A 142106-nucleotide genomic window follows, 5' to 3' on the forward strand; every position below is an offset into this window, starting at 1 on the left:
AGAGTGAGGACAATGGGGACACCATCTTCTTCATTCCTCTCTTTGTAAGAGGGTATATATGACTTCCTTAGGGCCTCAAAGACAAATCACCACCATCTAAAGGTTTAAGAACTCTGAGCTGGAAAGCTCACAGGGATCCTCCTGGAGGCTGTGAGGGAAAAACTGTTGCAGGCCTCTTCTTGTTCCGACTGGTGGCTGCCCACACTCCCTTCTTTGGCTTGCACGTGTACCACTCCAGCCCTGGCTTTCTCTCCTATGCTATTTTTCCTGTGGGTATCTGGGTCCAAATTTCCTTTTTATAAGCGTGCCAGGCACTGGCTGAGGGCCATTCAAATCCAGTATGATCTCATTTTAACTTGGTGGCATTTTCAAAGATCCTATCTCCAGATAAGGTCACACTGTTGCAGGTTCTAGGAGTTAGGACTTGAACCTATTTTTTTTTTTTTTTTTTGAGGGATGGGGAGGTGACACAATTCAACCCAGTCTAGGGCACAAAGGAGGTAGAGCATGAGAAGTTACCCTGAAGGGCATAAAAATATGCTATAGAATTAAAAAGTCAAAGGTGGGTGTTGCCAGTTCACACCTGCAACCCTAGCTACTGAGGGGGGTGGGGGAGGGCTCTGAGATCTGAGGATCACAGTAAACTCTCTTCCCTCCAATCAATTAACTACCAGAATACTGGAAGTGGAGCTATGGCTCCAAGTGGTAGAGTATTAGCCCTGAGCAAAAGAGGAACAGCACCCAAGCCCTGAGTTCAAGCCCCATGACTGACCAAAAGAAAAAGATGAAAGTAAGGTAAAGAACCCTAAAGTTGGATATGGTTATGAACCAAACTAAACTATCTCCTCTAGTCTTTATGTTTTGCATACATTCCAAGAATTTCCAATGAAAAGGTTTGTTACCAAAAGTAACCTTCTTGGGAAGGTTTCAGGGGATAAATGCACATTCTCTAGACCATCCTTGGAGAGTTACTGGGAACCTGTGTCCCCCACCCCCCCATCTCAGGTAGCCTCTGGATCAGAGGCTTATTCACAGTTGGGTTTCCCCCCTTGGCTGGTACTAGGACTTGAACACAGGGGCTCCCAGTCTCGGTTAGCTTTTTGTGCTCAAAGTTGGCACTCTGCCACTTAAGCCACACCTCTAATTCTGGCTCTTTGCTGGTTAATTGGAGATAAGGTCTCAGATTTGTCTGTTGGGCTGACTTTGAACCATGTTCCTTAGATCTCAGTCTCCCAAGTCCTGAGTAGCGAGGATTCCAGGTGTAAGTCACCAGCTCTTGGCTTTCTCACTTTCTCTCTTTCTTTCTCACTGTCTCTCTCCCTTCCTCCCTTCCCTCCCCCCTCTCTCTTTTCTTTCTTTCTTCCTTTCGTGTTAGTCCTGGGCACTGTCTCTGAACTTTTGAACTCAAGCCTAGTGCTCTACCACTTGAGCCATAGCTCACTTTTTGGCGGTTAATTGCTTCTGCTGCTACCACCTCCACCTCCGCTTCTCTTCCTCCCCCCCTCCCCACCTTTATTTTGGGAGAAATAGAAACATGGGATGGCAGTGACAGTCTGCTAGGAGCTTCTGGGCCCTCACGTTTGTAAATGAGATTACTTGTAGTGCAGACAGTTGAAGTGGTCCTTGGAAGGGGTTTGGAGGCCCCCCGTCCTCCATCAGGGGATGGGGATAAGGTGAGGAAAGTGGTCTGTATTTACTGAAGGCTGTAATAGAATAGGGAAGCTGTTCTTGGCTCAGAATCTTAGCACATCCTCTTGAAGTCATAGGGGAGGCTAGGTAGCTCCTGGGTTTGGAGGTGATATTCAGGGAAAAGCACCTCCTGTGCTAGAAAGATCAAGGACTTCACTGCAAACCTTCACTGTCCTTTTCCACTTCTCTTGCCAACACCAAATCCCTTTAGAATCTGGGAATTGAATATTGGTTAAAATGTAGGTGAGGTTGGGTTCTATGTGGCTAATGCCTCTAATCCTAGCTTCTCAGGAAGCTGAGATCTGAGAATCACACTCAAGCCACCCTCTTTAATTAACCAACAAAAAGCGGGAAGTGGGGGGACATGGCTTAAGTGATAGATTTGAGCAAAAAAAAGTAGGACCAGAATCAGACCCTGAGTTCAAGCCCCAGTGCATGGTGGGGAGAGAGAGTAAGAAGTGAGGAGGTGGGGGGGGGGGGGAGTTGTTGGGAAAAGTGGATGTGGAGGAGAAAGATCTTATGAAAGAATCCCAATTTAGGTCATTTTATTGGGAAATTTCTACATAAGACTCTTTGCAACAGGAAAACCTCACAGATTCAAGGCAGAATTTAAATCGATATCCAGTTTTGGGGGTCCTCTCTCCCTCCATTGTGTCTAGACTTTGTTTAGGAGTTCTCAGGATAGACCCCGGGTTGGGTGTGTGTGTGTGTCAGGGGTGGGAGTAAGGATATGTGTGAGATGGTCTCTAATAGCTTGAGGGGCGGGGGGGCCCTGGCTGTGTGCCTGGTCTGACTCTGCGTCCAGGACCGGGCCTGGGGGGGAGGTGGGGGGAGCCCGAGAGAGCGGGGATAGCGCTGCGTCCCCGACTGGAGGGCGGTGGGGAAAGAAGAGGGACCCCTCCTCCCCGCCCCCCTCCCCTCCGCCCATCCCCCTCGCTCACCGCCGCCTCCCCGAGGGCAGGCCCGGGAAGGGAGAGGCCGGAGAGGCCGGCCGCGGCGGGGCGGGCGGCGATCGCGGGGCCCCGGTGAGCCGGGACTGAGCGCACGGGCCTCGGCGGCCTCGGAGCGGGGCCCGGAGCCGTCGGGGACCCCGGGGGTGTGGGGGGTCGGAGTCGGCGGCGGGGCGGCCGCGCGCGGAGGCGGAGGGGGAGGGGGCATGCCCGGTTGGAGCCGGGCCTCCGGGCGCGCCCCGGCCGCCGTCCCCACCTCCGCCTCCTCCTTCTCCTCCTCCTCCTCCGTCTCCTCCTCCTCCGCCCCTTCCAGTCCCGCCGCCGCCGCAGCCAACATGGCTGCGCTCCGGAGCCCGGCCGGCGGCCTCTGTTGAGCGCCGGCCCCCGCGGTCCCGGGGTTCGCCCCCCACCCCCAGGCGCGCAGACGCCCCCGGCCCATGGCCCCCGCCGCCTCGCGCTTCCCGGCGCGCTAAGGCGGCCGCCCAGCCCGGCCCGGCCTCGGGGCGCCCCCGGGGTGCCGCGTCCGGCGGGGGGGAGAGGCGGGGGGCGGCCCGCCGCCATGGAGCCCCGGCGCCGGGAGCTGCTCGCTCAGTGTCAGCAGAGCCTGGCGCAGGCCATGACCGAGGTGGAAGCGGTGCTCGGGCTGCTGGAGGCCGCGGGCGCGCTGAGCCCCGGCGAGCGGCGGCAGCTGGACGAGGAGGCGGGAGGCGCCAAGGCGGAGCTGCTGCTCAAGCTGCTGCTGGCTAAGGAGCGGGACCACTTCCCGGACCTGCGCGCCGCGCTCGAGAAGACGCAGCCTCACCTGCTGCCCATCCTCTACCTGAACGGCGTGGTGGGGCCGCCGCCGCCGCCGCCCGCCGAGGGTGCGGGTGAGTGGCAGACATCCCCGCCCCCCGCCGCGGGTCCCCGGGCGCACCCCCCCACCCCGGCACCCGCCGCGCGCTCCCCCGGGGGGGGGACCTCGGCTACCTGGCGCCGGCCGCGCCCCATGGCACCTGCTCTCCGTTTAGTCCATCTGGGGAGGGGGCGAGGCCCAGATGGAGAATTCACACCTCCTTCCCCAAGTCCCGCCTGTGGCTGGGAACAATGCCCCCCCCCCCCATGGAAGGCCTCCTCCTTTGCCCTTCAGGTGCTACGGCTTGCAGGGGCCTTTCTTGGCCACCGGAGTGAGGGTGGGGGGACGCGGGGGACCCCTTGGAGGATGTGGATCAGAGCTTTTCCTAAGGCTGTTCTCCGTCTGCCAGTGGTTTGGGAGCCTGTGCTAGCCTTTAACCAGCGGTTTAATCTAGAAAGAAGGGAAGGGGGATCCAGGCCAGGGACCCCCACCTCCCCCTCCTGTCACCCCGTTTCAGGACCACTGGTGCCTGTTTTCTGTTTTGTTTTTACGTTGTGGTGTGTGCCAGCTTTCTTCTCCTTCCCAGGAAGAGCTCTCAGTCTCTTTTAACTGGACCCCCGACTTGTGGTTGATTTATGCACAATGCCTGCCCAGGTTTCTTTGGGAACTGTGGGCCCGGAAAAGTTGGGGAAGTTGCATTGCATCATGGGAAAATCCTAGTAGTGGTTGCCGGGACTCGGTTCTCTCCTTGAGAGCACTGGAGCTGCCTGGGGAAGGAAGGGCTGGTGCCCGGTTCTCTGGCCTGGTGCCCTTTGGAACCCCTGTGTTCTTTGCTCGTGGAGGTGATTGATTGTGTGTGTGTGTGTGTGTGTGTGTGTGTGTGTGTGGTGTGTAGGGGGGAGGGGTACTGCTGGGAGTTGATGACTGGTGGTAGTAAGGCTTGTCCAGGCCAGGTTAGGGAGTGTGGAAGCCAGCCTTTTAGCCAAGGAGCAAGGTATGGCACCAAGGAAGGAGAGCTACATTTATTGTGCACCTACTGCTGTAGCAGGCACTCGACCTTATCGTATTTGTTACTAATGCCATGGGAGCTAGCTAGCCTTATTAGTCCTGCTTTGCCAGTAAGAAAACTCTTGCTCATAATAGTTAAAATGCCCAGAAAGTACTGGGCCCCAGGAGTTTTGAATTATGATCTATTGTTCTATTTAACATGTTCAGAGCCAGGGCACAGCAGGTCCGCCTTTTCTGAATCTTGTCCTTGACTTAAGAGTGAATCAATCTATCACCTACCTATCTAATCAATCTATCTATCTATCTATCTATCTGTCTGTCTGTCTGTCTGTCTGTCTGTCTGTCTGTCTGTCTGTCTGTCTGTCTATCTATCTTTCCTTCCTATCTCGGTGAAGACTGAATAAAAGCAGAGTGAACCTTGAGAGCAGAAAACTGCCCTGAGCAACTTGTAGGTCAGAGGTAGAGGAGACCCGTTTATGTGGCTGTTAATAGCCTTACTTATTACTTATTAAGGGAGTGATTTTATAAGGTGTTCCTGGTTGCAGCCCTCATGTGCCGGGGCCATCTCAGCCTCAACCTTTTTTATAGCTTAAGGAAACTGACATACAAATTGCTAAACTACCAGCCACAAAGCAAGTCTTTCCCTTGGTGGCTGTGCTGTCTCCTTCCTTTGGGGGGCTTCTGACTCTGACACTTCTGTCCCTCCAACCTACATTCTGTGCTTGAAAATGTGGTTGAATTGTGAGTTTGTGGGCAGAGGTAGTCCTTTGCTGGAATAGTGCTTTGTGAGACACTAAAAGAAGGGCTTATCAAGATGTGGCCATGAGAATGAGGATGGATGGATGGAGGGAGGGAGGAGTCTTGTCAGGTGTGCTCTCTCTCTCTCTCTCTCTCTCTCTCTCTCTTTAGTGACCACCCTGGGATTCAAACTTGGACCCTGAATACTGTCAATCAGCTTTTTTTCTGCTCAAGCTTTTTTTTTTTTTTTTCCCAACTCTTTCAGTTGAGCCACATTTGTACCTTTGGCTTTATTTAAAAAAAAATAGAGGTAAGTTTCTCGTGGACTTTCTTGCCTGGGCTGGGCTTCTAACCAGGATACTTAGATCTCAGCCTCCTGTGTAGCTAGGATTATAAGAATGAGCCACCAGCACCCAGCCCTGTTTATTTTTGAAGGAGGAGGTTTATCAAAGATCTTTTTCCAGGTGCCTTTTCAAGGTATCGTTAGAAATTAGAATGAAGGCTGGAAGCTCTTCTTGGGATGTGTGTCCATCAGCCTTAGCTTTAATCTCTGAACTAGAGATTCCATTAGATTTCATCTTTCCATGCTTGTGGAAAAGGTGGAGTCAGAGTGCTGTCGTTCTTGGAGCTAGTCCTAACCTCTGTGATTTCAGATCCCCTTTCCCACGGTGCAGAATTCTGTGGCTTCGAAGAAGGTCATGAAATGCTTAGAAAAATGATTTTCAAGGGGAAGTTACATTTATTTTATTTAAGATAGTACAAAAAAGTTAGGATAGCAATTGGTATGGCAAGGTTCTACCTGAAGCCTTTTGTAGGAAGGGTAACAGGTGTGTGTGTAGGTGTGTGTGTGTGGTCTTAACCTAGAGCTTCACACTTGCTAGGCAAGTACTCTACTGTGGAGCTATAGTGTATCCTTTTCTTCTACCAGGAAGCTCTTCTCATGGGGCAAAGCTTAGTGCAAAAAGAGCTGCTCTGGTGGAGGAGGTGATGTACTAGTCTTCTCTCCAAGTGGCCACAATCAAGGAAAAGCAGCTGTACATCCTTGTCCCTTTCCACCCCTGACACTTCCCTCCCAGGGAAGTGTTCAGTAACTCTGTGAGGCAGTGAGGCCTCCCAGTGGAGCCTCAGAGAGGAACCAGCTGGCATTTCCAAGACCTTAGAGTGTCAAGAGGAGGCTGCTTTGTCACCGTCTCTCTACATGGGAGATGGCACCATCGCCAGTAGAGCTTATTATTTGGACACTGTGAGAGCCTCTGGTCTAGGGTACCCATCCCTGCAGGCACTTGTGCAGTGGGGAAGTCAGATCTGCAGGTTGTGGGCAGCCCATGCTGGGTCTGGAGCTGAAGGAACCTGGGGAGACCATGTGCCTCTTGTTGCCTGGCAGGTAATCAAAGCAAACTTCTCTGGGCTAGCTAGATCCTGAGCATTTATGACCCATCAGCAGGCTTAGGCCTGGGGGTAAGGAAGTGACTAAGGAAGGTGGTTGTTGGGTTTGGGGTCAGGAGGGCTCCATCCTGCTATTGATGGTTCAGCATTTGTCTCTTACCCTGCACTCTCACTGATTCTGTGGCAACCCCAGTGTGCGGGGCCATGTTGTAGGGTCTTCACTATGATGGACAAGAAGAAGAAGTCACAGAGCAGAAAGGTGCATGTTAGAGGCCAGCTCCCTCGCTCCTGATTTCTTTTTTTTTGTCAGTCGTGGGGCTTGAACTCTGGGCCTGAGTGCTGTCCCTCAGCTCTTCCGCTCAAGGCAAGCGCTCTACCACTTGAGCTACAGCGCCACTTCCGGTTTTCTGGTGGTTTATTGGAGATAGGAGTCTCACGGTCTTTCCTGCCCGGGCTGGCTTTGAACCGCGATCCTCAGATCTCAGCCTCCTGAGTAGTTAGGATTACAGGCGTGAGCCACCAGCGCCCGGCTCGCTCCTGATTTCTTGTCTGGGAGCTGCTTTTCCTGTTACCTGACCAGCCCTTCTCATTGTGGTTTCAGAACATTTCCTGCCATTGGGGAACTCTGGGCTCCTGTAGTTTTTTTTTACTTTGCTCCTGACCCCATGGATCTGACCCTCCCCCAATGAGAGAAGAGAGCTACCCTTCTCTCTTGAGTGGCTTTTCTCCTGCCATAGTCATTTGGTCATCCCTTGGTTCTCTTCTTGCATTCAGTTATAAGATCCTGCCACCTGCCTCCTGCCTTCTGCCTCAGGGATGGGCCACAGTGTCTTTACCTATAAGGTGGGGCCCTGGGTGTCCTGCTGCCTGCCTTAGTCCCTGAGGCCAAGGTGGGGGTCATGATGTACTCCGGGAGGATTGAGGCCTGGCGTGCTGGCCTGTAGGTAGGCAGAGGAGTGTGCACAGGTGCAATTCTAGCCCACAGTTCACCTCCTTGTTGGCAGGACGTGGTGGGGACGGCGGTTTCTGAGGCACTTCACTGAATGATAAAGATGGAGAAGAAAGCTTTCTATCCTTCATAAGATCTGTATACAACACAGCATCCCCCGCACCTGTGGCTCTAGCTGCCACCTTGTAAACATAACTTCCCCTTATCATTTTACACCAGGCTTCTCTCAGGCAGACATGGCAGAAGTTGGTGTTGCTTGCTGGGCCTTCTCCACTTGGTATTTAGAGCTGAATGTTTCCATCTTTTTTGTTATTATTTTGTGTGTGTGTACTGGTCCTGGGACTTGAACTCAGGGCCTGGGCACTGTCCTTGAGTTTTGTGGGTTTTTTTTTTGCTCAAGACCAGCGCTTTACCACTTGAGCCATAGCTCCATTTCTGGCTTTTTTTGCTCATTAATTGGAGATAAGAAACTCACAGACTTTCCTGCCTGGGCTGGCTTTTAACCATAATCCTCAGGTCTGAGCCTCCTGAATAGCTGGGATCATAGGCATGAGCCACCGGACCTGTCTGAATTTTACCATCTTGTCCCTTCCTATCCCCTAGCTCCACTTCACTTGTGAGTGAGTGGCTGTCACCAATGAGAACAGAGACAGCTGTGTCTGCTGAAGAAGCTACAGAGGCTTCACTTGAGCTGGGCTTGAGGGAGCATTTGGAATCCACAGGGCCAGAGGTAGGGCCTTCTGAGCAGCAGGTACAGCAAGATGACCTGTTTCCAGGATGCAGAAGTCAGAGCAGCCTTCAACAAGGGTGTGGCTGAAGTGGTAGAGTGACCTTTCACACACCAAGCTCTGAGTTCGATCTCTAGTATTTCCAAAAGCAGCTGGACCAGCCTGCCCAGAGATGAGACTGGCATTAGCTTTGGGTAGGAAGGAGATAGTGATGCAAAACTATCCTGAAGGATTTACCTGAGAGGTGAGAGCTTGTAGAAGTTAAAGCTGGAAAACTTTATTTCCTTCTCTCTCTCTCTCTCTGTCTCTTTCTCTCTTTCTCCCTTCCTTCCTTCCTTCCTTCCTTCCTTCCTCCCTTCCTTCCTTCCTTCCTTCCTTCCTTTCTTTCTTTCCTTCCTTCCTTCTCTCTCTCTCTCTTTCTCTCTCTCTCTCTTTCTTTCTTTCTTTGTTGTAGGGCTTGAACTCTGGGCCTGGGGCTCTGTCCCTCAGCTCTTCAGCTCAAGGCTAGCACTCTACCACTTGAGCCACAGCACCACTTCTGGTTTTCTGGTGGTTTATTGGAAATAAGAGTTTTGCGGACTTTCCTGCCTGGGCTGGCTTTGAATGATAATCCTCAGATCTCAGTCTCCTGAGTAGTTAGGATTCCAAGTGTGACCCACCAGCGCTTGAATTTATTTCTTAAAAAGGACTAAGGCTAAGCCTGGGCAGGAAAGTCCATGAATCTCCAATAAACCACTTAGAAAACTGGAAGTAGTGCAGTGGCTCAAGTGGTAGAGTGCTAGTCTTGAGCTGAAGAGCTGAGACAGTGTTCAGGCCCATAGTTCAAGCCCCATGACCCACAAAAAAATAAAAAACTGGTCTTACACTGCCAGGCTCTTCTAGCAGGACTAGGGTAGTTGGCTACAGGTTGTCATGTGTGAGGTTGTTTATTATTCAGCAGAGGCTATGCTACCTGGACCTTTTGTTGTCTCTCTAGTCCCTTTGGACACTGGCCACCTTTTCTTCATTCACTCTGTCCTAGAGGTTCAGCCTGGGAAGGGGAAGAAGGAAAAGTCCTAACCATGGTAGCTTGCCCCCCCCCCTCCGCCCCTCCTTCTCTTCTTTTTCTTGCTCTGTCCTTTCCTCTCTCACTGTAGTCCAGGCAGCTCCCAAACTATTGATTTTCTACCGCAGCCTCCTCAGTGCTAGGATTGTAGGTAGGTGCGTGCCATCACACCCAGCTTCTTTTGGATTTTTAAATTATGTTATTTCAAAGAAATGACAGAGGAAGTGGAAAGTAATGGTTAAAAAGTTTGTCAGTGATTTTATTTCTCTCTGCTAATAATATACTAATGTTCAGGGCACTTATTACAAGGGCAGAAAAGAGGAATGTATTGGTTCAAATGCTGCTTCTTGGTCATGACATTTCAGTGACAGACCATAAATCATCCAATCCAAGGACTATCTCACCTAGTGACGTTTATATAAGTCCCTTCTATGGTGGTCACACAACCCAGTAGATTAAGCCTCAGGATACTGTCTACCTCCGTCTCTACCACCTGCCCTGCCATGCCTCACTGAGCCCTATAGCTGTCAGCATGGGAAGCATGATGGACAAAATGATGTAGAAGAACATGAAGAAAGCTTGGGGGAAGATACACAGACACCACACACATCCGTGGCAGTGGTTTTCCTCCTTGTCCTTCTCTTTTAGCAGTGACTCTCACTGAGTACTGGGCCTGTTAGTATTACTCTGTTAGCCCTGTGACTCCGCCCCTGCATCTACCCGAACCTTGCTGTCTCTGGCTTGCAAGGGAACATGGGAATGTTGGTAGAGACAGTCTTTTCCCTGATTGGATAGGTTTATATCACTGAGCTGTTATCAGGGAAGCTGGTTTGGGAAGGTGGTGAGTCCTCTGAGCTAAATGCTAAAGACAGGTTTAAGATTTTAAAATGTGATTAAAAACAAACCTAAACTTTTTTTTGTAATACTTGCAATTAGGAGTTTATTGTAGAAATTTAATTTGAAACAAAACCTGCTTTTTGTTGTTTCCTTTTTTTTTTTTTTTTTTTTAAATAATGGTGGCCTTTTACTGACTGTGCTGGTGGCAAGGTTGCTGGAAAGTGGAGTCTTGCTAGCTGATGATCCGGGCCTGTCTGTGCTTTATAATCAATCAATCTCTCCTCCTTATCTCAATTTACTATCTCAGATGTTTCTCTCATTTTGAAAGGCAGCTGTTTCTTTTGGGAAAAAGCATAACAAAACAACTACTACTACTGTCTGTTGGCTTATAATTCCAGCTACTCTGGAGGCTGAGATCTGAGGCTTGAGATTCAAAGTCAACTCAGGCTGGAAAGTTCATGAGACTCCAATGAACAAACAGAAGCTGGAAGGTGCTGTGGCTCAAGTAGTAGAGCACCAGCTTTGAGCCAAAAGAGCTAAGGTCCTGAGTGAGAGTGAGGTCTTGAGTTCAAGCACCAAAAACAAACAAAAACATCAACTACTTTATGATTTTATGATGCTATTTAACAATCCCTAGTAAGAACAAAGGAGAGAAATTTTGTTACTGCAGTGAGCCATGCAAAGTAAGAGTGAGAAAGGAGACTTGAATGCATCCTTAGAACCAGGAACCTGAATCTCTTGAGATTTCTGAGGGAGTGGGACCCCCTACAGACATGCTAAGTGGTTGTCAGATGCTCATACTGTGGCTATGGATTTTTCTTTTTCTAGTACTGGGACTTGAACTCAGGGTTTCTCTCTCCCTTAGCTTCTTCCACTCAAGGCTGGTGCTCTACCACGAGGCATACTTTCAACTCTGGCTTTTTGCTGTAGATGAGAACCTTGTTGACTATCTTATCTTGTCAGCCTGGGCTAGCTTTGAACTGCAGTCCTTAAATCAGCCTTCAGAGTAGTTAAGATTACTGGTATGAGCCTGGTTGTGGCTATGGATCTTGAGAGCAGAAGGTGATCTCCAGATGATGAATAAACTCTTATACAGAAATGCTTAGAATAGTGTCTGACCCATGACAGGTGTTCAATAACTTTTTGTTGAATGGATGAGTAGGCAGCTGCGTTGGAGAGTGGATGGATGGTGTATCCCCATCCAAATTCTTTTCAAGCATAGGCATAGATTCCTAAGTGGTGATCTTACAGTAGCAGAAGGCTATGGGAGAGGATGAAGGCTTTGGCAAGCCCTAGATGCACACACGGATGTCACCACCCACACTGTGTCTGTGATGGAAGCAGGTGGTGTGACTGTGATGTCTCAAGTCCCCAAGGTCACCCATCAGGTACTAGTAGGCTTAGGGCTAGCTGCCTGGAGTCTTGTGGAGGACCCACACTGCCTGCTGTACCCTGAGGCCTTCCCTGTGAGTGGCAGCTGAGTGTCCTGGAGAGAGCCTAAATGGGAATCTGCTCCTCAGTGTTATATCTTGACCTTGGAGGAGCCTCTTAGTTTCCTGGGGCTTCTCTCCCTCCTTCCCCCTCCAGTTCAACAGTGAAATCAGAGGAGCAACAACTGGGAAGTTACTCAGTCCTGAAGGCTTTCAAACACTCACCAAGTGGTCTTGGATCCCAGGCCACATAGAGATTCTGTTGGACTAGGTTTCTAGTCCTGTACCAGCTTTCCACCATGATTGCCGTTAATCTGATTTAGTGTTAGCAAGTGAGTGAGTTTTATACTCTGATTTCCTATTTTCTGAAAAAGTAAGCAGAGCAGGAGAAATATTTTGTCTTAGTTTTGTCCTACCCCATAACAAGCCACCTGCATATTCTGCAGCCCCACTGCAAGGGGTTCCGCAGTCATTTCTTTTCCTGCAGTGCCTGGTAAGGCTGGAGTTCAGACACAGCAAGCATTGAGCTGGAGAGCTGGGTTGCTTCTCCATCTGTGCAGCTGGCTGCTGGGGTGTGTTCAGTGGAGAATTTTAAATGGGATGGATCTGGAGGGAAATGGCATTTCCCCCACTTAATCATTTGCCTGAGACAGATTGCATATTTCTACATTGTGTCTATTGATCTTTTTAAGGTAGAGTTCCACGAAAATGCTGCAGAAACATTTTAAGCAGATACTTGGAGTGTCTTTATGTTGTCTACCCATTCTTACTTATTGACCGGATGACCTTGACATTCATTTTGTGCTAAGGGAGCATAGCCCATTTGCTTAGTGTTTTTAAACTGTTGGAAGATTTATATAATGTAAGATTTCCCTTTGGGCTGTATTTTTTTTTTTTCCTTTTTCATTGTGACAACATAGACAACACATGAAATTTACTAGTTTTGAATGCACAGTTCAGTGGTGTCAAACTGCATCCCTCTCCAGAGCTTTTTCATCTTGCTGAACTGAAACCCTTGTATCCATTGAACAGTTAACTCCTACACAGCATCACCTAGCACCCACCATTCTGCGTTGTTTCCATGACTTTGAATACTTTGGGTGTTCTTTATAAGTGGAGTGAGTATCATGTGTCTTCTTGTGACTGGTGTATTTCACTTAGCATAGGGTTCATTCATGTTGTGGTCGAGTTTCGTGTGTGTGTGTGTGTGTGTGTGTGTGTGTGTGTGTGTGTGTGTGTGTGTGTGTATGTATGTGTGTGTAGTGAGGCTTGAACTCAGAGCCTGGGCCCTATCCTGAACTTTATTGCTCCAGGCTGGCACTCTGCCCACTTGAGTCAGAGTTCAACTTCTGGCTTTTTGCTAGTTAATTGGAGATAAGAATCTCATGGATTTTCTGCCCAGGCCTGCTTTGAACTGTGATCCTAAGACCCTAGCTTCCTGAGTAGCTAGAATTAGAGGATTGAGCCACCAGTGCCAGGTGTTTTTGTTTTTCTTTTGGCTATTGTAAATTATGCTGCTCTGAGCAGGAAATATACAGTATCCATGCCTGGCAGGCTGATATCTGTGGCTATATAAATCCAAGGAGACTACCATAGAGGAAAACTTCATATACTTAGGAGGTATAGTTTAAAACCAATTCCTTTTTCCCATAACACCACCCAGCTGCTGCTCAAGACATGTTACCTTTCAAGAAATACCAAATTTTCACTGTATCACTGCAAATAAGCACATTAATGTGTGACTTGGGGGGAATTACTATTATATTTGACTTTGCTTTTGGGGAGGCATATTTTCACAAAATTAGAGCAGGGAAAGACTCATCAATTACACAGTGATTTAAACACAACTGACAATAACAAGAGACTGGCAGAGTTTTTCCATATCCACTGAACTGTGTGTGCGAGGAGTTTCAATGTTCTTCGTCTTGAAATTTCTTTCAATTTAAAACATCTATTCACTTTTTGACTGTGCTTGGTCAGAACCACATGTACTCTTCATATAAGGAGGGCTTATTGTACAAATGTCTGCTTGGGTATAGAACCAGAAGTGCAGTTGCTGGGTCACATGGTAATTCTGCATTGAATGTTTATTTGTGGTCCTGGGGATGGAACTTAGGGCTTCTAGCTTCTAGGTAAGTGCTATACCACTTGAGCCATACAATAGGCCTATATTCAGTTGTGAGGAAACATCACACACACACACACACACACACACACACACACACACACACACACACACACACACACACACACACACACACACACACACACACACACACACACACACACAGCAGTTGGGAGGCTGAGACAGGATCACGGGTTTAAGGCCAGCTTAGCTACCTAGTGACATCCTATCTTTTTTTTTAAATAATTTTTTTTATTGAGATTAAGTGATTATATAAATTTCACGGTATTGGAGGATAGTGATACTTAGTTAAAGTTACAAACACATTTTAACCTTCATAAGGCAACTTGTCATTGTCTTGGTCCATAAAGTTTGTGAATTCTATAAGCTTTGACAATACAACTATTTCTTCCATGTTGGGTGATACGTACATTTCTTTCCTTTTGCTTAGTGTTAACTGTTCTGTCTTTCCCTCTCATTCCCTCCCTCCCACTGCTGCCCTTGAGTTGCTTAGTTCATTTTCATCAATGTCCAGTGCAGCTGATGGGCCCCTCTGTTGTATTTTTTCCCGTTTCCCTCCGATCCTGTGCCCTCTTCCTAGCTTCCCTCAGATGTACACATAGATATATACTATATATGAGGTCAAGGACATGGAGTCATTTAGAAATATATGACAAATTAAGTAGATGTCCTTTGTTTCTTGAGTCCTGTTTACTTTGTCATATCTCCTTGCATTTTGGATTTAACAGTGACGCCCTGTCTTAAGAAATGAAGCAAGCAACCAATCAACCAATTTCCCCCCAAAACACTCCAAAAAACAAATACCATTCAATACTAATATATATATATATATATATATATTTATATATAAAATATATAAATATATGTATATAGATTTTCCTTATGTTTTGGAAAGTCTCAGAACAGTTCTTTTGGACTTCAAAGAGTTTAGTTTCAGCAGTTATCTGTGGCTCTTTTGAGGGCAGAAGTTAACCATATAATCCCAGCAGCATTACAGCAACATTACAAATGCTGGCAGTCCAAGGGCTGGTCACACATTTTCTTTATGTTTCTAGTGCTAATATCTTTATCCCTAAAGGCTTTGAAATATGTCAGTTATTTCTGCTTTGTAGACACTCCCTTAATCCATTCAGGGTTGGTTTGGTTTCGCCTCTTGAATCCAGGGTAACAGGCTATGGAGATTTTCCTTCAAGAGGCCTCACTCAGCATTTACCCAGGAAATGTGTTCTGACACGAGTTTGGTGGGACTTTGATGCTGTCACTATTGGAGCACATTCTGTGGTTTGAAGCTTCTACTTCGGTGAAGGCTCTTGAGCATACTCTTGAGCAGTGTGCTTTGGGACTTGGCTAGAATAGTTGCAAACTGGTATGATCACAAAATCCTTTCTTCATGAAGCATGGTACCACATCAGTGTTCAGATGTTTTTGGTATGGGTCTTGGGCCTTGAACTCAGGGCTTGGCAATATCCTTAAGTTTCATTGCTCAAGGCTAGCATTCTACCGCTTGAGCCAGAGCTATGTTTCTGACTTTTTGGTGGTTAATTGGAGATAAGTGTCCCATGGACTTTCCTGCCAGGGAGGCTTCCAACTGAGATCCTCAGATCTCAGTCTCCTGAGTACCTAGGATTACAACCCTGAGCCACTGATACCTGGGTAGAGGAATGCATTCTCTGAGAAATTTTGGCATTGTAGTTAGAATCTGGTCATCTGAGGATCATATCAGTATTTCCCCCCTATCTTCTTCATTCCGAGTGCCTCAACCTTGATCTTTGCCATTTTTTTTGATTCTGATACCAACTGAAACAGTCAGTCACATGTGAATCTGGGGACAGAAGCTGGTATTTATCTGTGTGTCCTTTTGGGGCCTCAGGATCCCTCATGTGGTTGGACAGAGTGAAGTGTGCTTTCTTGAACATTTGCTTTGAGTTGGTGAGTCCTCCCCAGGTCTTCTAGGATTAAGTTAGCAGGACTCTGTGGCTTTGTGCCACCTGGGAGGAAGGTGTAGAGACTGTTTTGGAGGTCTAGCTGTTGCAGGTCTAGTATCTGGTAACTGTTGGGCAGGCCTTTCATAAGCCCCCGAGAGGAGCTGGGCTGAGGAGCAGGGATGATGGTCAGTCTTGAGAATGGTATGTTGCTTTTTGGAGAATGAGTAACATGCATGAATAACACCTGTAATTCTAGCTACTCAGGAAGCTGAGATCTAAGAATCACAGTTCGAAGCCAGTCTGGACAGGAAAGTCTGTGAGACACTTATTTTTCATTAACTGCCAAAAAGCTGCAAGTAGAGCTGTAGAATAAGTACCAGCCTTGAGCAAAAAAGCTAAGGATCAGCACCAAGGTCCTGAGTTCAAGCCCCAGTATCAGCACAAACAGACACACAAAAAATTCCAGATAGTATATTACTTTACTCATAAATACCTAAGGATGATCTCTAAGAGATCGCTTCAAAACCAACCAAGAATATTGACTGTAGTTTCAACCCCCAGTCACCTGCATAATGCTTCTCTTGAAAACACAAGTGGAGCTGGACACAGTGTTATCTGCTTGCATGAGATTCCAGTGCCTTTAGGGTAGAGCTGAACAAGATTCATATTTGCATGCATCTGTCTGTCTGTATTTTCCCCCTTGTCAGTCTGTCCCTAGCCAGTACTCTGCTCTGTGCTGTCTGCTGCACAAGCTCTGTTGAGTGCTAAGCCCACAAAGATGAGAAGGACACTATCTTCTCTATGAACAACACCCCAGACTCATCCTGAGCACCTCCAGTGTTAATGTCACCTAATACTTGCTTGATATTCAGTTTTCCTTGTTCCAAAGATGTTCTTTAAACAAAATCTGCCCGTGGAATTTAGTTGATGTCATCTTTTAAGTTGTTTTTATAACATGGGCACTCCCCTTGTCCAGGCCTTTCGCTTTTAGGTATATACAAGTTCTCACTGTATAGCCCAGTTTGGCCTGGAACTCATGATTCTCCTATCTCAGCCTCCCAAGTGCAGATGGAATCCTACACCCACTCAAAGAAATCTTTACAATTGGTGCTGTCCAGCTATGGATTGAACCATTCTAGGTGGTCACTGCCCTTCCCTGAAAGTACCATACAGAGCTCAGGAGAGCAGACAGTGGCTATTCTGGGGATGAATTGTGCAGTCCATCCCTTAAACTGTGAAGCACTTTTGGTGTTTTGCAAGTAATTAAACATCTGAAGTGTAAATCTCCTCTTAAAATAGCCTAATCTTTTTTATTTCTTTTTTTTTTAAACATTTTTTAAATTAACATTCTTGGACTCGTAGGTGAAAGTCTGATGTGTAGGGGAGACAAGAGGAGCGCGACTGGGAGCGGAGGCCTGGAGTGCACCCCTTTCCCTTGTGGCCTCCCACATGCCTCCCTTCCGGTTTCCTTGGGGTTGTTCAGGGTTCCAAGGAACACAGTTTAAAACCACTGGCCTGGATTTTCTTTCTTTCTTTCTTTCTTTCTTCCCTCCCTTCCTCCCTCCCACCCTCCCTCCCTTCTTCCCTCCTTCCATCTTCCTTCCTTCCTTCTTTTTTTTGTTGGTAGTAGGGCTTGAACTCTGGGCCTAGGCACTGTCCCTGAGCTCTTCAGCTCAAGGCTAGTGTTCTACCACTTGAGCCACAGCACCACTTCTGGCTTTTTCTGCTTATGTGGTGCTGAGGAATTGAACCCAGGGCCTCATGCATGCAAGGCAAGTACTATACCACTGAGCCAGCCCTGTAGGTTTCTTTTGGAGATGAATCAATCCTTTTAAAAATGATAAATGACCCCAGTGTGGCTAATAAAAAACCAATCTACTAAAAATTACCACTTCCTAGGACAGTGATGTAGAGACAGAAGCCTCAGGGAATGTATAGAAAGTGGCTATAAGAAGCAGTTATGTTTTGTTTTGAAAACTTATTATTATTATTTTTTTTTATTGTAAAGATACTATACAGAGGGTTACAGTTACATGAGTGAGGTAATGAGTACACTTCCTCTTGAACACTGTTACCCCCTCCATTGGAAAACTTATTATTTTTTTGAAAAAATTATTGTCAAGGTGACATACAGAGGAGTTACAGTCACATAAATAAGGTAATAAGTAAATTTCTTATCAAACTTATTACCCCTTCCCTCATTTTCCTCCCACTTTTCCTCCCCACAATCTCCTCCCCCCAGTTGTACGGATTATTTCCAACATACTGTCTTGTGAATATGGCTGTTGCATTGGTCCCCCCTTGTCTTTTGTCTCTCCATTCTGTTGTTCCCCTTCCCTAATTAGGATAAATGTATATACAGTACCAGAGTACCAAAATCAAATATCGTGACAACAGGGGGAAGAAGCAAGAAAACACGTAGTATATGAAAAACAGCAACAAAGTAAAACCTTGTGTGTCTATGCTTAGAGTTCATTTCACTTAGCATCATCTTATATGGTCAGCTGTACATAGTTATTGAGCTAGTCTCTTCAGCTGTTAAATTACCCTAGATGTATACTATTTATTGCCAATGAGGGAAACCATGTGACCTATGTTTCTTTGGGTCTGGCTTACTTCACTTAAAAGCAGTTACCAAAAAAAAAAAAAAAAAAGAAAAAAGAAAAAAGAAAAAAAAAAGAAGAAGCAGTTACGTTTTGTTTTGAAAATTTATTCTTGAGCCGGGTGCCAGTGGCTCACGCCGGTAATCCTAGCTACTTTGGAGGCTGAGAGCTGAGGATCACGGTTCAAAGCCTGCCCAGGCAGGAAAGTCTGTGAGATTCTTATCTCCAATTAACCTTGAGGAAACTGGAAGTGGTGCTGCGGCTCAAGTGATAGAGTGCTCACCTTGAGCTGAATTGCTCAGGGACAGCACACAGGCCCAGAGTTCAAGCCCCATGACTGAAAAAAAAATATTCTTTTTTTGGGGTGGGGGTGGGGGTTGGTCGTGGGGCCTGAACTCTGGGCCTGGGCGCTGTCCCTCAGCTCTTCAGCTCAAGGCGAACACTCTACTCCTTGAGCCACAGCGCCACTTCCAGCTTTTTTCTTTTTGCTTATGTAGTGCTGAGGAATCGAACCCAGGGCCTCATGCATGCAAGGCAAGCGCTCTACCACTGAGCCACTTTCCCAGTCCCCTCCCCCCCCCAAAAAAATATTCTCTTTTTTTTTTTTGTCGGCCGTGGGGCTTGAACTCTGGGCCTGGGCGCTGTCCCTCAGCTCTTCAGCTCAAGGCGAGCGCTCTACTACTTGAGCTACAGTGCCACTTCTGGTTTTCTAGTAGTTTATTGGAGATAAGAATTTCACAGACTTTCCTGCCCGGGCTGGCTTTGAACCGCGATCCTCAGATCTCAGCCTCCTGAGTAGCTAGGATTACACGCGTGAGCCACCAGTGCCCGGCTCCAAAAAAAAAAATATTCTTGAAGAAAAAAAAAACCTCATCATTGGTTGGCTCTACATCATGTGAGTGACCCATCCAGTCTCTGCACTTGTGTAGATGGCAGGAGATTCCTGGATGGGAAGCTGTGCTGTTGGAGATGATTGACTTAGTCTTGGAACTGCAGCCCTGTTTGCTGCCACCAGCCAAGGTGTCTGTTCTCTAGCCCCAGGGGTGACCTCTCAGTTTTCCCGTCTGAATGGTATCTGTCTGACCGTTTAAGATGGCCTCCAAATGAATTCACCTCATTTGTGTGCTCAGGTGTGTGTGTGTGTGTGTGTGTGTGTGTGTATGTGTGTATGTGTGTGTAATAGTACTGGGTCTTGGCACTATCCCTTGGCTTTTTTGGTCAAGTCTGATGCTCTACCACTTGAGCCACAACTCTGCTTCTTTGTCGTGGTTAATAAGAGTCTTGGACTTTCCTGCCCAGGCTGGCTTTGAACCACAATCCTCAGATCTCAGCCTTTCAAGTAGCTAGGATGACAGATGTGAGCTACCCAAACCCACCAATTTTATTTTATTTTATTTTATTTATTTATTTGTCAGTCGTGGGGCTGGAACTCTGGGCCTGGGCGCTGTCCCTCAGCTCTGCAGCTCAAGCTGAGCGCTCTACTACTTGAGCTACAGTGCCACTTCTGGTTTTCTAGTAGTTTATTGGAGATAAGAATTTCACAGACTTTCCTGCCCGGGCTGGCTTTGAACCACGATCCTCAGATCTCAGCCTCCTGAGTAGCTAGGATTATAGGCGTGAGCCACTGGCACCCGGCTTTATTTGTATCTTTGTGAGTGCTGGTTCTGGGGTTTGAACTCAGGCCCTCATGCTCTTACTTTCTCAGTCTTTTGCCAGTTAATTGGAGATAAGAATCTCTCAGACTTTTCTGCCCAGGCTGGCTTTAAAACTTGATTCTTACATCTCATCCTTTTGAGTCTCTGGGATTATAAATGTGAGCCTCCAGCACCTGGCTTATTCACATCTTTTTTTTTTTTTTGTCAGTCATGGGCTTGAACTCTGGGTTTGGGCACTGTCCCTGTGCTCTTCAGCTCAAGGCGAGCGCTCTACCACTTGAGCCACAGTGGCATTTCCAGTTTTCTAGTGGTTTATTGGAGATAAGAGTCTCATGGACTTTCCTGCCTGGGCTGGCTTTGAACCGTGATCCTCAGATCTCAGCCTCCCGAGTAGCTAGGATTACAGGTGTGAGCCACCAGCGCCCAGCTTATTCACATCTTTTAATGTAAGAAATGATTCTTTAAGATACTTGAAGCTACCTCTGTTTTGCTTCAAACCATCTCTTTCTTTTCCTCTGGTCACCATTTATTTTCCTATTTACTTTTCTTAAGCAGCAACCTATGACTGATTAGTACTATATCAGGAAGGGACCTTGGCAGCAATTTTGTTCAGATTTTTATTTCCCTTTTGGGAAAAAGCAGTCGAGGTTACAAGGTGACTTAACTAGGCCCTTATGATATGTTCTGGACAGGGCTGGAAACAGGATCCAACAGCCGAGGGCCTGCAGGGTATGGGGTATGGGGTATGGGGTCTTGAAACCTGGGCTGGTTTTTCCTGATTTGGCCCTGGTCTAGCAGCCACCAGTCTTTCCTTTCAGCAAGGACAGGCAAGTAACTAATAGGACATCCCAGTTCACAGAGTTGTGCTATATCCTCTCAGTCCTGTGTATTGAACAAAATCTTGTCTCAGCCCATGCAGTTTGTGTTTATGTCCTACAGATGGGCAAACCAGGCTTGTCTTGATGGCTGGAGAGCTTGCTCAGGTGGCCAGCTGCCGAGGGGAGGGGGGTATGCAGGAGGGCTGGAAGTTTCTTAATAAAGACTGTATTTGCTCTGTTCTCTAGGCTTTCCTGTGAAAGTCTGGGCTCACACCTTGGTGTCCTGAGCCCAGGACAGTGCCCCTGTTTACATCTCAGCATCCATTCATTCCCAGACGCGTTCTGAGCACCTGTCACACAGCAGGGTTTTTTGGGATGTGAGCATAGGGCATGACGTCTAAATTTAGTGCTGAGTCAGAGAATGGTCTGACTTTGGCAGGAGGGACTTCCATGTGTCTTTCTTTTTGTGATGCAGCACAAACTCCCAGCCTGACTCCCATGACTTCTTCCTGCTTAGTCACAGGACAAAGTTCAAGCAGGAAAATGAGTTTCTGGCCCTGGGGGTGGAGAGGAGACCTTTTATAAAGATAAGAGGATAAGACCTCAGGGACAGAGATCGGGCTTACACCACAGCCAGCCTCCTGGAATTGGATCCAGGGAAGAGTAAGAAAGTAAACAAAAACTAAAACGTGTTGATTTTATGACTCTGTCTGAATGCAGCAGCTGGCTCTGTGACAGCTTAGGCCTGTGTGGGAATGTAATGAACGCTGTGAATTTTCCTTCTCATTTCCAATAGAAAATGGCAGATGCTCTTTATGTAGTTTGTCAGAGTTCCCCATTTTATGGGGAGTAACCAGCTCCCTAGCTTTCTGTGGGCTGTTGTGAAATCTCCATGTTTTATACCTGTAATCCTAGCTACTCAGGAGATCTGAGGATCCTAGTTCAAAGTTAGCCCAGCAGGAAAGTCCTGAAACTCGTATCTCCAATTAACCACACAAAAGCTGGAAGTGGAGCTGTGGCTCAAGTGATAGAACATCAGCCTTGAGCAAAACAGCTAAGGGATAGCACCTAGGCCCTGAGTTCAAGCCCTAGTATTGGTACCATACACATACACACATTCACACACACACACACACACACACACACACACACGTACACATGCACGCACTCACACATTCACACTCACCCAATCTCATATAACCTTCCTCTTCCCAGCCTCTCTCTTAGTAGGGTTTCTTTTCTTTTCTTTTCTTTTTTTTTTTTTGGGTCCGGTCGTGGGTCCTGAACTCTGGGCCTGCACGCTGTCCCTCAGCTCTTCAGCTCAAGGCTAGCGCTCTACCACTTGAGCCACATCGCCACTTCTGGCTTTTTTCTTTTTGCTTATGTGGTGCTGAGGAATCGAACCCAGGACCTCATGCATGCAAGGCAAGTGCTCTACCACTGAGCCACCTTCCCAGCCCCGTTAGTAGGGTTTCTTATGAAAGGCCAGTGGAGCTGGTCACAGTGTCATCTGCTTGTTCCAGATCCCATACTTTCATGGTAGCTGGATTCAGGCTTAGATTTTATCTGTCCATCTCTCTCTTCCTCCATCAGCCTGCCCTCACTGCTTCATACCAGGCTGTTAGTGCTGGGCCTACCAAAGTGGCAAGGACACTTTATGTGTACCACTGTAGACCTGTACTCCTAAACTGGTTCTTTTAGTTGGATTGCATATCTTGATCTTTCCCAAAGGCTTTACTTTTATTCTGTCTTTCTTTTTTTTCTTTTTGAGACCAGGTCTCACTATATAGTCTACTTTGGCCTTGAACTTACAATGTTCTTGTCTCTGCCTTTTGAGTGCTGCTAGGATTATAGGTATGTTGTACCATACCCAGTGAAGACTGACAGGCTCCTGTGGTTCTGGAGCTTTTAGAAATGCAGGAAAAGTAGTCAGCATAGCCTACTGACTTCTTACCTTCCGTTTTGTGGTTTGTAACACATGGCAAGTTGTTTTGTTTTGTTTTGTTTTTTGTATATAAAACTGAAAGATTTTCAAAAGGTTTGTAACCAGAAGAAACTGCTTCTCCTCTCATGCCCCCATGAATGTATCATCTTATTGGAAAGCCCAAGTATGAAGGGAAATGAGGAAGAGGATCATTTCTGTGAATGGGAATCTGTGAGGGAATCTGGGCTTCCCATCAGAGATTTTACTCAGCAGGCCCTGGGAGAATGAGGTCAGGTCACCAGCCTCTGGTTGCAGCTGGTGTAAGATGCAGGCAGGCCTGACTGCTACTTCTCATCATTGTCTCCCGGGCTAGAGAACAGACGGGGTCAGGGGTGATTGTGTCATGTTGAAGGAGGACACTATGGCCAGAGCGGGTGGGTGGGGATATAAACCAACTGGTCTTCCATGGTCCCCTGAGGAGTTTGGTTGGGACACCCACTTGTTTTGTGTTTCAAGTCTGAGTGGGGTGGCTAGTATATTCAGATGTTAAGAGGCCCCTTGGTGAGTTTGAGGTGCATTTTCATGTGGTAGTCTTCTTTATCAGGGAGGAGACGGGTATGGTTGAGGGGTGAGGTAGTTTAGGGGAAGGGGTTGACCACTGCTTTGTCTCCCCCTACTCCCCCACCCCCCAACCTCCTATAGCCTCTCTAGGCCTTGCTGACTTCATCTCTCCAGTTGAATCTGGGATACCACCTCCCTTCTGTAGGGTCCATAAGTGGTATTGCTGGTGCATGCTCCCGTCAGGTGTGAGCTGGGCAGGTGGTAAGTATTTGTGTTACATGGGGAGGCTTTGTATTATTATTATTTTCCCTTTTCTCCCATCAGCAGATCTTTAGGGATTTTTACCTGGCCTTATAAATGAGGACATGAATGGAGAGGCCAGGTTACTTGGGAGTCAGTTTGGTAGGATGGTTGAGAGTCTAGACTTACCTAGTTCAAGGGGCAAGTTGTGTGGCTGTCTGCCTCAGTTTCCTCCTCTGTCAAATGGGGGGAGTAACTGGACCTGGTATGGTGAGGCTTAAAGGAGTTACTGTGTGTGAAGTGTTGGGAGCAGTGCCTGGCACAGGTAAGTAAGCTCAGTCAGCACAGCAGTTATCTTTGTTATTGTCGCCGCCCTGTGTACTTGCCACAGTGAACTGGAGCAGTGGACTGGCATATTCACATCGCCATTGAGGACTGGTGTTTGTTCACCTTTTCTTCCCATGGTTAAACGTGGACACTGCTACTGACATTTGAACTCAGGACCTAGTTGCTATCCTTCAGCTTTTTCACCCAAGGTTGCAGCTCTCCTTCTTGAGCCATAGTTCCATTTTCAGCTTTTTGAGTGGTTAATTGGAGATAAGAGTCTCATGAACTTTTCTCTTTTCTGGCTGGCTTCCATCCAGTCAAGATCCTCAGGTTTCAGCCTCCCGAGGAGCTAGAATTATTGGAATGAACCACTAGTGCTCAGCTCGGTGTGGCCTCTGACTAGAGCTTGTCTGCAGACTGGGTTCCTTGGTACTTGGATCCTGCCTGGTCTGTGATGAAGTAAAAAGGGGAATTGAGCTGGTTTAGTGACCTTTAGAGCAGTTTGACCTTGTGAGCCTCACCACACAGGTGGAGAACATTTCAGGTGTGATCAGGTCACCTGGTAGGTGTCATGTGATAGGAGCTGCACGTCCTAGGCACTGATGATTGCAAATAAAAAGTGGTGCTCTGTGTGATTGCTAGCCGCCCTAAAGCCGGCCTTCTTGGGAGGGGCCTTGCCAGTGGGAGCAACTGCTGGTTGTGGGCCAGTGTGTGATGCTTTGCTCCAACAGCCTGTGACCACTCAAGGCAGTGTGGTCTCATGGTGGAGACTTGTTAATGAGCTGTCGTTTCCATTTCATGCCACTGACACGTCCTGTGGTAAATGCCTTCCTTGCCGTTCCCCTAGCAGGTGTGGCTCCGGCAGTTTAGTAAGAAGCCACTCTGGAACAGAGCCCAGTCTGCCTTGGAGACTGGGGGGAGCTAGAAGCTGGAGTAATGTCCACTGCAGCAGCTGTGGGGACACGGAAGCTCTTTGTGTTGCAGGTGTAGCTGTCCTGGAGCCGCTGCTAGGGTTCTGGCAAAGCCCTGTCCTCAGCCTCTCTCCTGGGTGCCCTCAGGGTTCCATGTGAATCTCCAGGGGAATGTCCAGAGCTCACTGCTGTACGTGTGCTGGGTGCTTTACCCTTGAGCAGGATGGGTGCTATGACTGTGAGCCTGATGAGACCCAGCACCTTAAAGCATAGTGATCCGTGAAAATGTGGGAGAGGTCAGTTCACTCTTATAAGCTGGTAATAGAGAATACCACCATTCTGCAAGACCATGAACATAGGTAAACATAGCATCTATGATGTAGGAAGAAAAAGGGGCTAAGAGGAAATGAATGAAGCCTGGAGGAAAGAACCACACTGTTGTCTTTGAGCGAGAGTCTCAGCTTCCTTCCATTACCTAGCTTGTGGTATTGTGGGGCTTGTGAATTGGGGCTGAGCTGGTAGAGTTTCATCTCTGCTTTGGTATAGTGTTAGCCCTGGAGTACCAGAGCTTGGTAAGTCCCCTGGCTATGGGGCAGTGGATGCACAGCGATGCAATCTAGGTTATGATCTAGGTTGATTGTGGGAGTAGGTGGTTAACATGTGCTCATTGTAGACATGGCATTGTGTACATATTCTAGCTGCAATGCTTATGGAACCCCACATTCTCACCTGCCATTATGTAAGAGAATCAGTAGTTGCTGGATGCCAGTAGGTCACACTTGTAATCTTAGCTTACTCAAGAGGCTAAGATCTGAGGATCACAGTTCAAAGCCAGCCAGGCAGGAAAGTCTGTGGGATTCTTTATTTCTAGTAACTACCAAAAAGCTGGAAGTGGATCTGTGGCTTAAGTGGTAGAGCATTAGCCTTGAGCCACAAAGCTCAGAAACAGTACTCAGGTTCGGAGATCAAGCCCCAGGCCCCCAGGAGGGATGAAGAGAGATAGTGGCCATCCTTAATTTTGAACAATGAATTAGAAAAGCATTCTTTGTTTTGTGTGTTTGCCATGTACTACAAACCCTGGATGCCAGGTAGTCAGGGATTTTGGCTTTAGGAGGATAAAATGCTGCTGGGGATTGGGAGTAAGTTTTAATTTTCAGAACCTAGTGCTTCTGGGGAGGGAGGGAGCAAACATCCATTACTGGGAGTATTCAAGTAGAACCTTAGCATGGTAGGGAAGGAGTTTGATCATATTCCTGGATAAGAGATACTGAGAGGGTACCAAACTGGGTTTAAGTTTAGGTCTGATGCTAATGATTAAGAAGGAGAAATTGCTGTTAAAAAAAATGCCGTGCCGAGAGTGTGGCTTAGTGGTAAAGTGCTTGCCTAGCATGCCTGAAGCCTTGGGTTCGATTCCTCAGTACCTATTAAACAGAAAAAGCCAAAAGTGGCACTGTGGCTCAAGTGGTAGTGCTAGCCTTGAGCACAAGAAGCTCAGGGACAGTGGCCAGGCCCAGAGTTCAAGCCCCAGGACTGGCTAAAAAAACAAAATGTCAGGTACTGTTGGCTTATTCCTGTAACCAGGAATAAGCCAAAAATAATAATAATTGCAGGCCCAGTGTTCTTTGTCTCAAATGCATAGGACCAGAAGTATTGGAAGCTTTTTGGATTTTGGAGTATTTAAATGTACTTCACAGGTTAAACATCACAAATTCAAAGCTGGAAATCCTCCAAAATCTGACACTTTTGAGTGCCCCTATTCAAAAGTTTTTGGATTTTTGGAACATTTTAAATTTGGGATTTTCAGTTTATATATAAGTAGCAATATTTGTCATCAAGAATTTAGAAAATATGGGATGAAAGCAAACTAAGTTGGAAGCAATCATATTAACCATAGTTGAGTGCTACAAAGGCCCCCTCCTCCACCACTCTTCCTCTATCCTTCTTTTCTCCCCTCCCCCCTCCTCTTTTTTTTTGATCAATTGTGGAGCTTGAACTCAGGGCCCGGGCACTGTCCCTGAGTTATTTTGCTCAAGGCTAGCACTCTACCACTTTGAGCCACAACTCTACTTCCAGTTTTCGGATAGTTAATTGGAGAAAAGACTCTCACAGACTTTCCTGCCTTAGCTGGCTCATGATCCTCAGATCTCAGCCTCCTGAGTAGCTAGGGTTACAGATATGAGCCATTGGTGCCCAGTTTCTATCCTTTTTTTTTTTTTTTTTAAAGAAGAATGGAAAAAAGGTCTCATTTTTAGTGGGTGCCTAGTTTCCCTTGTACCAGTTTTCCTTGGCTGGAGACTGAGCAAGTTTTCATTTTTCAGCGTATGCTGCAGGATAGCATGCAGGATAGCATGTCCCTTCTGCACAATCCACATGCATTCCCCACATCCCCCTCCTCAGTTCAAGATCCTGGAGTGGTACTCTGACCAGAGGGTGGGCATTTTTTAGGGCTGTTGATACTGACCTCCAAGCTGAGGCGGTAGCAACTCTGTTACTGAGTTTCTTCAGGTGCAGTTTGTGAACTTGGCCCCTTAGGAGCACCTGAGAAACTCCTGAAGGAAAGATGAAGACTCCAGGTCTAGTGCTCTCTGATAGGAGTGTACAAGCATGGCTGCCATTATGAGGTGAGAAGCAACTCCCAGTTGGCTTTGGGACTGGCCCAGCCAGCTCTGGGAAAAGTGGGTCAGGACAGAGAGCTGGTCTTTCCACCTCTTCCCCAAGAGGATCTCAGGCTGATACATTGTTGGAGCTGGGTGATACGGTTTAGGTTCAGCAAAGAAGAGCTGCTTCTGCCTCTTAACTGTTGTGTTCTATCCTAGGAATGGGAATACCAGGCATCCTGGGTGGGCATCTGGAGGAGGAGCCAGGGTGGGCTCCAAACCAACCAGTGTCAGGATGACATGGAAGAGGAGAGGTCCCCTCCATTTGGCATAATCCATAGTCACCAACATAGCCTGTCCATTGCTGCCCAGCAGTGCTCTTCCTTCCTTAGCTTGATCCTGATAAGCAAGAGGGAGCAATGGAAGGTTGTAGAGCCGGGGATTGGTGAGGTTCTATCGCTTTGCCACTGTGCTGGGGCAGTTCTGTGTTTTTAAGAGAACTGGCAGTCTTGTGGAGGATGTGTGCGGATAGGAACTAGAGACCAAGCTAGAGATGGGCCAAGGGCAGGGTGGGAGGCAGAATCCCCCAGTGAAGGCCTGCTGGCTTTCTCCTCATGCTGCTTTGCTGGCTGGTGCTGGAATGCTGGGGCTCTCTTGAGGAGGATTCGGAGTGGGGCCTGGGTTTGAAATAGGTCCCTGGTGAGCCAGCTGCTTCTGAGGTAGCCTGCAGAGCCGGACACTTGCTGAGTGGGAGTGTGGCCATGAGAAAGTGGGATGAGTGTCAGGAAAGCAGCAGAAAGCTGGCCCAGAGCCTGTGGACACAGGCCCTGCTGGTGTGATGACTGGAGCCGTATCTACCGCCCACTGCTGTGGTTCCAGGAAAGCCGTGCAGCCCCTCCCATCCCCCTCAGCAGCCCTAGGTGCCTGTGTGGTACCATCCCCACTTTACAGACATGGGCACAGAGTAGCTGAGGTCGCTGTCTAAGTCTGAAGCCGGCGAGCCTGGGCTTTTCCCTTGGCTGCTGGCACCTGAGGGGGTGGGGAACCGGATCAGCGATGATGGGAGGTTTTGGCCACCAGTTTCTGCTGTCAGGTTTCAGTGGCCCACAAGGCAGCTGCAGAGGAAGACTGGCCTGGGTGGGATAGCTGCCTTTAGAGGCAGTGAGACCCCCAATGGGAGGCTTGGACTGGCAGCTGTAGTAAGTGCCTTCATTACTGGGGAGATAGGCTATGTGCTGCCCTCCTCCTTCCCACCCTCATAACTTCCCAGTGGTGTTCCCCAGACATACCCTTCCAAAGCTCCCTGGGAGAGCCAGACACTGGTGGTATGTAATCCTAGCTACTCAGGAGGCTGAGATCTGAGAATTTTGCAGTTTGAAGCCAGCCCGGACAGGAAAGTCCCATGAGACTCTTATCTCCAAATAACCACTTGAAAACTGGTAGTGGAGCTGTGGCTCAAAGTGGTAGAGTACTATCCCTGAGCACAAAAGCTCGGGCGGCGTCCAGTCCCCGAGTTGAAGGTCCATAATGACTGAAAAACAAGAAACAACAACAAAAATATAAACCAAGTTCTCTCCAGAGAGTGTGCTGGAGCTCCTTGTGTGAGGTCACCTTAGGGGCTACTGTACCCTGGATGACCGCAGGGGCCTTGGTCTATGTCTATGAAAACCCAAGTCCCAGCTGGCTCCTGTTTGTCCGAGTGCATGGAGAGAGGCAGGCTGGGCAGACCCATATTCCTCACCCTGTTCAGTCAGGAGCTCTGGCCTGCTCAGCCTGCCCCATACCAGAGCAGCTGGCCTTAGTTGAGAATGGCCGCTATGGAGCGACAAACGTGGCTGTGTGTGGGAAGGAGAGAGATCTAGGAAGGTGTCCCTTCTCAGGTCTAGGCATTCAGCATTTGGTGACCCCCCGCGTAGCCCAGCAGCTTCCTCTACTTCCTCAGGAGCTCTGGGCAAGCCACAGCCTGAAGAGACAGACCTCATGACTCACGTGTCCTGGGGAGCCGCTCCTGCTCTGATGCCAGCTGGTGTCATCTGGGGGTCGGATTAAAAGATAACTCTGTTGGCAGGAGGAAGCAGGCCTTTGCAGGCATTAGTAACAGATCCATGGTAGCTCTGCAGGATCTCCTAGTCCTATCTCACGGTCCCTCGCCCCAAACTCCCTCCATGCAGATGGTGCCATCCTTCTGCCTCCTTCCTCATCACCAGCCTCTCCTAATGAGCACTCAATAGGATTTGCTTCCAGTTTCCTCTCCCTCTGGTCTCCAAGGAAAACAAAGGCCCAGGACTGTAGAGTTTCCTTTGTGGAAAGGGCCTGGGTCTTTGGGGAGGGTGACTTGCTGGGGAAATGCAGGGACGCTGGCAGCTGGATGAGCCTTGTCTCTTGCCCTTCCCTTTGCACTGATGGGGAGGCAGTCACCTCAGCCATGGATGTGCTTGGGCAGCAAGAGCTGCCTGGTGACCAGTGCTTCCTACTCACAGTTGTGTGCATGTGGCCTCTCACTCTGGACACTGAATGGGAAATCGGATGTTGAGGGCCATCTTCTGAGCAGTGGAGATGGAGGGGAGGGCCCTGCCTAGAAGTCCAGGATGTGGGTCAGGCACCCCAAAGACAAAGTATTTTGATGGCATACCTTCAGCTTTTTCTTTATCCTACCTCTTTCAGTACAGGCCTTGTGGTCTCTCTGTGCAGGCCTTGTTTTTGGAGTCCTACATGCTTGGTTTTTCCATTCTACCAGTCATAGAGTGATTCACTACAGTGGATTCATACAGCGTAGCAGCCCCACGCAGTATTGCTTGCCTGTTTTCAAATCAGTTAAATAGCAGCAGTTAGGCTAAATGAAGGTCTATTTGGATAGTGAAATTATTTGTTCTTCTTCATGCTTTTTGAGTTTTTTGGTTTGATTTTTGTTTTATTTGAGATAGGATCTCCCCTATAAACCTAGGCTCATGTAAACCTTGGACTCATGATCTTCTTGCTTCTGTGTCCTGAAAGCTGGAAGACATACACCACCAAATACTGCTGGGTTTTTCTGTTTGAAACTTTTTTTTTTTTGTTCTGGTCTTGGAGCTTGAACTCAAGGCCAGGGCAGTGTCCCCAAGCTTTATTTTTTCTTGGCATTCTACCACTTGAGCCACAGCTCTACTTCTCGCTTCTTGATGCTTAATTGGAAATAAGAATCCCATGAACTTACCTGACAGGACTTGCTTAAAACTGCTGTCCTCAGATCTCAGCCTCCTGAGTAGCTAAGATTATAGGTGTGAGCCACTGGTGTCTGGCTAAATGTATTTTTAGTAATGACATTTCTTTCTCACTTTTTTTTTTTTCTCTTTAAATATTCAGACCCCTAAGGAAGTTGTGGAGAATGGTGTGAAAGACAATTGTATAATTTTCTTCTGGATCCACTAGGCTCAGCCCCTGCCCTGGGGCCCCCTTTGTTTTCCCTTTTAATGTATGTACAGATTTTTTTTTTCTCCTAATCCATTTGGAAATAAGTTATAGCCCTCAGGACACTTCATCCGTAGGCCCTGAAGAATGTGTCACACTGAAGCATGATGGAACCAGGACACATGCCTGCCTGAGTGACACATCACCACTATTATTCCCAAGAAACTCAGCCTGGGTACAGTAATATCTTCTAGTCTATTGTTCTTTCTCTTTGAGCCCAAGGCTGAGGAGTACACTAGTCTTTATAGTCCTTTTTTATCCCTCACCGTATTGCCTTGTCCATGCCCTTTTTAAAAAAATTGTTTATTTTTATTTTAAGTAGTCATACTACTATTCAGCCTGTTGGTTTATGAATGGAAAGCATTTGGGTCAATGTTATCCCTTTCATCCTCTCCCTATCTTGTTTGTTTTGTTGTTGTTGTTTTTAACATACTGTCTCCCTATGTAGCTCAAACTGTCCTCAAATTCACAATTTCCTTGCTTCCATTTCACAAGTGCTAGACATACAGGAGTATGTCACCAGCTGAGCCCTAGTAAGTCTTAAGCAATCTGCATTTCTTTTTTTTTTATAGCAAATTTTTATTGTGATTAAGTGATTACATAAATTTCACAGTATTGTGGGATAGTGATACTTAAAGTCACAAACACATTCTAACCTTCATGGGGCAAATTGTCTTTACTGTAGTCTATAAAGTTTATGAGTTCTATGAGCTTTGACAGTACAGTTATTTCTTTCACATTGGGTGAAATGTACATTTCTTTCCTTTGGCTTAGTGTCAGCTGTTCCCTCTTTCCCGCTCAGTGCCTCCCTCCCTCCCATTGCTGCTTAGTTCGTTTTGATCAATGAACCAGTGCAGCTGATGGGTTCCGCTGTTGTGTTTTCTTTCCCATTTCCCTCTGTTTCTGTGTCCTCCTCCTAGTTTCCCTCCGATGTGCACATATACACCATATATATGGTCAGCGTTATGGGGTCATTTAGTAATGATTTCATAGATGAGTGGAGGTCCTTTGTTTCTTGAGACTTGTTTACTTTTTACCTTATGTTTTGGATTTAACATCCACTTATCAGGGAGACCATGTGCTGTTTGTCTCTTTGTTCTTGGCTTGCCTCACTCAACATGATTTTTTCTAGTTCCATCCACATGCCTTTTTTCTTTCTTTCTTTTTTTTTTTTTTTTGGTCAGTCATGGGGCTTGAACTTGGGGCCTGGGCACTGTCACTGAACTCTTTTTTGATCAAGGCAAGTGCTCTACTACTTTGATCCACAGCACAATTTCTGGTCTTCTGGTGGTTAACTAGAGATAAAAGTCTCATGGACTTTCCTGCCCTGGCTGGCTCTGAACTGTAATCCTCATATCTCAGAGTAGCTAGGATTCCAGGCATGAGCCATCAGTGCCTGGCTTGTACGTGCCTTTTATATATGTGTGTGCTAATACTGGGACTTCAACCCTGTGGGGCCTTATGCACTTGCTCAGCTTTCTTGCTTATGGCTGGCTAGCGCTCCATACTTGGAGTCTCATGGATGTTTTCTTCTGAGGCTGGCTTCAAACCTCATCTTCCATATCTCTCAGCCTCCTGAGTAGCTAGGATTACAGGTATGAGCCACCAGTTTCTAGTCTACATATGTCTTTTTTTAATAGATATTTTAAACATGAGGCTGTAACAAACATGCTATATTTGGTTGTTATAGTAGTGTTACTTTGAAAAGAAAGAATATAAATTGATTGCAGGTGATTGACATCTTCGTTAGAACACATGGTTCTGATAAAGACTCTCACACTACGGATATTCCTTAAGCAGTGGAGAGTTCTTGAAATGTGGTCAGGGTCTGGGAGATCTGCTTTCTTCTCTTTACAAACTCAGAAGTCAGAACCCCTGGAGAGACTTTGCTGGAATCCTTTGGATGAGCTTAGTCTATGTGTTCTGAATGTCTTCCCTTTATGAAATCTGACACCTCCAAGTCTGGACATTTTAAACTATCCTGCTAAATTCTTCCAAGTACTGGAGCCCAAATGTGCTGTTGCGTGGAGGGTTACAGGTCATTTGACATAAAACAGAGAAAAGCCAGTCTTGTCTTTTACAAAGCTTAAACCTTCTCTCCAGGTTCCCTCAGAGAGTTGGGCCAGGGCTCCCTCAGGATAGGGCAGAGCTGGGGATGAGGAAGGGAGGAGAATGTGGGTAGAGAGAGAGAGGTGGAGGGTAGAGGCCAGTGCTGGTCTGTCCTGGGCTTAGGTCCCTTGGCTGGGGCCTGTTGGGGGCCATCTTTACAGGAACAGCATAGAACCACAAAATGAGCCATGATAGGACTGAGTTGAGCCCTCCTATGGAACTGGATAAATTTTGGAAGGAGATAGTCTGGGCCGGCAGAGAGGGCTTCTTGGAGGAGGTAGCCTTTCTAAATGGAGGAGGTCCTTGGGGAGTCAGGAGCTGAATAGGCTAGCTGCCTCCGGCTGTATGGGTCTCTACTCTATAGATGTCCCAGAAGAAATGGGCTAACAGCAGGGCCACTCAGGCCTTCCCTGTATGTTGAAAGATAAGGTTACTTGGGATTTTGAATTGCTGTTCCTGCCCCATCTCAAAACAAACAAACAAAAAAACACCTTTATCCTTCACTGACAATGAAAGAGTGCACAGACATATGGAAAATGAGAAGAAAAAGAAGTATCTAAGATCCCAGAAGCAACCATCTTTCTCTTGAACTGTGCTTGGAAATGGAGCTCTTGCAGGGTGCTAGCCACGGAATAAGTATGGTCTGGTTTCATAGAACTCTGTCATCTTGGTTTTTAGCTGAGGTGACAGGACACAGAGGAGACATAGAGTGGTTAATGTGCTGTGACACACAGCCAGTCGCCACATGAGCTGGATTTTCTAGCCAGATGGTTGGCCTCTAAATCTTGGTGACGCTGGCAGCCATTTCAGTGATTTCTGTATATGTACACGTTTGTCTCCCCTCAGGCTCCCAGTGGATGATGGAGCCCTACACCCACAAGCATTAGACCTGGCAGTTCTGTACTACCCCACATATGAGGCCTATGACTGGTTGCTAGGGTTTCAGAACGAGTGTTTTGGCTACTTGCTCTGGTTTGCCCATCTGTGTGAGAAGGATTCTAGATGGCTGAATTGTGGGCAGGCTAAAAGAGTGGGGAGTGGAGAAGGGGCTTAGCTCAAGGACAAGCTCTTCCATTAGTTAAATTTCTCCTAGGGAGAATGAGAAGGCAAGGTAATGATGTCTGCAAACTCCCAGTCCTTGAAGTATGCTTTGGTTTGTTCTTTTTGCCATTCATCTGAGCTTCTTACCCTTCCACCCCCAAAACACAGCAAATCCCTAGATGCCACTGGAAATGACCAACTATAGACTGCCCTGCTTTAGGGCTTTCTCTGTGCTTGTTTTCCCATGTGAAGTGAGTCTGAGTGTGTGCTTAATACTTGGCCAGGGTAGGGAAGAGGGGGACAATGGTGGCCTTACTGGGTGCTCCACTAGGGAACCACCCACCAAGAACAGGCCTGGTGTATACTCACATTTCCTTCTCCCCTCTTCTGGTCCTTCCTGATACTGGCAGGCAGGCAATGTGAGGCCTATCTATCAATCAAGAAGAAAGTGAGGCTCACAGAGGGGGCAGCCTAGAAGGCCACATGGCTAGCTTTCCAGGGTCTGAGGTCGGGCTGGTGCTCAGTTCCTGTACCACATAGCATACTGGTCTTGGCATTCTGAGGTTGGTCATCTGGTCATTAGCACTTGCTGTGGGTCTTGTCTGATAGGAGAGCAGGAAGCCACAGCTCCTTGGTTTTCCCTTAGCTGTGTGGCCCCCTCACTTGGTCATTTACTGTCTGTTTCTCTAGTCTATCATCTATCTATCTGTCTGTCTGTCTGTCTGTCTATCTATCTCTATTTTTTCTCCTTCCTTCCTCCATTCATCCATCATCCATCCATCCATCAGTTTTTGGTGCTGAGGATAGAGCCAGGCACTACTCAGACCAGCATTGCCTGTTGAGACTCTGTCTCAACAAATAAAACAAACAAGCAGGGTTAAGCACATGTACCCTGAGCAATACATTACCCTGGTGTGTGTGAACTTAACCTGAGTGGGTACGGCTCACAGACAGTGGTAATCTAGTATACAGGTGCAGTGTCCAGAGGTAGGCAGCACCTGATCCTGTTGGGACCTCAGTTTTCCCATCTGTCGGATATGTGCGTTCTATGACTTGATCCTTGGGGACCCTTTTGCCTTATGTTCCATGACTCTCCATGGTATTGCCTGTACACTCAAATATGAGGGAGAGGGAGGACTTGTATTTAACAGAACTATTTAACTTTTCCTAAGCAGTTCCTCATTCTATGAAGGGCCAGCTACATTTGTTTTCCACCACCAGGGAGTGGTTTTTCACAGGTTGGCTTGGCTTGTGGCTGTGTCCACAGCGGGCTGCTGTGGATCACAGGGCAGGGATGATTAAGGGCAGGTGCCACGTGTGCTGCTGCCACTGAACAGGGTTGGGTATGATTCCATTAGCTAGTGTCCTGCAGAAGTGGCTTTTGCTTCATGGTTCTTGAGGCTTCTATTTGTCTGGAACCTGTGGGCACCTGAGAGATGTGAGGGCAGGGCAGGATGGTTGTTGGGGGCCCGTGGTGTAGACCACCTGCAGGAAGACACGGGGATGGGCTTAAGGATGGGGAAGAGGAGGGAAGGGCCCTGCCCATCACAAGCTCCCTCTTTCAGGGTCTGGCTTAAGAACTTGCTTGAGATCATACAGCCAGTATGTGGCAGAACCTGATGTTCCCAAGACAGTGCACCTGTGTCCCAGAAGGTTGCTTCCCCGGGGGTGGGGTGAAGATAGAGATGGGGAGAGGGAGTTCCTGCAGGGTTTGAGGCAACACCGAACTGCTGCACCTCCATGGGCAGCTAGTGACTCTCTCATGGTGTTGTGTGGGAGTGATAAGTAGTGGGAATGGTGGGAACAGTGTGAACCGAATGACGTGGCTCTCTTGCTGTCTTGTCTGTGTGTCTGTGTATGTGTGAAGGAGAGGAGTCAGCTCATCTGCACAGGGTGGCAGCCAATCCTGGAGCATAGACTTGGAGGCTCACCTCTTTCCCTCCTACCATGAGTCCCTGATGTGTCATAGGCTGGCTGTGGGATGTGGAGATAACCCATGGCGCCCTCCCTGAGAAGTCTTCAGTAAGACTGAGGTCACAGTTTCCAAGCCCATTGCCAAATGAAGGTGGAGGCTTTTGCTTCTGTATCCTTGTGGATTTCAAGGTTACAGCAGGGTGACAAGCCACACTTGGGGCCTTGCAAGAGTACGTAGCTCACATCACCACCCATGAGGCTATCCTGGGCCCCACGCGTGGGTGAAGCAAGCCTGGTAGATTTCAGCCAGAACCACTTGGTAGCACAGGAGGGTTCTAGGAAAGGAGGTAACTTCCAGGTAGGTCACCTGGGAAGCATCCTTGGAATGGTTCCCTTGGAGCTAGGCCTAGAGATGGTGAGAGCAGAAGGGAGACAGAACACCTGGCAGGGTGAGAGAGCTTGCAAGCAGAGGAGTGGACCCAGCCAGTGCAGACCCTGGAATGCCAGCAAAGACCGCAAAGGCAGGCTGCATTCTGCAGCTGGAAGGGGCTCCTAAGCGGAGCTCAGAGAAGACACAGTAGTAGGCTCTTGGAAGTTCTTTTGCAAGTGTGGCTCACCGAGGGTCCAGTGGTGCTGTGACTGCTGGAGTTACTGTGAAACACTTAACTGCCAAGGGTCATTTGTCACATTCTCCTCTCTAAGCCATAATAGATAGGGAAGCAACAGGTGCATGCAGGGATGGGGTGCTTGTCCATGGTGGAGGGTGGCAGAGCTGCGATGCTGCAGGTGCACTGGGATGTGGGTAAAAGAATTGAACTGGAGAGGTGTCTTTAGATGGGGGTGGTGACAGGAAATGATGAGCATGGGAGGGCTGAGGTAGGACAAGTGGACACTGACACCTGGTGTCTCATGGACAGGAGTTCATGCAAGGGTGGCCCTTGCAGTCCTTCTGGACATCTTACTGAAGTCCATTGTCAGTGCTGGCAGGGTCACCTTGCTTTGGGAAACTGCTTGCCATTATCACTGGTAAATCTTGCCAGTTGCTGTGTGGCGTCTTTCGCTAAGATTTTCCTTTATCTCCTTGGCCCGCTTTGGGCTTGCAGTGTGGTCTTCCTGTCTGCCTGCCACATTATGACTTTATGTTGAATTCAGTAGTGCAAGTGTGGCTAGAGCAGCCAAGAGGGATGGACCTACCTCTCAAGGGGGTCTCAGCTGATGCTTTTGGCTTTGGAGGCTTCTGCACTTTTAGGATGAGGATGTACACATCTCTGATCTCTAGCCAGAGGAGCTGATTGTGTCTGGCTCCATGACTGTCTCCACACATCTCCAGATATCCTCTAGGATGGCTGTACCTTCCATCCTTGGATCCTGCCCTGGCTATTCATGGGTGCTTTGTATGCTGAGGCAGGCACAGAGATGACACAGCCTGTGGCTCATTCTGCTTGACCCCTTCTTGGGTCTAGAAGCAGAATCCTGCCCCATCTCCTTCCTGGCAGCGACCTTCTGGAGTTTGGTAACTCAATACCACCTTGTTAATTATCTGCTGAGGTCACAGTGTGTCCTTGTCACCACCCAGCCACCAGGACCACAGTTCCTGGACTTGGCCAACTGGTTCTGCCACTGCTCTGGGCACTCATGGGAAACAAGTGGCCTTTGTGGTGAGCATGGACACAGGGCACTGTCAGCCTGAGTGGGGTGGCTGGCATTCTTGGAGACTGCTTCGAGCAAGGTGCCACAATTGACCACCTCCCCCTTTTTTGGGGGGATGTTGGAGAGCACAAAATTGAAAAGACTCTTGTCCCCTCAATTTCTAGGGAAGACTCTTTTCTCATGCAGTGTAGCGTGTATCAAGAAACTTCACTGTCAGCTGGAACTTGGTGGCTCACACCTATAATCCTAGCTACTCAAGAGGCTGAGATCTTAGCATTGTGATTTGAAGCCAGCCCAGACAGGATTAGGGCCTTGTAAATTTCCAAATACAACTTATGTAAAAGAAAATGTACACTGCTTTGGGCCAGAAATTTTACCTATAAGACTCAACTTTTAGAATATATGTACAGAAGAACATAAAGGCCAGGCACTGGTGGTTGATGCCTGTGTCCTTGCTACTCAGAGGCTGAGATCTAAGGATGGAGATTGAAAGCCAGCCTGGACAGAAAAGTTTGTGAGACTCTTACCTTAACCACCACAAAGCTGTAAGTAGAGCTGTGTGGCTTAAGTGATAGAGTGCTAACATTGAGCAAAACAGCTCAGGGACAGAGCCCAAGCCCTGAGTTCAATCCCAGTATTGGTCATGAAAAATGGTGGTATGGATGGCAAAATTCCCAGGTGAAGAGGGGTTAAAAACACATTCTCTCTCTCCTTCTCTCCCTCTCTCCCTTCCCCCCCCCCCTCCCTCTGTCTTTCTTCTCTGTCTCTGTCTCTCTCTCTCTCTCTTCCTCTCTCCCTCCCTCAAGACAGAAACAGACTTGCTCAGGCCTGGGAGGCTACCCTGTGGGCTGTGGACTTTTTCCTGGCCAGGTGTTTCCCTTGTTTCCTTGAAATGCATAATGCCAAGGGGAGCTGAGACTTTTGTAGACTTGAATGTTTCAATCTTGACAACTCCCCCTATTTTCCTGAAGGGATCTTTCCATCATCCCCGTCCTCCCCCCAAAACACCCTTCCCTACAACTCTTCACATATTACAAAAGAGATTGTATGTCTCAGATCAACTTGGCTAGTCTGACACGCAGCTTGAATGGCAGGTGTTTATTTATGGATTGGGATGGTCCTTTGCAGATGTCTTTGCTTTAGAATTCCATTTGCCTACACTCACTGGTGGTGTGGAAGTGGGTTTGGGCACATTCTTTATCTGCTGACTATTTTAGGAGGTGCCAATGAATGGCCCTAGATGAAAAAGTGACTGGACCTTTAAGACAGTTTCAGAAGAGCATCATTAGCTAAAGCTGTCCAGCAGCTCTGCCTGATGAATATTAGCAATCCTTTGTCTTTCTTTCTTTCCTTTTTTTTTTTTGTGTGCTGGTGCTGTGGCTTGAACTTAGATCCAGGTGCTGTCCCTTAGCTTTTTTGCTCAAGGTGGGCGCTCTATCAGTTGACCTACAGCTCTACTTCTTGCTTTTTGGTGGTTAATTGGAGATAAAGAGTCTCTCAGACTTTCCTCCCCAGAATGGCTTTGAACTGTAATCCTTAGGATTACAGGCATGAGATGTCAGTGCCTGACTGGTAATGCTTTTAACCCCTCTTTACCCTCTTCACCTAGGAATTCTGCCATCCCTGGCTCAGTTTTTTGTGCATTCTTTGGCACTGTTGCCCTTTCAAGACCTCCAGCTCATCCTGGGAGAAGATGTGATAACACCGGGAGGAGACCTGGAGGGCTTGAGCATTATTTTCCTCTTGCTCTTCCTGCACTTATTATTTGCTCTGTTCTGATGTCCCCACAGCTCTCCCCTCGGCCCATCTCATCTTTGATGTAGTCACCAAGGACAGAAAAGCAAAAAAAGCTCTTGGAAAATGAAAGAGCAAGTTGTAGACTCAGAATATTTGCCCCCGAGGAAAACGCATGTTTGCACAAAATTCTTTCTGACAGTTTCCATTTAAGCTAAGAAGCCGGGAGCCCCTCGGGTCCTAGGAAATATGAAAATTGGCACTTTGTGGGGCTGCTGCTGCTGCTGGTGACGCGGTGTGGGAGCCCCATCTGCCATGAGAGATCTGAATTTTTCAGATGAGAATCACTGGCTGGCTCTGCGTGGCTGCTGTTGCTCCAAGCACACGCATGGCCTGTGGCTGCGGAGTCTGTCTGTCTGCCCCTCAAGGTCTCCGCTTTGTTCTTCTGAAATGTGATGAAATGAAAAGGGCTTTTAAAAATAGATGTTTTCTGGAGATGGCCTGGATGGGCTCACTGGGCCCAGCAGCCTTGTTCCTGCCCCCGGGAGGCCCCTTATCTCATCTTGGTTGACGGGACATTGGCAAAGGAAGCTTGTCTTTTTTTTCTTCTTTTAATTCTTAGTTTTGATGACTTCTTTGTGCACAAGTTGAAGACTCAGTAGAATCTCTTCCCTTAATATTCCTTAGCACTATACATATATATATATATATATATATATATATAGAGAGAGAGAGAGAGAGAGAGAGAGAGAGAGAGATGAGAGAGAGATTGTCAAAGCAGTACAGTACCTATTAAAATGGAAGGTATGAAGAGAAGGGTATGAAAGGAAAGGTATGAAGAGAAAGTCCAGAGCTATGGGAAGTAGAAGGAGATGGTCTGGGTTCCTTTTAAGAATCTCTTGGGGCCTGAGGATGGAAGTCAGGGGAGAAAGCAGGTGGCTTCAGGTAGCACAGGACTGGCTGTGTAGTGGGTGAGGAATGGGTGGGAGGGGGGCTTAGGAGGCAGAGGCAGCCAGGCTGTTGCTACAGGCTCAAGCCTTCCTTTGAGGTAGTGAATCTGGTCATTTCTGGATAGCTGAATTATTTCTGGCTCCTTCTTTTTCCTCCTCCTCCCCCTCCCCCTCCTCCCCCTCCTCCCCCTCCTCCTCCTCCTCCTCCTCCCCCTCTTCCTCCTCCCCCTCCTCCTCCTCTTCCCCCTCCTCCTCCTCCCCCTCCTCCTCCTCCTCCTCCTCCTCCTCCTCCCCCTCCCCCTCCTCCTCCTCCTCTTCCTCCTCTTCCTCCTCTTCCTCCTCCTCCTCCTCCTCCTCCTCCTCTTCCTCCTCTTCCTCCCAGTTCTGAGCCTTGACCTCTGGACCTGGGCATTATTCCTGAGTTTCTTTTGCTCAATGCAAGCACTCTACCACCTGAGCCATGGCACCATTTCTGGCTTCTTCTGTGATTAATTGGAGAGAAGAGTCTCACGGACTTTGCTGCCCAGACTAGCTTTGAACCTCAAGCCTCAGATCTCAGCCTTCTGAGTAGCTAAGATTACAGGTATGAGCCACGGATGCCCGGCTGTGGCTACTTCCTTCATGTTTCAAAAATCTTGGGGTTCATAAATGCAAAATGGAGCCAGTAGCAGTATCTCTGTCCCCAGGGTGGTATGAGCTTTAAGTAAGACAGCGTCTGCATGGTGCTTCATGATGCCCATTTGGATGGTGTGTGTGCTGGGAAGAGCTGTTACACCGGTGTTGGTATGTTGGGGCACTGAGTGACTGCTAGTCACTGTGTGATTTTGCCATGGCTGCCATAGCAGAGCACCACAGACTTGGAGTTGAAATAACAGTATTCTGTTGTCTCACAGTTCTGGGGGCCTGAGGGCCAAAAATCAAAGTGTTGGCAGGATTGGTGTCACCGGAGGCCTCTCTCCTTAGCTTTCCAGTGTCTGTCTCTTTCCTGTGTCTCACTTGAAGAGTCTTCCTTTACAGCTATTCCTAATCTCATCTCCTTATAAGGACACCAGTCCTGTTGGATTAGGGCTTGTCCTGGCAGCTCTGTCTTAATTCACCCACATCTTCTAATACGGTTGTACTATGTAGTTGTACTCTGATGCGCAGAGGGTTAGGGCTTCACCATTAGAATTTGAGGGGGTGCGGGTGGGAACATAGTTTAGCCTGTAATAGTCTCTGCCACTGTTCTTATATGGATTGTAGTCATAAGGGCCCCAGGGATGGCCTTGGGAGACTGGACACTTCCAGCAAAGGGTCAGTGTAAGATTCAGGACAGAAAGGCCAAGCTGTATATACAGGCCTGGTAGGATTCCCCAACCTGCCCTGTTTATCAACAACGTCTTAAAAATTTGGATTATTGAAGATGCTGAGTTTCCTGAAACGTGGCATTTCTAAGCAGCAGGCTGGGTGATTTCTGATGAACATCCAGTTTGGGAACCATTGACCAAAATTTGTGTTGACTGTGCCTCCTTTAACACTCTCACAGCTGGCAGGAGAAGCCAGCGGCTGGCCCGTGGCATTTCTTTTCCTGGAAGTGCCTTTGTCCTTACCTTCACTGTGGGTACTTCAAACCACAGCCTACCCATCAGTCCTAGGGGGGTGTTTAACTCCTGGCACTGGCCCAGTCTTCTATGAGACCCGGCTCACCTCAGCTTCCTCTGGACAGATATCTGCAGGTTATTTGGGATATGTGGTTCAGGGATTCCATTGGCTGTGAGAGCTGGGTCTGCTGAGAAATCATGGATCTTACCTTCTCTGTTCTGCACAAGCATTTGCATGTGTAGAAGTTTGGGGTAGCAAGTGTGATGATGCAGGCAGAGGTCCTTGTCTCTTGAGGGGAAACTGGGCCTGTTTGCTGTCAGGACTACTCATAGATGTCTAGTGGGCTTGAATTCCAGGGACACTTGACTTATAGAGGCCTGGTCACTTGGTTTTATTTGCTATCATTTTTTTTTTTTTTTTGCCAGTCTGGGGGTTTGAACTCAGGGCCTGAGCACTATCCCTGAGCCTCTGTGCTCAAGGCAGTGCTCTACCACTTGAGCCACAGTGCCACTTCCTATTTTCTGTCTTTTGAGGTTGAGAATGTGAATCCATTCCCCCCCCCCCCTTATATAAAATATGGGGATATTTTCTCTTGCTTTGATGGTTATGGAGCTTGAACTCAGGGCCTCTGCACTGTCCCCAAGCTCTTTTGCTCAAAGGTAACACTCTACCACTTTGAGCCAAAGTTCTACTTATTGTTTTCTAGTGGTTAATTGGAGATAAGAGTCTCATGGATTTTCCTGTCTGGGCTGGCATTGAACCATGATCCTCAGATCTCAGTCTCCTGAGTAGTTAGGATTACAGGTGTAAGCCACCAGTGCCTGGCTTCTTGCTACTTTCTTTCCTGTGGGTTGCTCATGTGTAAAGACAACCCACATCCTTTTGTGCATTTGAATTGCTTCCTTCCCCATTTTCTGTGGTTGAGTTGTGGCAATATGATGGCATTGTATGGCCAGATTTTGCTGGGGTGAAGTGTGTGTGTGTGTGTGTGTGTGTGTGTGTGTGTGTGTGTGTGTGTGTGTGTGTGTGTGTAGGGCTCTTTCAGTTTGAGGAAGAGGGAAGGGATTGTCTCTGGATATTGGAGGAGGCAGTGGCTTTGCACTTGAGTTTCAGGTAAATGGGGTCAATGTTGGAGGAAAAGCAGCAGTTCTTTTTGGTGATAGATAGAGCTGGTGCAGGTTCATGGTTCCAGGACCCCTTCTGTTTTTCCTCCCTCCATCCCTGACCTGGAGGATATGGAAATTCTGAAAGGATTCCTGCTTGTGCCGACCCCAAGGCCATCTCCAGGCTGGTGGAGGGAGGAGCAACTGTCTTGCTGTTGTTGAGTCTTTGGCGACGTTCATCTTCTCTGTTTCTACACTAATTAAACAAACAACAGCACACACATTTCGCTCCTCTTCTCCTCAAGACAGCAGTTAGTGGGAAAGGCCTTTATTTCATGAGCTGACTGATTAATTCTGGATGTTTATGGTTCATGTTCCTTTCTTGTCATGTTTTAGCCTTGGGACATTTTTGGTGTTCAAGGAGGGGGGAGGCAAAATGGACTTGAGATTCCTGAGGTTCAGGTGGTTCTGTTCCTTCCCTACCTGATCCCCACATTTCTCACAGCTCACAGCCAGGATTCACACTCCCATTTCCCAGTCCCCCTTTCAGAGGCCAGCCTCCTGATAGTGACTCAAAGGTCCGGAGTAGTGCCAGGCCTGTGCTGGGGTTATCAGACTGCACTTAGCGGTTAAGGGAACCACGTACAGACCTAAAGTTTGAGCCAGGGGCCTATGGATCACACCTGTAATCCTAGAGTTACTGAGGAGGCTGAGATCTGAGAATTTGAGGTTCAAAGCCATTGTGGGTAGACAGACAAATCCTTGAGACTCTTAATCTTCAATTAAGCACCAAAAAGCTGGATGTGGGGCTGTGGTTCAAGTAGAGTGCTAGCCTTGAGGAGAGAAAAAAAAAAACACTAAAGCACAGTGCCTAGGATTTGAGTTCAAGCCCCAGTACTGGCACATGCACATGCACATGCATATGCACGCATGAACATAGGCACACAGACACACACATACACACTCACACACGCACACCCTAAAGTGCAAACCTACAGCTTTGGGGTGAATTATGTATAGTGAAGGCAAACCAGGCTGCCTGAGGCTCCATCTGTCTGTGCACCTGGGAAGGTCAGGGTCCTTCTGCCCTCAGGTGGGCCGGTGGGACACAGAGGTAGGGCCTGATTGATGCCTTTGTGACTGCTGCTTCCCAGGGCCTCCCTGAAGTGGCTGAGTTTGTTAGCCTCCAACTTTAGAGTCACAGCTTGTGCAGCCTTGGGCTGTCCTGAATGAAGTTCTGCATGGGAGTTTTCTATCAGGGAAGGAAAACCTTGTCAAAGCAGGGAAGGTAGGACTGGCCCCTCTTCCCCCACCCCGACCCCCAGGTGAGCAACTCTCACTACCTCCTCTGTGTACTTGGAACAGAGGCTTTGGAGTGAGGCTTGGCTAGCACCTGGGCTATACCTTTGTACCCAGCAGGCTTCAGCCCCCCCTCCCCCCCTTCATCCCTTGAATTGTATGCAGAACCTGCTTGGGGATTTCTCCTATTGGCTTTACCACAACTTTAAGCCAGTTGCATAATGTGACCTTCATTACCTCCTCTGTAAACTGGACAACTAATGACAACCTCAGGGTTCTGATGGAGTGAACATTGAACAGTGTTACTATTAGAGAGGTCCCTGCTTGCTGATGGTTTGCTTTACTCACTGGACCTCATCTCTGGGTCACAGCCTTCAATTTGGGTGGTACAGGAATGGAGAAGGGCAGGGTGGGAAGAGCCTTGCCTTGGCAGGCTGGCTCACGGTGAGCACAACAGCTCACACTGGAGGCTGCTGCCTGGCCATGCAGCCATGCAGATACTATTTCAGGTACTTCATGTACTCACTGTGTTGATCTCCCAGTAGGTCTATGCTGAAAGCATTCCTTACATCCTATTCTACAGATAAGTGCATGCAGGCACAGAGAGGATGAGGGATTTACCTGAGGGCACACAGCTAGTAATGGCAGAGTTGGGAATAAACCCAGGCAGGCTGGCGCCAGGCTGGTCACTACTATCTCCTTTGCCCCCAGGCTCTGAGAGGGGGAGAACCCTCTTCTGAGTCTTCCAGCAGCAGAGCAGCCTCTGGTGCTCCTGGGCCTTAGCTTGTTTCCCAGAGTTCTGCAGAGCATGGGACAGATGTGGGGAGACTGGACCTGCAGGATTCTGGGAGTGGCAGGTGTGAGCTGAGGAAGGGCTCGGGGTGGGAAGGTTGCTGGTAGCTCCTACTTTGGGGACCCTGAGCCTTCAGGGAGCTGCAGCTTTCCTTCTGCAGTGGCTGGCGGAGAGGTTAGCGTCCCTGTGCCCTCTCCAGGGATCTCAGGTGTTCCTTGTGAAAGACGGGAAGGTTGTGCCTTACTGGAAGTAAGTAACTCCAGATGAGCAGAGGTGTGTAAGGGGTGCACTTCCATCTCATCTCCTGGCCTGGGTAGCCATGGGTCCCCTTATCTATTGAAGGATTTTACTGGAAGTGCTTTTGAAGTGGTCTCAGTGGGGCTGAGTCACACAGTATACAATTAGCTGGCCTGGACTCTTGCGGAAGGACACCAACAATATGTGTAACAGGGCGATCCTGAGGGTCACAGGCCACCTGCCTCCCAGGAGCTTCTGCCTCCCCCTGGGCTTCTGTGAACTTCCATTTGCATCCAGTGCCAGTCCTGGTTACTCGTTATTTATAAGATTTATTTTATTACTCTTATCAAAGGCACATGGGAGAGCATATCAACAGTTAGCTGGTTATTCTTCATCCCTACACCACTGGTTGAAATGGAGGGTGTTAGCAGTGTCTTCTCAGGCCCCACTCACACCTGCCCTGTGACCAGTAAAGAATCTCCATGTAGGACCCTGGGGCCTATACATTTGCCTTTTGTTGATCTGTTTCCATAGCATTTAACTTTCCTCAGGTCTACTCAATAGCTCTGTAGGCGCTGGCACTAGCAGCAAGCCAGAGGTGGTGGTTGGGGCCCTGCTGTCCCGTGTCTGTGTGTGGCCAGGGAGTGGGGATGACAACGGTCCACAGTCACCTAAGCCTCACCAGGGTGGTCCCTGTCCTCCTTCCCAGGACCCAGGGAATACGTTCTGAGCTGCCTCAGGCATCAGTGTGGGGCGGGCCTACAGTGGATCATGCGGACCTGCATCCTCCCTTGAGTTGGGGACTGCACAGGGCATCAGAAGGCGCTGGGCTGAGCTGGGGCTCCTTTTGGCCTCCAGATTTAATTGTGAAATCCGAGACATAGATGACATCAGATACTCTCTTAATGCCTCCCCCGCCCCCCCCCCCCCCAGCTTCTGGAAGCTGCTGGTTTTTAGAAGGGACACTGTGTGACTTGGGGGAGTGACTCCTTTGCCTTTTCCCGACAGCCCTAACCACACAGGCCTTTAACACGACAATAGCCACAGAAACAAAGCAGGATCCAGACAATGTTAGCACAGGGCCTTTACCCCCTTAGTGACGTCCAACACTCTGGGAACAGCGTAAAAACTGGGTCCTGTCTAATCTTAATCAGTAGCCCCCCACTGGCCTCCAGGAGCCTTGCCAGCTGCCTGGAGTAGGGGGCCAAGGCGATGTCCAGAGATGCAGGTAAAGATGTCATGTCACCCCTGTGAGCCTCCAAAGCCCAGTCAGGATTTGGGGGACAGGGAAGAGGGATAAAAATATGTAGGTTGGCTGGTGGACACCCCCAGTGAGGAAAGAAGTCGAGTGGAGAGAAAGGAGTGTGTCTGCCAAGCTTAATTAACAGTGGAAACTCGCCACGGGGGAGGAGAGAGACGATGTGGAGAGGAGGGGTGGTTTACTGGAAGATGGGGCACTGTGGGCGCCAGCACTGAGAAAGAAGCAAGCGTTCTGTTCTGGCAGTGGTGTCTGGCTGCTGGCTACCAGAGTGTGGGCCATACTGTCACAGGCTTAGTTGAGCTGAAACACAGAGATGGATGTCTAGAGGTGTGTGTGGGAGCGTGTATTTGTGCCTGCTTTCCTGAGTAGGTGTCTTTTCAAAAACAATCCACCACATACCAGCTGGTCAGCCTTCCTTATCGTCATAGAGAAAAAAAAGCAAGCATTTAATAAAAGTGTGGCAGTTGAGCTAAGAAAATAGAGGTGGTGTTGGGTTTTTGTGCCTTGGAGATGTCTGTGCATTGGCTGATTGGATTTAATGAGTACAGACGTGGGAAGAGAGAGGATTTGAAGAAAGGTGTGATGTCGTTTGTCCTACTGAGACAGAAATGGAGATGTGAAGTACAGAGCAAAAGTAATGGTATGGATCAGACTTGGAATTCAGGAATCTGGACAGGATTTATTCATGTGTCTAGTGAGATCACATAGGATTTTAGGGCTGAATGTGGGAGTATTTCAGTTCTATCTCCCCTCAGATGATGTGCTAATGCCTGTTGTAAGAGCTAGATGAGTGGATGTCCTGTGGTCTTGTCCTCTTAGTCTTTCCTCTCCAGGCCGCTGTGTCAGTGTGGAGCTACAGCCTTGTCCAGCATCACCCACTGTTCCCAGCTGGTTCTGGAGGCCCTAGGGGACAATGTAATCCCTTTGACAGTCCTGCTAGACCCCAACACTTGCCCATCTTCCTCCCTGGCCCCCTTTCTCTTCAATGTACACTAGAGATTTCAGAGACTTGCAGACAACTCAGTGATGAGGCCACTGGTCACTCCTGGCCACTGGTTCTAGACCTCCCCATCCCTAGAATCTCCTTTTTCCTCTCCTTTCATCTCCTTTGCTGGTATATACCTGCCAGCTAACTGGCTTCTGTTTCTGAGGCCTTCATTTTTGGTTTTCCCCTGTTCTCTAAGGGTCTCTCCTGCCTCCTGGTGGGCTCTTCCTCCTGTCCCTGCCCTGTTTACCCCATCTCCGTATCTCTCTTCTTTACCTTCTGAGAGTACACAAGTCTTACATGGTAAGTCCAGAGTTGGGCTGAAAGAGAACCCTTGACATCTGACCCCGCATTTCCACTTCTGGAACCTGGGATCTCATCAGTTCTTGGCAACTTTCTGACAGCAGAGCCCTGACCTGTTCAATGCCTGAATTGCAGACATCCCATTTCAGGCTCATCCACTCTGCCCAGCTACACACCTCTTTGTTGCATAGTTCTTTCCGTTCTAGGAATAGAATGTGCATCTCTGCCATTAGATGTGCTGTGACCTGCCATCTCTGCCTGTTGAACTTGTTCAGGCCAGGTTCCTAGTGGAGTTGGTTTTGCCCTTGTCTTTAGTTTCATGTCAAGTTGTGGTCTTGGAGAGCAGTGCCCACACTTTGTTTCCATTCTTCCATGTGAAATATCATTGCTGAAAGGAGAGAGACACAGAATCACCTAGGTAGTTGAATCTCATCATGCAGGCCAGGAACCAGAGGCAGGCAGATTGAGCGCTTTGCTCAGGACCTGGACTTCTTGACTAGGGTTTCTTCCTGATACCAGGCCTGTCCTGTCCTGTCCTTCTTCCCTCCTCCATTCACCTCCCTTTCTTTTTTATTTTTGTGTCAGTTCTGGAGCTTGAACTCAGGGCCTATGCATTGTTCTTTAGCTTTTTTATTCAAGACTGGTGTTCTACTTGAGCCACAACTCCACTTCTAGCTTTTTGCTGGTTAAATGCAATTCAGAATCTGATGGACAATTTTGTCTGGGCTGGATTTAAGTTAGGGTCCTCAGATCTCAGCCTCCTGAATAGCTAGGATTACAGACATAAGCTACTGGCACCTGGTTCCATCTGGTTTTGAAAACATTTGAATTGAAACCAAACCATGATGGTTCTATGCCCATAGCCAGCAATTAACATCATTAAGTGTGGATCCCAAACCCACAAACCAAGCAAGCAAGCAAGCAAACAAACAAACAAAAATGAGCTTACTGGCTTTGGTGACAGTATAATTGATGATAATTTTTAAAGTGACTTGATTTTCTTCTCTTTCTCTTTCTCTCTTCTTCCTCTTTCTTTTGGTAGTACTGGGATCTCAACTCAGAGTTTTGTGCTTGTTAGGCAGGCACTACCTCTGAGCCACATTTCCAGTCCTTTTCTTTTTTTCTTTGGTACTAGCAATTAGACTCAGGGCTTCATGCATGCTAAGTGTGTACCCTACCAGTTTGTCATACCCCAAGCCTATTAAGTAACTTGTATTGAGGGTTAGACGCTGAATATCAAATGGCCAACGATGGAGCTTGAATATGCTTAGGATGAAAGAGCACAACAGCTAGGGAGAAAGTGGTTTGTTGGGCTGGTTTTCTATGTGCTCTGTCACTCCCTGCATGGAAGCCAAAACTATACTGATAAAACTGCAGGAAATCTTTATACCCCAATAGGGCTGGGGCCTGCTGCATCTTAGCTGAATCTGTCCCAGGTATCCCAAGAAGAAGCCAGCTCCCTGACTACCCTGGCTCTCTCTGCATGTTGGTCAGCTCTGGGGTGGAAAAGTGAGGTAGAAGGCTGTGTGGAGCCCGGCGCTGGTGGCTCACGCCTGTAATCCTAGCTACTCAGGAGGCTGAGATCTGAGGATCGTGGTTCAAAGCCAGCCCGGGCAGGAGAGACCGTGACACTCCTATCTCCAATAAAACCACCAGAAAACCGGAAGTGGCGCTGTAGCTCAAGTGGTAGAGCGCTCGCCTTGAGCTGAAGAGCTGAGGGACAGCGCCCAGGCCCAGAGTTCAAGCCCCATGACCGACCAAAAAAAAAAAAAAGAAAAGAAGGCTGTGTGGAAGCCTGTTCTAACTTATGTCCACCACACCTCCCGTGAACCTGGACTCAAGTTCCCTGGTGTGGCAGTGGCTCTGGTAGCCTCACAGTGCCTGCAAAGCAGCTGGTCTGATAGTGTTTGGACTGTCTGTGCATGGCCCTTTTGGGTTAGTAACACATGGTCTCCCCTTCTGTCCCCAGGCTCCACCTACAGTGTCCTGTCCATCATGCCGTCAGACTCGGAGAGTAGCAGCTCGCTCAGCAGTGTGGGTGAGTAGCATCCTCCCAGGGATGCCAGATGGACCAGGGTGGGGTCTGGAATTAGGACAGCCCAGGAAGGGTCCCAGATATCAGAAGAGAGTGGTCTTTCCTGCCCAGTTACTTGTGGAATCATCTTCTGTGGATACCATAAACTTTTTGTTTTGTTTTCTGTTTTTGTCTCAAAAGTCTGGCTCTGGCCAGGTGCCAGTAGCTCATGTCTGTAATCCTAGCTATTCAGGAGGCTGAGATCTGAGGATCAAGGTTCTGAGCTTGCCTGAGAATACCCTTCTCTCTAATTATCAAAAATCCAGAAGTAGAGCTGTGGCTCAGGTGGTATTGTGCTAGCCTTGAGTGAAAAAGCTAAGGGACAGTGCCCAGTCCCCAAATTCATGCCCCAGCATTGGTACAAAAAAAAAAGTCCGACTTTGGTGTTAAGAGGGAAGCTGGTATTGAAGACCATATATTTTGCCATTTCTTCGTTTTAAGAGTGTAGGCTTTCTCAGTAAGCCTGCTTCTCCATACCCCAAAGACCTCGTTCAGTGAGACCAACTCCTTCTGAGGTTATCTTCTGTAAGTGGGACAGTGTGTGGCTACTGGGACAAGAGTGGAGCCAGTTGATGTTGTAGCAGATGCCCTCCTGGGTTCCAGTGGCCTGGGTTCCAGAATCCTGTCAGTTAAGGCCAGCCCTGTTCCAGCTCACTGGGACAGCAGGAAAGACACATCCCCTATTCACCTTCCCAGGCCTCTGAGCCCTGGTTACATCCCTCTGTCAGACATCTCTGATTGTCCTACTCCGAGAATGCTGGGCCTATATGACCTCAGTGTGCACACCAATAAGACACTCACACGCTGGAATCCTTGACTCCTGGTCTGCTTTGTTAGGAATGTAATTGGACTTTCTGAACTGAACGGCTCACAGAGATCTTTGGGTCCAATTATTATGCTCCCCTGCCCCATAGAGACATGGGAGGACTGATACTCTGAGATTCCAGAGCTAGCCAGGGACAGTGGCTCATTACTTCGCTTCCTGGACTCCTGTGGTATGCCAGGGGTGGTGGCCTTGGAGCATAGTGCTATCAGGCAGATGTCATCTCTTCACCCCTGGATCCTATGGTCTGTGGGAGGGGAGGAGCCACGACAGTGTGGGAGGGCAGCGTGAGGAGAGGGGCTGCCCTGCTTCTGCAGTGGGACTGCTTGTTCTGGAGGCCAGAAGTCTGAGGTCAGAGTATCAGTAAGGCCCATGTTCTCTGAAGACACTGAGACATGAATGGCCCCGGATCTCCCTCCTTGCTTCTGATGGATACTAGCAGCTCTTAGCATTTGAGGCTTTTGGGTATACTGCCCAGATTTCTGCCTTTGTCGTGTGTGTGTGTGTGTGTGTGTGTGTGTGTGTGTGTGTGTGTGTGTGTGTGTGTGTGTGTGTGTGTGTGTGTGTGTGTGTGTGTGTGTGTGTGTGTGTGTGTGTGTGTGTGTGTTGTGAAGAGAGGACACACTGAGGTTTGAACCCAGGGCCTGTTGCTCTTCCTTAGCTTTTTTCATTCAAGGCTGACACTTTACCATTTGAGCCATAGCTCTACTCTGGCTTTTTTTTTTTTTTTTTTTGCTAGTCCTGGGGCTTGACCTCAGCACCTGGGCACTGTCCTTGAGCTTCTTTTGCTCAAGGCTAGCACTATACTGCTTAAGCCACAGCACCATTTCTGGCATTTTCTATTTATGTGGTACTGAGGAATCGAACCTAGGGCTTCACGCATGCTAGGCAAGCACTCTACCACTAAGCCACATTCCCAGCCTCTACTCTGGCTTTTTGCTGGTTAATTGGAGATAAGAGTGTCAGAGGCTTTTCTTCCCTGGGCTGGCTTGGAACTCTGATTCTCAGATCTCAGCTTCCTGAGTAGCTGAGAGCCTGAGAGTAGTGTGAGCCATCCCAATTCTCTCTTGATGGCCAGAGCTTGGGGGCTCCCCTGGAGAGCTTGGATCCTCAGATGGTCTCTCGCTTCACCTGCGAACAGGTCATCACCCCTATGCCAGTAACTTTAGGCTGCAGTACCTTTCCACAGAGGCCTCTTGGGGGAGTTCTGCTCAGCAAGATTCCCACCCCCTTCACTGTAACCTGTTCCTCCAACTTGCCCTGAGCGATAGCTTGTTTCAAGAAGCATATCTTCTTCTTCTCCATTTATTCTGACCTAATTTCTCCTAGCCTAGGTAACTGGAGAGGTTTTAAAGGATGGGGAAGAGACATTCCTGGGTAGTATTTGCAAAATAAGCCTTAAATTCCATGCTGATTAAAGTAGCAGATTTCTTAAGAATGGAGAGGTTCCTGGCTTGTTAGCAGTACCTGAAGAACTTCTTCTGGGTCCCAGAGACAACTCCTGGGAGGGGAGGGAGGCTTCTGGTGGGTTGGAGGAGAAAGGGAGTCACCCGGAAGGCAGAAGCTGTTTCCTGACCTTTGACCATCCTTTGGGGTCAGGAGCAACCCTGGGAAACATGCTTTTCTCAAGTCACCAGACATGTGGGAACATGCCCTTCTCTTGGAACATGTTGAGTTCAGTGTCCACGGGGCTTGCTGTGAGGCATGAGCCCGAATCTTACAAAGCTCCCAGGAGCCGGAGGTGAGGGAGAGGAATAGAAAGAACAGCTCTGGGGAAGGTGAGTTCTGACCAGGGGGAGCGGGTAGAGATGACTTGCATTGGGCCTTCTAGCAGTGCTCTGGTGCCTGGAGCCACCTGGAAGCAACTGGTTTTTGCTGCTTGTCTTGCTTTGGGTTCCTGAAAAGCAGACCAGGAGTCAAGGATTCCAGCGCATTAGTGTCTGGCTGGAGAGCCAGAACTGGCAAGGCTGCAGCTGCTCTCCGGAATCCTCCCCTTTCATTCCGGGTAGGGGAAGAGCTGAGCTGGAGGCTTGTTTAGACCAAGTCTCCAGTGAGGGGCTGAGTGGTGGCTGAACTTCATCTGTGATAGGTGCCTGTAATTGCAGTGACTTTGGACAAGTTGGGGGAAGCCCACTCTGGCCTGTAGATGCAGCTCTGGTCCAGGACAGATGTAAAGTCTCAGACTTTACATCAGCATCAGAGGTACTGGTAGAGGACAGACACCAAGTGCTGTGGGCTGGGGGTGACCCGCATTTCTGAGTCAGTGGGGCTGGCTGGCACCTGAAAGTCCGTATTGCTAAGGAGTTCTGTGGCCTAGCTGAGGTTTGTTGAGAAGTGATGGCTCTAGACGGGGTCTGTGCTGGCTAGTTCTGGGCTGTAGGCAAGACTAGCCTGGTGCATCTGATAACCATGTTCTGCCTCCACACCACTCTCCTCTGGATAGCCAGAGCCTGTTGGTGGCCAAGAAGGTAACCTGGGCATCTCCACTCCAACTGACCACTTTGGCTTATGCCACTTTTCTCCTTGGCCAACTTGAATAATGTCCAACTGTAAACAAGTTCACCTGCTTCTTGAATTTGCTTGTAGCATAGAAGGAATGTTCTCAGGTTGGCCTGCTGTCTCAGTGGTCCTTGGAGGGGGCCTGTGAGGTCAAAACTATTTTGTTTGCTGGGCACCAGTGGCTCACACCTGTAATCCTAGCTACGCAGAAGGCTGACATCTGAGGGTTAGGGTTCAAACCCAGTCTGGGCAGGAAAGTTTGTAAGACTCCAATCTCCAATTAACTGCCAGAAAACCAGAAGTGGAGCAGTGGCTCAGAGTGGTAGAGCACTAGCCTTGAGCAGAAAGAGCTCAGGGAAAGCACTCAGGCCTTGAGTTCAAGCCCCAGGATGAACAAAACAAAAGTGTCATTCAGCGTAATAGGATGTCACCTGCCTTTTTCACTTTTCCAGCCTCACACAGGTGTTGAGTGGGATTTTTCCAAAAGGCTCCATCCTGGAGTATGTCTTCGTGAAGCCAGACTGTAGACACTTTACAAAGTGCAAAGCTTGCTACTCTCTTCAGGACGGCCTTTTTTTCTCCAAAGGGTAGTCATTGGTTCATTAAACAATCTTGTGTGAATATATAGGGTTTTGTTTTTTTAAAAATAAAAGAGCTGGGCACTGGTGGCTTACATTTTTAACCTAGCTACTCCAGAAGCCAAGCTCTGAAGATTGCAGTTCAAAGCTAACTTGGGCACAAAAGTCTATCACTGCTCTTATCTCCAGTTAACTAGCAAAAAGCCAGTGTGGAAGTAGAGTTGTGGCTCAAGTGTTAGAGCACCAGACTTAAATACAAAAAGCCAAGAGAGAGCTTGAAGTCCTGAGTTCAAGTGTCAGTACCAGAATACACTATTAAATATTTTAAAATGATGATTATTATTTTTTTTTGGTTGGTTGTGGAGCTTGAACTCAGGGCTTGGGCACTATCCCTGAGCTCTTTTTGCTCAAGACTAGAACTCTACCACTTTGAGTGACAGTTCTACCTTAGTTTTCTGGTGTTTAATTGGAAAGAGTCTCATGGACTTTCCTGCCTGGGTTTTCTTTGAACCACAAGTTTTAGATCTCAGCCTCCTAAGTAGCTAGGATTACAGGTATGAGCCACCAGTGCCTGGCTAAAAATTCTTGATTGTCATCCCTAATCTCGTATATAATTCTTGGGTAGGTACAGTGCAAGTGCATATTTTAAAAAGCAGGAGACAGGTATGGTGGTGCATTCCAGTAATCCCCGTACTTGGGAGACTGATGCAGGAGGTTCTTGCATTTCAGGCCAGTCTGGACTACATACTAAGATTCTGTTTCAACCAAACAAAATGAAACAAATGAAAAATATCTTGAAAAGCCTTTAGAAGTTGTCACTAATTTTTAAGAATGTATAATGGTCCTCAGATCAAGAAGCTTAGAAACTTGGGCTGGGGAGCATAACTTCAACTCCCCACCCCCACCCAACTCCACTATGGTGTTGAATTCCTTGTCCTCCCTGGTTCTCCTAGAAGATACAAGGCCCAGCTTTTGTCCCTGAAGCCAAGGGAGGAACTGACACTTAGCTTTGTTTACCCAAGCCAGCAGCCAATGAGGACCAGCAGAAGAGGGGTGGTCAGGATGCCACAGACACACCCTTGCATGCCCAGGGCCTACTAAGAAAACAGGTACTGTGTCCCCAGGTGGTTAAGCCCCCCTGAGGAAGATGACTGCCATGAGCTCCTCTGACAGGTTTCCCAAGGCAGAGGTGAGATGTTAGGTGGAATTTTTTTTTTCTAGGGCTTGAACTCAGGGCCTGGGCACAGTACCACTTCTGGCTTTTTCTGTTTATGTGGTAGTGAGGAATTGAACCAAGGGCTTCATGCTTGCTAGATAAGTACTCTCTCTACCAGTAAGCCACATTCCCAGCCCTAGGTGGACTTCTTTTGCAGTCTGGGGATTGAATATGCCAGGGTCTCGAGCATGCCAGCCATACTTGAGCCATATGCCCCTAGAACTTTCGTTTGTATTTTCTTTTTGAGATGGGGGTCTCCCTGATTCCAGGCTGGCCTCTTAACTCACAATCCTCTTGCCTCTGCCTCTCAAGTGGCTGGGATTACAGGTGTGAATAACCACGCCTGGCTGTCAGATGGACCCGTTGACTGGACCGGCTATAAAACCACCATTGATTAGTCTCTTCTCTGGGACATTTGAGTGGATGTATGGGTTTCATTCTGCCCAGAGATGGGAGTGGCAATAATGTTTTGTAAAACCATAAGGAACACACAGTACTCTCTTTAGGTGCTTGTGGTGCTGGGGACAGGTGCTTGCGAGCCTGGGGTAGGCTGGGCAGTCAGAGGTAAGCCCAGGGCTTACATGTGTTCCATCATATTTGGCTTAGCTGTGAGCTGGCAGCCTCCTCCAAGCTGATATAGTTAGAGTGGTTTGGATAAGTCCCCAAGTCAGTAGGACTGTTGCGTCGTCTTGAGCCAAGCTTCTAGTCATGATGGGGAAGGATGGGGACCTGACCTGTGGGCCCCAGCTTCTGGGCAGCTCTCCTGGACACTGGTGGCTTCACTGGGTTCCAAGTGTCCCCTCTTCCTCCAGGCTCCCAGTAATCCCTCCTGCCTCATGTGCCACATGTCCCGGGCTGGGTGACAGCGAGCATGTCTACACTAGGCCAGGATGCAAAGATGAGGGCCCTAAACCATTCCCAGAGGTGTTAGAGCCAGGTAAGGGAGATTGTGGGTATCCTCGGGGTCCTCAGCCAAAGGCTGATGGTTCTGGACTCAGGTCGCAGTCCCACCTCTGGCTCTGTGTGTTCTCACCTGTGAAAGGGGGCTGCCAGAGAGCCCACCTCTATCACAGAATGAGGGGCTCAGAATAGTACTGGCACCCAAGTTCACTTACAGTTACCTGCCCACAGGTACCACTGGGAAGGCACCGTCGCCGCCACCCCTCCTCACCGACCGCCAGGTGAACGAAAAGGTGGAGAACCTCTCCATTCAGCTGCGACTGATGACTCGTGAGAGGAATGAACTGCGCAAGCGCCTGGCCTTCGCAACCCATGGGACAACCTTCGACAAGAGGTAGTAATGACTCCTGGCTCCATGTAGCCCATGCATCTCCCCAGTCACTTACCCTTAGCTCCTAGGGGCCAGGCTGCATTCCCAGGGCAGCCCTGTGACCCAACTGTGTGTCCCAAACTACTCCTCAGAGACAGAACCTGAAACCTGGGCACACAGGCTTGTTCTGCTTCCTTGAAAGTCACATAACTTGGTGATTTGAGAAGAGTGTATGTGTTTTCCCCTATCACCCTGACCATGGTGTGCTTGTGACTGAAGAGCGGATACCAGCCTCCTAGCCTTGCGGGTGATGGGTTGGTGGTCTTGGCAGCAGTGGGAAGCCTCTGGTCCTACTTTGGTGCTTCTCATTGGGTGGGTGGAAGGCCTTGGGCTCATCTCTCCCTCACTCTGGGCCTCCCCTCGATCCCCTGTCTGCTGTATCCCATTCCTAGGCATGTATGCACATCTGCCACTACCTCCCAGAAGATCCCAGCCTGCCTCATTGTTGAGAGGGGCTCTTTATGATCCGTAAACACTTTAACTGTTCTCTGCCATGTGTGTTCTTAGGAAGGGGCAATCTACCCAGTACCCTTGTTTTGAAGAAAATCATTGCTCCATTTATTGGGTTTTAGAGGTAGATACTAGGGCAATGGGGTGGGCGCAGGGAGAGAGTCTGTGTACCTGCTTGACCCACAGGCCTTCCTGCAGGAGGAAGAAGGACACAGAGCTGTTATTCCTTTAGTTCCTACAGTGGTAGGGGTCCAGTAAGGGGACCTCATTCAAACATTTGAATTTAACCTCTGCCTTAGGAACAATAAGAGTCAGTGTGTTTTTAGTCTGTGCCTTTAGGATGATGCCTGATTGCTGAGGCCATCTCAATGAGAACAGGCCCCTCAGATGACACCAAGGCAGGATGCATGTAAGCATGAATGTATGAGCACATGAGCTGGTGCATTAGCCTGTCATGCTCGTCTGTTACATGCTGTCTAAGGCTGTATCTTGTGCAGTCAAGGCAGAGTCAAAGTACTTATGACTTGTGTAGTCTGCAAAGCTCCAAGTATTTGCTAACTAGCCCTTGACTGGGGGAAAAAAAAGTTTTCTGATCCTTTCTGTAGAGAAGGGGCTTCCACACTGAAGAGAATCTTCCAGCAAACTTGTAGAAGCACAAGGGGCCAGTTATGCTTCCCTACTCCAGGGCACGTGATTCTGGGCGTCTATGGCTGGGCCTGAGAACTTGCATGTCTGACAAATTCCTGGATGATACAGTGCTGTAGGTCTGGGGGGTTCCCACTGTACTTGGCCATTCTTAACCTTGGCTGCACCATGGAGTCCCCTGTGGAGCTCATAAAACAGTCCTAGGCTGGGCTCTGTCTCCATGGTAGAGCACTTGCTGAGCATGTGTGAAGCCCTGGGCTTAGTTCTCAGCATTGCAAAAACAAACCACTTGGAAAAAAAAAATCTTACGTTTGGGTCTCAGCACCTCCACCGCCCTGGAATACTAACATAATCAGTAAGGGATTGGTATTTTAATGTGTACTCAAGATTGAGAATCATTGTTCTGAAGACAAATTTCTAGTAGAGCTGGGCCTATGGCACAGACTCCTGGGAGCTTCTAGAGAACAAGTTGACCCCTGTTCATCACTGTTAGACCCAGGCAGGGGCCTCAGACACCGAGGCTCCTCCATCAGAGGGCTCCTGCCCCTGTTGGTTGAAGGAGGCCAGGATAACCAAATTTTAAAAAGTACCTGGTGACTGTGGTTTGTAAGGGGCCAGGATGTAGGAGTCATGGGGCTGGGAACCTTTAGGACAGTCCTCAGTCATCATGAACCTTGGGGTTTGTGTTCATGAGGGTGTTTTGCTCTCTGGACCAGGCCCTACCACAGGCTAAATCCTGACTACGAGAGGCTGAAAATCCAGTGTGTGCGGGCCATGTCTGACCTGCAGAGTCTGCAGAACCAGCACACCAATGCGTTGAAGAGGTGTGAGGAGGTGGCCAAGGAGACCGACTTCTATCAGTGAGTATGCCTGCTTACCGGCAGCCCTAGCACCCATGGAACCATTACCATCTCCCCTTGTCTCTGGTAAAGCCAGGAGCCTGGGTTCTAGTTCTGCCTATAGCTCTTAGCAAGCAAGCCATTGCCCCGGACCTCAGGTTTTCTAATGTAAAATAATTGCCAGCTTCCAAAGCACATATGTAGAAAAGTGATTTATTACATAAGGCAGGAGCTCAGGCAGACCTGAGCTGGGCCTCTGGGCCTCTGTCTGGGGCTTTGCTGCAGCTTCTGTGGCACAGGCAGATGGCCCATGCACTCTTAGGTCTCCTGGTGCCCCTCAGACAGTCTTTGTCTTCCCACCTGCTGATGTTTGCCTAGTTCCCAGTACTTGGAGGAACCAGGCCTTTACCAGGTAAAGGCTAATTTCCTTGCCTTGGAAGATACCTCTGCGTGACAAGGTTTTAAAAAGTGATTTGAAACCAGGTGTGAGCTGTGGCTCATGCCTGTAATCCTAGCTACGTGGGAAGATCAAGGTTCAAAGCTAGCCTATATAGGAAAAAGAAACCTCTTGTGAGACTCCCTCTTGACGAAGACTCTGTGCTTAGTGGTATGTACCTATTATCCTAGCTATCAAGGAAAGCATAAAATAGGCGGATATTGGTTCAATATCAATATTGGTTGAATATATGCACAGTCAAAACTTGAGACTCTATCTTAAATTAACTAGTGCAAAAATGGACGAGCGGCATGGATCAGTAATACATTGCCTAACTAAACAAGTATGAGGCTCTGAGTTCAAACCCCAGTATCACCAAATAGAAAAGTGGTTTGAGTCTTTTTGGAAGTTGGCTTTTTACTGATTTTGGCCTACTTCTGAGTGCTGCTGGCCAAGCTGCTGTGGAGTCTTGTCTGGGTCTTCATTGGTGATGCTGGGCGGGAGGGGTTAGTGAGGTCTCAAGGTGGAGGTGGGGGTGTGTGAGCCCAGCTGTGGTGACAGTGTGTATGTCTGTGGGGGGCTTTTAGCACACTCCACAGCCGGCTCCTGAGTGACCAGACTCAGCTGAAGGACGATGTAGACATGCTGAGGCGGGAGAACGGGCAGCTACTGCGGGAGCGGAACCTACTACAGCAGTCCTGGGAGGACATGAAGCGGCTCCACGAGGAGGACCAGAAGGAGATCGGTGATCTCCGGGCCCAGCAGCAGCAGGTAGGGCTGGGTAGCCAGCGGCCACCCACATGATCATTTGAGCAAGTATTTCTGGATACCTGCCTTGTGAATGACATAGGGGTATTGGGGAGCAAGGGCTCAGCCCTTTTCTTCCTGGCAGCCACAGTCAGCGATGGAAACCGTGGTAGTCACATCTTCACACACATTACACATCATCACGAATATCCCAGGGGCTTCCAGGAGGGGGTCAGAGGTGGTTCACTGTGTGGAGAGTGGCAGAGGGGTTTGACTGAGGCTAAGGTGTAAGCACCTAGACCTCATTCCTCTGTGTGGCTCATGTGAGATTAAAAAGAAGGGAAATGGAGAGCAGAAGGGCAAGGGAATGTAGTCATTATAGTCCATGTGCCTATGTGCAAAATGAACCACATAACTTGAGGGTGTTGGGGGAGATGGGAGAGTATGATGGTAGGTTGACATTGATCAAGATTCATTGTATTCATAACCTGTTGAATTAAGACTCCTTTGTACAACTAATTAAAGATAGTTTTAAAAAATACAGAGGAAAAAGAATTTGGAAATATTAGCTGTACCAGCGTGATTTGAGAGTGGGTGTGGCCTGTGGCTCTTGGTGCTTTCTGTTCCCAAGACCGCATCTTCACCTACACAGAGGGGTGAGTGGTAGCTTGCTGGAGCACTGGTTCCTGTGTGTGACACTGCACATTCTCTTTGTAGCTCCCAGTCTGAATTGTTCTGGCTCATGATAGGTGCTGTGTCTGTGGATGCTGGGAGATTTCTGGTTGGGAGAGATGAAGTTCCCTCAAGTACAGAGGCATAGTCAGTCCCCAGCAGAGCGTTTTTGATCCCTGAGCAAAAGCAGAGCCTTGGGGGTACTCTTAAAACTGGTATGTCAGCACAGCATTGTCCTCATTGCTTTCTTTTCACTTAAATTGAAAACTTTTTTTTTTTTTGGTGCCATTCCTGGGGCTTGAACTCAGGGCCTGGGTACTGTTCCTGAGATTTTATTTTTTTGGCTCAGGGAAAGCACTGTACCATTTAAGCCACAGCTCTACTTCTGGCTTTTTGGAGATTCATTGGAGATAAGAGTCTCATGGACTTTTCTGCCTGGGATGGCTTTGAACCATGGTCCTCATATCTGAGTAGTTAGGATTACAGGTGTGAGCCACTGGTGCTCAGCTGAAAAGCATGTATGTATGTGTGCATGTGTGTGTGTGTGCGTGTGTGTGCGTGCGTGCGTGCCCACGCGTGTGTATGTGCCCACGCACGCATGTGCATGCTCACATTCACGTGTGCATATGCACCAGTCCTTGAATTCAGGCCCTGAGTGCTGTCCCTGAGCTTTTTCTCTCAAGGCTAGCACTCTACCACCTTGAGCCACACAGCTCTACTTTTGGCTTTTTGTGGTTAAATTGGAGATAGAGTCTCATGGATTTTCCGATCCAGGCTGGCTTTGAACTGCAATCCTCAGATCCCAGCCTCTTGAGTATATAGGATTACAAGCATGAGCCACTGGTACCTGACTTTGAAAAACTTTTTTTTTTTTTTTTGGGGGGGGTGTCGTGGGACTTAAACTCAGGGTCTGGGCTCTGTCCCTGAGCTTTTCAGCTCAAGGCAAATGCTCTACCACTTGAGCCACAGCACCACTTCCAGTTTTCTGGTGGTTAATTAGAGATAAGAGTCTCATGGACTTTTCTGCCTGGGCTGGCTTTGAACTGCGATCCTCAGATCTCAGCCTTCTAAGTAGCGTAAGCCACAAGCACCTGGCTAAAAAACTTTTTAAAACTGAAAAACGTGCAGAAAGTGTGCAAGTATGCAGTCTTGCCCCTGCTAATACCCTTTAAGACTAATCTGTCAGCTTTATACCTCATCACTCCTTTAAGTATGTTTGTGTAGTTTTTAGAAACAAGGGTGCTCTATACAACAGAAATACAAACATTAGTGTCATCCCTGTGTGATCATCTCACGAGCTTTACCAGTCTCAAGAGGGTCTTCTATAGTTCAGAGTGAAGCATGGCATGGAGCTGTCATGTCTCCTTTGGTCTTCTTCAGTTAGGAGTAGTTCTTAGGCCTTCTTTGACATTCACGTCCTTGATGCTTTGAAGGCCACAGGCTAGCTGCTTTATGGGGTGTCTTACAGCTTAGATTTGTCTGATCCTTATGGCTTGGTTCAATCTTTACATCTCTGGTGGGATTTCAAAGAGTTGCTGTCTTCTCATTGTATCTGTGTGTGTGTGTGTGTGTGTGTGTGTGTGTGTATGCACATGTGCACACATCCATGTTGATGCAGGAACTTGAACTAAGGGTTTAGGTGCTGTCCCTTAGCTTTTTCACTCAAGGCTACCACTCTACGACTTGAACTACAACTCCATTGCTGTTTTTGGTAGTTAATTAAAGATAAGAGTCAGATTTTTCAGCTTGGGGCTGACTTTCAACCTCACTCCTCAGATCTCAGCCTCCTAAGTAGGATTTATAGGCATGAACTCCAGCACTGGCTACCTAGTGAATAATTAGGCATTCCCCTTCAGTGGATGTGATGCAGCATGAAAACATGGCAGATGCCTGTGTCCTCCACTAAGGTAACAAATGCCTGACATCATCAGCTGGTGAGGAGGGAAGATGTGTTTTGGCTCCTGTGTAGACTGTTCAGTCCATGATTTTTTTGGGCTCTCTGCTGCTGGGCCTGTGGTATAACAGCACATCACTGTGGGAAAACAGGGCAGAAGAAACTGCTCACCTCGTGGCAGCTGGGGAGATGAGAGAGGAGGAGGGCTGAGGTCTACTACCTTCCGATGGTGCCCCAGGCTGGGAACCAAGCCTTTAGCACATGGGCCTCTGGTGCATGTTCCTAGATCCAAACTATAGCAGCAAATGAAAGAAACCAGTCCCAAAGTAGCATATGTTATACTTCAGGGCATACGAAGGGCTTAGAAAGGGATGTCTGCCACTTGAGATGTCTTGGGCTGGAGGGGTAGCAATGATTGTGATGGGGCAGGTTTCTTTATGGAACCCTCATACATTGCTGGTGGTGATGTAAAATGGAAACACCACTGAGAAAAACAGTGTCACGAGAATGTTCTGGAATTAGATAGTGGTAGTATTGCACAACCTTGTGGATTCAGATCCTTGTGCATACACCATAACTCCCTGAATTGCATGCTTTAAAAGTTACATATTGCACATTGTGTGGTGTGTAACTCATAACTCAAGAGACCAAAAAATAAAAAAGGGAAGATTTAAAATTTCAGCTTCTTGTGAAAAACAAAAATTTCTAAGGCTTAGTTTCTGTCTCCAGTTCTCTGGCTTTCTGAAGGCTAACATGGCTTTTGAAACATTCAAGCATTCAGACTGTGATTGTCCTCTACTGCTCCTTTCCCCTTTCCTGTTTGTGCCCCTCTCCTAAAAGATGTGGGAAGTTTTTTCCCTTCCTCTTTATTTTTCCCCCCCAATCCTGGGGCTTGAACACAGGGCCTGGGCTCTGTCCCTGAGCCTTTCTGTACTTAAGGCTAGTGCTCTACCACTTGAGCCACAACACCACTTTGGGCTTTTTCTGTTTATGTGGTACTAAGGAATTGAGCCCAGGGCTTCATGCATGCTAGGCAAGCACTCTACCACTAAGCCACATTCCCAGCCCCAATCCTCTTTCTTTCCCTGTGGCTTTGGCCCTTGATGTCAGGAGTTATGTGGGTGGGATCCAGATCAGTCCTGGTTATTATGGTTCTCCAGCTTAGTTCTTCTAGACCTATGGTCTTTACTGAGTCCTCACAAGGACCCCACTAGGAGAAGAGGCCAGGGAGAGCTAGGGGCGGGGAGGGGGGGTCTGTGAGCTGTCAGGCTCCCTGCTCCTCTCACTGTCTGCTCACTCATCAGGTCTGGGGTAGGTGCTTTCCTATGAGATACCCAGGTGATGGATTGACCACAGCTCTCTGAGACATGGGGTGGCCATAGTCTTATTCCCCTCCGGGCCTGAAGGCAGAGGACTACCTGGCTAGACAAGGCTGGTTTTGTTGCCTGCTTCCTCCCACACCTTGTAAACTTGAAGAGGCCCTTGCAGGGTAAATGGTACTTACTTGTTTGACTTGTATGTTTGCTGGAAGGATTTGTGGGGCCTCTTAGTCCTCTGCATGGTTTATCTCAGAGGAAATGAGGCTGCTCTGAGAAGGAGAGTAGCCCTGGGCTTAGGCCTGGATCCCTCTGCCACTTGAGAACAGCAGACAGGTGCTTTGTCCTGTGTGTGTTTTGTACGGGGCACAGGGGCTGAGCGCCACAGACTAGCCCTTGTACTGTCTTGTTTGTAGGTCACAGTGTGCCATCTTGGATTCCTCTGGGGTCCTGGGTGGAGACTGACAGGTCTTAGGGAAGCAAAGCAGAGGATGTTTTTGTATCATACTTTATTAAAATAATATACATTCTTTGGTTGCAAAAGGGGGAAAAAAAACCAAAATCAAAACTGCAAGCAGTCATGGAGCCATTGACCCCTACTATAGTCCCATCTTAATTAGTAAAATGACCAGTAGCTTCTGTGGAAGCTACAGGGCATATATCCTTGCAGACTTCTTTTGTATCATGTTTAATATAAACATAAAGTTCTGTTTTATTCCATGAAACTTCCCTTTTAAAAGTTCTTTATTTTTTTAAATCTATAGTGTATCATAGGTTTCCTTCCATTCCCTGTTAATTCAAATATCTAAAAAGAACTTCATGGTTTTATTGTTAGTAATGTATGAACACTACTCAGTGTGATGGTATTTTGATTCCTAGCACTCTTTATTATATGTAATGTTTAGTGAACACACAAGTTCTTTTTTGTGCTTGTGGGGCTTGAGCTCAGGGCTTAGGCACTGTCCCTGAGCTCTTATTGCCCAAGGCTAGCACTCTACTACTTTGAGCCACAGCACTACTTCCAGTTTTCTGGTGGTTAATTGGAGATCGGAGTCTCACAGCTTTTCCTGTCCAGGCTGGGTTTGAACTGTGATCTTCGGATCTCAGCCTCTTCAGTAGCTAGGATTACAGACAGGAGCCAACAGTACCCCACACATATGTTCTTATGCTCTGTTTGTCTGTCCGTCTGTCTGTCTGTCTGTCTCTCCTTTGTGCTGGTGCTGAGGCTTGAGCATTGTCCCTTAGGGTTTATTTTTTTGCTGAAGACTAGTGCTCTACCACTTGAGCCACAGCTTCACTTACAGCTTTTGGGCAGTTAATTGGAGATAAGAGTCTGTTACAGAGTTTCCTGTTCAGGCTGGCTTTGAATATCTATTTTCAGATATCAGCCCCTGAGAAGCTAGGATACAGACATCAACCACTAATGTCTGGCCTTTATGTTCTTTTGTACATATAGTCTAAAATTTTATTCTTATAGGTAAAACCTCATGTCTAAGACAATGTACATTTTATTCTGATTAAGCTCCATCAGTTATTTTGGAAACTTACAAAGCCCTAAGAGTTTTCTTCTTTTCCTTCCTGCCTTGTCCCCTGTCTTTAAAATGTACCTTTTTTGGGAGTGGAGCTATGGCTGGAAGTGGTAGAGTGCTAGCCTTGAGCAAAAAAGCTCAGAGACAGTGGCCAGGCTCTGAGTTCAAGACCTATGACTGACAAAAAACATTAAAAATGTACCTTTTTTTTCTATTGTACTTTATGAAAGTCAACTTTCTTTTCTCAGATGTCCTAAATATTCTGTGTTCCATTAGCCTTAGCTAGGAAGCTAGATATTTGAATGTAACTCTGTGTGTTTGTGTGTATGAGTGCATATGGGACTCTACTGAGAACATAGTTTTCTTTTGCTGAAAAGGAAAAGCAGATAGGATCATTCTTTGGCGTCAGTGTGGCCAGTTCCCCCATATTTCTCCCAAGACTGTCAGTGACATAGTACAGACCATATTCAAATCCCTGAGAGAAGTTGAGAAATGTTTGAGGCCTGTGAGCCTGTTTGGATGCCTGCATGCTATCCTGTGGATGAAGAATGACCCTCCAATCCTCCATGGTTGGAGTGAAGGCCAGAGGGCAGGACTTGGGAAGGTGGTGTTTGGCTCCCAGTAAGCAGCACTTCTTTGGGTAGGGTTTTTCCCTGTGGAAGAGGCTGAGCTGTGACAGTAATTATAGTGGAAACAGACCAGGGCTTAATCTCTGTCTCTGTCCCATCCTGTCTGTCTGTCTGTCTGTCTGTCTGTCTGTCTGTCTGTCTGTCTATCTGTCTATCTCTCTCTCTCTCTCTCTCTCTCTCTCTCTCATCTCTTCTAACCCTAAGATCCCAGAGCTGGGTTGTATATCAGAAAAGATCCAGGATTGTTGCTCCTGGATTACCACGTGGACCTGGATATAATCTCTTCAAGGTCAGGGCACTCCAGATTTTATTGTACACTGGCAATGGTGGCCTCTGCTGAGCTACTCCTAAGCCAGGTCTCTGCTTCCTTCATCAAAGCCACCCTGAAAGTGAATCTGTTTCTTAACAAAGCTTGGAGGGCAGAACCACTGTGGAAGAACCTCTGATTGTCTACTCACACCCAAGGCTGCCACCTTGCCGGATACTAGGCAGTGGTCACAGTGGCTTTTTTTTTTTTTTTTTGTATCTTCAAATTTGTTAGCTGGTTTATGAAAAGAATAATGCATTTCCACTCCATACCATGCACAGAAATATATCTAAGTTGTTTAAATATTTAAATGGGAAAAAATAAAACTCGAGTACTTTTAGAAGTAACAGTAGGAGAATATCTTTATGATCTCCAGATAGGGAGAAGAGAATTTCTTTTCTTTTTTTTTGTGGTCATGGGGCTTGAACTCTTGGCCTGAAGCTGTCCCAGAACTCTTCAGCTCAAGGCTAATGCTCTACCACTTGAGCTACAGCACCACTTCCGGGCCCGGGCTGGCTTTGAACTTTGATCCTCAGATCTCAGCCTCCTGAGTAGTTAGGATTATAGGCGTGAGCCACTGGTGCCCGGCGAGAATTTCTTAAAACAACCAAAGCATAAACCACAAAGGAAGCCATTGATATATATATATTTTTTTACTATATTAAAATGTGAAACTTTAGCATAATAGAGAATACCGCAGCAAATTTAAAAGCAACACATTAGAAGATATTTGTATTGAGTATAACTTGAAAAGGGTTATTTCCTATAATTTAAAAGAAACTCTTTTAAGGACTAGGAGTGTAGCTCAGTGGAGAGTACTTGCCTAGCATGCACAAAGCCCAGTTCAATCCCAGCACTGTAAAAACAGCCAACTAGAGATCAAAGGAGAAAGAGAGGGAAAGAAGAAGAGAAGTCAAAGGATAGGAGTATACATTTCATAAGACATGCATTCCATAAGCACGAGGAGAAAGTTGCCCAGGCTTTTTAGTAGTCAGTGATGTTAAGTGATGTTGAGGATATTATGCTAAAAAAGACAAATACTGTTTGATTCTCCTTCTAGAGATAGAATAGATTTGCAGTTGGGGCCAGGGAGAGGGTACTGCATAGTTGTTTAATGAGTACCAGTTCAGTTCTGTAAGAGGGAGAATGTTGTGGTGATTACTTGCACAATCTTGTGCACATACGTAAAACTACTGAATTGTGTGCTCAGAGATGCTTAGCATGACATGAAGGGGAAAACATAGTTTGCCGTAAATAAAAATTGAAAAAAATGAGTGTGCAGTGTCCTCGGAGGGTATGTTGGTGGCAGTCACTCAGAATTCCGATGGCTGCTGTTGGCATAGCCACTTGGGAGAATAATTCAGTGTGGCTCCTAAGTGTGCGTGAAAATCCATATCCCAAAATTTGGCCTCATGCCTCCTTTAGATATTCAGAGAAGTTGTCACATGTGGGAGAATTGAAGGACAACTATGTGTGTGGTTGTGTTGTTTCTGTTATCAAAACAATGGCAGCAGAACGCCTGTCCTTGGGTCAGAGCAAAGAGTGTGCTATGTGTATTTGTGGAAATGCTTCTGCACCCACTGGACTGAATCTCAAAGGCAGCTTGTGTGCCATGAAGTCAGCAGGAGATTTACATCATGTGGTGAGGCTGCTGTGCCAGGCATGGGGCAGTTGTGCTGGGCATTGGCCGACCATTGGCTGAGATGAGAAGATAGGCCTCTTGGGCAAGCAGTATGCACTGTGGGCTTGCACAACCCCTAGTGTTTTGTCTCTTGGATAGAAATTCGAGATGTGATGAGATGTGAAGACTAATGCAAAGTTTTTAATTTTTTTTTTTTTACATTTTAAAAGAAGATTTTTAAAATGACAGTGCAGGGCTTAGACCCTGGGCTTCTTGCTGTATCTGAGTATACATTCTACTTCTATAATGAAGCACTTGTATAAAACAATTAAGGTCTAAGTGCCCAAGGAACCAGCCTATATAGCTTTTTACAGTGACTTCTGTCTTTGGTGTCCTTCTAAGATTTCCTTTGAAAGGAAGAGTTTATTAAAAAGGAAAAGAGGGCTGGGAAGTTGGCTCAGTGGTGAAATGCTTGCCTCGCATACATGAGGCTCTGGGTTCGATTCCTCAGCATCACATAAGCAGAAAAACGCTGGAAGTTGCACTGTGGCTCAAGTGGTAGGGCTCTAGTCTTGAGCTGAAGAGCTGAGGGACAGCACCCAGGCCCAGAGTTCAGGCCCCACAACCAACAAAAAATAAAAAAATAATAAAAATAAAAAGGAAAAGAGTGCTAGGTACCAGTGGCTCATACCTGTAACCCTAGCCATTCAGGAGACTGAGAGCTGAGGATCAGGGTTCAAAGCCAATAGCACACCACCAGACTTATCTCCAATTAACCACCAAAAAGCTGAACGTGAAGCTGTGGCTCCAGTGATAGAGCAACAGACTTGAGGAAGAAAGCTGAGGGACAGTACCCAGGCTCTGAGGTCAAGCTCCTATACCATCACAGAGAGAGGAAAGAGAGGGAGAAAGAGAGAAAGGGGAAATACAGGTGGATGGAGCCTGCTGTCTGAGATGGCCTGGCTCTCTGGAAGTCTGCGTTCATATCTAATCCTGAGTCTCCAGGGAATCACTTTACTTCTCTGCCTCTGTGGTTCTTTTTTGTTTGTCAGGTGCTCTTTGTGTTGTGTTTGTGCGGCTCTCTCTCCAGAGGGACTATTCCACCGTCCCAGGTTGTGGTTCTCTGGACTGCAATGATCTTGTGATAAGTCGAAGCCCACGCAGTGAACCAGGTGGAGGCCAGGCTGATGGGGCTGCCTGGCCTAAGCCAGCCTTTCCGGTTCTGTCCTGTCATTTGAGAAATAAGGAAACTGAAACCACAGAAGCAGTGACTCACCAAGCGCTCAGGTCCATCTGGGTGCCTAGAAAAGCCAGCAGGCCCCTGGCAGACACTTTACCCCCAGCTTGAACAGCACCACTCCACGTTAACCTTAGCTCCACCAATTTAGAGTCAGAGTCGCTCTTACTTAAAACTCCCTGATGTTCTTCCATCTCACGTAGAATGCACCTTCCCTGTGAGCCTTGGGGCTGTGCCCCCTCCTCCGTACCTCTGCTTGAACCTACTTACTTTTGGGCACCAGCTGCGGCTACTCTGCCCTAACTCTTCTTCCTCTTCCCAGGTACTCACCTGGTGGTGCTGCCTGCGGCCTTTGCGCTTGCCCTCCCCACTGCCATCAGTGCCTGGAGGTCTGCTTTGAGTGCATCCAGATTCAACGTCCAGTTCACCTGTGCAGCCCTTCCCTTTGCCACTCAGAACTCTCCCCTGCACAGTATCCAGTTTCGTTTATTTATTTATTTTTAATGATTGCTCTGAAATTATTGGACTTGATCTGTCTCTCTGTGTGTCCATCTCTTCCTGTTAGGATGAAGGGCCCCTAGGGCTCCCTCTGTTCTCTTTCTGTCCCACCCAGCTTTACCAGAAACTGAAACAGTACTAGGCATTTTGAGGGTTCCCAGCCCTACCTCACAGTTCTGTGATTTGTTAGGAGGATTCAGAAGACTGAGTGGTTCAGATTTACAACCATAGGACATACAACAGAGTCAACAAAGGGGAGGGGACATGAGGAGGGGCAGAGTCCAGAGGAAGCCAGGTGCACGTTTTCAAGAGTCCCCTTCCAGTGGAGTCCCAACAGGTGCTACCACAGCCTCCAGTGTGCACTGTGACATGCAGCCCCCATGGAGGCCCAGGGGACATCGGTGTCTGAGCTTTCACCCAGGGCTGGTCTATAAGTACTAGCCATTATAGCTCTCAGAAAAAGCGGGGGCGGTGTTCAGCACAGTCTAGGTGCTGTGGGCCAAGCTTATCACTTAGGCAAAAATTTCTATCCATTTAGAGAGCCATTCCCCATCAGGTTCCTCCAGCAGGCTTTGTGAAAGATGGAGGTGAAGTATCAGGCCTGCCATCTGAGCTTTCCTCTGCAGAACACTGCTTGTTTGTTTTGTGACAGTGAGGATTCTCTGTATAATAATAAGTATTTAAGAAAGGATGACTGTGTACAAACCAGCCCAGCGTGACTGTAGGGCATAGATCAGACTTCATGACCTCTTAGGACCCAAGAGTGACCCTTTGCCTGCTCACCACCAGCACCCACAGACCAAGAAGCAGAGGGAGAGGTCTGCCCCACCCCTTAGTAAACAGGATTCCCCCCCGATCCCAGGTACTAAAGCACAACGGGTCATCAGAGATCCTGAACAAGTTGTACGACACGGCCATGGACAAGCTGGAGGTGGTCAAGAAGGACTATGATGCCCTGCGGAAGCGGTACAGCGAGAAGGTCGCCATCCACAACTCAGACCTGAGCCGCCTGGAGCAGCTGGGGGAGGAGAACCAGCGCCTGCTGAAGCAGACAGAGATGCTGACCCAGCAGAGGGACACGGCCATCCAGCTCCAGCACCAGTGCGCCCTGTCACTGAGGAGGTAGGAGCTGAGGGCAGAGCTGGCTCAAAGGAGTGGCCTGAAAGCTGTTGGGTCCTGTCCTTTGTGGGCCTGCCATACCACTAATGCTCTCAGCCATAGCTAAGGAAAGCAGCAGCTCAGGTTCTTGTGTTTTTTTCTCTTTCTTTCTCTTTTTCTCTCTCTTGTCTCTTCCTTTCTCTCTTTCTATCTCTGTATTTCTTTCTCTCTCTTTTTTCTCTTTCTTTATCTCTTCTCTCTCTCTGCCTGCCTGCCTGTGTGCCTTCCCTCCCTCCCTCCCTCCCTCTCTTTTTCCCTTCCTTCCTTCCTTCCTTCCTTCCTTCCTTCCTTCCTTCCTTCCTTCCTTCCTTCCTTCCTTCCTTCCTTCCTTCCTTCCTTCCTTTCTTTCTTTCTTTCTTTCTTTCTTTCTTTCTTTCTTTCTTTCTTTCTTCCTCCCTCCCTCTCTCCCTCTCTCTTTCTCTCTTTCTCTTTTTCTTTCCTTCCTTCCTTCCTTCCTTCCTTCCTTCCTTCCTTCCTTCCTTCCTTCCTTCCTTCCTTCCTTCCTTCCTTCCTTCCTTCTTTCTTTCTTTTTCCCTCCCTCCCTCCCTCCCTCCCTCTCTTTCTCTTTCTTTCTTTCTTTCTTTTTTTTCTTTCTTTCTCTGGTACTTATGTTTTGCTCTGCCTTTGCATTCATGGCTGATGTTCTACCACTTCATTTATACCTCCAGTCCAGCTTTTTTTGTTGGTTAATTGAGGGTAGAGCCTTGGCAGACTTTTCTGACTGGGCTGGTTTCCAATAGAAATTCTTAGATCTCAGCTTCCTGAGTAGGTAGGATTAGAGGTATGAGCCACCAGCAGGAACATAGCTGTTTGGTATATGTTGAAACCTCATCAGAATTGGTGTGGTCAGGCAGACTTTGGGGAAACAGTGGACTAGAATGGCAGACTTCCTATGTGTAAGGCCTCCTGGCCTGGAACGACTGAGCTAACCTCCGAACCTTGGCCCATAGCCCACGTTGCAAGGCCGTGTCCTCCCTATCTGTGAAATGAGGTGCTCAGAACAAATCATCATTAAGGCCACTTTTATCCCTGTCCTGGGATTTTGGCATTGCTTTTGTTTTGTCTTGTTTCTCCCCCACCTCCCAAAATAATGTAGTTTGACTGTGGGAGAAATACACTATTATTTCTAGTAGAGCAGAGGGCATGCAGTCCTCAGTTCAACTTCTGGCATTTGTAAAAGGCTGAGAAAAATTCCAAGCCCAGGGCAGTAGTACTCTGTGACCGCTCTCCCTTGGGGGTACAGAGAATGACCTCACCCGAAACTTCATGCTTGACTGTCCAGCACAGTGGAGCTGGCAGGAGGCAGCAGTGCTGGCTGACGGCTGCCTGGATCTCCCTCCCTTCCATATCGTGGCTACTTTCCTCCCCCAGGTTCGAGGCAATCCACCATGAGCTAAATAAGGCCACAGCCCAGAACAAGGACCTGCAGTGGGAGATGGAGCTGTTGCAGTCAGAGCTGACAGAGCTGAGGACCACACAGGTGAAAACAGCCAAGGAGTCAGAGAAATACAAGGAGGAGCGCGATGCTGTGTACAGCGAGTATAAGCTCATCATGAGTGAGCGTGACCAGGTCATCTCTGAGCTGGACAAGCTACAGACTGAGGTGGAGCTGGCTGAGTCCAAGCTCAAGAGCAGCACATCTGAGAAGAAGGCAGCCAGTGAGGAGATGGAGGCCCTGCGGCAGGTAGGTGGCTGTTCAGCAGGGGAGGTAGCTGTAGAGGGCATGGGGCAGGGGAGTTGGCCTGTCAGGGATGGGAGGCTTCTCATTATAGGTCCAGCACCAGCTGGGTTGTCAGACACCAGCCAGTCACTGCTGAGCTCAGGCCCAGGGTGCAGCCTTAGCTGGGCTTTCAGGGACAGTTGGGAGGAGGGAGGTCTAGCTGTGGTCCTGGGCATCTCAGATGTGGTCATAGCCAAACCCATGCCTAACGTCGTCATGGATTGTCTGTGCTGCAAAGCAGTGATACTCCAGACTCCCTCATTGTGAAGATCCATTGTCCTGGTGGGATCTGAAGAACACTCTTAGGAGCCTGGGGATGTAGCTCAATGGTAGAACATTCGTTGGGCATACACACAGCCCTGGACTCTATTCTCAGCACTGCAAGAAAGCAGAGTAGAGCTTCTCAGTGACTTTTCCCCCCAGCTGTGCCTCTGATTGTGTCTGCTCTGGGAAGGGGCACTCAGGCTCTTCCTGGGCTGAGCTAGGGGCCTTTCTCCTACAGCCCTGGTCCAGGCTCAGGTAGCTGGGTCATTCAGTAGCATTGGGGCTGGGCCATTCTGCTCCTATCCTAAGTGATGAGTGTGGATGGATTCTACTTCCTTTCTCCCTGCTTGCTCCCACCTCCTTGCTGATGCTCCCTTCCATAAAGTTTACATATGCCCTGCTGGGGACTGGACAGCCATGGAGATTTTCTTCCTGTCCTGACTGCCAGTGGCGAGGCTCTGATTAGAGTTTCTAGACTTGATTAATAGTACATTTTCTTTTCCATCAAGGTAATTCTTTATTCCTGCTGTGTTTTTTTTTTTTGTGTGTGTGGGGGGGTGTCTGTCATGGGGCTAGAACTCAGGGCCTGGGCACTATCCCTTTGAGCCACAGCATCACTTCTGTTTTTCTGCTAGTTAATTGGAGATAAGAGACTCATGTACTTTTCCTGCCTGAGCTGGCTTGGAACTGTGATTCTTAGCTCGCAGCCTCCTGAGTAGTTCGGATTATAGGCATGAGCTACAAGCACCCAGCTTACTCCTGCCTCTTGATTCTGCTTTTCTGTGCTGGTCAGCTTTCAAAAGTGGAAAAAAGCAAAGTGTTAAAGGTTAAGCATATGGGCAGGAACAGTGTGCACAGGATGCTCTCACCAGATCACTCTGACAGGCCCAAGGCAGTGCCAATGGCTGCTGGATGACCAGACTGGTCTTCCACAGGCAGTGGTTCCTCCAATGTGCAAGCAGTGGTGGGGGCTCTGGAAGTGTAAGGAACAGAAGCTTCCTTAGTCATGGGACCCTCTTACCTCTCTTCTCTTTTGCTGCCTCCGTTTCTCTATCTGCAAGTGGAAAGGATAATGCATCTGCTTCACAGGGTAGATATGATGGTCTGATGATGTGATGTAGATGAGCAGTGAGCATTGGCCCATACAAGGTAGGAATGATGGGCATCTCTTACTGCCCTGTTAGGATATGAAACTTTCTGTAGGGAAATGGACCAAATAATGGCAGTCCCAAACATATGGGCTGAGATGTCTCAGACCATTGGAAGTCACATAAAGAGGAGGAGCGCTGTGGTGACATTTCATTTTGTTTTGTTTTGTTTCATGGTACTGGGGGTTGAACCCAGGGCCTTGTTCGTGCTACCCAAGTGTTCTACTTGGAGTGTTCTAATTTTTTAAAACTATTTATAGTTAATCAAAAGGTGATGTAGAGGAGTTACAGAGTTATATAAGTCAGGTAATGAGTACATTTCTTTTTGGACAGTCTCACCCCTTCTCTGACTCTCTCCTAGTTTTTCCCTCCCATCCCCACCTACATATTGTATAGTTCATTTTCAACATAGTGTCTAGTGAGTACCACTGCTGCATTTGTTCACCCCGTGTCCCTCCATTTCTGTGTGGATGAAATGTTTGAAGGAATCACTATGAACAGTAAATTTTTAGCATAAGTTAAGGCAATGTACTAGAACTTGGTAAGTGTTCTAGATAAATCTTTGACTCCTCATCCTGGGCATGGAGGATTACTTGTTGGGGGAAATGTCCAAATAAAGAAAACAGAGTGATAGGAAGAGAATGTCTGAAGGTCCTGGACTGTTGAATGTATATAGCAAACCCACTCAATGGGTTAGTGAGATTTTAAGAGTTACATGTGCATACTGCAAGTGTGGGGAACACAGAGGACTATGGCAAGCCCAATTCCTTGGGGTACTGGCATCCAGTATCAAGTGTGGCTGGGGTTCAGACCTTGCTACCGCAGCGGCAACCATCGCTCTGATGGCGCTCGGGCACCCTTTTTGTCTGGAGCTTGGTTCTGACCTGTGCAGGGGCTGTTGGCCAGGCATCAAGTCACCTGTCAGGCAGGAATCTTTTCCAGGCATTGTTCCGAGTCAGCAGGCGGGAGAGGAGAACCCCTACCCCACCTCACCCTTGTGGCTTCCAGAGCTAAAATCCTCAGCTCCTCATACAGTCCTGGCTCCGTGCATAAGACTTCTTGCCATCGGCCAGCGGAGGCCAATCTGTGGCTGGGCCCATCCTGTCCAGGCAGTGTGGATGGAGAGGAACTGTTGGGTCAGGAGTCAGCTGTTCCGTTGTCCAGCTAATCGAGCTCCCTGATGGCAGAATGTCTTCATTCTGCTCAGCCAAGGGGGTGCTGCTTTGTGATTTTGGAATCCTGTTTTCCCTGCTTTCTTGCCCTCTTTCTGTATTCCTCTTTCCTTCACAGCTCTACTTCTTGTGCTTTCTTGAGTGGCTTGAGGCACTGAGAGGTTAGAGGTCAGGCAGAGTCTCAGTTCCTCCCCAGCTCCCAGAGTGGGCTTTTCCAGAGCCATCTTCCCTGCCGTTGGCTGGCTTTGCCTGGTGAAGGCTCCTTGTTCCCAGGCGTGGAGAGAAACTAACTAGGCTGCTGGTAGCACTCATGGAAAACACCCCTCGAGAGAGTTCTCCCAGGTTCTAACTCATTCCCCTAGAGGGAATGCCACACTGCAAAAGGGCCCGCTAGCCACCCTGGTGGCAGAGGCTCCACTTCCCTGACTTCCTCTGGTGCCTTTGAGGCTGACTGGAGGTAGACTGGCAGGGTGGTGCTTCAGAGGGTCACTGCCACAGGAGAGGCTCCCCAAATGGAGGAGAGGATATCCCTACCTGATAGCTGTGTACTCAGTGAGTCCAGCCACCATGTTTGTATCCCACTTTCTCAGACCCTTGGGTGGGCTCTGCCCCTGCTGGGGGCTTAGATGCAGCCCCTGGGCCTTTGTCAATGGCCTCCTGCCTAGCCACATGGGGGTCTTGTGGAAACCTGCCTATCTCTTCCTAAGCCTATGGCTCCAGGACTACCACAGGTGGCAGAAGAGTTCCTGGGCAGCGCTTCTGGAGGTGGAGCTGGTATTGCAGGCAGCAAGGTAGGGAGGGAGAAGCTCTGGGTAGAGTCAGCTCTCCACTAAAGGTGGGACCATGGCCACAGCACCTCTGGGATCTTGAAGTTGTTATTGGCATCATTAAAGGATCCAAGAGATCACTTGGGTCCCCTCAGCTCCTCAGTTCCACTGTCCTTTTCAAGAAACCATATCCCTACTCTCACCTTCTACTGAAGCTTCTAGGAGACATTGCATTGGGGTGAATTCATTTTGGATATGAGTAGAGTGGGTGCCACCCAATGCCCTAGTGTTGGCCTTTACCTGTACTTTATCTCCAGCCCCAAGGAGATTTGTCACTCAGAGCAAGGGGACAAGACCTTGGGGAAACAAGTATTAAGAAGTGTTTCACCTCTGTACACTAATTTTACAGTTAAAAACATAAAAAAGAAGTGTTTCAAATATACAACTATTCATCCATTATCACATGTTGTATACAGTATGAATTTCAAAAATGTGATGGTTAGGGAGCTGGGAAGGTAGTTCAGTGGTAGAGCGCTTGCCTTGCATGCATGAGGGTTCGATTCCTCAGCACCACATAAGCAAAAAGAAAAAAGCCGGAAGTGGTACTGTGGCTCAAGTGGTAGAGCGCTAGCCTTGAGCTGAAGAGCTGAGGGACAGCACCCAGGCCCAGAGTTCAGGCCCCACAACCAGACCAAAAAAAAAAAAAAAAAAGTGATGGTTAATATTATTATAATACGTTTTTGACTGAGTTAATACAAACAACTCCTTAATTTTAAAATGTACATAAATATATTTGAAAATAGCAAAGTAAACAAATAAAAACAAGTGAAACACAAACTGGAAACATTAGCCCTGATCTTGGGATATGAGAGGTCTGGGTAAAGCCTACCCTGCCGTGGTGCTGCTCTGGGGTTAGCCCACGCTTTCTCTCCAGTTCCTCCCCCAGCTCTTCCTGACTGTGCGCTTGAGATGAAATGTGGTTGTATGCTGACTCCCAGTTTTTGCTGACTCCCAGTTTTTACCGTCTCCTTGACCCTCTGGGACGCTCAGTGGGAACTTCGGAGACCTTTCTGAGTTTCCCTGTGGCCTGTGTGGCTCCTGAGTCCAGTCATTTGGGGTAGGGAGTTTTGCTCATGTGGAAGGCAGAGCCGGAATAGAGCTATGCTTGCAGTAGACTATGTTCTTTGAGCTCCTGCACAAGCATGGTAGGGCTTCCATCTAGGGCTTCTAAGAGTTTGATTTGAAATCTTGAAGAGCCTGGAAAGACACAAATACTTGAGATTTCTGCTTTGTGAAAGACCTGAGAGATGGCAGGATGCTCACCAGCCGGATTACTGGTAGTATACTTTGATCTTTACAAATTAGTGCATGTGGCACCTGCATTGCCCACACCACAGGGCTGAGTTCTGACCAACCCCTGCTCCTTTCACTGCTTCGAGTCATTGCTCTGTCACAAGAGCTCTTTGGAATGATGCAGTGGGCTCTGTGTAAGACCTGAACCGGGTAAGTGGCTGGGTGGGGTCTGGACAAAGCATTCCACAGAAGGCATTCCACCTAGCCAAGGCTGTAGTTCTTCTTTGGGCTGGTGTAGGGCTGGCAGAGTCCGCATTGGGCCCTCACCTAGTGCCTGGGTACAGGAAGGAGTATGCTGGCCTGGGCACAGTATTTTTCTCCATCCTGCCCCCTGCCTTCCCCCGGAGCGTGAGCCTCAGTCCTTCACTGGTAGGTGGGCACTTCTGAAGCAAAAGGCTCAGTCCCCTCCCCCGTCTGTTTGCTCTCTGACCCCAGATCAAAGAAACAGTGACGATGGATGCTGGGAGAGCCAACAAGGAGGTGGAGGTCCTTCGAAAGCAGTGCAAGGCTCTGTGCCAGGAGCTGAAGGAAGCCCTCCAGGAGGCAGACGTGGCCAAATGCCGGCGGGACTGGGCCTTCCAGGAGCGGGACAAGATTGTGGCAGAGCGCGACAGCATCCGGTAGGGGTGTCCTCAGGCAGGCACGGGCTTGCGACTCCCCAGGATGCACTGAGGTTTCTGGGGAGGGTCAAAAGTATTTGCCACTGGATCAAGGAGAGAGGCGGGAGCCTCAGAGCATCACCCTTGTCTGATACTCTGCAGCCCTGTCTCTTGGCTTGATGGAGTTTCCCATTGTGTCCATTTTCCATGCCACTTCACCCTGGATGTCCCAAGTGTATGCTGTGTCACTTGAGGCTTCTGCAAAGTGACACAGAGCCAACCCTTTTATTTTGAGGGTCTCTGCTAAGGGCAACACACCGGAAATGTATTCTTTCCACAAGTTCAAGAGGCACTCGTGTGCCAGGATCTTTAGCTCTCTTGGGCCTGGAGACCTTGGGTGAGGCTCTCAGATGCAAGCTATCCCTGGGAAGGATCTGGGGCAGCCTGGATCCTGGGAAGAGGGGAAACAACGCATGAACATGGCATTCAGAGCCCCAGTGATAGGGTGTGGAGATACTTGGGCATAAGGCGATTGAACTAGAATTTGAAGGATGAGTGGGGCTTGTTCATGTGGGGAACAGGGATGGAGCGGGGTGGAGTGGTTAGGAGTGGGGGGTGCCCGTGGCCTGGTTCTGTAGCTGGGAGTCAGGAGAAAGGCTGAGGAGGTCCTTGAGAAAGCTACAAAAGGGAAGCAGAGGGATGTGGATGTGCTCCAGGGCTGGGGCAGAGCTGGGATTGCCACATGTTGTTGAGATGGGTGAGCTACAAGGGCATTCTGGAAGACCCCCTGTGGCTATGTAGAGGAGAGACCAGCATTGGTCAAGAGATGGAGGTGGCAAGGCCCTGCAGATGGAACTCCTCCTCTCCATGTTCTCCATGGGGCAATCCCGACTGCGCTGTGTGTGGGGAGGATGGGGACCAGCCCCTGATTCAGGGGTGGCAGAGCACAGCCCCCTGGTTTCCTGTGCGATGAGGCCATACATCCCCACCTCCTCTCTGGGTGTCTAAGGTGGCCCAGGCGTTTCCTTCTTAGAGCCCATTGTGCCTGTCCAGAGCTTTGGGCTGCAGGGATGGTTGAGGACCGAGTCCTGGCTGAAGGGCATTCCAGCTTGGTGGGAGGATGCATGTATATAATTGAGACCCATGGGTCCCACCGGGTAGGCTCGGGCTTCTCTGCAGAGGACAGCCACTGTGCCCTGCCCTGCTCTCCCCCTACCCCCACCCCCCCACGAGCTTGCATTAGAATAGTGGGTGTGTAGAGGGGGCATCAACCCCAGGCTCATCGAGGATGAAGCAGGATGAGTGGCAGATGCTGGAGTCTGACACCTGGTCACTGGCATGTCTCTCTGTCATGCAGTGGGAATAGGCTGGGTGGGCTCATCCATTGACTCCCACATGCTCCGTGTAGGGATGAGGGGATGTCAGCAGGGGCTTGAGACCTGGGAGAGGGGCTGGCAGGCTGTTGGTTACCCCTACCCATCCCGGTGACTTTGCCTTTGCCTGTGCTACCAGGACCCTGTGTGACAACCTCAGACGGGAGCGGGACCGGGCCGTGAGTGAGCTGGCTGAGGCCCTGCGCAGCCTGGACGACACTCGGAAGCAGAAGAACGATGTCAGCCGCGAGCTTAAGGAGCTCAAGTAGGCTCGGGTGGGCACCTGCCCAGGGTGGGCATAGGTCTGGAACAAGGCATCCTCCTTTCCTTCAGGCCAGCCCTGGGTATATTGGGCTGGGGCTTGTTCCTGTGTGCTTGCCTTGCTGTCTGCCCCTGCCCTTGCCTCGCTGCCAGTTTGTGGAATGGGTCCACATGCAGTCTCCGTACTGTCAGTTAACTAGACATTCACAGCAGAGGGCACCAAGCCTTTGATAAATCTATGAAGACGACAGTGTAGGCACCACATACCAAGGCATGAGGGAAAGAAGGTCTCAGCTCCCAGGCAGTCCATTTGGGACAGACATGCGGGTAACATCCACCATCCATTCCCTTCCTCTTACTCTGCAAAGCGAGTCTGCTCTATTTGAGCAGAGGCCCCTGAAAGGCACCAGGGAAATAGTAAAAAAACTTGGCACTGACCAAGTTGCTGCCCTAGCTGTGGTCACAGGACACCAAAGGACACAGATGAGTCTGTAAAAAGCTAATGGCAATCTGGACATGTGTGTGTTTCCAGGGTTGTTGTAAAAACCACTGGGGAGTCTATGCTGCCTGTTAAGCAGATGCCCATCTGGGAGATGGGCACCTCCCCCTCTGTCCCAGCACCCTCCCTGGGCCACACTTGATGACAGTGGCTGAAAAATTCAAAGTTCAGTTTAATAAGGGAAGTTGGCCATAGCTGTAGGTGTAGGACCATCTCCCCAGATCTCCCAAGACGAACAGACTCATGTATTAAATAGAACCCAGAAGTGCTGGAGCTGCAGTACTCTAAGGCAGATTTGAGGTTCAGGGGCAAAGTGACAGACTCTCCCCAGAGGAGGAGGCTTTGGTCTGGCAGATGTTAGAATCAAGGATAGACTTGCTTTTGAGGGAAAGCCTGGAGCCGCCAGGAAGGCATGGAAGAGGGATTTGGCTTCTTCCTTGAGCTAGAGTGGCCCACCTGTGGAAGCATAGGTACCCCCTGTGGTGAGGGACAGACAGCATCAGTGCTCAGCTATGGGCATGCTGGTCTGGATGAGCTGTGACTCCCACTATGTCTCAGGAGAAGAAGGTGTAGAGCTGAGTAGTAGTCTCAAACTGGCCAGCTAGACCCTGGCTCAGGCAAAGCTGCAGTCCTGGGAATCTGTCCACTTGAGTAGAAACAAAAGCAGATTACATGTATGCCAGGAGCTCATGGGTGAACTGGATCTTTCTCAAAGCCAAACTTTAAAATTTTGATGATGATGAAATCCAATTTATTGGTGTATGTGTGTGTGCATGCACAGTCTCATGTGCCAAAATTGGGGCTTGAACTCAGGGCCTTGAGCTCTCAGTTGGCTGTTTTGCTCAGAGGCTGGCATTCCACCATTTTGAATCACACTTTCACTTCCAGTCTTTTGGTTAATTGGAGATAAATAAGAGTCTCTCAAGATTTGCATGCCCAGGCTGACTTCAAACTGAGATCCTCAGTTCTCAGCCTCCTGAATCGCTAGGATTATAGTCATTCTGGCAGTACTGAGGTTTAAACAAGGGCTTTGTACTTACTAAACAGATGCTCTACCACTTGAGCTTCATCCCAAACCCTTTGTGTGGATGTGTGTTTGGATGTGCATGCATGTGCTCATTTGCGTGTGTGTGCATTACTGGGGCTTGAATTCAAAGTCTGGGCACAAATCCTTTAGTTTTTTTGGTCAAGGCTAATTGAGACACAATTCCAAAACCACTCTTCCTGTTTAAAGTAGTTTCTTGAGTTTTTGCTCAGACCTGACTTCAGATTATAATCTTTCTAATTTCTGTTTCCCCCAATAGCTGGCTTAAGCCTCTATTCCCAGCTTGATATTTATAAAATTTTAATGGATTATGTTATAGCTAGGGATTTCCTAATGTATCTGTAGAGCTCAAAGATATCCTCCTGTATTTTCTCTTTTGTTTGTTTGTTTTTGTCAGTCGTGGGGCTTGAACTCTGGGCCTGGGTGCTACAGCTTGAGCTCTACAGCTCAAGGTAAGCACTCTACCACTTGAGCCACAGTGCCACTTCCGGTTTTCTGATGGTTAATTGGAGATAAGAGTCTTACGGCCTTTCTTGCCCAGGCTGGCTTTGAACCATGATCCTCAGATCCCAGCCTCCTGAGTAGCTAGGATTACAGGCATGAGCCACTGGCACTAGGCTTCTGTATTTTCTTTCTAGAGAAAAAAAAAAAGTGTTTTTGTTTGTTGCGCAAGTGCTGAGAATGGATCCCAGAGCTTTGCTTATGCTAGGCGAGCACTGAAAACTCAGCTAAAGACCTTGGTCTTTAGAGATCGAGTCTTGCTATGAAGCCTAGACTGGCCTTAAACTTCTTTCAGCCTCAGCCTCCTGAGTGCTGGAATTATAAGCATGCACCACCACACGCAGCTTCTTTCTAGAGTTTAATAGTTATGTCTTACATTTAAGTCAGTGACCTATTTTGAGTTGATTTATACATGAGATAAGATGGTTGTTTTTGCCCTGGATGGTGTGCTACTCCTCATGGCTAGCAGAGGGCTTGGATTACTTGTGAACCTTTGTATGCTTGTGGGGCTATTTCTAGGTTTCTTGTTCTTTTCATAGGTCTGTTGGTCTCCCTCACAGTGCTGTGCAGAATTCAGTATGGTTGCCTTGTAGTAAATCTTAGGAAGGGGACTTCTCCAACTTCATTCTTTATTCTACATAAATCTAGGAAGCATTTCTGTCTGAAAAAAAGAATAACCAGGCCCTGGTAGTTCTTACCTATAATCGTTGCTACTCAGCCTAGGCAGGAAGATCCATGAGTCTCTTATCTCCAGTTCACCACCAAAAGGTGGGAAGTAGAGCTGTGGCTCAAGTGGTGGAGCACTGACCTTGAATACAAAAGTTCAAGGACAGTGCCCAGGCCCTAAGTTCAAGCCCTAGGATTGGCATGTGCACATGAGTGCACACACATAAAACAAAACCCAAACAAACAAAAACCAACCAAACAAAAATAAACAACTATAAAAATCTACTGATAATGCAAGTAGCCTTTACCTGCTCCTCCAGGTGTTTGGGGAAGCTGGTATAGAATGCCAGAGGGAAGGAGCTTCGCTTAGATTTTATGAATGGCTGCTTTGGTTGGAGTTGTGACTTGATGGGATGTTCTGTTTCCCTCAGGGCCATAACCATGCTTTCTCTGTTCACAGGGAGCAGATGGAATCCCAGCTAGAAAAGGAGGCCCGATTCCGGCAGCTGATGGCCCACAGCTCCCATGACTCCGCTATCGACACCGATTCCATGGAGTGGGAAACAGAAGTGGTTGAGTTTGAAAGGGAGACGGTAAGCTGCCTTGGGTGGATGTATTTCCCTGCTGTCTTCCACATGAGGACTTTGTGGGGAGGAGAGGATGGCTCTGTGGCAGTGCCCCCATTTCATAGCTCTTGGGGTTACTTCTGGGGGCAGGAATGCCTTCTTGCCCTGTAGCTGTCCAGCAGGGACAAGGCAGAGCAGTGGAGATGCTTAGCAGTGGCCAAAGGGGCATAAGGCGGCTTCTATGAGTAGGGACGGATGATGGCTGCTTTGCATTGTCAAGTGCTGCTGTTTTGACAGGAGGACGTTGACCTGAAGGCACTTGGGTTTGACATGGCCGAGGGTGTGAATGAGCCTTGTTTTCCTGGGGACTGTGGCATATTTGTCACTAAAGTGGACAAAGGAAGCATCGCTGATGGCCGCTTGAGGTAAGAGGTGAAGAGGCCCAGACCTTGGGGGTAGGGAAAGGCAGCGTCCTCCCACTGGATCCAGAGAGCCCCCAGGGACCCAAGTGGCAGTGAAATGAGTATACCCCAGCATTTGGGGACTCAGAGTCTGTCCAACTTCTCAGATTTAGTTGAGTTGCTCTTTGAGGAAATTGCCTCTCAGGTGCCTTGGAATCTGGCTTTTCTCTGGGTACCAGGTGCTGTCTTTTGCTCCTCTGGGTGGCAAAGGGCTCAGTGGTAGGTGGTGAGAGACCGGGGCAGGTCCTGTTCTGACACTGCATGAAGTAACTTACAATACCCAGGCGCCAAGAGCTAAGAATCTCAGTTCAAAGCCAGCCTGGCAGGAAAGTCCGTGAGACTTCTATCCAGTTAACTATCATAATGCCAGGTATGGCTCAAGTGATAGAGTACCATCTCTGAGGGAGGAGGCTAAATAAGAGTATAAGGCCCTGAGTTCAAGCCTCATTACTGGTACCAAAAAATAAAATAACTTACATAGTCTTACTTCTTGCAGAGGACTGGTATAAGCACTTTACAGTCCTGTGAGGCAGGTTTAGTTATTGCCTCGTGTTACAGGTGAGGACAGTGAAGGTCCAGAGGGAACAAGGGAACAAGGGTAGCACAGCTGCTAAATGACAGAGCCAGGATTTGAACCATCATCTGCAAGCAATACACTTCTTTTTGGCCTTTGACCCTGAGGGCCCCCCCCCCCCCCCCGGCCCTGAGGGAGCGGCAAGGGCTACCACAGGCTGTAGGGTCTGCATGAGCACTGACCTGGCTGTACCTCTCCTCAGGGTCAATGACTGGCTGCTGAGGATCAACGATGTGGACCTAATCAATAAGGACAAGAAGCAGGCCATCAAGGCTCTTCTACATGGGGAGGGGGCTATCAACATGGTTGTGCGGCGCAGGAAGTCCCTGGGGGGGAAGGTGGTCACACCCTTGCACATCAACCTCAGTGGACAGAAAGGTAGTGGACCTGCTGGTGTGGCAGGTGCCCTTCTGGTAGAGAGGGAGGGGATTGCATGTGTATTCAGGAGTACAGGGGTATTATTTGCAGGGGTGCAGTACTGATGTCACTTTAGTGCCACCCCTGTGTGCTCCTGGCAGGCTGCTGTCTAGGTTCCAAGTGTCTGGTTCACCAGGCCTGATGTGATGAGTCTCGGGGTGGGGGGGGGGGTGGCTGGGTGGGGTGCTGGGCTGAGTACAGTGTGTAAGGTCAGTCAGTAGAGATGGGATGGGGCAGCCAGGTCAGGTCACCCAGGGCCCTCCTGTGGCTTGCAGACAGTGGCATCAGTTTGGAGAATGGAGTGTTCGCTGCTGCCGTGGTGCCAGGAAGCCCCGCCGCCAAAGAAGGGTCCCTTGCCGTGGGAGACAGGATTGTTGCGGTGAGTCCTGAGGGCAGAGAGGGGTGTCTGCCACACCTAGGGGCTACCTATGAGAGGACTGAGTCAGGCACAGAGTTTTATATCCATCTTGCTGTTACAGGGCGTTGTACTATGTGAATACTGAAAGAAAAACATTCTCCCTAATATGTGCCAAAATACTACAATAGGAAGTCTTATAGACAATTAGAAACCACAGAAAACATGAGGAAGATTGTTTTTATTGCTAGTGTATATATATATATATATATATATATATATATATTCTAATTTTTCTTCTGTATCTCTGTACAGAAATGTTTAGTAAGGACAGTTTTCTAAAACATGAAACAAGTCCATCAAGATGTGATCTTTTAAAAAAATTTTTGTGCGTGTTGGAGTGGGGGGAAGTTGTATATTTTTGAGATAAGGTTGCCTAGGTTGGCTTCCACTGAATCTAAGTGCCAACACTTGGACTCCAGCAGTCTTCTTACCTCAACCTCCTGAATGGCTGGGATTACAGGTGCAAACCACTGTGCCTGACATAACAATATGTTTTTACTAAACATCACTTTATTTATTTTTATTTTTTATTTACCAAGATTAGTCCTGTTTGTTATAAAACAATGAAGCGACACAAAACTGTTCAAAGTGGGAAGTGGTCTCCTTTTCCTCCCATAAATCCTGTCCTAGAGATCTCTGGCTTGGATGTGTATACACTTCTGTTTTTGTTTGTTTGTTTTCTAAATACAATAGGGATCTGTGGTTTTCTCTCTTTTTTTCCTTCCTTCCTTCCTTCAATTGTGGGCCTGAACTCTGGGCCTGGGTGCTGTCCCTCAGCTCTTCAGCACAAGGCTAGCACTCTACCACTTGAGCCACAGCACCACTTCCAGCTTTTGCCGCTTATGTGCTGCTGAAGAATCAAACCCAGGGCCTCATGCATGCAAGGCAAGCACTCTTACCACTGAGCCACCTTCCCATCCCTTTCTTTTTTAACTATATACATATATATATGTATAGATACAGATATATACATATACACACATACGTATGTATATATGAAACACAGTGGTTTGCACCTGTAATCCCAGCTACTCAGGAGGCTGAGGTAAGAAGACTGCTGAAGTCCAAGGCTTGGACTTGGATTCGGTGGAAGCCCACCTGGGCAACTTTCTCTCTCTCTCTCTCTCTCTCTCTCTCTCTCTCTCTCACACACACACACACACATACACACACACACACACACACACATGCATATTTTTGTTTCTTTTCTTTTTGGTACTAGGGGTTGAAACCAGATCGTTGTACTTATTAAGCAAGTCCTTTGCCACTGAGCTGCATCTCAGCCTACAGTTCTCATTCTATATTGTGGTTGTCTTTCCAAGTCTATCTTTATTCATGTGTCAGCCTCACAATGTTGGGCTGTCAATGTACAGTTTAAATCAACCCCTCCTGATAGACATGTGCATTTCCAGTATCTGTTGTTGTAAACAGGCCTACAGTGACATCTACCTGTGTGCATAGCCACTTCTAGGACACCTAATGGTATCTCACTGACTAAACATTTAGAAATGCCAGTTCACTGAACCAAAGCGTATGCATGGTTCTGACTTCTGACCGTTCTTCTGAAATTGAAAATGTCATGTACCTTTCCCTAGCACAAGTGCAAAATTCCAGTTATACAATGGGTATGTGACAATGCTTCCTTTGGTTCTAGACCCACTTACCTATTTCCCAGACAGAAGCCATGGTTAGCATTACAGTGTTTTCTTCCAGAAATATTCCAAACAACTGCATTTCTACTTTTTATTTTTGTTTTGTTGTAACCCAGATGGATTGCTCACATTACATTTTCTGTTTTTAATAGCATGTCTTGGAGAGACTCAGAACTTTACATCTGCTTTAGTCCTTTTTCCTTCCTTCCTTCCTTCCTTCCTTCCTTCCTTCCTTCCTTCCTTCCTTCCTTCCTTCCTTCCTTCCTTCCTTCCCTCCCTCCCTCCCTCCCTCCCTCCCTTCCTCCCTCCCTCTTTCCTTCCTTCCTTCCTTCCTTCCTGTTTCTTTTTTTTGGAGGCAGGGGAGGTTAGTTAATTGGAGATAAGAGTCTTATGGATTTTCCTGACCAGGCTGACTTTGAATCATGATCCTCACATCTCTGCCTCCTGAGTAGTGTTAGGATTACCGTGTGGGCCACCAGCACCTGGCTTTGTCTCATTTCCTTTTAAAAAAGGTTTTGCCGTGACTGGAAATGTGGCACAGATTCTTAGTGATCTTGGACAATTCTTCATCTCATGGTTATGGTTTTCTCCGGTGCTTGTCTGCTCCCAGAGGCATGTGGGTTCATCTACCACTTAACACATGATGGAGTGCGGCTGGAAGTTCTGAGCCATGGCAGTTATGTGGCAGGCAATTTCCCTGGGGTTCTTGGTGTTTTGGTCCCAAAAGGATAGTATGATGCTAAGAGTTGTGTTTCATTTGCTTCAGGAGCCCCTCACTTGACTTGGGCCTTACTATGGAGGGACTTTCTCTCCTTTGCCAGTCTCTGATCTGGCACCTGGCCTGCAGTCCACCACGGGTTAGTGGAGGCATGCCAGTGGGACTGAGGTTGTTGCCCTGCCAGGGGCCTGATTTGATTCTCTGCTTGGCCCTAGATCAATGGCATTGCACTGGACAATAAGTCTCTGAATGAATGTGAATCCCTACTGCGCAGCTGCCAGGACTCCTTGACCCTCTCCCTCCTGAAGGTAAGGACCCGGTACTTACTCTGTTCCCATCTTCTGGAGGGAGGACAATGCCCCAGCTTGGTGTCAGCAGGAAGGATGAAAACAGGATAGTTATTACAGAATGCAGGCGAACATGAAATCTGGCTGGATCCTGGTTGGAAAAGAAAAGGCAGTTAGGAAGGTTGCGTTGGGGACAGTTGGACACGTTTGAATTTGGACTGGATGGATAATTAGGTTGTCTTAAGTAATGCTTAGCTTTTTTAGGTGATGGCATTGGTTATATAGGAAATTGGATTTATTTGAGGAAGTAGAGACTACAGTTGTTAGGGTTGAAAGTCAAGGTATTTGTGATTTTCCAGGGTTCTGAGATTACCAATACAGATTCGAGGAACAGGGAATATACAGCCCGTGGACTTTATGTGCCAGGACAAGCTCGTGACATTTCTTGTTGGCTACCCATTGCCTGACTGCCTGCATTGATCATTTTATATGGCTCCTAATGATGTTGTAAATATCCAAATAGTCCTTGGCAGGAACAAGGCTCCTTGTCCCTGGACTGTAGATGATAAAGACAATCTGATAGAATATTATTGAATTTAGTTAATGGGTTTATGCACATCCATTGTATGTCCCTATCATTTGTCTACCTGATTAAAAAATTAATCATCAGCTGGGCGCCGATGGCTCATGCCATCTCCGCTACTCAGAAAGCTGAGATCTGAGGATCGCAGTTCAAAACCAGCCGGGGCAGGAAAGTCTGTGAGACTCTTATCTCCAGTAAACCACTAGAAAACAGGAAGTGGTGCTATGGCTCAAGTGGTAGGGCGCTAGCCTTGAGCTGAAGAACCCAGGCCCAGAGTTCAAGCTCCATGGCCAGCAACAACAACAACAATAATAAAAGGTTGGAAAATAGACCCATCTTCTTCACTAAAAGATGCTTTCTAAGTTGATTATTTTAAAATCAATAGACTTTTTTTTTTTAATACTAGAGACTTTTTTTTGGAAGTGGTTTTAGATTTTTCAGAGCTGCTAGGCTGGTCCAGAGAATTACCATGTACTCTCTCACCTAGGCCCTCACTACTGTCTCTCCCTCCGCTCCTCATTTTCCCTATTATTGCCAAGATGCCAAGATAGAGTATGTGGTACATACAAGATATAGTATGTGGTACATACTATATAAATGGTGAGTCGCCATGCTGCCCGGTTCACATGAGGGTTCCTTATGCTTCATTACTTGAGGGTGTTGTATGTTCTGTGGGTTCTGGCAAATGTGTACTCATGTAACCACCATTACAGTATTATAAAGGATGGTTTGCCACTGTAAAAAAAAAAAATCCCCTGAGCTATGCCCATTTATTCCCATCTTTCCTAAGCTCCCTATTCCCCCCACCCCATCATTTTTCTGCTTGCGTTTCCCAGAATGCTATGTGGTGGGAAGCTCCTCAGTATATAGGCTCCTCAGATAACTACTTAGTCACCTGCATTTAGGGTCATCTTCCTCGTATCTCTGTGGCTTGGTAGCTTACCTCTGTTTCGCTCTGGTTAGTATTCTGTGGCCTGGATGTGACACGAGGATTGACCGAATGCTTAGTGCAGGTAGTGCAAGTCAGGAGTATTTCATAGCTGTCTTGTGAATTTCAAGCAGCCAGATGCCACATGCATGTGTGTGCTTGTCCACTGATCCACTGTGGGGGTGGCATTCAGCTCCTGGTCCTACGTCTCACCTTCTTTGTCTTACCTCTCTGGCACCCCTGCTCCTCAGGTGTTCCCTCAGAGCTCCTCATGGAGTGGCCAGAACATCTTCGAAAACACCAAGGACTCTGACAAGTTGTTGGGTTTCCGAGCCCATGGGCCCGAGGTCCAGGTACACAACAAGCGGAACTTGGTACAGCACAATAACTCCACACAGACGGACATCTTCTACTTGGACCAGCTGGAGGACCGCAAGGACTTGGGCCTGGCTGGAGGCAGCAGCTCCTTTCTGCACAAGCCTTTCCCCATCTCCCCTCAGGCCTGTCCCAGCACTTCCGAGCGGAGCCTGAGCTCCTTCCGCTCCGATACCTCTGGGGAGCGTCCCTATGGGCTGGCAGACATTCGGAGCCGGCGGCCGCTGCTGCCCTTCGAGACTGACGTGGGCCCTTGTGGGGCAGTGGAGCCCCCCCTGGACAAGGTTGACCCTGAGGGCTCCAATAGCGGTGGGACCTGGCCTAAGGCCGTGCTCAGCTCCACAGCAGGGCCAGAAAAGCTGTCCGTCTACAAAAAGCCAAAGCAAAGAAAGTCTATCTTCGACCCAAACACTTTCAAACGTCCCCAGACACCCCCCAAAATAGACTACCTGCTCCCAGGCCCTGGGCCGGCTCATTCCCCCCAGCCCTCAAAGAGGGTGGGTTCTCTTACGCCCCCCAAGCCACCCAGGAGGAGTGACTCCATCAAGTTCCAGCACAGACTGGAAACTAGTTCTGAGTCAGAGGCCACTTTGGTGGGCAGCTCCCCGTCTACCAGCCCCCCGAGCGCCCCACCTCCCGACATGGATCCTGGGGAGCCCATGCATGCTTCACCCCCTCGCAAGGCCAGGGTGCGCATCGCCTCCAGCTACTACCACGAAGGAGATGGGGACCCATTCTGCCTGCCCACCAAGAAGTCCTGTGAGGAGGACCTTACTTCCCAGAAGGCAGATGAGCTGGGGCAGAAGCGCCGCCGCCCAAAGTCGGCTCCCAGTTTTTGGCCCAAGCTTGCTCCGGTAGTGATTCCTGCTCAGTGCCTGGAGGTAGAGTTGAGCCTGAGGTGGGAGGAGCTGGCCATGGGGATGCTGCTAAAAGGAGCTCTGTACCCATGAGTTAGGCTGGTGCCTGGCATGGACTGGGGAGCGGTTGGGGTATGAAGGGATACCAGCAGGAAGTATCCCCCCCCACCCCCGCTGGGAGGTGGGACATGAGTGTGGGGGGTGAATGGAAGTAGAAGTGTGGCATCATAGAGAACATGTTCTTGGGCTTGGCATTTGCGTTGCCTGTTCAACAAGAAGCTTTTGGACTTGTACAACAGAGTCAGGTGAATGGCCTTGCCCTGTGGAGTTTGGAGGAATGCGTTGCACACAGGAGACTGTTAGCTGGCAGCCAGCCCCCTGATTGTGTGTGCTGTAGTTTGCACAAGGGGCAATGGAGGGTTGACACCCTCCCAGACACCAGTCCAGCTACACTCACACCCACTGTAAGCTGTGCTGTGTCCTGAGGCACACATCCTTCTTATCTACTCAGAGTTTATTTAAAGGAAAGGTAGCTGTCTTTTTTTTTTTTTTTTTACTGGTTCAGAGACTTAAACTCAGGACCTGGGTACTGTCCTTCAGCTTTTTCAATCAAGAGTGCTGCTCTTATCATTTTGAGTCATACCTCCATTTTCACCTGGAACTCTGCCATTTGAGCCATACCTCCTTTTTCATCTGGTGTTCTAACATTTGAGCCACACCTCCTTTTTCTACCTGGTACTCTTATTTGAGCCCTACCTCCATTTCTGGCTTTGTGGTGGCTAATTGGAGATAAGAGTCTCACTGACTTTCCTGTCTGGGCTGGCTTTGAATTGGGATCCTGAGGCCTCAACCTCTTGAGTAACTAAGATTGTGAACTACTGGCACCCAGCTTGCGGTTATCTTATGAAGGATTTGTAAAGGGAGACTTTCCCTCCCAGTTGTGTAAGCCAACACCTCCTGAGCCTGAGGAGTCAGTCTCTGCATCGTGGCAGACCTTGGGCAGAATATTTCACTGTGCCCAGTAAATACCCCTTGTCTTTGTTTCTACAGGAACAGAAGTGCAGCCCGGCCAGTGGTGAGCTCTCCCCGGAGGCCCAGGAGTGGTCCCCATACTCACCAGGGCATCCTGGCCGGCATGGCAATCCCCCACTCTACCCCAACAGGCCATCCGTGGGTAAGTTGGCAAGATCAGGACTGGGAACAGGGTTGGCATGGACTCATAAGGCTGCACAGGCCCCATCGAAGAGGAGCCTGTTGTGGCTCTCAGGCCTAGGCCCAGGGGACATTGAGTTGCTTCCCTGTCTGCTTCCATATCATACGCTCTCTTTCCAGTGCCGCTGCAGTGATAGGAAGTCTGTAAGGCTTTTTTTTTTCAACTTTTCTTTTTAATACATGGGGAAAGGCCAAAGCCACAAAGCCAACCAGTGGTTAAAACTCTTCTCTTACAACCTTTTTCCTACAAGCCTGTGGCTATGAGTCTGCTAGATGAAAGAGAGTTTGCTCCAGTCCAGGGCTGTGTGGTTGCTTTGGGGCAGTCCTTCTTACCCTGCCCATTTCTAGGCACTGTTCCTCGGAGTATGACCCCCAGCACCACCGTGAGCTCCATCCTGAGAAACCCCATCTACACTGTGCGCAGCCACAGGGTCGGCCCCTGCAGCTCCCCGCCCGTACCTCGTGATGCTGGCCCCCAGGGCTTGCCTACCAGGTATGCACACGCACCTGTACTTCCCTGAGCCCCAGCTGTCCTGCCCTTAGCGTGAGGCCTTACTGGCTGCCCCGTGTATATATCCCTTTGACTGCCTGAAGGCCGCTGTTAGGTCCCACTTGTGAGAAGTGGCTGGGGGCAGTCTGTTGTCTCCATCCAGGAAGGAGTGGCTTTTGGTCCTCCCCTCTGGCTCAGGGAGGCCCAGGCAGTGACCGTGTCTGGCCCTGAGCTTTCTCCCCAACCCTTCACCTCTCTGGTTCTCTTGCAGTGTCCAGCACCAGGGACGCCTGAGTCTAGACCTGAGCCACAGGGCCTGTGGTGACTATTCTGAGATGAGAGCCTCCCACGGTTCCAACTCCCTGCCCTCCAGTGCTCGCCTAGGTAACTGCCACTCAGGCCTCCCCACCCCTCACTGTCCTAGGTGCTCCTGTGGGCTTCCTGCATGGGCTCTGCTCCCTCCTGGGCCAACCTCGGCTCCTTCCTTGGGAGGGAGGGCTTCCTGGTCTCATGCCCATGGTGCTCTGAGAACCACTGCCCTCCACCTGTAGCTTTTATTAGTGGAGAGAGCTTTGCCCCTGTCCCTGGCTTATTGGTCATTCTTGGTGTTTATATAGCCATTTCCTCAGGAAAAATATAACTCAGAGGAGAGGCTCTTGTGACTGGGAGAGGTACCCAGCTTTGGCGCTGGGGAGAGAAGACAGTATCTGCCCACATCACCTTGGTTCCATTTGCATCCCAGGCTTTCAGTGTGTTGAGGGGTGGTAGGACTCCTGAAGAAATCTGTTTTCTCAGTGTGTCCTAACCCTAGGAGGCAGGCATCTATTTTTTTCTTTTACATTACAGGTCCCACAGGGATGTATGACAGTTTGAGCCTGTCACTCTTCTGTCTGCTATATGATTGTATGCTGTTAGGGCTGGTGTGTTTCATCTTGAGGTCTGAAGCTTTCTTTGTCTCCCTGCAATAGGGTCTTCTAGTAACTTGCAGTTCAAGGCAGAGCGCATTAAGATCCCGTTGACACCGAGATACCCCCGGTCTGTCATGGGCTCTGACAGAGGTAAGCAGTGGACAGGGCCTCTGGTGCTTGGCCTGCCATCCTGCCTTGTCCTCTTGTGGAACCTCTGGGTAGAGCTGATCTGGTTTGCTGATCATCTCAGCCAGTCAGTCAAGGCTTGATGAGCTCTGCCTTAGGCCTGGTACTGTGAGGCTGTGAGGCAGTCTGAACCCAGGCCCTGTGATTCTGTGTCTGGACAGCAGAACATGACCGTGTTCCTTCCTCTCTCAGCAGGCTCACTGTCACATTCTGAGTGCAGCACTCCTCCTCGGTCACCCCTGAGCGTTGACACCCTGTCCTCTTGTAGCCAGCCCCAGACCTCAGCTTCCACATTGCCCCGGATTGCCGTTAACCCTGCATCCCTTGGGGAACGGAGAAAAGACAGGTGAGTGGTGTGTGTGTGTGTGTGTGAGTGTGTGTGTGTGTGAGTGTGTGTGTGTGTGTGTGTGTGTGGTGTGTGGGAGGGGGTTGGGGGATGGAAAAGACAGGTGAGTGGTGTGTGTGTGTGTGTGTGTGGGTGTGGTGTGTGGGAGGGGATTGGGCGACGGCATCTATGGCCTGTGTGTGTGTGTGTGTGTGTGTGTGTGTGTGTGTGTGTGTGTGTGTGTGTGTGTGTGGTGTGTGGGAGGGGATTGGGCGACGGCATCTATGGCCTGTGTGTGTGTGTGTCATCTATGGCCTGTGTGTGTGTGTGTGTGTATGTGTGTGTGTGTGTTTGTGTGTGTGTGTGTGTGTGTATGTGTGTGTGTGTGTGTGTGTGTGTGTGTGTGTGTGTGTGTGTGTGTGTGTGTGTGTGTGTGGTGTGTGGGAGGGGATTGGAGGACGGCATCTATGGCCAGGATTAAAGCTCAGGCTTAGGATAGGCGGAACCGAGAGGGACCCAGCCACCCTCATTTGGGTCACTCAGTAGCCAGTGGCATCCAGCTCAGCATGTCATTTGGATGTCACTGTGGCACTTGGTACAGGGGCTTCGTCCCAGCAGAGAGGCAGGGCATGTGTAGATGCAGGGATGGAAGGGATAGGTTCCTTCCACTGAGCCATGACAAGGAATGATTCTGGAGATGACCTGGTGGTGGCAGGAATGTCAGAATACCATCTACTATTTCCTAGGTCCATGTTTAGCACTTCACACATCTTAAGTTATGAAAGCATCATAATTGCTCTGATGTATTAGCCCTGTTGGACAGATGAAGAAATTAGGTGATCTGTGTGGTCATGGAGTTTAGCAACTGTTCTGACTTGACTAGAACCAGGGCTCCTCCTTACCCTATGCTTTCTCGTCCCAGATCTACTGGCTCTATCTCTAGGTTCTTCTGTCCTGCTCACCCAAGGCTTTTTATTGTAAGGTGCAGCACACACAAAGAGAAGCTAAGGGCACAGCTTAGCTATTCATTGGTTTAGTTTTTTAAGTGTGGGTCGTTTCAGAACATGGCTGAAGGTTTTCTTCCAGTAGGGTGACCAGGGGCCTCTCTCTGGTCCCTTTCCTTGCATTACCCCCACCCTGTTCTTTTTTTTTTTTTTTGGTCATGGGCTTGAACTCTGGGCCTGGGCGCTGTCCCTGAGCTCTTCAGCTCCAGGCTAGCGCTCTACCACTTGAGCCACAGCACCACTTCCAGTTTTCTGGTGATTTATTGGAGATTAGTGTCTCACAGACTTTCCTGCCTGGACGGGCTTTGAACCATAATCCTCAGATCTCAGCCTCCTGAGTAGCTAGGATTATAGGCGTGAGCCACCAACACCCAGCCCTCTCTGTTCTAAATGGAGCTTTTCTAGATCATATTTACAGTCTAGCAAGTGGAGCAGCAGGAGTTGGGGAAAACGTTCTAGCTAGATCGTATTTGACTGGCAGATCTTAACTTATGAGAACATGGTCTCAGCAGGTATTCACCTGCTGAGGGGAGCAGAAGGTACCTAAACTCCAGGCTGAGCCTGTGCCATCAGACTTTACCCTGGTAACACATGTGGGTGCACATAGGGGTGGGCTTTCCTGAGTGAAGGGGAGCACCCTTCTTTGCCTCCCCTCCATGTACAAAGCTGGGAACTGTACCGGGAGAGGAGAACTATGAGTGATTCCTGACTCCACAGTGCTATGACACAGTTAGATATGGGTTTAACCTCCGTGGCCCGAGCAGCAGCTTACTTACTAATTGAAAGTCATACCTTTGTTTTGTTCTTGTTTTTTTTTTTGTCGTTGTTGTTGTTGTTCTGGTCCTGGAGTGTGAACTCAGGGCGCTGGCATTGTCCCTGAGCAGTGTTTGAGATCAAAGCTAGCGCTCTACCACTTCTGGTTTTGGGGTTTTTTGGTTGTTTTTTTTTGGTGGTGGTTAATTGGAGATAAGAGTCTCAAAGACTTTGCTGCCCGGCTGGCTTCAAACCATGAGCCTTTGATTTCAGCCTCCTGAGTAGTTAGGATTACAGGTGTGAGCCATTGATGCTTGGTGAGGGTATTACCTTTTGTCCTGATTCAGAAGTTGGAAGAAGAAAAAAAGTTACATACAACCAGACAGACATTCATTTGCTATTCACCACACACATACACACACACACACACACACACACACACACACACACACACACACACACACACACACACACACCACATTTGTGTGGTATGTATGGGACTGACTTGAGGCAAGGCTCTGTCTCTCAGCTTTTCACTCAAGGCTGACACTCTACCATATCACTTGAGCCACAGCTGCACTTCCAGCTTTTTGCTGGAAGATCTCACAGACTTTCCTGTCTGGACTGGAAAGTCCTCAGATCTCAGCCTGCTGAGTATCTAGGATTACAGGAGTGAGCCACCAACACTTAGTTTAAAAAAAATGTATTTAATGCTTGCTTTATTTATATTATTTTACACACATAATTACATCCTCTTTAATTAACATCTTTTCGGTGCCTTGTGATTTGTAAGTATAACTATTATAAACCTGTTTTAAAAGCACATTATTCCAAGAAAACTTAGTGCAAAGTATCAGACATATAAACTATTCTGAGGATTCACAAGTTAACGACTGTTGCCGACCACCTCACTGAGAGACGTGAGTTGTGCATTCTCGGTCCGTCCTCTGTGGAGATCTACGTGTGAGTGCACACGTACCTGTGTGTGCAGGTTACTGAACATGGAATTACCTGTGGTCCACCGTGTCTTGCCAGGTCAGGAAGCTGTGATGTATAGGTAATTCAGGCAGCTTCCTGGCTTCTGTGTGCCTGTCACGTTGTCTTTCTTGCCTATTCCTGTGTTGAGATAAACCTGTTAGGTGGAGATAAAGCTAACCAAAGGGCCATCTGTGTGTGTGAGGAAGGAGGAATGGCACACGAAACCCAGCTCAACCCCACCTGCAGGTGGCTGCGAGGGAGTGGCTTCCTCCTCCCTGGCCTGTGCCCTGCCCCATCATTTCAGGTTGGAGTGTGAGGATGGCACTAAGGGGGGGGGGGGGGGGCGGGCAGCTTGGTAAGGATTCTTGCCGCTTGGAATCACTTGATGCCTTCTCACATAGTCGAGTGACTATGCGTGTGCAGAACTGGTGAGTTTGGGAAGTAAGGATAACTTGGGAGGCTTGGTGAGAGCAAAGACAATTAAAAAAAAAAGAATTTTAGTCTGCTATTCCAAAACTGCAGGGACCCAAACTGTGGCCTGCTGAGCTGGTGGACTGCTCTGCCTCTTGACAGCAAGGGTGCCTGCCTCTGGCTCCTCACCATATGGGCAAGAAAGACCCGAGAAATGAACACCAGACTGGTTCCCTCCTGTGGCCTAGACTTTGTCCTTTATGGCCTGGAGGAAACCCAGGGCTGTGATGCTTCAGCCCTGGGGTAGGGCTGGGCGTTGTCCCCCATTTTTTTCTGTGTGCATGTTGCAGGTGGATGGATTGTCTTCCGTCTCTGAGCTCACTTCTCTTTGACCTTTGTCCATCCAGGTGTTTCTTCCACCACAGATCTCTTCTGAGGCTGCCCGTGGCCACCAGGCCCAGGTCCTCCTCGCTGAGGAGTCTGAGGTTGGCCTGACATGAGGCTCCCATGTGCCCCTACCCCTGGTGCCCTGGGGCCTGGTGGATGGCTCCTTGGGAAGCGAGTGCATGGTCACAGCCTTGCTCAGAGCCTCCTTGCTCCTCTTTTTCTCATGGCTTGGATTTGCAGCCGCTTAATTTTCATGATCAGTTCACATCACCCTGTGTAGCCAGGAAACATGAAAACAGATGGTTTCTCCTCCACTTTTCTAGAGGGAGTGTCATTCCGGAAGCCATTTCTGGTCTCCCAGAGGGTGTCTTGAGACTTGCCCTCCCCTGGGGGTTTACGAATTGCATGTCCCGAGTATACTCCTCTCAACAACTCAAATGTTGTATTGTCCCTGTGTCAGAGTGGTGTTCTGTTGGACTGTTGTCTGTTTCTGAGGCTGGGTGTTTCCATGTTCATTTGGGTGTGCTGTGTATCTATTGCATGGCATTTCAAGAACATACATGTTGGTCCATACAGAGGCCGAGTCACCATGTCCCCACGCAGCTGTGTCACTGCAGGAGCCCCGGGCGCTGAACCGTCCCTGCACGCATGACTGTACGCCCTGTCTCATGCTCCTCATGCTTTTCCTTTGGGTCTGAGTCCCCCCCCCCAAAAAAAAAAAAAAAAAAAACCCTTTGTCTTTTTCCAAGGCCTTACGTGGAAGAACCACGCCACGTGAAGGTGCAGAAGGGCTCAGAGCCCCTGGGCATCTCCATTGTGAGTGGAGAGAAGGGTGGCATCTATGTCTCCAAAGTGACCGTGGGGAGCATCGCCCACCAGGCTGGCCTTGAGTATGGGGACCAGTTGCTCGAGGTAAGAGGGCATGGCCCCTTTTCTCTTTTCCTGTCCTCCTCCTCTGAAAAAGCACTGTTTCCAGGCCTCAGCCCCTCCCCTGGCCCATCATAGAACCTACCCTGGGTGTCTCCCCCAGTTCAATGGTATAAACCTGCGGAGCGCCACCGAGCAGCAGGCCCGGCTCATCATTGGGCAGCAGTGCGATACCATCACCATACTGGCCCAGTACAACCCGCAGATGCACCAGCTCAGCAGCCACTCTCGCTCCAGGTGAGCCTCCCCAAGGGCCCCTGGTCTGGGATGGAAAAGGTGGTTGTGGCAGGTATAGTGCTCACAAGGGGGCGTCCGGTCCTTTCTGACTTGTGGTAGGTATGGGGGAGGGGAAGAGGATCTGACAGCTACAAGTTCTGGGGATTCTGTTACTGGTAAAGGGAGGTGAGTAGCCTAGGACTTTGGAGAATGGCTGTCTATGCAGAACATGTCACAATAGAGGCCTTATGATAGTCAAGAGCACAAGCATTTGGGGACAAGCTGCTGCTTCTTTTTTTTTTTTTGGTCTGGGTGTGTAGTTCCTGAGCTTTTTTTTCTTTTTTTTTTTTTTGCTCCAAACTAGTGTTCTACTACTTGAGCCACAGTGGTACTTCCAGCTTTTTTGGTAGTTAATTGGAGATAAAGAGTTTCATGGACTTTTCTGCCCAGATAGGGTTTGAACCGTGATCCTCAGCTCTCAGCCTCCTGAGCGACTAGGGTTACAGGTGTGAGTCACCAGCACCCAGCTCAGCGATAAGATTCTTATTCAGTGGTTGACTGTCTTTCCACAAGCAAATGCTGGACACCTGCCTGTATTCATCCTTGTGCTCAGGGTCACAGAGCAGATGGCAGGAGGAGCTCTGCACAGCTGTACCACATGGCTCAGCAGGGGAGACAGATGCCGAGGCAGAGGACAGGGACAGTGGCTTCAAGTGGCCCCTAGGCTGGACACCTTTGGAGAGGATCTCTGAGTTGAGGTCTGACAGATCCTGGGGGCCAGGTGACATGAGCCCCTAGCGTGTGTGCCTTGGCTCAAGAGCACAGAGCAGTCTGACCTATTACCCACTCACAGGCCAAATCTGGCTGCCACTATAGAGGTAGTGGCTCAGGGTAGCCGTGTGCATGTTCTGACTTCGGCCTTCCGTCCCTAGCTCCCACCTGGACCCTGCTGGTGTCCACTCCACTCTTCAGGGCAGCGGTGCCACCACCCCAGAGCACCCCTCAGTCATTGACCCACTGATGGAGCAGGACGAAGGCCCTGGCACCCCTCCAGCCAAGCAGAGCACTTCCAGCTCTAGGTGAGCAGACACAGGCGGTAGGAGCCCAGGTAGTCTTCTGCCTTTGTGGGACTGAGCCACCTCAGGGGCGTGGGCACTGGTCACCCACCACATACCAGGTCCTGAAAGATCTGGGGTGGGAGACAGACGTGTTCTTCCCGTTGTTTCTCCTTCCCTTGCCTCTTCCCTTCCTCTCATTTCCTCATGACTCCTTTGTTACCTCCCTTTTTCATCATCTCCTGTTGTTGCTTGCTTGTTTTCTGATTCAGTCTCCAGACACCATCCCACAGTCATTTCCATCTAAGCCCTGGGGGTTCTGGCTGGTGAGCATCACTGCTGTCCTCAGGGAGGTGCCAGGCTAGGGCCTGCCTGTGTGTGGCCAGTCATATGATCAGGGGTCTGCCAGAGCCATCCGGAGGTGCAAGGACTCTTGAGACAGCTAGGTGCAAATGTCACGAGCAGGCCCTGCAGAGAAGCCGGGCAGGGGGAGCAGCATCAGGACTGGACAGGTGCTCTTGAGAACAGCACATCCATCAGCCTGGCTGGGGACCAGCAGAGGGCCACCTAGGCTAGGGTGCAAAACTGTCGCTCCTCAGTCCTGCAGGAGCCACTTTAGCAAAGCCCCAGCATCACTCAGAAGGAAGTGGTTCGGTACTGCCTGCCAGTACCCTGCCATTCGGGAATCTACTAGCCACCAGATTTTTACCTCAGGCAGGCTCCCCCCACTCCTGCCCCCCACCTGGGAGGCTTCCACTGTCCTACCTCCTTAACTTCCCTCACCAAAGTTCTTGATGGCAAAGACCCTGCCTGAGTTGGCTTGGGGAGCTGCTGTGCGGTGGACAGAACTGAAGCAGACAAAGCCGGGCGCTGGTGGCTCCCGCCTGTAATCCTAGCTACTCAGGAGGCTGAGATCTGAGGATTGCGGTTCAAAGCCAGCCCGGGCAGGAGAGACTGTGAGACTCCTATCTCCAATAAACCACCACAAAACCGGAAGTGGCGCTGTAGCTCAAGTGGTAGAGCACTTGCCTTGAGCTGAAGAGCTGAGGGACAGCACCCAGGCCCAGAGTTCAAGCCCCACGGCCGACCAAAAAAAAAAAAAAAAAAGAAAGAACTGAGGCAGACATGCACGGTCCAGGTGGGAGGGATGCCTCCTCAGGCATTGGAAGGATGTGGGGAGAGGAAGCAGGACCATTGGCTTCAGCTCTGCCCTTTACTGGCTTTGTGGCCTCTGGCCTTGTCTCCCCCCCCCCCCCCCCCACCCCGCACCCGCTGCCTCTCTGCCTCTTGTCCTGTCAATGTGTCAGTGGGACCTGAGCCGCAGGGTAAGACTACCTCTCAACCTCTCAGCCCCCTGGGGTTCTCAGGCTGGTAAAGCACACAGAGGCGCTCGGGGTGCCAGCCATTGCTTTGTCTCTTCACACATGCCTTCTTCCCTCTGCGTGATCCTTCCTCAAAGGATGTTGGGAGATGCCAGCAAGAAGACGGCGGAGCCCCGAGTTGTCTCCCTCAAGAAGTCCCCACTGGAGCTTGGCGTGCACGTGTGTGGCGGGAACTTGCGCGGGGTGTTTGTGGCTGAGGTGGAGGATGACAGTGCTGCCCGAGGACCCGATGGCCTTGTGCCGGGAGACCTCATCCTCGAGGTAAGTCTGCTGCTTGGAAGGCCAGGCCCCATCTGCCCTCTTGCTTTGCCTCGTCGTCATCATCATGGTTGTCTAGTGACCCGTAAGTGTTGATGACTTGTCCTTGTAAACCTGCAAGGTTACCCGGTCCCTCAGGAGAGGCCACTGGGCAGCAAGCAGGCCGCCATGGCAGACTGAGGGCTCAGTCTCAGCTTGGGTCTCGGCCAGCCAGAAGGAAGTGTGCGTTATCATGAGCAGCAGGCCTTGGAGCTGGTGGGAGGGTGCCCTCTCCATCTCATTGAGGTGATGGCACAGAGGTGGCACAAATGCTGTTTTAAAAGCCCAGTGGAGGTGGAGCAGAGGCTCAGCAGGGGACCCAGAGGCCAGGAAACATGCACAGGGCTGGGGTGCTGGGGAGACCAGCAAGGATCCAGCCTTTTCTGTTGAGGTTGGGGAGGGTAGGCAGAGTCAGATCTGGGGATGTGGACTCTGCCTTGATGCCAAAACTGGCCACTCCCTTCTCATCCTGGGCCCCTGTCCTCGGTCAGTATGGCAACCAGGAGGTACGGAATAAGACTGTGGAGGAGGTGTATGTGGAGATGCTGAAGCCCAAAGATGGTGTCCGCCTGAAGGTGCAGTACCGCCCTGAGGAATTCGCCAGGATCAAGGGCCTCCCTGGAGACAGCTTCTACATCAGGTGCCAGTAGAGGGGATCTGCGGCCAGGGGAGGGGCCTCTGCTGGGGATGGTTCTGGTGACTGGATCCTCTGTGTTCCTTTGCCTCCAACGCTGGGCTAGCATCCACATTACTCATGTCTGAGGTGAGGTGCTTTTGACTTAGGAATATCCTGAGGGACATCCTTAGGGGACCACACGGACTCCCTCTCTGGGGTTTAGGGCTGTGGAGTTGTCATCTCCATTCACCAGTGTCTTCAGAGTTCTCTGCGGTGGATGTGGATTTCAGTTGCCTACTGTGCCTCTAAGTATCAGGAGACCCCGGCACATGTAGACAACATCAGGCATCCTCTAGAGTGGGCGTGGAGCTGCGCCGATGCTCCCTGAGGTGGCTTTGCGACAGCAGAACGGATGGGAGCGGCGATAGGGGTGGGCGTCAATGTTTCCATCTTAGGGTGGCCCGCCTGTCACAGGGTCTGGGGGCCTTCGCTTCTGTGGATGGGAAAGGCTTATTTGAAGTGAGCCCACAGTATTAGGGAAGGAACTGGAATGCCTGTGTCTTATTCAGTAAAGCATGGGACTCCCTCTTTTAAAAACCATCCAAAGGATGGAGATCTTGTGTTGGTGACTGGGGACAGCCTGGAACCTACTAGTAGCAGACCTAGCAGCCTGTCTGCCTAAGGCTGTTTCCTCGGCAGCCTGTGCCCTCCTGATAGAATGCCCTCTGTCCCATGGTACAGGGCCCTGTATGACCGGCTGGCAGAGGTGGAGCCTGAGCTGAGTTTTAAGAAAGATGACATCCTCTATGTGGATGACACCTTGCCCCAGGGCACGTTTGGGTCCTGGATGGCTTGGCAGCTGGATGAAAATGCCCAGAAGATCCAGCGCGGACAGATTCCCAGCAAATATGTGTAAGTGTTCTGCCTTTCGGAGGCGGGCGAGGCTGAGCCTGTCTGCTGGGGAACTCTCTGTTGCTCACTCAACTTCAGGGTTGTACCTGTTGCTAAAATCAATTGTCTAGGAGCTAGGCTGAAGTGATGTGTAGAAGCCTGGGAGCAAGTAGGAGTATGACTTTATTTTTTCCAACAGAGCTGAAGTTCTAGACCGTACACACGCCCCATGTACAATTCAGTGGTCTTTAGTATATTTATGGATATGTCAATTTCTGAGGTATTTCACTGCCTCCAAGAGAAACTCCATGCCCATTAGCGATTAGTCTATGTCAGTCTGTTTCCTTTTGCTATAACAAAGTACCGGAAGCAAGGAAATATACAAAGAAAACAAGTTTATTTAACTTTCACTTCTGGGTGCTGAGGGTGCATTATCGGGGCCCCATCTCATTGGCCTCTGGCAGGCCTCCTGGGCTGTCACGTTATGGTGGGACACAGAAGGAGCCTGGGGTTGGTGATGTAGTTTTTGGTAGAGCGTTAGCCAATGAGCAAAAGCATCAGGTACTAAGTTCGAATCCCAGTCTCGGACCTAAAAAAAAAGCAGGGAGTGGGGAGCCAACCTTGTGCAGATGGGAGAGGTCACTGGGCTGGAGAGGAAAAGGACACTCAAGTTTGCTCTTTCTATAGCAACCTACTCCTACGGGAACTGGGGCCCCATGAGGACTGTGTTAGTCTCTTCCAAGGGCAGGGCCTGTAGTGACCTCACCGTCTTCCACAGGGTACTACCTCTTAAAGCTTTCAGCCCCACATTGCCATAAAGGGGACTAAACTTTCAGCATCCAGCCTCTGGGGGACGCACTGACACCATAGCACACCCCTAGCCTGGCCCCGGTGGGTGCCCCTCCCCCCCACGCCCTGTGGCTGCCTGCTGCCCTGCCACCATTAGTTCCAGGAGGCTTGAAGGGAACACAGAGGCCTGTGTTCCCTCTGTGTTCCCTCCCTGTGTCTGCCTGGTGCTCCCCAGCACTGACATGTCCCGACCGCAGGATGGACCAGGAGTTCTCCAGGAGGCTCAGCATGTCTGAGGTGAAGGACGACAACGGCACTGCCAAGACGCTGTCGGCGGCCGCTCGCCGGTCCTTCTTCCGCCGGAAGCACAAGCACAAGCGCAGCGGGTCTAAAGACGGGAAGGACCTCCTGGCCCTGGACACCTTTTCTAATGACTCCCTTCCGCTCTTTGAAGGCAAGTGGCGGCAGAGCTTGTGTTGCTGTGGGATCCCGGGTTGGGGGTGCCGAGGCGTCACCGGGGGCTGAAGGATGTATTTGCCCACAAATCTGGAGGCGGGCCCTGAGAGACTTGACTTCTCTGCCATGTCCATGTCTCAGCTGGCGGGTGCTCTATGCGGGGCTTCGTCTGGGGACCCAGGTTCCTAATGTCTTAAGGCGCTGCCATCTCCTGAGGGTCATTCCCATCTCCATGGCTCAAAGCCAGTACCACTCAAATTCTGCCTCCTGGGTTAGGGGCCAAGGAAAGGATAAAAGTCTCTCCTGTTACTTCCTGGGCAGGCCTGGGCTACACGAGTATGCCTACCTGCAAGGGAAGCTATGGCACCTGAGGTTACATCCCTAGTAAGCAGAGGAAAAGGAGATGGGGCTGGATTGCAATGGGCGTAAGACACCTGAGGGAGGATTGAAGCCGAAGAAAGTGTATGATGACGAGCCTGTATCAGTTGGCTGCCGTGTCTGCAGAGGCAGGCTAAGCCTGCACCTGACTCCATGACTGTTGGTGCCCACGGGTGCCTGCCACTTGGGACTTCATTGCTAAAGCCAGGGAGGTCCCAGGAAGGGCCTGGAGCTGCTCATTCTCTTGGCTCTGATTTGTGGCGTGAAAAGGGTGAGCAAGCTCAGGGAGCACAGGTGCCCAGGCCTCCAGTTACTGCCCAGGCTGAGCCCAGGACACATGTGTCTTTGCCTCCCAGACTCGGTGAGCCTGGCCTATCAGCGGGTCCAGAAGGTAGACTGCACCTCGCTGAGGCCAGTCCTGATTCTGGGGCCATTACTGGATGTGGTGAAGGAGATGCTGGTGAACGAGGCACCTGGCAAGTTCTGCAGATGCCCGCTTGGTAAGGGAGCCCTCTTGTGCCTACTGGACTGTCTCCCTACCTACCTGCCTCCCTGCTCATGGACAGTGGACCATGAACACAGCATTTCATGGCCCTGTTCACTTGGGACAGAGACATTTGAGGTCTCCAGCTCTCTCTGGGAGAGAAGACAATGTGGACCCCACATCGCCAAGTCCCTCTCCTCCCTGCTCCGTCTGGCCTTCACAGGCCCAGGGCCTGACTTTTGCCTCTGTGCCCTGCAGAGGTGATGAAGGCCTCCCAGCAGGCCATAGAGCGGGGTGTCAAGGACTGTCTGTTTGTTGACTACAAGCGGAGGAGCGGCCATTTTGATGTGACCACCGTGGCTTCAATAAAGGAGATCACAGAAAAGGTACCCATGGCTTTAGCCTGAGAGCTAGCTCTCCTCACTGCCACATGACCCTGCTTTTATAACTAGCACTTGGACCACCCTCCCTCCTCTCCCCCCCTCCCCCGCCCCATGGGCATGGGATCTACCTGCACCTCGTGGTACCTGCTGCCTCTCCCTGCTGAGGGCATCCGAAGAGAGCTTTGGCCCTCAAGGGCAATCTGGGACAAGTCCCTGAGAGTGTGCTGAACTCATGGGCACCGTTCGTGAGGACAGGCCCCCCCCCCCCCACACACACCTCTGTAAGGACTGATGGTGTCTTGTGATGCCTTCGATGGCAGAAAGGAGCAGCAGCTGCAAGTACACTTGGGAAGCCGCTGCTTGGAAAGCCAAGGAGCTGGCCTTCCTCAGGCCCTGGCCCTAGGCTGCTCTGTTTGCCTCTTTGGGCTTAAATTTTCTTCTCTGTTAGACCAAAGTGTTGGTTGTCATAGTGGCAGGTACTTATTATGCAGCTGAAGTGGATGAACTCCCTCCGGTTGGGGAGCCTTCCTCAGGGAAGCTTTTGTGGGTCCAGGACAGTGGTGGGCAGGATGCCCCTGGGTGTGTGTGTGTGTTTGGTGTGCACTCTGCCTAGTGTGTAATGGAGCCCATGGATGGTATGGCAGTCCTAGTCATGCACATGCTCCCCTCCTCTGCCACGGGCCCCACGCATCCCTAACCAGCTCCTCCATCTGGCAGAATAATGGTCGTGAAGCCAGGTAGGGCTGCGTGGAAGAAGAGGCAGGATGAGATGTGGAGTCGAAGCTGGCTAGACCCCACTCACCGGCTGCCAGCTGTTGGGGCAAATGGTGGTGTGGGAGAGGGCAGGATGCCCTGGAGAAGGCCTCCCCCCTCTTGTCTGTGGGGACCTTTGTGAAGGCGGAGCTGTATGGGACAACAAGGGGGGGGGTGTCTCCTTGGTGGCAGAAGAGGGGTCTCCGCAAGGGCTAGTCACCCTCACCTGCTCTCCAGTGCTTACTCTGTGCCCTGCTCCCCAGAACCGGCACTGCCTCCTGGACATTGCTCCACACGCCATCGAGCGTCTGCATCATATGCACATCTACCCCATCGTCATCTTCATCCACTATAAGAGCGCCAAGCACATCAAGTAGGTGTCTTGTCCTCTCCAGCGTGGGGTTGGGGCCCAGCGGGGTAGGGGTGAAGAACGGGAGCACCCATCTTCCCTTCCAGCCCATACCCATGGTCAGAGGCAGCATGAACTACCCATGGTGTCACTGTAACTCCCAAGCCTGGCCAGCTTTGCCTATGTAGCTCTTCTCTTGCCTGAGGTCAGCATAGTGATGGGTGACCTGCTAAGTCCAGCTCGCCCATGCTCACTGAGGCCCCTCTTTCCTCTTGGCCGTTCTGTGCCTCTGGGTTCCCCATCTTCTCAGAGCACCCCCCAGAGGGCCTGAGGCTATTGCTTTATGGGGCACACCCAGGGTCTCTGACCACAGCCTAGGCTCCCTCCCTCCCTTCCCCTTTGGAAGGCCCTGGCTGTGGGTGGTCCAAGGAAGGGGAGAGGAGGACCTGGGAGGCACCGAGTTCAGCCAGGTCCCCCGCCCTCCGCTGTCCTGACAGGGAGCAGAGAGACCCTGTCTACCTAAGGGACAAGGTGACGCAGAGGCATTCCAAAGAGCAGTTTGAGACAGCTCAGAAGATCGAGCAGGAGTACAGCAGGTACTTCACAGGTAGGTGCTCAGGGCCTGGACAGGACATGGAAATAGAGCTCCTTGGAGGGGGACAGTGCTGTGCTATGTCCTTTTGTTACAAGTGAACCACTGCCCTGAAGCCCCAGGCCACTGTCAGCGTTTCTCTAGGCCACAGGGTTAAGCTCACCAGCACCTTTGGACATCATTTTGACATACATGTGCTATGGCCCTGTCTCTCAGCAGCACTGGGCAGTGTCCCCCACTCGACAGAAATCCGCAAGGCCCTCAGGGAGCTAGCAGTGTAGGCGGCCATCTGTCCCCAGCAACCCCCTAGGGCAGGCCACTTGCCGCGGGGTTTACTGAGAAAAAAAAAAAAAAAATTCACGGCTGAGACACCCTAGACGTGTGGCTGCAGTGTACCTGCCACGTTTCACCTCTAGGCTTCCAATTTCATGGGTTGACCCAGCCAGGTGTAGGGGCCAGGGCAGTTGCAGAGGGGATGGGCTACAGTTGCAGCCACATCACGGGGAGCACAGCATGTCTGCTTGATCAGATTGCTCCTGTGAGCACCACTTTGTCTTTTCCTTTCTGGCTCACCACTGAAACCAATGGAGAAATGAAATTTTTTTTAAGTGCTTGCTGCCACCTTGTGACCCGGTCTCCTTTATGGGGGTCACACCCGGAGCGGCATGGCCTGGTGTCCTCCCATGTGGGTGTCAGTGCTCACCTTTGCTCCACCGGCCCCTGGGCTGAGGACTCCCCCTTCCTTAGATCCCTCCTGACGTGGGATCATGTTGCGGGACCTGCTGCCGGCCAGGCCTTCACCGAGTGCCCACACACCACTGTCTTGCCTGCTGCCCCATCCTCGGTCCTTGCCATGTGCCGAGGCCCCGCCCCCACCAAAGTATCATCCTGATGTTGGTGGAGGTTTCTCCAGGGGGCAGTTTTCCTCTACTTGCTTTGCCCCATTCCCCAGGGAGGGAAGAGAGCTAGCGGGGTGGGGCAGAGATGCCACATGGTTTGCAGATAGGCAAGTGCTAGAGCACAACCCAAGGGTCTTTACTGGGAACCTTTACATGGAACTAAGTGGTCCATGTGTGTCTGTGGGGGTGGGGCTCTTCTGCAGGAGTCGTCCAGGGAGGGGCCCTGTCCAGCATCTGCGCCCAGATCTTGGCAATGGTCAGCCAAGAACAAAGCAAAGTCCTGTGGATCCCTGCCTGCCCACTCTAGAAGGCCGTGCCAGGAGGCAACTCGGCCAGCCTGATGGTGGGGAGACCTGGCTCCCTCTTCTCCAGTGACTGAAGACAGATGCTTGTCTGTCTACGGATCGGCCAGGAAGGATCCGGAACCAGGACTCCAGAAGCACCTCCCTCACAGACGGAGGGTAGCAGCCACACCACAGGGATTCTGGCCCAGGCCAGCAGGCTGCTCCTCCCAAGAGTGCTTTATACAGACACTTGACACAGGGGTTCAACGCCCACCTTCCTATAGCCAGCCGACCAGAGATGCTGCACAGAGAACCTTCAGATCACAAGTTTACAAGCCTTTTCTAAGTATTTGGTTGTTTATGTTTACTTGAATGGCTCCATGCTGTGGGTGCCCAGCCCCTGCCCTACCCCCACCCCTGCTCAGCCCTCTGTTGCTTTTGTTTTGGTTTTGTTCTACAAAATGTCCCTGGAACCTCCTGGGGGGCGGGGGAGGGAGGGCGGGGAGGGCGTGGAAGTGGGGGCACCTTACTTCCGGAGGTTCTTGTTGGTGGGACCAGAGCTGTGGCAGACCTCACCTCCTGGAGGGAACATGGTGGCTGAAGGTGCTCAGATCGCCCACTGGTGGGGGAGGATCAGTGCCTTGTGGGGCCAGCTCACTGTAGCAGCATTTTCCTCCCACGACACCAACCCATGCTGGACTGGGGCGGAGGGGAGGCACCTTTGGCACTCTGACACCCTCGCCTTTCCTCCTGCCTCTCCGGGGCTTCCCCAGCTGTGGTTATTGTCCAAGCCTTGCGGGCCCCTGATGCCGGGGCCTTATGGCTTCTCAGCAGCACAGCTGGGTCATGGGCAGGTGCCTGCCACGTTCCACCCAGGTTCCATAAGCCCTGACACCCTAAACAGTGCAATGTGGGCGGGGTCGTCCTGGCTCTGTACAGCATAGAAGGTACATTGTTCTTTGGTATGAATCCACTCAAGTTTCAGACTCTGAAATGAGAGCTTCTTAGGGGAAACGTAATGGCCAAGAGCCTAATAGAAAAATCTTGGAAGAATACCCAGGACCTCAGCCTTCATCTTGGTTATAGTGCTCACAGAATGAGCCTGACTCTGAGGATGTCTGCAGTCTTTATTGAATTGGTTTCTCTTTTTTTCCTTTTTCTTTCTTTTTTTTTGTTTGTTTGCACTTCTGACGCCAGATACTCTTTCTTGGCTGAAGATTTGCTGTGGTTCCTCCTTAAACTTTGTGTCTTGCTAATAGGTACTGTAAGCGGCTCCAAGCATCATTGGGGGGAGGGGGTAGGACCTATATTTTAATACTGTTCCTAACATTTCATTTTACTAGCAAGAAATCTTTGATTTCATTTTATTCTTTGTACTTTTAGACACTAGATTATAGTTTAGCCATTACTGACACTTTTTTTTTTTTTAAAAAAAGGGATATATTTTCTTGCACAATTGCTCAAAAAAAAAAAAAAAAAGACAAGTTTCAGTCCTCAGTGCTGTCCTTTGTTTTTTACAGGTACAAGATTTTTTAGCTCAGACAAGTGAACTGTATGCCACTCTGAGCGCGGGGCTGTTTTGTAGGCGGCAGGCTGAGCCGGGGCGGGGATGGCAGCCAGGCAGGTACGGATCTGACCGATGGATGTCCTGTGTCCTGTACTAAGATGTTACTTTGTATCAAAAGGTAAACAGACCAGTACAACAAATAAAGGTCAACGTCTGTAATCTGTCTGTGTGTGATACCTGAGTGCTGCTGGCTGGCATCTGCGTCTTTTCTTCCTGAGCCGCCTCCATTCCTTAGCTTTCCATTGGTCCTTTCTCTTCCTGCCTCCTCCTCTGCAGTGTGGGCAGAGGTCTTTGCTTGCTCTTGTGAGAATATAGATTCCATTACCTTCTGCCTCTGTTGCATGGGGCAGTGGTTGCAGCTGGGCAGCTCTGGATCCCTGATCAGGCCTGCCTGCAAGTGTGGGCTGGGTTGTGAGATACCCCAAGCAGTGAGCTGAGCACTTGGGATCTCCGAGTGTCCTTAGCCAGGGCTTTGTCCAGGATTGCAGTGAGAAGGGGCCCATGTGGCACGAGATCCTGGGGTCATAGGGTCATGTTCTACATTTTCTGTGTCTTCTGTAGGTAACCGTTTTCTTTCATAACCATGAGAGAAAATATTCGCACACACTCTAACTTGGACAATTATATTACTGAGATTGTAGACCATTGATCCTTACATGCATGGAGGCCTTGCAGGGAAGCCTCTGGAATATTATACAGAGCAGTCCCTAGAAGGGGACCATTCTCCTTACCAGACTCACCTCCTACACTGGGGTTGGGGGCACAGCTGTGGGGGGGGTGGTTCCTCTGCCCAGGTGATGTTTGGCCACAAAGGCTCGGATCATGCTAGAAGGACAAAGCAGACTTGATGGCACGTTCTCAGCCTTGGTATTTGTGAAATCACTAAGGTACTTTTTTGTGTGTGCCAGCTTCTGTGATTCTGCAGTGGACGTCGAGGATGAGTACTTGCCTCGTGGAGCCAAAGCACATCTCACTGCAAGGCTGAGGGAGGAGGCTTGAGGCCCAGGGGGCAGGAACCAAGCATGAAGCATGTCTGGGGTAGGAGCCATGTGCCAGCTGGAAAGCAGCTTTGGGCCTCTCTTCCTGGCCAAGCCATGATGTTCACAGCACAAGCAGGCAGGGTGCAAGTTTGCTCTGGGAAGGGCCACTGCCTTTGGGGTTTATGGGACCAGAGGGTCACTTGAGTCATGGATGTCAAAGATGAAGGAAACAAAGGGAAATGCAGGGTGAGGGTACAGAGGGCATGAACAGCTCAGGAGAGCTCAGGCTGGCATGGGGAGGGAAGGTTCTAGGAACCAAGGCAGGATCCTGGCAGACCTGGCCCTTCCCCACTGCCCTTTCCCCCCCCCCTGGCTTTTTGGGCCTCTAACTCATCTCAGCTGTCCTTGCTCTTTCGTTAGCCCTCACCATCCTGCAAACGGGCTCTGCCCTCTTGTGTCCCCCCCCCCCCCCAATCATATCTTGATTCTTGCTACTATTTCTCTTTTTTTTTCTATTCTCAATGTGAAATTTTGTCATCCATTCCATTTAGAATAGCAAACACAAACATACAGCTTAAAAAAATAGCGCATACATCTTTAAGGAACCCAGCTCCAAGCCTCCCCTTGAACCCCTCGGGTGCCCACCACCCAGTTGAATTCCCTCCTCACCCTCACCAAAGTAAGAACAAGAGGAATTTGTAATTTAATCACTTCTTTGCTGGCCATGGTAGCACATGCTGATAATAACTAGGTAGGGGAGCACGAGGATCACGAGTTCGAGACCAGCCTGGGCAACGCCTTAAATTTTTTTTTTTCTTGCCTTTGTGTGTAGTTAAGACTTCCAATGGGGGCATCCATCTTCAAATAACCGACTGTGCACTTTTGGAAGCACAAATTTCAGTTCTGGGGAAGGCATGGTGTCACCAGGGCTGGTAAGGAGGGAGGGATCTCCACAGCCCCCGGCCCAGCCGTGACAGAAGGGGCTTCCTCTCTCTTTCTCAGGGACTCATCAGCTCCTAGAGCCTTTCAACAGTTGGCGGAGGCCCATTGGATGGTCCTCAAGGCTCCCTCTCAGTGCCGATGGAGTAGGGGATTCAATTGTAACTGCACAGAAACCTTCCTAGTTTGACATGCAGTTTAGTAACTGGCTGGTGACTAAGCCAAGTTGAGATGTGAAAAGCCCATCACAGTGGGATCTCCCTGTAACTTTAACCATTTTCCTAACATGGCCATCCTGAAAACAGGCTCTGGCCTCTTGTGTTCCCTCTTCACCCCCCAATCATATCTCGATTCTTGCTACTATTTTTGTCTTTTTTTTTTTTTCTTTTCTTAGTGTGAAATTCTGTCATCCATTCCATTTAGAATAGCAAATACAAACATACATACAGCTTAAAAAAATAGTGCATACTATATACTGCATTTCCCATAACTTAACAATTTTATAGGCTTATCTTTGAGAAGCAATGTTTATAGGCTTATCTTTGAGAAGCTTCTATAGAGAGTTCATGGTTTATATATAAGGAGACATCCAGACTTTATGGTGGGGAGTGGTTAAAGAAGCTTGCCCTTGTCTCCGAACTCCTGGCCGTCATCTCACTGAGCAATCTTGCTCTGAGGAAGTAAGTTGTGGGGGCCACTCTAATCTCCCCACATTGTGACCCTAAGAATGGACAGAGGATGTGACAGCTAAGTGACTGTGAGGGTGGATGAAGGTGGCCGTGTGTCTGTGTGCATTCTAGAGGGGTGCACAGGCGATACCCCAAGCACATCCAGGCTGTGTAGCCGGTATCCATCCATCCTGCACTCCAGAATCCAAATTAAGAGTGTCCTAGACTGCCTCTCCATGCAAAGGTAAAATAACAAGTATGTTACAATTCTCAAGTCTTTGTGACAGCTTTTAAAAAAGATTAACATTATCTACTAATAATTAGAATGGAGGTCATAAACACTTAACCTCTGTAATGTTAACAGCTTATTTTTCTCTTGAAGTTTGGGTTCTATATTTTTGTTAATGTATTTTATAATTTCTTAGAAACCAATTACATATTTTCCCCCTCATCACATCCTACTGTATGGTTTTTTACAGCATAAAGGCCTGATCCAAGTAGGTGTTAGCCTTCCTCCAGAGGTCATCTTCTCCCAGGCCTACACACTATCTGATTTAAAGCAGAAATTGCCAAAGCCCAGTCTGTGCAGTATGTGTCCGTGCACACAGCTTTAAGGATCAGAAGACAGTCTCCCTATCTCAGGGGAGAGCCCCACTGGTTGGTGACATGCACAGAGGAACATGAGAAGGGCTTGTGTTGCGGGCGGGGGGGGGGGGGGGTCGGACATCTCCAGGTCTCCTCCCTCCAATTTCCACAGCAATTCGAGGGGGAGGGGGCTCAGGTACGGGGAGCAGTGCCAGAGCAGGGCTTGCTCCTGACCCACACTGATGCTTCACTCCTCTACTCCTGAACTTGAATTTTCTGTGGTTTGTACACACGTTCAATCCTGCTGGTATTGATGGGTCAAGGGTTACCACTCACTCGGCAAAAGCTGGCTTCACCTCTCACCCACAGGGCGCTTGGAATGATAAGATGGCTGCAAACAGGGTTGTGACAGCAGACAGACATGGCCCCGAGGCAGTCTATCATTGTTGGGTCTAGGGATTATATAGTTGATGATTGGTTACATTTAAAGAAGGCTTTTTTTTTAGGGGGGAGGGTAGGTGGGAGGTTAGGACTCAAACGCAGTACATGATGCTTCTTGGCAGGTGCCCTGCCACCTGAGCCATGCCTCTAACCCTGAAGTTACATTCTTTAGCTTGCCTGCCCATGGGTGGCACCTGATCAGTGCCAAAATTAGGGTCATCATAACAGCATTCTGGCTCCCAGGGAAGAACAAACAGAGCATGTCAAGCTGGTGGCTCTGTGGACCCTGGGACTATGCCAGGGTGTAGTGGCCGGTGCTGGCCTGCTGTGCCAGCTGCCATGTGCATAACATTCTTGGCTGCAGTAGAAGAGGGCTGAGAAGCCCCTCCCTTGTCCTTGGGTGTCCGCAGGTGCCCTGTGGGAACCAAGGGCCTCACACGCATAGGTCGCCCAGTCATTCCAGAGCAGCCAGTTAGTGAAGTGAGAAACACACATCCTGGCACATTGCCGTCCTTGCCCAGAAAAGGACCCCAGGAATGGCAATCCCAATACCCACACTCATGGCTGCCTTACCAACCAGGGGTAAGTGTGGACTCTGACCTAGTACTCTCCCCTCCCTTCCTCACCTGAGGACCCGGAAAGCTAGGCATTGGTGGGAATTGTAGGCAATGATCCAAAATCTGTCTATAAGGAAAGGAAATGCAGGGAGAAAAGGAAACCAGAGACCCTCCTGGGCCCCTCTCTCTCCAGGAGCAAAGACTCCAAAGCTTCTTTGTTGGGAATTCAGTCACCACAAGGCATCAGCTCGCCTCTGAGTGTCTGGTGGGGGCCTGGCTTCTCCATGTCAGGAAAGAGGAATGAATAATGCAGGGTTGAAGTGGGGAGGCCTGGATTGTCTCCTTGGCTTAGAAGACCTCTCTCTGGAAGGATTTTGTGAGCAGATGGCCCTTGAGTAAACTTTGCCTTTTCTTGGTTTCAAAAATAGAAAAGCACCACACACACACACACACAAAATCCCTTCTCTGTCATATTTGCTCTGCACCTCAGAAGGAAAACACATTTTTTTTTTAATCAGGTTCAGGGTCCCTACCTCTTTTCCTAAACACATAACTGCTAAGTTAAATAGGAATCCCTGTCTTGATCATCTCACCCAGAAGGGAGCACACACAGTGCTCTCCACCTCTAATACATCGGTTCTTTTGTCCACATAAAAGTGGAAACCTACATACTCTGTATTGTTGGCACCATTCGGAGTTAAGACGGATGGATGGATGGATGGATGGAAGATGGTAAAGCTGCCAGACAAGCAGCCTAGAGGCAAGAAGACACCTACGTCAGATGGGAGCCTGGTGGAAGAGGTGCAACTGAGAAAGCTGGAGTGGGAAATGTGAACCAGGGGATGCAGGGATACCCGGGGGCGGGGGGATGCAGGGATACCCGGGGGGATGCAGGGATACCCGGGGGCGGGGGGATGCAGGGATACCCGGGGGCGGGGGGATGCAGGGATACCCGGGGGGATGCAGGGATACCCGGGGGGATGCAGGGATACCCGGGGGCGGGAGGATGCAGGGATACCCGGGGGGATGCAGGGATACCCGGGGGGATGCAGGGATACCCGGGGGGATGCAGGGATACCCGGGGGCGGGGGGATGCAGGGATACCCGGGGGCGGGGGGATGCAGGGATACCCGGGGGGATGCAGGGATACCCGGGGGGATGCAGGGATACCCGGGGGGATGCAGGGATACCCGGGGGGATGCAGGGATACCCGGGGGGATGCAGGGATACCCGGGGGCGGGAGGATGCAGGGATACCCGGGGGCGGGGGGATGCAGGGATACCCGGGGGGATGCAGGGATACCCGGGGGGATGCAGGGATACCTGGGGGCGGGGGGATGCAGGGATACCCGGGGGCGGGGGGATGCAGGGATACCCGGGGGGATGCAGGGATACCCGGGGGGATGCAGGGATACCTGGGGGCGGGGGGATGCAGGGATACCCGGGGGCGGGGGGATGCAGGGATACCCGGGGGGATGCAGGGATACCCGGGGGGATGCAGGGATACCTGGGGGCGGGGGGATGCAGGGATACCCGGGGGCGGGGGGATGCAGGGATACCCGGGGGGATGCAGGGATACCCGGGGGGATGCAGGGATACCCGGGGGGATGCAGGGATACCCGGGGGCGGGGGGATGCAGGGATACCCGGGGGGATGCAGGGATACCCGGGGGCGGGGAGATGCAGGGATACTTGGGGGGAATGCAGGGATACCCGAGGGCGGGGGGATGCAGGGATACCCGGGGGCAGGGGGATGCAGGGATACCCGGGGGCGGGGGGATGCAGGGATACCCGGGGGCGGGGAGATGCAGGGATACTTGGGGGGAATACAGGGATACCCGGGGGCGGGGGGATGCAGGGATACCCGGGGGCGGGGGGAATGCAGGGATACCCGGGGGCGGGGGGATTCAGGGATACCCAGGGCGGGGCGATGCAGGGATACCAGGGGCGGGGGGGATGCAGGGCTACCTGGGGGGATGCAGGGATACCCGGGGGCGGGGCGATGCAGGGATACCGGGGGCGGGGGGGATGCAGGGATACTTGGGGGGATGCAGGGATACCCGGGGCTATGCACTGGTTAGCATTTTTTTTGTTTTGTCTTTTGTCTTTTAGGCAGTTGAGAACAGGAAATGTGGTTAGAAAAATTACCTGTCAAGATGCTTTTTTGAGAGCCAGAGATATGAGACCCACCTATATACCTGTGTGGGTAGGGGCAGAAACATGAGCCAGCCAGGACCTGCTTGAGGACTGCTGACAGGGAGTTGTTGTTGTTGTTGTTGTTGTTGTTGTTATGGTGGTGGAAAGTTATCAAGGAAGAGTGCCTGGCAGGCAACCCGGCTCCCCTGGTGCCCCTGCCACCCTCTGGGCCTGGAACCTCAGGTAAGACTGATGAGGGAACTCAGGGACTTAGAAGGAGGGGTGCTAGGTGTTCTGTTTTGTTCCAGGACCTGGAAAAGGGGGGCAAAGAGGGTATCATGGCTGTCCCTGGGAGGGAGACAGGAGCATCCCAGGGAGGGCCAGGAGAAGCAGGGGTACCCCAGCAAGGCCACCTGTGGCACACAGTGTACAACATAGAAATGGCACCATGGAAACCTTGGCCCCTGTCATCTTGTGCAGAGCACTCCTCTGTGGGACTGGCCCCCAACACCAACCCGTGTCAGATACTACCTACCCACTCACCTCTGTGTGGCCTGGGCTTTCAGTTTTTCTCATGGTTAAAATTTACATTTTTTTTTAAAAACAGCCTAGAGCTGGCTTGTAACACCCCTTTATTACAAATAATGATTCAACTTAGGAAATCAATTTAATCAAGTACATATACCTAATGAAAGAGCGACAGGCGTTACCATTTACAACCCCATGACAGCCTCTTTTGACACAATGAGCTACATATGCAAAACTTGACTTTAAAAATAAAATGGCATACTTGGGACACATTGATTAAGATACCTTCTGGATGCAAAGACTCTACCATCCTTTGGTTGTGGATGTGAGTACAGGCATCTGGAAAATGCCCAGACTGCATATATAAGCAAGCAAACGGAGAACTAAAGAGTTCATAGCCATTGACCATGTGAGAGCTCTGGCTCTTGGGCCCTCATTGCGGTATCGCTCAGCGCCAGGAATAATGGAGGATGGTCTGAAGGAGAACCTGACTATTTATCCCCAGTCTAATGGAGCAAGGCAGTCAGCCTGTATCACTGGCCTTTGGAGAAGATATGAACGGGCATAGGAAGGCCTTCTAGTAGAAAAGGGAGGCCTTGGGTGGGGGGCAGGAAGGCTTTGGGTAGGGCATCTTATATAACTCGTTAGGGAAGCATATTCTGCTTTCTCTAGTGTATTGGAAGCCTGGGCAAAGATTGGGGAAGCTGATAGATTTTTTTATTTTTTTAAATCAAGGCCTGGCCTTTGGCCACGGTCACAAGAGTTGTTTGGCTCCGTGAGGACCATGGGCCAGAATCCTGTGTTTTGATATGGGTCAGCTATTGCCAGATACTCCATTCCTCCATTCTAGGTGAAACTCCCAGATAATATGATGATAAGATGCAACAGGAAGTAAACACGCAGCATTTGGGATGCGTTCTTGCAAAAAAAAAAGAAAAAAAAAGTTGTCATCCAAATTTTAAATCACTGAATTTAGGTCAGATTTTCTTATTGGCATTGTGATAGACTACTATCAGTTGTCTTCCTTCAGTAACAAACCACATTTACATTCTTGCAGATGATCTTACAAAACAAAAAAACAAAAAAGAGCAAGCATCTGCAACGCATCCACTTCTAGATGAAACGCAGCCAAGGATCATTGTTCATAAAAACTGTACAAAAGAAATGTGAAAAACTAGAGCGATCAAAGTGGAAACAAGTAGTAAACCTCAGGTGTGGTCAAGCTGGGTCAGGTAGCACAGGGCAAGCAGGAGGAAGTTTGCGAGAGGACAGGAGCTAATGGAAATGTTAAAACAAGTCATGGTGGTAAGCTGTGCAGTGTCCTGCAAAAGGCTGGGACCCCAGCTGATTGAGCCTGTCACTGGGAGGTGACCGGATCACAAGGGCTGTGACCTAATCCATGGAGTAAAATTCATGGGTGGATTCATCATTTGAATGGACATGGAAGAGGTGGTGGGAGCTGAGGCCTTATTGGCAGAATTGGGTGGGGAGCGTGTCTTCAAAGGGATATCTTGCCACTCACTGGCTTCTTTCCTCAGTATCTCTGCTTCCGACTGGTGGGGGACAAGCAGCTTCTGCCTCTGTCCTGCCGCTGCACAACCTTTCCACCTTCGGCCCTAAAACGGTAGAACCAGCTCACCTTTGTGAAGACTGACGCTTTTAGAACTGTGAGCCAGAGCCAATCTTTTCCTTCTTCCAGTTTTCTTTGCAGGAATGAGAAGCCTGACAGATGCATGAGTGAATCTGTAATTTATTTGTGATGTGATTGCCACTCCAAATTATGTTTGATTATGTAGTTAAGATTTAGATATGGTATGGTGGGGGTATTCCTGTAATGATAGCTGCGCCTAAATAAAGATTAAGAGGATCAAGTTCAAGGGCAGCCTGGGCAGGTAGTTAGGCAGACTGTATCCCAAACAAGCTGCATGTGGTACGACACATCTCCGATCCGAGCTAGACAGGAGATGTAAATAGGATGTTTACCCTCTGAGGCTACTTCTAGGCAAAAACAAGAGACCCTATTAAAAAAATAACTAAAGCAAAAAGGAGTGGGTTGAGTGGTAGCTAGTACAAGAAGGCCCTGAGTTCAATCAAACTCCAGTACCACTAAAAAAAAAAAAGATTTAATCGGAAACAGCCTTCTGCCTCTCACTTGGATTCACGTCATTGAAGAACATTGCTTGTCTCAGATTTGCCCAACTTGTTCTTTCGTCAAGATCTCAGTTGCATTATTTCATTTACCGCCCACTGCCTCCTCTTCCTCTCCTTTCCTCCCTCTCTTTCCCCCCTCCCTGCTCTGTCTCTCTTACTGTCTACGATCTCCACTCTCTCCCACGTGTTGATTTGATTGATCCTTTCAGTCTCATTTATTTCTGCTCCCATCTCTTGTTATTTCTTCCCTCCTGCTGACTTGGGGTTCGGTCCAGGCTCTGGTGCATCGTGTTTCTGTTCTCATTTGACTTGAAGAACTTTTAACATGTTTGCCTGGGACTTTCTTAAGTGTCTATACGCTTTCAGAACCCCACACAGCTTTTGTTGGCCACGATTGGAGAAGATGCAGGTCATTGCTTCAGTTTTGTGAGTTTTGTTTCAACTTTTTGAGACTTGCTTTGTGGCCTAAACATCGATCGGGTCTTATCTGTGCGCAAATGTGCGCTCTGCAGCTGTCTGGCAAATGTCCTGGAGGCATCTGTGAAGCCCATTTGATGTTTCTTTGTTGATTTTTCTCTTTTGGTCTGGGTGATCTAACCATTGACCACAGTGGGATATTAATGAGAGTCCTCCAATGTAATGGTATTGGGCTCTCTCTCACTTGGTGTCTGGCCGTGTTCATTTTAACTGTTCCCTTGACTATTATGGATAAAGGTGTGAGAAAGGAGACTACGGAAGAGATCGTTACAGATTAGAAGTCTTAAGAGACTCATATGACCAAAATGCCTGGAAAAAGATGTTTGAGGCTGGGCACGGTGGTTCACACCCGTAATCACAGCTACTCAAGAAGCAGAGATCTGGAGGATCAAAGTTCAAGGCAAGCCCAGGCAAAAACATTTTCAAGATCTCAGCTCAAGAAACAAGCCAGGCTTGGTGGTTCACATCCGTAATTACAGTCAATGTGAAGGTGTAGGTGTGAGCATTGTGGTCTGAGTCTGGTCCTTGCAGTGAGGGGGTGGGAATGGGGAAGAGAATTATAAGACTCAATCTACACAAAGGGCAAAGAAGGGCTATAGCATGGCTACAGCATCTGCCTGGCCAGTACTTCCAAAAACAAAAATAAAAAGAGGATGCTTAGGAGACCATTGAGATTCAAATACAGACCCAGTCTTCAATGCCTTTAGGGAAGCATGTACCAAGGTTCCTATGGTAGAGGGGAACAGAGGGTAGCAATTCCAGCTCAACTCTTTATGGAGGAGCTAGCCAGTGCAGTCCCCTATGGGACTACGGTATGTCAAAAGCCTGTGGGTTTGTGATTTAGGTTGTGGGCACAGGGCTCTTCATTCCCTAAAACAGGCTGGCTCTTTTTCTTAAAACAAGAGTCCACTCTGCTCTACCTGCCCTCCTCCTTAATCCAGGTTATGACTACTACCTACAAGTAGGCCACAGGCTTGCCTTCTCCAACCCTTTCACCTTTGACCTGACAGAATCATGTGCTATCTACTTGATCTCCCTCCCCCCTCTCCCCTTTACCATGGAAATGTCCTCCTCTCAGAACCGGTGGCTTTTCCTCATTCTTTCCTTGTCAACATACATAAGTCTTTCCTCACTCAATACCCATGACAGCTTTTTCTTAGAGGCCCTTCCTTCTGCCATCAACAGCATCCTAGAATCCTGCTCCCAAAGGAACAAGACTATGGGCTGAGCCTGCGCTACCTAACCCAAAGACAATGCAGGCTAAGTAACAGACCCAAGCTTTGAAGCAGAGTCCAGGGGCCTTTTGCTTAGATCACGCTGCCATTAAAACTCGCCCACCCATACTTCTTGGCAAGTGGCCTGCCACCTGAAAGGTAGCATTGAGCACTACCAGGAGGAGGGTCAAGCATTGGGAGCACTGGTTTGGGTTGCTAGCGAGCAGATTCACCTGAAACACTCATCAGTGACTGTTTCCCTTTCTGTACCTTCCTTAAAGGAGGAAGACCAAGCAGGGGACACTGCTGGCATGTCAGCCATCTATCACCACTATCAAGAAAGTGTGTATCTTTGCACACACTCGGCTGCTCTCTTCTCCCCCCGCTCCCCTCCCCCCGCCAGGCCTTTCTGTAACTGGGGCTGGCAGATCCCTTTGTCTGCCCTCAAACATAGGAGTCTAAGAAGGCAGATTTGAGTTTCTGCTTGGAAGTGGCCCCGAGCAGGGATGGCCTTGGGGCTGCTGGGAAGGGCTGGATGCTCTCATCCTTAGAGACCACCCCCTTCCCCCACAATGGCTTACCTTCACAGCCACGTGACTGACGGACAAGACAACCAGGCAGTGCCCATCAGACTTTCAGTAGAGCTGAGCATAGTTGGATGCAGGAAGCATTTTATAGCAATCAGTGGTTGCTGAAATTGCCCAAGTGACCCATGGCTACTGTTTGGGGTACTTTGTTACTGGGAATATCATATACCGTGTAAGGTATATACCTTACAAGGCATCCTACTGCACCTGTCTACGTAGCTAGCGTAGCCAGTGCCTGGTAAAAGAGACAGGCCATGGAGGGCCTTGAGTGGAGCCCTTAGCCTGACCTCAGACATTTCTTTTCCCTAGTAACTCTCTTGCCTGCAAGCCCACAAACTCCATGGACCTCATTCACTACTTGGAAAAAATGTAAGTTTATAAGCTGCTTTTCCTGAGTAGGGAAAATAGCCAGCCTTAAGGAGCTGGGAAATGGTAGGAAAAAAAACAACAACAAAGAAATGATCTCTTGCTCTTTTCAACACTGCAATTTCTCACCCAAGTTTTGGTGCTTTTGAAAGGGGAGGGCCTCACATTTGCAACCCAGCAGCTCCTGGGGGCTGGAGGAGACCTTACTGCTAAGAGTCAGATCTGAACCAACTCAAGATTTTCACTTTTCTGTGGTGGCTCTGGCCTGCCAAACATCAGTTCCTATTCAGCCGCTACTTCCACACTTATTCCATGTAGTGTCTCTGGCTTCCAGGAGACCTTTAAGAATGAGCCAGGCCCTGACATGCCAGGGCGAATGCCAGCCTTGTAGCTTAGGGCTGTCATCTGTCACTATCTGGCACACTCAGAATGGCTGCTGGTTAGCAGGGTTGGCTTGAAAGCCTCTAGAAGCTTCCTCTGCCTTTGTCAAACACTTCTTCTCCCACCCCACCCCCCATGAGAGGAAGTATAAAGTGGACCAGGTCCTGGGCAAGGAGCTTGCACCCCTCTGACTTCCTTGGTGTCGGAGTCAGATTTTCTAGTAGTTAAGAACAACTAAGGGAGATGAAGAAATCAGTACATTGTCCCAAAAAAGCAGTAATAATGAAAGTGGGCATACATGGCCCTTCCTACACATGGGGCCCCTTCCTGAGCAGTCTGTGGGTACTGGCTTCCTGAACCTTCATTCCAACCTTGTTTGGTAGGCACTTTTATCTCCTTTTACAGATGGAGAAACTGAGGCACAGAGACACTGAGGAACTTGCTGAAGGTCATACAGCTAGTCAGCAGCAGGGCCATGATCTGTCTCCCGCTCTTCTACAACACCTGCCAAGACAGCTGAGAAAGTGGCCAGTGATGGCAACTAGGCCTGGCCCTTGGGGGGGGGCAAGGTGCCAGGGTGTGGAGGACTGGCCATCGCTGGAGGGAAAGAGACACCCTCCCCCTTTCCTCCCCCCCATCAGGGTCAGGTTCCTGTTCCTAACCCCAGTCATTCTCAGTGAGGGCCATGGCTTCTGAAGGGTTGCAGAGACAAGTCCTGAGTGCAGGAGTAGCTACCTTTCCAGTCTCCTTGTTCTTCACCCAGAGAGCCTGGTCAGTGGTCACCAGGTGGGCAGTGCCACCGATGCAGGCGAGATGATCCTTTGCTATTAGGTAATAGCATCCTACACAAAGACGGGTTCCTATTCGGGACAATGACACGAGTTCTTCAAGTGACAAAAAGTGGTCTTTTGGCAACTCGCCAGGGATGGTACCCTCCTCCCCTCCCCGCCTTCCATCCCTCCAACCCTGACTTCCCAAATATACTCCAGGAGGCCCCCCCCCCTCCAAAAGTGAGGTACTGCTGGCTGTCAGAGAAGTAGACTTCTTCAAAGTCTCTGCAAGAGATGATTTTCCAGATGCAAATGTCACCACATTTAACCGCAAGAGGTGACTAGATATCTACACAAGAAGACTGGGCAGTGGTGTTCATGTGCTTTTCAAATATTTTGAATCTACAAAGCAGCCATTTTCCAGCATCCTGCTGCTTCCAGTGTAGATGGGAGGCCAAGTTGGGAACCTTTGCCTGGAGGACAGTGTCAAGCATTTAGAAGCCCTTCCTCACTGGATCCCTGCAAGATGCATGCACCTGGGTGTGGTGGGTGAAAGATCTTGGAGAAAACCTCCAAGTTCATGGGGACAGGTGGTTTGGTGTGCATTCCTTGTGGGAGGCAGGCTTCCTTCCCTTGGATTGGGGTCTCATGCTTTTGCTAATTATCATCGCAAAGAAAGGTCACCTGAGGAGGTGCTTATGGCCAGGCCTCTGGCTGGCCCTGCAAAAGAGCCTAGAAACAAGACAGGGCAGCTGAGTGTAAAGGAATCTGTTGTGCACACCTGTAACCTCACTGAGGATCTGAACCATCAAGAACACCATCCTATTTGTGGGTAAGAGCTCAGGGCTGTCCATTTGGGGTCCACAGAAACACTGTCCCCCCACCCCAGAGGCAGCAGGCACCATAGCAGCTGCCATCTGCTCTACAATTCTGCCAGGAAAAGGCTGAATTCTTTCCTGGGGGTGAGGGGGGAAGGGGTTGGATGAGGCTGAGCTTCCTTTTAGGGATTCCAGGGGCAAGCTGAAGGGACCAAAAGACTCCAGGAATGATACTGGCCCTGCATACTAACTAGGGACACAGAAGGCTTGGGGTGGGGGTGGGGGACAGGGAAGGGGGGTTAAACACCCAAATGCACAGTTGAGCCTGAACTCACAAAGCAACATGCTGTCACTTGCATGGAGGTGGGACACCTGAAGCTTCAGCAACTTGGCCTTCGAAATTAACCCTGTGGGTACACCCAAAAGCACTTTGACAGGAGTTGGGTGGGGAATCAGGTAACAGACTACAAAATACCCAAAGGGGGCATCAGAAGCAGACCGAGGAGGAGAGTCCCAGGGGACAGGTTCCCCGCCCCCCTCTCTGTATGGGGAACACCTCTCCCTGGCCAGTGAGCAAGTTCCAAGGTGCATACAGTTACTCAGACCCCAGGTTGCCCTGAATTGTCTGGGTCACAGGTCCTGGACCTCCCCAAGTTCACTTTTAGGCCTGGTCTTTAGGCCAAGTTCCTTGTTAAGCCTTAGTCCCACACTTGGGACTAGTCACAAAGAACCAGGGCCCCTTACACATGCGTGAGCGCACATGCACACATGTTCCTTGTTAGTGTTTTTCAGGTAGACAGCCCTGTCCTCCCCCTCTCCCTCCCCACCCCAGCATGTAGGGTGCCACGTCTGCTCCTGAGCCTCAAAGTACACTGCTGTGTCCCCACTGACCCTCCAAGACATGGACCTATGACATTCAAATTCTCCCAGCATTGATATCCAGAAATGTGGGTTTGGTCAGTGGAGACAGGCCTTACTGGGAGAAGCTCCAGAGCACATCCTAGGAACCAAAAAACACATGGTCAGACCTGTCCCTGTCCTTTAAAGTAACAGAACAATGAAGTTGGCTGGAGGTCTGCCAGTGATCAGCAAAGACTCGCCCGCAGGCTGCACGCAGCACCTCTAGCCTGGACCCGCCACACACCAGCTGACCCTGACCCCCCCCCTTCCAATGACTGTGTGTGTGACTAGCTAGCAGCTGCCTTCTACTGCCCCACCTGCCCCTTAGGTAGCATTCTGTGTGTCTCTGAGGCTCTCACTCACACAGATGGCAGCAGGTTCACACCTCCCTTCTTCCCCCCAAGTGCTGGTTATGGCACAGAGCATCCTAAGGTTGCACCCACTTGGACTTTGCTCATGCAACTGTACACATTCCACTTGTTCTGCTCAGGGGTGCTACAATAACCCACATTGCCAATGAAAAAGAGGTGTATTCTGTGCTTTCAAGGACACAGCAGGATTCACGGTGTATTAGTCCTTCCCTACCCACTCCCAGTCTCCCCCCCCACCCCTCGCCCCCACCACAAATCCCTGGGATGGCTAGGATCCGGTGGTATAACCACACTCTGATAGATAATTCCAGAAGCATTGTTACTACAGACCGTCTGATTGCAAAGCAAGGTTTAAAATGACCACTGTCATAGCCACCAACACATTCTTCCAGGGTTTTGATTCAATACAGATCTTTAATACCAAAAGTCCACTCACAGTAGACTGCTTGAAAAGGTGTGTGGGTCCCAGTCAGCGTGTCCTTCTCCACACTAGTATTAGCCACACTGTCCCATAGGTGCAAAGACAAAGCCACAGTAAGGAATTATCCACAATGAAACCCTATTCCATTGGGAATTCCTGAGACAAAACTCTCTTCCTTCTTATCCATGGAAGTATTTAAAAAAAAAAAAAAAGCAAAGGAGCAGGACACTCAGCCAACGCCTTAGAACTGTGGAATTCCACAGTCTGTGGCCGTGGCTCCTCTCCAGGGAAAAGTAGGGTCCTAGGGGAGGGTTTTCCTCCACCTGTGACTCCAGATGGTTCATGGGTACAAAAATGAAGCACATCCTAAGATGGCTGCTTATCACTTTCTTAAAAATGACAACTAAACCATCTTGAGTCCTACTTTAATCATAAAGAATCCAGTCAAAAGTAGGAGGAACAACAGTGCGAGGGTGGGTGTCAAGGTGTCGCCCCAGCTCTGTCCCCAGGCTGAACCACGGAGAGACCCACGCAGAGCCCCAAGGTGGCCTGGCTTCTTTACTGAAGGATCACTGAAAGCCACCAAGTCAGTGTATGGGGTTCTGACCTCCCCAGGTGGGGGTGTGCGCTGGGGATCCCTTTAAATGCCACAAATGTCCTGGAGTCAGACTTTGAAGGGGCCTTGCCTGGGCCACTGACCTGAATGGAGTCAACTTGCTCTGTGGTCTCAGGATGGGGCAAGGAACATGGAGGCACCTCATAAGGCAGTGACTGCCCCTTGTGGGGTCCACATTAGCCCATAGACTTGACCTGGGCAGACGCACAGGTGAGGCTGCTTCAGGAGCCTTCCCATTCCCCTGATCTGGGCTGCTTGGCCTGTTCATGGGGGCACTGGAGCTCCGGGGGATGCTGGAAACTATGCCTAGTAGCTATGCCTAGTGGCCTAGGCTAGTGTGGGGTAAGGTCCAGGGCTCCTGAGCAAAGTCTCCTGGAGGATAAACTAGCCCTAAGAGCATCATCTGACCAGGAAGAGCAGGGGCTGGCCATAACCTGTGCACTCCAGTGGGGACGGGGCTGCCTCCAGTGTCCCCTGACCTCTGCTCCAGAGCGAGACTCTCTTGAGACCCTCCCATGGCCTCCATCCCCAGTACCTCAAGGTGCCAAGCATGGGACCCCTCTACACTCCAGTGGGCCAAAGGAAGACTGAATTATGACTCCCGTCCTATTGGAATTGAGACAAAATGTTGAATTTTATGAAGGTTTGCCTCTATCCAACTAGAATGACTCTTTGAGCACAGAATGACCCCTGGCCTGTGACATGCTTGGGGTCACATGCTCTCTCTAGGCTCATGGCAGTCTGGCCTGAGTTTCCATATTTAATTCTTTTTGAAATGGGAGATTGAAGTCCTAGCGGTAACCTGTTGTGGAGGGCTGGGACATCACAGAAGAATATCGAGATCTAGAGGGGAGAAAAGGACAACGCCACTCTTCTGGGGGTGGGGGTGGGGGTGGGGTGAAGAGGGATGGTCTAAACTTTCCAGCCTTTCTCTGACCAGGTAGGACTGCTAGGAGCATCTGCCCAGATCTTTCTCAATGTGTATGCATGCATTTCATCTTTTTACACATACAGGAGATCGTGCTGCATACATGGGCTTGCCCCTTTTTCTGAAATAAAAAAAAGCAAAAACTAAGTTTATGTGAACTTACTGCAGTAAGAGAGAATGTCTCTGGGGCAGGATCTAAGTGTCTCAAAAAAGTAGAGTCAGAAGTTGGGTAATTGTGAAGCTTTGAGAGTCTGGATTCATGTGTAGCAAATGTGAAGATAGCTTCTTTTACCATCTGTACAAAGAGAAAACGGTGAGTCAGCCACTGACTTAAATACATTGACTGCAAGTATTTGCCTTCATTCCTGTCATCTCTGGCCTGACCTGGTTCCTTGTGTAGATATGTACATAGCCATTTGGTATTGACACCCTTCTACCTAAAGATTTGCCATGACTTTTCTCAGCTTTTACTGGGGCTGGAAAAGTCTCTTTCACTTAAAAATAACTTTGTTGATGGGTTTTCTCTGTGGTTATTTAAAAAGCCATAGTTGGTGTCTTTGAATTCTCCCCTAGATGGAACATATCTACTAATGACATAGAAAAATATTTTCAGGGTCCCATAGTATCCAACCTGAGTGCCAGCAATATGGCAATTTTAAAGTAGAAGATGACTTTTTTTCAGTTTTGTGTTTTTTTTCTCCCGTCTGTGATTTTCTATGTCCTTTTTTTTTTTTTTTACCTTCCCATTGAGATGAAACTTATACATGACCATTTTGCATAACATAACCATTTTAGAATTACAATTCAGTGGCATTTTGTACATTCACAATGAATACACAGACATTACCTGTCTAACTCCCAAAACAATTTCTTCACCCCATCTGTCTTCCATACATCTGGTCCCTTCCCATCTCTCCCTTTCCAGGCCCTGGCCCATAATCCCCTGTGTCTATGGGTCTACCTATTCTGGACACTTCATATTAATGGAGTTGTAGAATAGGTGGCATTTTTTTTTTTTTGCGTCTTGCTTCTCTCACTTAGTGTAATGTTTCAGAAGTTCATCTGCACAATTGCATCTGTTTACTTATAAACAGTAATTCACTGTATAGATACACACCATTTCTTAACCATTTGATTGTTGATAAGACACTTGGGAAGTTATTACCTTTTTACTATGAATACTTTTCACAAACTGAACATGTTCCCCCTTCCTGTTTGTTTCCATTCACTTTGAAAATGAAACAGTGGAGTGAATTGAGTTTGTGATTGAAACAACCTTCACAGTAGAGAACGCCAGAGTGTGTGTCCCTCTAGAGAACAAACTTCAAAAGGTTGAGCCAGCTTCCCCCTCCCTCACTCTCTCCATCAAACAGAGTAAATAACAGATCCAAGGGCCAGAGGAAGGAAGACCATCAACTCTGGGTGCTGACGATGGCTGGCAAATTTCCAGCAAAGTTCAGCTGTCAATGCTGCAATGACAGCGTAAGGGGACACCTGTTTATAAAAGTGGTGATGCACCTGCGCATTTTGTAGCATATGTTACAAGTAGGTTCACTCTCTTAAGCGACAACCTTGGACCGTGTACTGACTCACTGTGTCAGAGAAGGGGCTCTTTTTTAAGATTATAGAGAAAGGGGAAAACTGAAATGGTGGTAGAGGATGTTTATTCATTATGCTAATGTGTAATCAGCTGTTTGCAGCTGTAATTCATTTCCATGACACCTTGGTATAGCAAGGGGAAATGGTAAGCCCAGACATAAGCCCCTGTGTCTCCCTTCCCCTTCTCCCCATCCCAACACACTGGCCTTTATTCCTGGTAAGCAGGACCTGAAGTCACTGGCTGAGAAGGTGGAAGTGAGAAGTACAGACAGCCTCCCCACCATACCTGGCAGACATGGGATAGAGAATGCTACAAGCCAAGGGCACACTGGGAAAGTGCTACTTGTTTGGAGCTAGCATGTTCTCTTAAAAATTATAATAAAGACTGCCAGAGAGCAAACTCTGTGTGTGTGTGTGTGTGTGTGTGTGTGTGTGTGTGTGTGTGTATTGGGGGTGGAGCTGGGGAAGAATGAAAGAGAAGATTTGAGAAATTCAAACAATCTAGGGGTCCCTCAATAACTTTTACTCTTTCTAGGTGCTAGGGATTGAACTCAAGCTGTCACAAAAGCCTGAACAGTTATGTGTGTGTGTGTGTGTGTGTGTGTGTGTGTGTAAATAGTTACTACTCCAATTCCAGGTTTTAGTGTCTTTTGGTGTGTATCTTAAGAGAAGGCTGGGTCATGGAGTAATTCTCTTGTTGGAAGGCCTTATCTTCATTTTTTGAAGACAGTATATGTTACAGGATCTGGGGTGACCTTTTCTTTTAGTACTTTAAAAATGATGTGTCATTTTTTTTTTTCTGAGTGGCCTGAGTTTCTTGGGCATATTATTGGTTGCCTTTGAGTTGGAATATTTTTTTTTTTTGAGGAAAAACAGTTACAGTATCGGGAATCAACTCATGGCCTTGCACGTGGCTAGGCAAGCACTGAGCCATTTGAGCCATACTCCAGTCCTGGTCTGGAAACATTTTGGTCATTAATTCCCCAACTACATCTTTGCTTTCTCTTTTGAAACTCCAGATATGCTAGATTGTTTGGCAAGTCTTAGGTCATTCTTTTCTGAGTGCTATTTTCTTTCTTCATGTTTAAATTTAGATTTTTTCTGTCCACCTGTTCTTAGATCTCAGTGCTGCAGTGCTGAGCCTTTCAAAGCAATTCTTCACCTCTGACATTGTGTTTACTGTATCAAGCATTTTCACTTAACTCCGTTTCTGAAATCCCTCTCTGGTCACATATACTGTCCCTTTTTTCCAATCAGATTACTTAATGTATTGATTAATCACAGTTATTTCAGAGGTCCTGTCTGGTAGTTCCAAGGTTGAGTCATCTAAACAATTTTGTGGATGCTTTTGTCTTTTCACAACAGGGAGTTCAATCCTTCTCTGCCTTACAATATTTTTTTTTGAAAAAACTTTGCATTGGACACCATTTTAGAAGACCAGAAGAGACTTGGATAAATACTATTTATGCCCAGAAATGAGCATGCTTCTTGTGTCAGCTTGCCTGTGTGTGTGCGCTCACACGTGTGTGTGTGTGTGTGTGTGTGTGTGTGTGTGTGTGTGTGTGTGTGTGTGTGTGTGAATGGTGGAGTCAACTTAGCCATGAGGTAGGCTGCTTTTCCTGGCTTCTGTTGATGGGCTTACCTTCATGCATCACAGGCTTCAAAAGTCCTTGAGCAGCAGAGGCTGCTATTAACTTGTGCTTAAAAGTGAGGGACTGGGCTGCCGCAGTGTTTCGCTCAGTACTCTTGCTTGTACTCAGAACCGCCGGCAGTCCCAGTATGCCTGTAGCATGAGAGGCTTTCTGTCCATAAGCTTGCCTTCGCCTTCAGTGGGAAACTGCAATAGCTGCTTATTGCTGTCTTGTTGGGGGCAGTAGTGAGTTATCATCTGCTGTCCTGATTAGTTTAACCGCAGGCAAGCAGGCAGGCAGGCAGGCAGGCAGGCAGGCAGGCAGGCATGTGTATGTTTTGGGAGTAGCCATTTTCCCCCAGTATTTCTGCTCCTTGTCCATGGTGACCAAATCGGCTTTGTATTTGTGGCTGGCGGTGAACAGAACCACTTCCTGCTACTCTTCTCATGGCAGCAGTATGCTTGATATAGGCATAGGATCTAGAGTTCAGAGAGTTTTTGCTTTTTTTCCCCCATTGCTGCCTAGTATGCCAATATTAATGCTTGATGGTCTATTTAATAGTTTCCTTACGGATGGATATTTGTGGCATAAAATGCTACCAGAGAGTGGCGCAAAGGTACTTTGTCTACATGTGGCTGATTCCCCAGCATACCTTGAAGCAGAATTTCTGTGTTGAATTTTTATAAAACCCGAATTTCAATAAAGCAACTGTTTTACCTTCCTTTGAAAAACTGGGGGAAAAAACATCCGCCCCACCTTTTTACATTTCTCTTAATTTTTCAAAAGCACTTACTTTACATTTATTTTCTTTTACGTTAATAAAATTTTTTTTGTAGACCATACAACAAAGGACTTTGATTAAATGTCTCTGATATAACAAACATAAACTGCATGGCTGATTCTTTCCCCGCAACCTCATTCTGCCTCCTCCCTCTGACTGAAGTCTACCTCATCTATATCTCTTGATAGCTTCTATCAGCCTTGCTGGGTCACAAAGGGCCTGTACCTAATAGCCACGGAGCTTTCCATACAAGAGCCCAGAGCCCAGATGTCCCTTCTCCACAGTCACAGCTCATTTTCCTGTTGTACTATTCTCCCCAAGTGCGGAGTAAGACAGATTCAGATCTGCTTGAAAATTCCCAGGCCATTATTATCCTTATTTTTTATTTTTTTTTACTTGAGACAGGGTCTGTCACTTTGTAGTCAGATGGGCCTCAACGCATATCTTAGTGCCTCATCCTTCCATGTGTTGGATTACGGGTGGGTACCATTCCAGGTCCGGCTTCCATTATTTTACACCTTTTTTTTTTTTTAAAGAAAACGTAGAAGCTTACAAGTCTAACAGGTCACTGAGGATATTCAGTAACCCCTCCTACTTATTTGCAGATGCATTCGCCTAGCAATCTTATCAAGGGGGAAAATGTGTTCTAGCAGTTCAAAATAGATACTACAAAGCCACATTTCAAAGCTGATGATGCTGCATCTAATCCTACCCCCTCCTCCAAACATTTTCTGATTCTCCAATTCTTAGTATCAATACATGTATGTGTATATATTACTGTATTCCCACAATAACTTTAAAAAAAAAACCAACTGCTTCTTACCGTCTTTCAATATATGAAGAGCCCCAGAGGTGAGAGTGGAAAGAATCTGGCCATAGGTCAGTCATGGCTCTAGAAAGTGGCAAATATGACTGAGAGATCACATCGCTCACACCCATCTTCCCTGCCCCTCCAAAAACATATGTCATGCCCCGTACTTTACAAATGAGAAGCAGGGATTTAGGGCTGTGCTCCTGAATGAGGGAGAACTCTGCACCTGTCAGCCCAGGCTCTGGAGACAGGGGATTTGGGAGAGGAATAAGAGAAGCCTAGCTCTACTCCCTGTGAACCTCCACTTGGCTGGGAAGACAAGACACGCCTACAGAAAACAACAAGGTGAGGCATATGCATTTCTTGGCCATTTAATTGTGCTGCTTTTGTTTCCAGCACAGGTACTATGTGCTCACCAGAAGTAGGTCACATGACCATCAGGCTTGGGTGAGCACACAGACTCCAGCTCCTTCCTGTGAAGGTGGGTCATGTGTGTGTGTGGGGTGGGGGGGGGGGCGGGTGAAAGGGAAGGCCCTCAGGTAGGCTTTCTAGACAAAGCTGGTTTCAAGTTGGCCTTGATATACAAGTACATCTCAGGTAAAGAGGACAAGAAAGGACAGGGAGCATCAGAGGTCCCCGTCCCTCTGCTCAGGCTCTTAGGCATCCTGTCTTCACATCTGCCTGGGAGGGCCCAGTTGCCACCTGTCACTCCAGTGCCCCCATCATGTCCGGAGATCCAAGCACAGGCTAGCAGAGGGTGGAGATCTGGGTTCTGCCACCCATGCCGAGCCTTCACTGAAGCCTCAAATAGCAATGGCTGCTCGAACACCTTTACTGCACTTGCCAGGCAGTGCAGGGAAACAAAGGTGAATAAGACATGGGCCCTGTCCCAGGAGGCTCCGTTATGTGGGGCCCTGCCTGACACTGGCTGTGTCTTTACCACCTGAGCTCCATGAGCTCTGCCGGTGTAGGCAACTCCAGGGCTGCCTCTTGTCCTTTCTGTATAGCTAGTGTGGCTCTGTGGGACGGCCTGGCCTCCCTGAGCCACAGAAGGGGTCCCTGTGTGCTTGTGGGCAGAGGAAGTGGTCCCAGGATAGCTGAGGAACAGAGAATGGGAGTGGAAGCTCCTGGCACCCGGTGCCAATGTGGCCATGGCTAGGTGGTGACGTGGCTATTTCTGCAGAAAGACCTGTGATTTCCTGGATCCCCGGGGGTTGTGGGTGCTCAAAGCAGGTGAGAGTAGGCTGAAATGGGCTGAGGGACTCAACTGCCTGCCTGGGGAAAGTCTTGGTCAAAATATAGCCAGCTTAAAAAATATGTATTAAGTATAGCATCACTCTTTTAGGATAAGAAAATCAGGGTTCTTGGATACTAACGTACCAAGGCCCCTTGCTGATAATCTCAGTGTATAGTCTGTGCTGAAAGTCAAGGTCAGATTCCTCATGCACATGCACACACACACACATACACACACACACACACACACTCACACACACACCAAGTGCTCAGCACTTAAGCAGAATTCAGTGAATAGGTCTGGAGCACAATGTCAAGTACATCTACCTGGGCAATGATTAGGTGCTTGCCTTTGATATCATCAATCTTTGGTCTGTTACAGTTGGCGGGCAGTATCTTAAGGTCAAAGAATTGAATTGGCTCTAAGGAAAGTTTTTGTTGTTGTCTTTTTGAGAGAGAGATATGTGCAAACAGGCAGGTGAGCCTTGAGTCACTGTAGAGCTTTAGGTGTGGGTCAGACACAGGTCAGAGAGGGCTATGATAATGATCTCAGGGACTTTTGAGTCTCCCCAGCCGAAGTAGCCTAAATTAAAAGATTGGATTCAGTATCGAGGGCACGTCAACACTGTTAGGGAGGATTTCTATGCGATGTGTGGGAAGCAAACACAGCTGATGGCATAAAGAATCCTCTGAGACCCTGGAAAGTTCGTAGGCTAAGGGTTATAGTTCCTAAAGTAGCCCACCAGGAATACACATCCAAAAATAATAGTTATGAATTAGAAGGTGCAGTTCTGGGTGGCTAACCGCAGAAAGGAGTCCATCCGCCTTTCAGAAACGTGTGTGCTGAAACGGACTCTTTTGGGATTTGGGGGAATCTGAAAAAATTAGCTGTGTCCTGGCAGTTGTGGGTTGGGGGAGTGAGAGCTACCTCAGCTTGACTCTCCTCTCTGCCTCCCTCCTTCCCCCCTACTTGCCTGCCAATGGGAGACTACTTGTAGGGCTTGGGGTTTGCTGCGGGGGGGGGGGGGGGGGGAGCGAGCATGTGTCCTTCTGCAGCCTCTGGCCCCAGCCTGCGGGTGCAGTGCGTACTCAGGAGGTTCAGGGCGTACTCAGGAGGTTCAGGGCGCAGAGGCCTTGTCCTTGGTGGGACTGACAGTTACCTGCTATGGCTGTACTATAGGGACCTACCAAGAGTGCCATCTGCATGGGAGAGCGCAGTGGGCACTCGCCTCTCCATGCCTCTTCTCTCCCCACCCCCCCCTCTCTTGGGGTCATGAAAAAATATCTTCAACTGGAACTGCAGTCTGGACTGTCTAATCGGGAGGGTGGGTATGTATGATTGAACACAGCTATGTGTCTCTTTGGGAGCTGAGCAGAACCTCAGGCCAGACCCAGGTCTGGAGATGGGGAGAATCCTAAGTAGGGGGAAAAAAGGGTTGTGGTGTCTTAGAAGCACAGTCCCCACAGTGCACTCGGCCCTCATGAGCGAGTAGCATAAGCTCCAGCCAGCAGAGGGGTTGTTGGCGTGCGTGCATGATAAACAGCAGCGTCTCTGAGACTGAGCTTCATGGAGGGGGCACCTGAGCTGGACAGTCTTTGAAGGGAGAGGCTTGTAGCTCTTGTTTAGCTTCTTGCAAGAAGGTGTGGCACTCAGTGGACCTCATTGGGGTAAGGGAGGGCAGTCTAGGCATCAGGTTGCCCTGGGCGGGGGCAGGGGCTAGGGATATAAAGATGAACAAGATAGAGACGCTGTTCTGCTTAGCGATTATGTTGGATGCTCCAAGTTAACAAAGGTCACTCCTCAAGGGGTAGGAAGAAAGCCCTGGGGGAGAAGAGATACTTCCAGGGAAAGTTGGACAGAGCTTCATAGGTCGGTGGACCTTGGAGCTACCACTGGAAGACTGAGTCTAATCTAGTACCGTTGAGGAGGAGGGATGGGGTCAAGTGGAGAAGTTGACAATACAGATCCAGGGGAGTGCGTTGGGAGCTGCCCAGAGCCAGAGTGGGACAAGCAGAAGGGAAGAGTAAAACAAGAGTTTGATTACAGTTGTATTCTGTAGCAAATCCTTGGGGAAGCGACTGAAATTTTCAAAAACGAGCATGTCAAGGTCCAGTTCTAGGAGGTAATGGCTAGCCAGTGGGTTGCAGTGGGTGGAGGAGAGCCCAGCCGGCCAGATCTGAATGAAAATCAGAGTCACCTCATGACAACACCTCCAGGCCAGATCTGACTTGGGAATGCAGTTTCTTGTGGGGCTAGGGTTGCTTGTAAACATCCCCCCCCACCCCCACATGCCCTTTCTCTCTCTTTGGTCCTTCTCTTTCTGCCCTTTCTCTTCTTCATTTTCTCTCTCAATTTTGTCATATGCAAGTATGAAAGGCAAAGGCAAATGCTTTTTCTTCTGAAAACTCTGCTTTCAACCTATTTACTTTCGAAATACTTGCTCCTGATATTTAAGGAATTTTTTTTTTCATTTATTGTTTTAGGAAACTACATTTAGACTCCTTCTTTGTTTTTGGTGCTGTTAGGAAATTCAATTGTCTATGAGTCAGTCACTCCTCTGTGACCTTGGCTTTAAAGATCTCTGCATTTTTATAACTGTGATTTTCTCTGTGGTTTCATATTTGGAAATTTGATTTCCTTTTTTTTCTCGAAAGAACATAGTATGCTTCTGGAAAGAACCCGAATATGCAAGGACGCCAAGCTGCACCAGCTCAGGCACAATGCTGGCAGGGAATGTTCCTGAAAGAACACATGCCAATTCTAACAAGAAGGCGCATGGCTGCATTCCTTGGCCATTTCGCTGTGCTGCTTTCGTTTCCAGCCAGGGTCCTGTCTTGACCCATGCCACCAGGCTCTGGGCAATCACACAGACGCAAGCTCCTTCCTGTGGAGGTGGGTCATGTGTGTGTGTGGGGTGGGGATGGTGGGGGGGCAGGTGAAAGGGAAGGCCCTCAGGTAGGCTTTCTAGACAAAGCTGGTTTCAAGTTGGCCTTGATATACAAGTACATCTCAGGTAAAGAGGACAAGAAAGGACAGGGAGCATCAGAGGTCCCCGTCCCTCTGCTCAGGCTCTTAGGCATCCTGTCTTCACATCTGCCTGGGAGGGCCCAGTTGCCACCTGTCACTCCAGTGCCCCCATCATGTCCGGAGATCCAAGCACAGGCTAGCAGAGGGTGGAGATCTGGGTTCTGTCCACCCATGCCAAGCCTTCACTGAAGCCTCAAATAGCAATGGCTGCTCGAACACCTTTTCTGCACATGCCAGGCACAAGGAAACAAAGGTGAATAAGACATGGGCCCTGTCCCAGGAGGCTCCGTTATGTGGGGCCCTGCCTGACACTGGCTGTGTCTCTACCACCTGAGCTCCATGGGCTCTGCCGGTGTAGGCAACTCCAGGGCTGCCTCTTGTCCTTTCTGTATAGCTAGTGTGGCTCTGTGGGACGGCCTGGCCTCCCTGAGCCACAGAAGGGGTCCCTGTGTGCTTGTGGGCAGAGGAAGTGGTCCCAGGATAGCTGAGGAACAGAGAATGGGAGTGGAAGCTCCTGGCACTCGGTGCCAATGTGGCCATGGCTAGGTGGTGACATGGCCATTTCTGCAGAAAGACCTGTGATTTCCTGGATCACTGGGGGTTGTGGGTGGGCAAAGCAGGTGGGAGTAGGCTGAAATGGGCTGAGGGACTCAAACTGCCTGGTTGGACAGAGAGTCTCTGTGAATTGAGTTCTCTTGGTTAACCATACCTCTGAGGCAGGTCTACCTGCCTGATGCTTTGCAGGAAATCATCTCTGAGAGCCTACAGCCTTTTACGCATATATATTGTTCGCCAAAGGGATGTCAGGGATCCTATGGGACAAGGACAATGAGGAGAGGATGTTTGTTGACGGTGATGAAAAAATCTGTTTCGCCTTTAGCGGGGTGCCAGGCCTTGCTGGGCGATGCACGGGATAGGGCTGAGTAGTCTGCTGCACAAACAGTGGCTGAACTGGGAGGAATGACAACATAGCCTGGCATCAATGACAGCAGGGTGAGGACCTGCCGGGCGTTGGAAGAGGGAGGGAGTCTGGCTGTGAAGGGGGACAGGGTGAAGGGCAATTGACCATAGGCGTGCGTGGGAAAAAACTAGGATAATCAATGCTTGGCCGGTATGTGGCCTTTTCTTCAGAATTGACTTGAGAATTCGATGACAATGACGTAAATGGAGCTGAAGTTCAGACAGCTTACAGCAGGTAGAGATCATGTTTAGGAGTCCCCGAGCCCTTTCCTAACTTCTCAGTGCGTCTCCCTCCCCTCGGTCCCCCTTTACTGGCAGCCTCAATATCCAACACGGTTTTGAGTGGCCACAGAGGCTGAGTCCAGTATCAGGAGGAAAAATCCCTCCTGAGTGATCTGGTGAGGCCAGGGGGGGTTCTCTGGTGTGTGTGTCGGGGGTGAGGGAGGGGCGGGTGGAGGCAGGAGACTCTCATCCAAAATTGCTGTGTGGCCATCAGCACTTTGAGCAAGAAAAGGTCCTGAATTTAAGTCCTCTTGGCCCTGCTTCATTTCAGCTCTGGCCTCGTGAGTCAGGTCTTTTTCATGCATTTCTGAGCCATCTGGGTCATGACTGTGAATGCCAAGTGTGGGAACCTCAGGGTGTACCAGGCCTGAGGAAGAGGCTGCGGGCCGGGGACACTGGTACCCTGGCGTGTGAGGGCAGTTCCTATCTGTGAAAGCCGTGAGACTGGGTGGCTATGGTCAGTGTTGCTCCTTTCCAAGGCCTCCGAGAACAAGTGCCGGCCTCAGCCAGACATGCGTTGGAGCCTTTGGTATCCTTCTGTTTTGACTGTCCCTCCTCCCCAGCCCAGCTTCCTTGACTGTGGCTCTCTGCAGAGAGCGAGCTAGAGATGTGTGGGTTAAACTGGGCCAGGAAAATGACATCCCCCATCCCCCCTCCCTAGGCTACTGGTTTCATCTATGTGAATCATCCACTTGGCAAGGTGGATAAAGCACCACATGCTCCCAGCTCGGCCCTGAGTGCTTGTGATACAAAAGGGTCTTGAATCAGACATGGGGCTCTTCCCCTCCAGCTGCTGGCAGCTGTCTGGTGAGGCCTCTGCTGTCAGGGCGGTCTCTCATGTTCACTCACAGCCTGCGGGGTGGGGGAGTCAAGAGTGGGGGGCATTTAGCCCTGCTAACAGTGTAAGAAAGTAGAGAAAGCTCCCAGCAAACCCACCCCCAGAGCCCTGTCTGTGGTGGTCTCTCTGCCCCTCTGGACCAGGCCTGGGTGTGTTTTCTTGCCTCACACCTTCTGCTTCTGTTCATGTAGAAGAGATCCTCATAGAACATTTTTGACCAAATGCTTTGGCCATAGGTGGCTGCCTCCACCCCTCGTGAATGCTGGATGCAATCTTGACATCGCCCCCTCCCACCCTGTAATCCTTTCCCTAAGAAGCAATCAAGCAATAACCATCTGTTAGAGGATCATCTTTGTGTATTGAGCCATTCTGTTTTTTTAAACAAACAAACAAACAAACCTGACTTCTCAGATGCTTTCTCTCAAACACTGTTGGTGTACTATCAAGAGAAATGCCAGTGTTACCTGCAAGAAATAGCAATACCAGCTGGGGACATGGCTCAACAGAAGAGCACCAGCCTAACAAGTACCAAGGCCCTGGGTGCAAGCCCCATATATTGTTAAAAAAAACAACTGGGGAAGGGATTCTCCCCCACCACACACATCCCCACACCTACTCACACACCCCCACTAAGAGTCAGAGGACCTGTATCCTAGTCTTGACTCTGGCATGAGTTGGCCACAGGCTTTTTTTTTTCTAAGCAATATTATTATTATTGGTAAGCTTGAGAGGACAAATCTGTGTGTACCTTTATCCATGGAATCCTTTAGTGGAGTTAAGTACAAAACCAGGTATGGGATCTAGGAAGAGCTCAGTGGCAACAAGATATGAGCACATAGTTCCTGGGGTCTATTGTATATGCCAGAAACTTGTAGCTAAAGAGTGAAGTGGGGGCAGAGGTGAGGGGCGCATTGTTCTTCTAGGTATCCTTTCTCTGGACACGAACTCATCTGTCAGAGGGTATTATCTGTGGGACTTCTATGTAGCTACATTTTTGGCAGGGTCAAAGAGAGACCTTACATTTGCTCATATTTGGTCACTTAGGAAGATTACAGGATCAGAGTTTATTAATTTCTTAAAAATCTCAGAGCATGTGCCTATTTAAAAGCCCAAATCTCTGAGCCTTAGACTTTCTCTAGGGGAAGACTTTCCTACCCAGAACTCAGGCTAAGATAGAGAAATTTCCTTGTCTTCCTGTATGATTAAAATTCCCCTCTATGTCTACAGAGTTGCCACAGAAAACTTCAATTTTGTGTGTTGGAAGAAAGGGGTTACTAATTTCAACCATCTCCATTAAGGCCAAAGGCTTCAGTCTCCTTTAATACCCAGTGGATACTGAAAGGCCAAGCTTCGTAAAATACAGTTCCACCCTTGTACCTGCAGGTGCTGCTGCCACAGCGGCTTCTGCAGAGTGCTCTAGCCCTTCTCCTCCCTTGGTGGTCTGGTGCGTCACCTTTCCCACTGCCAAGCTCAGCTGTGCATTAAAATCTTGTTTCATCAGTCACACCCAACATTTCTTATTTGTTTTTGTTACAACTCATCAGGGGTTTGCAGTCTGCCAGAACAATCACCTCATGGGCATCGGCAGCTTCACAAGGCGGGAGGAGGCAGTGGAGGGCTTGTCACAGAGCTACTAAGGTGAGGAGAGGGGGTGTTGGTGGGTCACTCAGTCTCAAAGCCTTCAGTTTATTGCAATATTTCATTATCACCAAACAAAAGGACCTTCCTATCTAAGATCCCTTGGTGCATGCAACTGAAAATAGCTTTAAGAGTTTAGGCAAAGTTTCCATCTTCAGGGGATGTGGGCAGGGCAGAGAAGATGAGATTCTTCAATGTGAGGCCTTTTCAGGAGTCAAGACAAACTTAACTGCATGGATTCTGGACAATGGCAAGTGAATGGCAAAGCCCTGGGGCTATAGCCCCTCCTCCTAGGTCAGATGCCTGGCGAACTGAATTCAGCAATTAACACAGGGAATCCCATTTCAGTGACCCACAAGTAAACCAGCTCTTCTTGACAGGAGTGGGGGGGGGTCCAGGGGTCCCCCATTAATATGGAGGAGGGTAGGCGTGGCCATTTACAGAAGTGACTGCAAATGTTCATTTTGCTCACGGCCTCAACATCATATCATTTTATTGCTAGTTGAGTGGCAATACGTAGGGAATTAATTTGATCACTTTTCCCCTCCCTTTATTCATTCCCCCCACCCCTGTCCACGTCACTTATAACAGGCAAGGGCAAATGTCTAAGGCCATAAAAGGCAGCCAAAAAAAAGAGAAGGAAAGTAACGAGAGTTCAGGAACAACAGCTATTAGGAAGCTATGAACCATCTCCCAGGTGGACTTTGCGTGCACTATGCAAAGTTTTGCTGAAGATCACATAACCTGCTGCTTGCTTTATTAAGAGATAATAAAACCAACAAATCTTGTGGCTTTCAGATCTCTCTTAGTCATGGCTACTTTGCTCTGACAGGTCTAAAATAAATATGCTTTTCATTTACAAATATGTATTCTATACATTGAGCCAAGATCAAAACAAAAGAAAGTTGTTTTAAAGTAAGAAGACTGAATCATACACATTTTGGTGAGAAAGGTTAAATAGAAACAAACCATTCATGAGACTCTGTGTGTGTGTGTATGTGTGTGTGTGTGTGTGTGTGTGTGTGTGTGTGTATGAAGGTCTTGCCAAAAAAACCAACAGCTCATTCTCCAGCATTCCACCAAACAAACATCTTCATGCCAGATTGGAAGAGCTAAGTTTCCTTCCATACCTTTAAAATTGCTGACCATACCTTTCTGAGCCTGGACACTGCCTCTCCCTCCACCCACTTACATCTTTGTTTCCCCATTTCTTCAGTTTCCAATGCTTGTAAAGCCATTCCAGACCAAAAGAACTGCCCAAGGCAGCTCAGGGGAGCAGCACGGGGTTGAACCTCCATCTCTTTAAGGGTCAACTCAAGTTTGGAAAGGTCATTTCCTCTCTCTTCCTAACATCTATGGTTTCATGGATTGAAAAGCATTTTGCAAAAGATCAGGCAACAGTAGAAGAAGCCTGGCTGTTCCCTTTAAAAATCAAACTTTCTTCTCCCGGCTCGGCCCCAACCCCTTCTCTCTTCCCCGAGCTTGGGAATTCAGATCTTGTCTCACTTCCTCTGGGACTCAGGAGGTTTCCTCCTCACCAACTCTCCCTCCATTTCATGAACTGATATTCTATTTATTGTCTGGATATTTTCCTTAAAAGATCTTTAATTATAGAATGCAATTGTGGTCCCTGGAGATGCTATTCTCTTCAGACTGGTGTGCCATTTTGGGATGTGTGCATGTGTGCGTGGGCACAGTGGTGTTGGGGAGAAGATACAGGACACCCACATGACCAGTCAGGTGAGTTGAATACTCTCTGGAAGACAACGAGGTGACAAGAGGCCACAGCCGACTCCTCCTCTTTTCCTCTACTTTTCCCACAAAGACAGTAAAGCCTTGCCGGACTACATTCTCCTCTGTCCCTTCTCACTTGAGTAACCAAGTTTAACTCTTCAAAAGGAAAGACCCATTGCATCTTGTATCTTCCTGTTGATGCCAAACATACAACTGGATGTGTGTTGAATGAATGAATAAATGAATGTTTCTGCTACTAAATGTGTTTCCAGCATCCCTGAACCACATGGATTGCTTGTCTTGGACCTCAGATCAAATCCCACAGAATTAGTTACTTCTCTGCTTTTCAGCTGCCTCGCCACTACCTGGTTTTCCTCTGCAGCCCACATTTAGGCTCTTCCCATCCAGACCTGTACTTTCACTGACACCCTATGCTTTAGTCTCTTGCACATTAGACTAGGCTAAACTACCTAAGCCTTTCTAAAATTCAAATGATTTGTCTACAGTTTAAAGATAAACACCCACAGCTCCTGAAATGAGTGTCATGTAATTCAGATACTTGAGTGCCTGAACCATTTGATGTCAGAAAATTGTCTAGTCTTTCATCCTCTCCTTTTTCCTCTGGTTCTTGATGTAGAGTTTCTGCCTGTAGGGGAGGAGGCTAGTTTGCTCACTGGTTCCCAACCAGGTCTCTGGCATTCTTCAATTTCTATGGTCCTCCTACCTCAATTGCTCCTTTAATTTTGGTCTGTCTAAATCTTGTCTATTCTTTAAGACTTGGCAAAGATTAAGTCCCAACATTTTGACATCGTTGCCAGCTACTTGGGCACAGTTACAGGCATTGATCATCGGAATTCTTGAATCTTTTTTTTAAAGGAAAACAAGTTTTCTTTATAATGGGATATTCAATATTTAAGAATTTAGTAGAATTGTACATCTTTCAAGTTTACAAACCATTAAAAAATGGAAAGAAATTAGAGATCTAAATTTTCTTTAGATCATTGTTGGGTTTTTCTTTTCTCTTTTAGATTTTGCTCACAGGTCCATGAATCTGATGTACATAATTAACAAATTCTTACCCAAATCCCAGCTTTCTTCTTGCCACTCAGCCCTATAATTGGTAATACTTATGCTAAAATGAATACCAAGGACCCAAAACAATCTGGAAAAACTTACAATTGGCTGATAAGCACCTGAAAAGATACTCAACATCATTAGCTATTAAGGAAATGCAAGTCAAAACCACAATATGAAACTCTTGGATGTTAGCCTCCAGAGTCCCTTGCTCCTGACCCCTGGACCTCACTTTATAATTTTCTACTAATATTTCTCATCTTCAAGAAGGTCTCCTAAGGTAGCAAACCTCAATTCCCACATAAAACAAGCATCCACCCCTGCTCCCAATCTCAGCCCCTTAACTGAGCCCTTCACATAGGACTAGGTCTCTTTCCCTTTATTATAATGTATCTAGAAGAGTGCTCAGAGCTCACACTGGACCTCTGATTTCTTCTACTCCCCATCTGGGATTTTTAAACCCTCAAGGGTACAGTGAACGTGTTATTTTACGCAAGGTTTAAGATACATATTTTTGGGAGCACTAAATACCAATGCTGTGAAGGGAGGCAGGGAATATAACCACTCCAACAGAGAGGTACAAAAAGCACTGTGGGAGACTGAAGAAGAGATATCTCTAGGGCTCGGCATTTTTTCCCTCACAGTATCCTCACACTCAAGGCAAATCTAGGTGTGTATGGGGCGTACAGTAATCAGACCCTCAGAGTGACAGTTAAGGAGGGTGGGGCTACAAGGCAGAGCCTCTAACAGAAGGCTGACTTGTTTGCCACTCTCTAGGCTCAAGCCCCCTCAAGGCAGCTGGTATCTTTCCTCTAATCCTGGTACTTCATATCCAGCTCCTTCCTGGCTTCCCAGAAACTTGGGGGTCTTTGAAGAAGTCAAAATACCACCCAACCTAACTTCCCAAGAGTCAAGACGCTTTGAGGAGAGCATTCACTGCTTTTTGTTTGAAAAATAAAAATCTCCCTATGTATCTATGAATTGAGAGCTTGTAAAACTCAACAAAAGCAAAAGTTCAAATGCAAATGTTTTGCCATGGGAGGCCAGAGAAAAGGGAGAGAATGCCAGGAAAGGATCTGCAAATGCTAAGTCCTGAAGTTGTTAACTTCAAGGCTGGGGTGTCCCATTAATCTCGTCTTCCTTTTGAACTAAATTTGTCCCTTTGTACCCCTGGTTTCCCCCAATGAGATTTTGGCACTCAAAGTTCTCTTTGCTCCAAATGCCAGATCCATTCAGGTGGAAAGGAAATATAAAGAGAAGCTATGTGTGTAGAAGTCAA

The 142106-nt window shown here is 49.0% G+C and overlaps 1 protein-coding gene across 1 annotated transcript; it reads left to right on the forward strand.

Moving 5' to 3' along the window:
• The first annotated feature begins 2799 nt into the window (after positions 1-2799).
• Positions 2800-107291, forward strand: Dlg5 (discs large MAGUK scaffold protein 5). Its single transcript, XM_042690337.1, has 32 exons — positions 2800-3508; positions 49679-49747; positions 56031-56193; positions 58041-58184; positions 59187-59370; positions 69912-70171; positions 71579-71891; positions 77067-77251; positions 78743-78868; positions 82036-82168; positions 82439-82566; positions 83379-83554; positions 83869-83972; positions 86597-86689; positions 88431-89435; positions 90462-90585; positions 90972-91116; positions 91385-91497; positions 92082-92171; positions 92403-92553; positions 96815-96977; positions 97096-97229; positions 98141-98287; positions 99723-99906; positions 100434-100582; positions 101300-101470; positions 102496-102692; positions 103429-103572; positions 103815-103942; positions 104956-105065; positions 105539-105648; positions 106736-107291. The coding sequence occupies exons 1-32, from the start codon at positions 3199-3201 to the stop codon at positions 106837-106839; spliced, it is 5757 nt and encodes a 1918-aa protein (XP_042546271.1). The 5' UTR covers positions 2800-3198; the 3' UTR covers positions 106840-107291.
• Positions 107292-142106: the final 34815 nt, after the last annotated feature.

Source organism: Dipodomys spectabilis, unplaced genomic scaffold (genome assembly GCF_019054845.1).
Source record: "Dipodomys spectabilis isolate Male_0828 unplaced genomic scaffold, ASM1905484v1 ptg000136l, whole genome shotgun sequence".
Classification (NCBI taxonomy): Eukaryota; Metazoa; Chordata; class Mammalia; order Rodentia; family Heteromyidae; genus Dipodomys; species Dipodomys spectabilis.

What these genes read in the sequence shown, in the direction of transcription:
- Dlg5 (XM_042690337.1), top strand. Translation starts at nt 3,199, where the DNA reads ATGGAGCCCCGGCGCCGGGAGCTGCTCGCTCAGTGTCAGCAGAGCCTG. An exon ending in CAGCTCGCTCAGCAGTGTGG is followed by an intron (nt 49,748 to 56,030) that starts GTGAGTAGCATC and finishes ACCTGCCCACAG; the next exon opens with GTACCACTGGGAAGGCACCG. An exon ending in AAGGAGACCGACTTCTATCA is followed by an intron (nt 58,185 to 59,186) that starts GTGAGTATGCCT and finishes GGGGGCTTTTAG; the next exon opens with CACACTCCACAGCCGGCTCC.